Raw genomic sequence first — 144,179 nt, forward strand, 5'->3', positions numbered from 1 at the left:
CTGCCTGAGCGGGCAGTAACAAGGAGATCGTGGGGAGAGGGCAGGAACAAGGCAGCAATGCCAGGAACTGGAGTAATTTTTTTTTCCTATTAATTTACCGTTACTGTGTTTTATGAAACTATGGATCTGGGACATGTGAAAATTGGTAAAATAAAACAAAAAGCAACCAGTGGTTCTTCACCTCAAATAGCTTAAGAAGTGTTGGTGTACAGTGAGTCAGTGTAGAAGTGCTGCTTGGCAGAGCTGTGAGACCTCTTGGCCATTTATTTAGCGATGTCTAGTAAAGGTTTAAGTGTAGTGGGGCTCCCAGAATAAGTCACTGGTTATAACTTTGGAAATTCATTTTGTTTGCAGTTCCCAGTATTCTAACCATGTACAAGTGTCAGAGCATACTGTGTAGATTCTACCCATCACTAAGGCAGATGCTTACAGACCAGGTAAGCTGCCACAGCCTTACAGGTAAATGCTGAGCAGATGGCTCAGCAATTGACAAAACAACAAAGTCGAGTCCACTCCACACTGTTCTAGTCTCAGTAGATGTGGGGTATGTTTTATCTCAGCACTTACAAGACGTTGAGGTAATTTCCACTCCTGTTGTTTCTTGCCATGTGTAGGGACAGCAAACGATCTCTTGAGTCCTGTCTTCCTCATTCCTGGGAGAGGTGAAGTGACTTAGATGAAAAGTGAATCTGGGAATGTGAAAGTGAATTAGGCATGTTTAACCTAGTCCTTTTTCACTGTCTCTTGGAAGCCAGGCACTCTGTACAAGGTTGGGGGCATTCACTCATGGGTAGATTCTTGTGGCCTGGCTGTCCAGCTGTGGGTTTTGATTCTGGGGTTCAGTACTAGGGGGACAACTGTTTCCATGCACCCTGAGCCATTCTCTCCAGTATCAGCTTCACGTTTTAATTTTCATCTTTTGGCACTTTGGTCTTTCTCAGTTGGTTTAAAATGTGGGCAAGCAACACAGGGATACTCTGGGGGCCTCTTGAACTTCATCAGATGGGGGTGACTACATATTGTGGTGTTGTATCACAGGCTATTCTGGCCTGTATTCACTTGCCCTCCATTTATTTCCTTGCAGAAGGCCAGCACATCTTAATCATTTGGTGACTCTATTATACTGATACCTAATCTGTTCCCTTCTGCAAAGTAGGAGCTAGACTTTCCTCTGTCACACTGGGAAATGAGGACAATCTTCTGGCTTGGCCAACGTCCCCGTCTGTCTGCACCTTTCTGGGTGTGTTTATTCTAAAGCTGTACCCCATCTTTCCAGATTTATGGATATCAATAAACTCATACTTTGTGAAAACACACACAAGGCTCTGAAATAAAAAGAATCAGACATAAGCAAGTCTTTGTTCTTCTAAAATGTATTAAGAACGAAATGTCTTAATGGCCATTTCTGTGATATAATTCAGGTAAACAGAAAAACAGCTCATGGCCTCTGAAGCCTTTGGTTCTTCCTGGGCCAGGCTAGGAGGCATTTAAGCTTGCAGTCTAGTTCTCTGAAGTTCAATTACAAGTCACTCTTGCCACTATCTTCCCTGGCCTTGCATTTTTCTTTGGGTCACTGGAACAGTATTTGGCTACTCTGCCTGTGAACACTGCCTACGTTCTCTGGGCCAGAGTGCCAGCTGCTTCTACTGGTAGCCTTTCACAGTGGTGACTGTCTGTATGTGCCTGACCCTAGATTCCTTGTCATCATACTGACACGGTATGCTTCCTTAACTGGACCTTGTCTATGCCAATAACTTTGTCTGTAACTCCCTCCCCATATGGTATTTTATTTGCCATATTATTTTATATTATAGATTAAGTCCTTAAAGACAACACCCACCCAATGTAATGAAGACCTTTATCAGTCAAAGTTTTCTATTTTTATCATTCCACTATTCTAGTTTAAACATCTTTTAATTTAAAAATGCATCAGTATATTTAAAGTATAGGCTCCAGGTTTGGAAAGTTACTGACACCTCATAACAAACTATGGATAAATTCCCCATGGTAGAATGAATGAAGAGTAACTTACACTCATATATAACCGTAACTCTAGTATAGATAAAGATACACAACTAGAATCAAACTTAATGTAAACGTGCCCAAGCGAAGAAAGCACAAGATTTACAAAGCTTACATGAAATAAGAAAATGTAACTGGGTGATAACCAAAGCTTTGTTGACTCGGCAGTCTTGTGGACTTAGAAAGGGAGGTGGCTCAAGCCAGATTCTTTGGGTGTCACAGCTTCTTTCCGAGGTCAGGCAGTTGGGTACGGAACTGCATGCAGTAGGGGTAAACACTGCATGTGTTGTACATCATTTTCATTGTAGGTAAAAAACAGCAAACAGGGAATTCTTCATTCTTGAGAGTTTCCTTGTACCCATGATCAGCTTCTGAATGCACTTGGAGGAGAAACAATCCTACTAAAATGTCTCTCAAAAGCCAAAGCTAAATGACTAAACATCAAAACTTTGAGGAATGGAAAAAAAATCTATGAGGAAAGCATCAGCTTGCTTACCCAGGGAATGAGTAGAATTTTAATTCTCATTCCAGCATGGGGCCACTGGGCACCAAGCTCCTTTCACTCTGGGTAGAAAACAAATCCCCAGGTTGCTACTGAGCCAAACTTTAAAGGCCAGTCAGGAAATGAGCAGCACTCCCCCAAATGGGAAAGCCTGGATCAGTGTTTTTTTCTAAAGCAAACAAAAGATCTGCAGAAGTATTTCCTTGCACTATTTGGCAAGAGAAAGAAGCACCTGGAGAGTGAGTTAGGAAGAGAAAGCCTGTAAGACATGGGAGTAGAACAAGGATGGTTATAATGAAGCTTTGTCTCACTAATCTCCAGAGCCCGAGTGTTCTATTACGAAACAAAGCAGCAAATGAAGAGACGCTTAGAAAGACTGGTTGATTAAGAATACATTCATGACAGGATAAATAGATGCCTTTCTGGATCCTGAATTTCATCTTTCATTTGGATTTTTAAAAAACCTTTAAAAAATATCTTCCAGAGAGTCAAAATGGAATATATACATTAAAATAAATGAGGGCTGTGAAGGAAGATGTATGAGCAAGGAGAAAAGCTATTATCCTCAGAGGCAGAAATTTCCTTGCTTCAATGCGGCATGTGACGCTGGCAATTTCAGCCATTCTCTTTCAGGCAGTTTTCAGTGCAAGTTCCAATGCTGCTTAAGGGGACGCTGTCTCAGCTCACCTGAAGGAGGAGGGCATAACTAAAGATGTATGGAGAGCTATTACGTTCTGTTCAGCAGGACAGACTCAGGAGAAAGACAAGTTTCTCTCAAGAGGCTGGAGGTGAGAGAAATGAGGCAGCAACCACAGTTGCTTTTGTTAAGTACACAGGATTAAAAAAAACAAAACAAAACACGACTGAGCGACTGAACAACAAACTAATGCAAGAGACTCAACATCTCATTAATGCCAGGAAGTTACACAGTTTTAGAGCTTTTCACCAATAAAGTCTTAAAAGACTTGAAGGGTGATTGTCCTTCCCTAAAGTGTTCTGAAACAACCAACAATTGATATCTAAAGATTACATAAGAAAGAAAAAATTAACTTCTGCTTTTCCTGCAAAGAACTAGAAGTCTCATGTAAAGGAGCAATGGGTTGAAAACACTGCCAAAGAATCTGTGTTAAGGATAATAAAACTCATAGTTTTCTTGAGTAGGCCCAAGTAGGAGAGACGTTTGGGCCTTTTTTAGGAGGCAATCAATAGCTCACCTAATTTGGCAGGTAACAGCTGATAGAAAAGCACATATTTTCTGGAGTCCAGGCTCTACTTAGTGCCTATCTGCTGAAAAAAATCAAAGGTAAGGACACAAATCACAGGGGTGCCAAGGACACTGCTAACCAAACACTGTGTGTGACTACTTGACATCTATGTGCTCTTAAATATCCTTTTTTGCTCCTTATGTAATGTTAACATTATTTATCTCTTCACCTGCCTCTAGCTCTTCCTGACTGAAGGTTGAGTGGTTGTGAAACCACATGCACCGCAGAATCCAAAGCACCTGTTTTAAACCCTTGGCTAGTGGAGCTGCCTCGGAGTGTGCTTTCGACGAGCTCTGGGAGCAGCTGAGGGTGGGCTGCTTTGAGCCATCTGGAGGTTTTAATGTGCCCCGTGCAGCTCATGCCAACCTGGCTTGCCAGAGTCCGGGTCACTGTGCCGAGACACTTCAGAATGGTGCTCAAGGGAGCCATGCTCTGCCACCACCTGGGCCCTCTCGCAGATGAACTTGCACTTTCAATTTGATGCTGTTTTTCTTACCCTCTGCAGGCACTTACACGCAGAACTATTATTACTTGCTTGTTACTGCATGTTGCTGATTCATACGCAGAGGAAAATGTAATTTTGTCTTAACACCTCTTCCCTGTCATTTAAGGCATATGTTAATGAAAGACAGATTTTGGCACCCAGTCTCCTCTGCAGCTTTGAGGCCACAGTATATATTCATTATAAATGAAGATGCAACTGTTATTTTATTTCTATTTGTATTTATAACTACACCAAAGCCATCTTGCAGGTACCTTTGTGCCTCTCAAATCCCAAACCATATTCCAAGAAATGCTCAGTATTTCATGCTTGAATTGGCATTAATGTGGCATTCATGTACATACAATGTTTTAAATAAAGATGTTTTCACTCATATTTTATTATTGACACTCTCTGATCACATATTTTAGATTATGCTGGAGCTGAGCCCTTGAGGACACTTAAGAGTTTTTCTTTCCACTTGCAGTACAGACTGACTTTTTTTTTTAAGTGAGGAGTATGCAACTGATGGGTGCTCTGCTTGTTTGGAGGGGAGCCAAACAGAAGTCTGAAGCCCCGAGGGGGTGGGGCCAGAGCAGAAGTAAACATATGCAGAATGCGAAAAGAGCTGACTGCAAGCTTCTGCTTTGTCATTCCTCTCCCTTCCTTTCCTTCTCTTTCCTTCCCAGTGTGGAATGTGCATAAGTGCTACCTACTTATTTCATAGAATCACTGGATCTAGAAGGAGCTATCTCCTTGAAGATCGTCTGATCCACACTCCCCCCTACTGCAGTAATTCTCCGCTTGATTCAGGAGCTCTTTTTCTTCTCCAGCAGCATTGTAGCCTATCAATTAAAAGTGGACTGGTGAGAAGTACAGTTTTTGGAATCAAGACAGTTCTGGGTCCAAACTGTGTTTCTGCCACTGACTCGTGGTGATATCCTAGGCAAATTACCCAATACCTCAGTGTTCTAGTCTCATCTGTTAAATGGTTACAATAAAACTAATTTGTAGGAGTTTGAGGATTAAATGAAGGAATAATGTGGTATATAAAAGTGTAGTATATAAGAGACTTAGCACTCAGAACTAAATTAAGAGCAGCTAAATGGTTCAATAGGAACCAGGACCCATGTTTCCTGACAGGCAATACTTCTCCACACATTTTACTGTCTTTCTCGCAAGGTCTCATAAAACCATGGAAAACGTTTCTGTTGCTGGAGTACTCTGTATGCGGCCTTGTAGACTGCACATGCTGTTATTAATAACAACATCGCACACATATTCAGCACTTTAGATTTTACAGTGCACTTTCACAAGCGGGGGGTGAATAACCCCGCCAACATGTCTACTGATGACTAATAGAGGCAGGAAGCAGAAGGAGCAGAGGCTCTGAAAGAAGTCTATTAATGATGCAAATGTGAAGTTATCTGCACTTGTGAGAAGCATAACAAACATTAACACCAACTGGAAGTAACAGTGCATGATATATTCTGGCTTCAGAACTTGGTTTTGATGAGTTAGAAAAGAGGAATACAGCATAGGAGTTTGGGGGCAAGAATTTAAGTTACCTGAAATTTAATGGTCTAAATGCTTCAGAAGTCCAAGAGGGCAGCTCTTCACAATAGGTGAATAATTTTCACATACAGATGAGTATAGCAATGATTTAGATCACATGATGGTAGAAACCTCAATGTGTTCGTAATTTAGAGACAAAGCATATGGAACTGAGACAAGTAAAACAAAGAAGTTCTCAGAAGTCAGTGTTAACTGGGTGTTTCAATACTACAAACGTGTCACACCGAAAGGCAAAACTTTTAATAACAGAAACTGTTACCTTGGCTTTCTCACAACCTTCTGAAACAGTACTTCATGTGCGTGAAAATTTTTACATTTGGAAAATGCTCAAAAGTGAATTTTTAGAAAGGGAGGAAAATGCAGGGTGCATTTTTAATATAGCATATTTCATTGTTTCTGTATTATAAAATGAATGAATACATCTTTTTGTTAGAAAGAAAACGGTCCTTTTGAAATTTAGCTCCCTCAGCAGATGAATTTTTAAATATCAAACTCTGCCTAACTAGTCCTACCTCTATGGATATGAGGGAAAAATGAGAATTTCATGCAGCTGTCAATTATTTTAAACTAATACCCAAGCAGATATATTTGCAACATTTCATGATTTCTTAATATCTATAGGCAATATTCCAAATCAGGTCTTTTTTTTTTTTCTCTGCCAAAAATCTATATTTTGTCTGGCAGCAAATTCAAGGTAGGGGGTTGATTCAGGTAGGCTGAGGAAGAGAAAGCAGAAGACACTGATAGAAATGGCCTGATAAGCAGCCATGTGGAATAGGAGGTCTATGCTAGACAGAGCCCAAAAGAGCCCAGTTTGTGTCTCACAGTCCAAATTTGGTTTGATGTATTTTTGAAGTTTCTAAAGGTTAACTACATGCTGTAATACATTATAGAAAGACACGAAGCAGAATTTTACTGTGCCAGTCAAGAAGCTGGCTTGAATCTGCTATTTAGGACTGAGAGAGACAGTACAATTTACATGTGTGAGAATGTGGGAATAATTTTACCTTCTGTTGTTTTTAAAACCACCTTGGGCCATGATTTTTAAATTGAGACACAAGAAGATCTGCGGGAGCGGGTGGAGGGGGTGGGGGGAGTTCCCATAGCAACATTAACTTATCTAACTGCCCTTGTTGTATGTAATACTTTCGATACTAGTTTGGCTTTAACATACACACTTTAATTAGGAAAAACAACTGAGTTAAGAGTCTCAGGCAAATTTTGACTTTTATATTTACTGCATGTTTAAACAGAAACCTTGATATTGTACTTCTGAGGATTTGCTACCAAGGCAAATGTATGCAGATACCTTTCATGATTTTCCTTGCCCCCATCTCTGACCTCACTGCATTCCATTCTATTGACGACTCCTCGATCAATCTCTCTATGTATATTTAAAGCATGCTGTGGCTAGGATAAAACAGAAACAAACCAATCTTGAATGGCTCCAGTCCAGAGGTTAGAACCCAACGCACCCTCTTAATTAAGGCTGTCTACAAGCTGGTGCCCTCCCCATCTTTTCTCCACTATTCTGAACCATGAACAGCCCTATCAAACATACTTGTCTTCTCACCATCTTCTGAGAGCATACGTTCTAGGACTAGTCTGAGACCTACCTCCTCCCACAGCCCTAATTCTTTCCTTCCATCCCACAGCTGATCTTTCTCTCTCTTCAGAACATTATTACTACTGCTGCCACCACGCAATGTCTGACTGGGCAGCATCCCTCCTGTCTTTTTTTTACCACAGTGTCCTCATTTTCCTCCGAGGAACTTTCCTCCATTCACTATGGTCTGGTGGAACCATCAAATAACCTGCCCTGACTCAGTCTGTCAAGAGAAGAATCCATGACCCAGCTTGGATTAATCACCTCCTGCCAGGAAGTTGAATTTTAAGTGAGTTCAAAAAGGAAAAATTGTTGGAATGATCATTCTAGGTCCTTTCAAGAGATTGTCCATGTCTTTCAGATGTCTGTGGCTCATAATCAAAGTCTGTTAGCGGAAAAGCTCCCTATTTGAGTACTTGCTCATATATTATCTTGGTCATGATTTAGAGGCTTGGGATGCACACATTTTGCTTTGCCAGCTAGAGCCTACTTACGCTCTCAAAAGACAGGGCTGGGACTTTATTTATTTACTGTATTATTCCATATAATCCAGCACAAAGTAAGTACTCAGTATACATTGTGTAACAAATGAAAGCCCAGTCTTAGAAACTCCATTTTTACCAAATGCAACTTGCAAGCCAATTTATATCTTTTTTGAGGCAAAGTGGTAAATACATTTTTATTTTTTTGGATGCATGGGTCTTTGATGCAGCTTATGGGCACGTCATTGCTGTGTGAAGGCTTTCTCTAGTTGCACTGAGCTGGGGCTGCTCTCTAGTTGTGGTGTGCGAGCTTCTCATTGCAGTGGCTTCTTCTTCTTGTGGAGCACTAGGGTGTGCAGGTCTAGTTGCCCCATGTCATATGGGACCTTAGTTCCTGGATCAGGGATTGAACTTATGTCCCCTGCATTGGTAGGCAGATTCTTAACTACTGGACCACCAGAAAATAGTAAAACATTTTTAACTGCTACAATTTAAGAATTTTCCTGGGTAAGTAGTCTTCTTAAAGAAGGCTTCCAACTTGTACACCAAAGAATAGCCTGAAAATAATGTTAGCATTAGTCATACTTCCCCAATTTTAGGAAAGGAAAGAGAAATTAAAATTCTGTTTCAGACATTAGTCTCTAAGTTTAAAAAAAAAAGGTTTGGGGATGGACAATAGACAATAACAAAACAAAAAAATAGGCCTTTGCCTTGGTCTTGTGACTTTCCTTGGAAACAAGGCGAGCTGACTCTGCTATCAGTTAACAATGGAGGAGAGTTCAACTGTGTTAAACTAATGTATAAATAAAGGAGATGGTTTTTTTCACTTCTAAAAAAATGGCAGGCTTTGGTTTCTCAGAATCATCTGACTTATATCAATAATTTACCTAAATGCTTTTAAAACTCAGAGAACAAACAAAATGGTTAAGACATAATAAATCCAAACAAGCTTGCGCATATTAAGTTTTGAAAACACAAAATGTTGTGCCCTCTTCCAAGTCATGCACAAAACAGTTCATCCAGGACAAACAGCAGGATACATAAATTCTCTTCTTCTGACTGTCATTTCAAAAATGAAAGATTTACCGAAGACTCTGAATACTGTAATCCTCTGATTTGTACCTTAACATGATACATAGTTCAGCCATGAGAAAGGACTGAAAATACCAAGTTGGAGCTTTTTTGAGTCAAGTGTAATGGCTTCTGGAATTTGCCTTGAACCCACACTCGGTGCATTTTCACTTTTTTTTTCCTATTAACTTGTAAGCGACGATCAACCAGATTCTGCTTCTCATCTAACCCAGCCTTGCAGAACATGTTGTGGACTTCCCCTGTGAGACAAAAATGGCAATCAAATATGACATGTGATTTGGGGGGCAAGGGGCAGATAGGAACAATGGAACATTAATGGAATGATTGACCACATGAATTTCATTTATACCAAGAAACATTTTCTAGTACAAATTGATGAAGGAAACCTATGAAACCAAGTAGGTTTCCTCTACTTCACACAAACACACCAAGTATAAAACAGCTGAACGCAGTAGGTATAAATAGATACACAACACTACTGGCTGCAGCTTTCAATATTTTGAGACATGCCTTAGGTCTGAATTCTTGCTGGTTTGCAGAGATCCCAAATGGCACATTATAAAAGTACTCATGTAAGTTTGGGGAAAGTACTTGAATGCAGAATTCATTTTAAATGCTTTTTTAAAATGAGAAATTGACAAGGGATAGGTAATTTTCTATGGACTCTTAAAATCAAACTCCCTCTTTTGACTGTGGCATGTCATCAATTTTTTCATAACTGGGCTAATGGTACCTCCAAAACAGAAACTTCATTTGGGCATGAGAATAAAACAAGTGATTCTTTAAAGCAGTTTCAACTGGAAAGAGATTAAAAGGCAAAAGGCCACTTTCAAGCTTTTACACACAACAGTTATAATCACTAAAGTGTAAAGACATCTAATGTTTAATCAGCTCCTGAAGCCTCATTTTAGAGCTTTTGAGTTTCTCCCTGCAAATAATACCCAAGAAAAGTTTCTACAGCTAATTATTTCCTCTTATAGATATGCATACCTTTTGTAAAGAAATATGCTCTGGTGCCATCTCCTCGAACATAAAAATTTTCAGATAAACAATGTCCTAAAAAAAAATTGTGACAAGAGAAACTTAGTATTCCTTAAAAAACCACCACCCACAACAAAACTGACATGAAATGTAAACACAGCATTATTTAAAACACATGAAAATAATTCCAAACTGAATATAACATTACCCCTTTTAAAACGAAGCTGAGTCTTATCATATCTTCCATAGTCCCGAAATAACAGCATTCCCCCAGGTTTCAGTAACTTGGACAGTCGGTTTATAACACCTTGCATCCTTTGAAAACAAAGCAGGAGGTTGTGGAAGTCTTGTTTTCTATGCCACATTTAACATTCTTTAATGATAAAATAAGCATAGCTTGATTAGGCCAAAGAAATCTATGCCACAAACATAAGGGCACCAAAAACAAAAGTATTTTGTATAGAAAGAAAAAAGGATACCAATTTGCTCAATAATCAGATTCAAAAAGTCTAGGATATCAAGAAATCACCCAAATGACTAGAGTGGTAAGTTCACATAGCTTGATGTATGATGTCAAAACTGAACTGCAAAACTATACAGACATTCCTGATATTTACAGCAAATTAAGGTAGTTACAAGGCAGAAAAAACCAAAGTCGTTTCATTTTCCTTGCATGACAAAAAATATGCCAGAGCTGTCTCAAATCAGATAGATATACCTAAAGAGGGACATCTTTTCCTCCAAAACAAGCTGCTTTTCCTTCTGACTTCTTTATTTAGTTCAAAGGTACCATCATTCACTGAAGTGTAACACCTCAGAAAAATCTTTGACCTCTTTTACTTTTCTCTTCTTCTACTATACTCTTCACAACTACTCAGGCATCAAATTGTATGTCTTTTTATTATCGTTATTACATATTTGGTATTTTCTCTCTTTTGTTTCCATTAGTACTTCCTTAGTACAAACTCCAAAGTCCTCTGGCTGGAAAGAGAATTGCTTCCTAACTAGCTTTATTATTTTCCCTGCCAATACTTCCTGTATATTATTGATGAATTATTCTGTTTAAAATGATGGTTTTCTCAAATCATCCCTTTGCTCAAATTTTCATATTAATCCGTAGGATAAAAATCTTAGTTCTCTTAGTTTCTTAGTTGAATCCTTAAGATCACCCACAACTGGGCTCAATTAACCTTTCCAACATCTTTCCCACTGCTTCTTAATCTAAGCATGGCTAGCCAAACTGTTACATGCTTGGTTCTGAGCCGCCCATGCCTGTGCTCGCGTGGCTTCCCTGAAAGAATTCTCTCCTCCTTATTCTCTGCCCATTTAAATTCTATTCACACTCTAAGCTCCAGCTCAATACTGGGAAGCCTTTCTTTCTTTTACTGTTTATTCTACCCATCTGGCTCCCAATCAGACATGACCTCTTGTGACTGCTCTTGAGTTAATGTTTTTTGGTTAAGTGTTCAAAGCCTTACGTGTGATTATGGTACAGAGATGGCAAAGATTTCAGATCTCATAACAAGCCAAGTGACTGACACTGGCTGCCAACAGAGCTCTATTAAGAAGGACTCAAGACTTGCTGGGAATGACAATCTACAAAATCAGTTATCACTGTCGGCCCTGGGCAGAGAATGGTAAATGGCAGCCTTTCTGTCTCTGCTTTATCCAAACTACTTAAGGCTTCTGAGCATTTCTTATTTTAAAAAAAAAATGAAAGGTCTGGATCACATAATCTGTAAATTCCTTCCAATTAAAACACTGTTCAGTGGAATAATGGGGTGAAAGAGTATGTCAGGTAATGAAGGAAGTAGGCAGTGAGAAAGTGAAAGTAACTATGAAAATAAGAGACCAAAAAAAGTGGCATGACCAGGAGAAAATCTCATTTAAACAAACTGGAACATAAGTACATGAAAAAGAAAACTATTTTTCCTTGTTTATTTTATTACAGGTTATTTTCACACTGTGCTTATATCCTTAGGATCTGGCAATTAAAACCATATCTAAAGCTTAAAATATTCACTTTTAGGATAAACAGTTTAGGTACAGAGAAAAATCTCTTTTGCAATTATCAGCAAGACAAGCATGAAATGAAAACACAGAAAAGCAAAGAGCCAAATACTTCAAAATGCAGTCTCCTTTTGCAAACCCTTTGCTCCCAACTGTCCTTTAAAGTCTGCAGTGTGGGTCAAGGCAAGTGGTGGGGAACTGCTTCTCTTATCAGTCCATCTTGGCTCATAGTGCAATTCCAGAGCCAGTTCCTGAGAAATGCAGGTGGGAGTGGGTTGGGGATGAGAAGGACAAGACAAGAATGGGGAAAGCCCCTTTTCTCTTTTTCCATCTGACTTGGGCCAATTCTGCTATCCTCACCTATCTTTGGAAGGAGGAAGATGAGAAAGAAAAGAAGAGATTAAAAAAAAAGTGTTTATTGACAATCTCTGTGTAGATCTTTAGAAAAGATATTATCTTTTTATTTCAATGATAAGAAGGACAGTTACTTCTTGTTTTGTAGCCTTCTATGGTTTACTTCCATTTAAGCTGGGACCCCCCTAGACTGAAAGGCTTGCTGAATTGCTTTTCCAAGCTGGCAAGAAGCTACTTTTCTAGAATTTTCCTGGGGCTAAATCTACTATTACAGTGCTAGATGACCTGAAAGATAACTGCCTCACTTTTCACTTACTATTATACAACTTCTACTCACTTACCTCATTTTTAGATCATTTCCATGTAGGTAAGAAAGTACCTATGTTAATGTACTGACATGATACATCTGAATCTATTTTAAAATAAACAGAATGAATATATGTACTATAAAAACAATCTTTTCAAGACATCTGCTTCCCCTTCTCCTTTCCATTCAATTCAAATCATGAAAAAACACATAATCTATACTAATATAAACAGCCTTCTTGAGGGTTTATTTTGAATTGAAACATTTCCTGTTATACGTGTTAGATAGAAAATCTTGTTCATTATCCACCTCCTCTATCCTTTTAGCTGTGAAACAAAATATAGATGACATCTTTCTACTAGTACCTAAATAATGCCAATAGCCTAAACAAGTTAGCAGAAATAGGTTACAGAAACTGGGAGGAAGTAACTTCATGGAACTGGATAGATCTCATCAGGTGCAATTATATATTTCATTCATTATTTGGAAATCTAATTATTTTTTCTACAAGTAATCAAAGTGAACATCTCTGAATGAGAAGTAAAAGGCCTGTAAAGGATCCTAGTGATCTTATAGCAAAGAAAGAAGTACACAATGCTTGATTTCTCTGGGAAAGAGTAACACTCACCAAAGTGGTTGATGCCAAGTCTGCACCTACTAACCAGAAGATCACAAAAACCCAATTTTAAGACACATTCTGAAGGGACAACTCCAGACATTTAGCACACATGTGTCTTAATACATACAAAGTGGAAAAATTTTAAGAAAAGTGATCATTTTAATTGCTGTAATATCTCTTTGTGCTTCCTCTTTGGAGAAAAGCTATATTTATTATTTCAGAACACTATATGAACAAAAATATTTAAGTCATAAATACTTAAATGATGGCACTAGACCAACCTTAGATTATAAAGGTCCAAGGTTAACCTGAAAAATCTTGATAAACCCTAATTCCCTAGTGGGCTTCCTTAAAACAAATATTTTAAAGACCTATGTGAAGCCAGATTCACAGCCCACCTCATTACGAACATTCAGCAAGAAGCTAAATCAAAGATGTTTGTTTCTGATCACCAAGTACAGTTTCCCTCTTGGGAGTCTATTAGGCTGTTCTGAATTTGTAATTTTCTTGAAGCACTGTCACTTTTAATAGGTATGTGTCTTGCCAGAAGATGCTCGCTTCTTTCTGACAGTGACAGAAAGCTCACTAATGAAACAGTTTGGCCAGTCTCTTTCTAAAAGTCTGAAGAAAGGAAAAAACTGCATTTAAAAGGCTGCATATTACATGTAATGTAGTTCACTAAATAATAAATTCAAGAATTGTCTTTTTGCTTTGATAGATCTGAAAGCCACTCCTGATAAAGGGGCTGTACATATTTGCTCTGCCCTTTTGTCGTCATTTACCTGTCAGGATGAATAGAAGACAGCACAAAGACGAGGAGAATGACATCCAGGGTCCCATCCGGAAAAGGGTAGGGTAAGCCATGGTCACAAACGTCATGGACAAAGGCACAGCACTGGGATGCTCTGTACGAGGCATGAGACTGTCATGATAAAGGAATGAAAGTTTTTAGCAGACTTCTAGTATTTTTTTTCCAAATCAAAAAGGTTAATTTAACTTCTCCCAAAGGCCTTTCTTCTATAAATTTGATTTTCTGATTAGCTTATTTCAAGCTGTCATAAAAAATTAAGTCTAGCACTTGGAGTTGATAACAAATATTCTTTTGCAGCCCTTCTTTAGCTTTTAAAGTGGAGTAGGGCAATCTTTCTGGGTCAGCAGGCAGCAGTGCTGGAAGCTCACCCTATGTTACTTTGCAGGCACTGAGACGGTCCTCTGCGCTCTCTCTCACTGCTTGTTCCATGTCTCCTTTGGCTTAATACGTAAATATCCTATAGTATGTAATCAACATTAGGTAATGGTGATGACTGTATAACTCTGTAAATATACTTAAAAAATCACTGGATTGTATACTTTTAAATGGTGAATTTTATGGTACATGAACTATATCTCACTAAAGATGCTATTTTAAAAATGCATTAGAGTACACACATACTGTTTGCCTATAGAAACAATACTAAAAGAATATATACCAAAATTCTGAGTCACTCTAGGACTCTAGAAAGCATGACTATAGGTAAATTTTATCTTTCCCTTTAGGCTTTTCAGTACTTTAGAAAATGTCTACAATGAAAACCTAGTAACCCTTATTACCAGAAATTATGTTCCATGTGTTTACCAAACATTTTTGTTAGCAGAATTTCCATTACTTTTCCATTTTCTAAAATTACCTCTTTTTCCTATGATAATGCTTACTAGAATTTGGGGATTGGTCAAATAAAACCAAGTTCCAACTGTTTTCCTTATAGTCAAGGACATTTTAGATTTGTGATAATGCCTTTTCAGACCTTTTTTTTTTTTTTTGCAGAATTTTTAATTTAATGAGTGCCTACCATGTGCCAGGCTATGTATAAAGCTCTAGGGACATAAATATAAATATCACCCTGTAGGAGCCACTCCCCTGAACTCTTAAGTCCCAAACAACTTCAGTTGTTTTGATGATATGATTTGCAAAAGAGTAAAAGTTCAGTTAAAAATGGTCACAGAGGTGCTTCCCTGGTGGTCCAGTGGTTAAGAGTCTGCCTTGCAATCACGGGTTCAATCCCTGGTTGTGGAAGATCCCACATGCCATGGGGCAACGAAGCCCGTGCACCACAACTACTGAACCTGTGCTCTAGAGCCTGGGAGCTGCAACTACTGAAGCCTGCGTGGCCTGAGCCTGTGCTCTGTAACAAGAGAAACCACCACAATGAGAAGCCCACGTGCTGCAGCTAGAGGGTACCCCCCACTCTCCACAACTAGAGAAAGCCCATGTGCACAGCAACAAAGGCCCTGTGCATCCAAAAAATAAGTAAATATAAAAAAAGAAAATGACATATCTCAAAAAAAAGGGGGGGTCACAGATAACATTTGATGCAGTTACATAAAAAAAAAATCACTTCAACAGTAAATAAATTAGATTTTTTTTAAAATACAGCTCTCTTTAAAGAAAATATAAGGCATACCTTTACTAGCTCCACAGCTCCAGAAGCAAAATCACAACAATAAAGAAAGAACTCTGGCACATTCCTATGAAAATGGAAGAAATATTTAAATCTAGAGTTCAGATAAGCTGAAGCAACACAAGAAAGAAACTGTAAGTTGGAATTTGTTAATAAGTACTTAACAGAATTTTGGATGACGCTTGGCTTGTTGTTTCTTCTTTTAAGGTACTGTTCTCTATAGTGGTGTGTGAATGCCTTCATGTTGTTTCTGAACCAACACTGTCTCAAAACACTTATCATTTACAGGGTAACTTTCAAGTTCCTGATCTGGTTTTAAGGCCCTCCCTTTCGTGGGCCTACTTGCCCTATATTCCAGCATACTCTCACATGAGAAACCTCCACAGCCATCCATCAGCATTGCTCAATCTCGCTCCTACCCCTCCCAGGCACTCTTTCTTGTCTGCCTCCAGCTGGCATGGCCTGTAATTCCTCTCAGCTTAGCCAAGTTCTATTCTCTCCAAGGACCCTCAACCCCATGTCCGTTGGCACCTCATTCCTTTTCCTGTGTGTATACTCATTTGTTCCTGGGTCTCTCACAGAGGCTCTAATGCTCCGATGATGATGTATATACATATGAAAAAAATAAAATAAATATATATATTTTAGAAGTTGTAGTTACATGCTATTAAATATGTTTATATTAATACCATGTACATACAACATCTAAAAATAATAAAACATTTGTATATTAATTTTGTTATCTTTTCAAATGATTTTCAAACTTTTACTGAGCCCCATATATGGACCAAGCATTAGAATACAAAGTAGTAAATGAAACTGTCTAATAAAATAGTAAGAGTATGGGATTTGGGAGCCAATTACACGTGTTTTAAATCCTGGATTTGCCACTTATTAACACAGAATTAGACTTAACGTCTCCAAGACTCAGTTGCTTTATTTACAATATGCAAAGAAAGTGTAAATTAAGGGGTTTTTTTTGAGGGGGTATGTTTATCCATATGAAAATCTTGACTAATTTTAACTGGCCTCCACTGAACTTAGATAAGTTTTTTACCTGAAATTCAGTAAGGATGGCTGAGCCATGGTTACTAACAGGCAGGGACATATAGCTGACCCTTAAACAACATAAGTTTGAACTTCTAGGTCAACTATACATGGATATTGTTCAACAGTAAATACTAAGTACTATATGATCTGTGGTTGGCTGAATCTGCAGATATGGAGGACTCACAAATACAAAGGGATGACTATAAATTTTTGTGGATTAATCACCTGCACTGTTCAGTGGTCAACTGTACTTTGAATTTCGTGGGTCAATAATCTTCCTGATCATATCTTACGTGCTATTATCAAAAGAATTCTCAAATCATCTTGCTTAATTTTGTGTCTGAATGACAAGAGATTAGTATGTCCTTAAACAGTAATTACAGGTATGGTATTGGTTTTTGTGGACTTTATAGCCTAGATGGGGACATAATTTCCATAGAAGTGTGGATAAGGCAGGCACTGTCAGGCCAAAGTTTAAGAATTTTGAAGGGGGAGGATGGCATTGCTAAGTGCAAAGAGGGGAAAGGTTTATAGGTGTGAGTCACATGCCAGGGATGAGAAGCAGAGGTGATTTAGAATAGAAGGAAGGATATATGGGCTTTGAAGCACATAATTAGAACTTCTAATCTGATTCAGGAGGCATATTAGGCAAGGAGGATTTCTAAATAAATATGGAATACAAGCACAAACATGCATTTATTAGCAAAATCTCACCCAGGCTGACATTACTCTCTTAAAGGCTACTCACTGATGAATACTACATTAACATATAGTATTCTCATATACAGTACAGTTTTCACATACAGTGCCACTCTGTGGCACTAGGAATTTTAATTCAAATTAAGATCTGTCCAAATAAATGAACATATGATGAATAGGATTTGGTTATGAAAAGTTAACCAATGCTGAATCAAAGTTAAAGTTATGCTGCTTTTCTTTTTCATTCCACCCATTTAAAAATGCCTCCTTGGTGGCTCAGACAGTAAAGAGTCTGCCGGCAGTGCAGGAGACCCGAGTTCGATTCCTAGGTTGGAAAGATTCCCTGGAGAAGGAAATGGCAACCCCCTCCAGTATCCTTGCCTGGAAAATTCCATGGACGAAGGAGCCTGGCAGGCCACAGTCCATGGGGTTGCAAAGAGTCGGACACGACTGAGTGACTTCACATATAAAAACAGTGCTTTATTGCAGCACGCACCTTTGTTGTTTCCTATGAAATCCCTATATTTGTGACTCGTAATTTCTTGGGTGGTCACACATGTTTGAAATGTCTCAGTAAACACTCAGATACATATATTATTAGTACTACATGATATGCTGGCTAAGGGCAAGGGCTCTGAAACCAGACTGCCTAGGGTTGAATCCCAGTTCTACTGCTTAGTTGGGTAACCATGGATGAGTTACCTAAGCTCTCTATAATTGGTGTCCTCATCTTTATTTTTAAAATTATTTTATATTTGAATATAGTTGATTAACAATGTTGTGTTAGTTTCAGGTGTATAGCAAGGTGATTCAGCTATACACATACATGTATATGTTCTTTTTCAAATTCTTTCCTCATTTAGGTTGTTACAGAATATTGAGCAGAGTTCCTTGTGCTATATAGTAAGTCCTTGTTAGCTATTTTAAATATAGTAGTAGTAGAAATGTCAAGCCCAAACTCCTAACAGAAATAAAATATGGCATCTAAGTTGGTTGTTGAGGATAAAATGGACTCAGATAGTAAAATTTGTAGAAAAATGCCTGACTCAGAGTAAGCACCTAATAAATGTTAAAAAAATATCATTTTTATTATTCTTGCTATCATCATCACAATCATCATTGTCAAAGGAATATCTGCCTCTGACTTCCAGGAACTTAAAAACTTAAGAACTTAATATGCTTTTGTAAAAACTTCCATATAGCTCAAAATGCTTCTCTGGATACTGGCACATCTAGCTCATTATGACAGGCATGCAGTCTACCCTTGTGCAGAAATTATTAAACAACCACAAGATATAGAACACTCTAGCAGCTAAAGGAAAGCTTGTGCCATTTGCCATGTGTCCTACCAGATAGCAACATGACCTCTGAGACTGAATTCCCACTGCATCAGCAGCCCAACTTGGTCTTGTGACCACTCAATGATTTTCCAGGGCTTTTCTTTAAAATCAGCTGACTGTCTTGGCCCTTCTCCCAGGAAACAGGTGTAAATATCACTACTACTACCACACCATCAAGCACTCTCTTGGCAGGAGGTTTAAGAATTAAATGATCCTTGGAGAATGATATGACCTCTCAATTCAGGGGGTCTAATTATGGTAAAATATTCTGAAAATGTAAAGTATTAATTCTATGATCTCCAAAAGTAATAAAACATAATTTCTTTGGTGGGGGAAAAAAGGTTTAATCCTCCCTTTGGAAGGCGAATCACTAGTTGCCTTTTAAAGATTAATTAATTATCTCAGGTTATTGAGTTACAGTGATTTCTAAAATATGAATATGAGGCCCAAAAAAGACCCAGTCACAAAGAAAGAGTCAGGGGGTGAGGAGGCAAGAGCCTCCAATTATTAGTCAGATGGAGAAGTAGAAGGGGGAAAAAAATACAACTAACAAGTGGGGAATCAGAGATATTAACCAGTCAGCATGTACCAAGCTCTGTCTAACTATCTATATTATATTGTTAGGCTACCTGGAAAACCAAATTAGAATACATTATGCTCTCTTACCTCAAGAAATATATAAATAGTAGCTGAAGAAAGAAGATATAAGGAAATGACTTGCTAAATAATAATTTGAGATGAGTCACAGAGTAACACATAATCAACTACCAACGTAGTAGATTTACGTGTATTACAAGTTCAGAGAATACCAGGGTAAAGGAATCTGGCTATGTGGTATAAGAACAGGAAATTTTGGCCTAGAAACGGGAAAAGGAAAACAAAGAAAATAAATCCTGAAAGAAAAAGGCCATTCAGAACTGCAAATTGGCCAGTATCACTTCTGGCCAGACACTTTTAACCGGTAATTTGATGATATTATGGAATTACTTTTTATTATGTTAGGTTTATAACAGCAATTAGGAATGTCTTGCTTTCTGGAGATCCATCATAAGTTCATAAAAATAATGTGTCATGATGTTGGCCTTATGTAAGTAACTGCTGAAACAAGGTGGTGGCTATATGAGAATTTACGGTACTACTCAATTTTTCTGAATGCGTTTACATTTTCACAATAGAAAGTTTAAAAAAAGACTTTAATAAATTTTAAAATATGCATAGTGAAAAGACTGAAAGGAATTATAATAAAAATTCTGTCAGCAGCTATATTTTGATGTTTTGATGGTGGGAATAACGGGTGATTCCTTCCCACCCACTTTTCCTCTAATGGGAAAGTTCTACAATGTGCTTATGTTAATTTTATAATGGAAAAATGACAATCAGAAAGCTATTGTGTAAACTTAAAAAACATAGGCACTTGACAGACCAGCCATAGGTAAAAGGAGTTAAAGTTTTGTAAGATGTGTCTTCTTCATCACCTACTAAAACACACTGGTGAGGTGTTGAACAGGAAGGGCAGGTCAGGAGAACATCTCTGCTCCTATTACAGACTTCACCCTTTATGAATCTTAGGGTTAGGTGTGATAACTCCAAAAATTTCAACTCTAGAGAGTCATTTCAACTCTATAGGAAGGTTTTATCCTGGGTGTGGCTCCAGAAGTGATGACAAAATAAAATGAGTTTAAAGCTTACACAAAATAAAGTGTAAGCTTTAAACTCAATTCTCTATGTGTAAAATGACACCTAAGTAACCTGGAGGAGTAAATAAATGTCTAAAGTTCAGTAATTCCCAGCTTAGCAGAAGGATCAAATCTCTTGCTCATTTCTTACTCTCATCTACATAAGCACAAACTTAAAAAAATTACTTCAACTCATGGTGGACAACCTATGTCTGTGAAACATTATTTCCAGAGTAATTATCAGTTCACATGAAACTAGATACAAAGACCAAGCCACTGCTTTTGAAATTTGGCTTAGTCATTGTTTATATGGGAACAAGAACACTATTGGTATATATACGACAACATTTTCCAAGTATTTCTCAATATCCCATACATGTGCAGAATTTTGTAGGAGAAAATTCTAAAACTCACTGCAAAGTGTTCAGAATTGGAAAAACACTATTCCCAGCACCGCAGCCAACCTAAAATCAAAGAATAAATAAGTATCATGAAAAGAAAGTTAAATTTTCCTCATCAATATCAGATTTTTACTTTAAAAAACTAAAAGAAATGTTTTGAATCTTTGGCTATCGGAGAGTTGTATAAGCTTAAAATGGAATAAATCACAAAAATAATATGTACTGAGAAATTTGACTAAAATTTTTACATACCAAAACCCCAAATGAACCAAATTAAAAGGTGACAAAAACACTGTGAAAAAAATATTTGAATTAAATATGATAAAGGGCAGAGTTCATTAAAAAAACACAACTAATAAATAAAGGAAATAAGTAGATGACAGAAGAACAAATGGTTTCTAAACATCTGAAGAACTATATGACCTATTTAACAATCAAAGGAATCAAGTTAAAATATGGTTTTTGTCTAACAAAGCAGAAAGCAATAAAAATAAGATTATTCCAATCAATGAGGGTGTGACGACACAGACCTACACTGCTGTAAATTGGTATTAGTACAACTTCTTAGAAAGCAACTTGGCAAAATATTTTAACAATATTAAAAATTTTAGTAAGTTATGAACAAGCCAATTGAAATCAAATAATAAAAGAAAATACAGAGAAGTCTATACCTGAAGATACTTGCTGTACAAAACCTGAAAACAATTTAAATGCCCAGTCAAGTGAAAACAGATAAGTAGAATCAGTATTTCACTTAGTATAGTAATTTTTAGCCATGAAAATGTTTATAGAGAATTTTTAAAGATAGGGAAAACTGCTTATGTTATAATGTTAAATACAAACAAAGAAAAACACTAAAATGCAGATATAGTATAGCTCAACTATATAAAACAGTATAAACAAAAGGAGAAAAAAGTTAAATGTTAACACTGGTTAAATCCTTTGTTTATGGGATTGTTTATTCTTTCTCTTTACCAAATTCTTTGTAATCAGCATCTACTATGTTTATAATCAGAAGGAAAAGTTTTCTTTTTCTAAAATAGAAAATCAAGGTCTACACCAGATTATAGCAAATTACATACGTCACTTATTTCTATTTCATCTACAAGTGGGTAACAACAGAAAGAGATGGAAATTGAGGCCAAAACTTCACTGGTATTTAAAACGGCCTTCAAGTTAGAAATTAAAGCAGACAAACTTAAGAAAAGTTTTAAATCACAAACTTAAAACCTGACTGATTAAAGATATGAGTCCCTTACGTAATTTTTATGCACAAAAGTACACAGTTATTTGATCATTTTCCCTCTAAAGAATCTGGATCATTAATAAAGTAATATGTGATGTACATTAAAAAATTTTTCCCATGTAGTACCATACCTCGAGGATTCTGAAAGCAGCATTGCTACCAGGAAACAATTCAGTCTTCAGAGGTCTTTCTCTGTATTCTTCTGAGTCCAGTTTAGAAAAGTCAGATCCTGCTTTGCTTTGACCATCTGATGAGCCAGAACTTTCTTTATAATGATTTTTTTCTTCAGGCATAGTAGGGCAGTGCATTTTTGAGAAAAAACTTTCAGTATTAATTTTCACATGATTCCATGATAATTCTTTCACCTTCTCTTCAGTTTTCTGACCAACCGGAAGAATTTCAGGGAATTCCCTCAATAGCCAATTACGATCTTTGAAAAACTTATTCTTATGAATCTTATAAAATGTGTCCCAATATTTACTGGCTTCACTCTCATACTTAACTAAAATAAAGAGAAAAAAACATTTATTTTATTATGAATTATATGTATTATTAGTTACTATTTTAATAACTAAATATATTAAAGTCACTCAGTCGTGACTGATTCTCAGTGGCCCCATGGACTGTGACCCACCAGGCTCCTTTGTCTATGGAATTTTCCAGGCAATAATAGTGGAATGGGTTGCCATTTCCCAAGGGGATCTTCCCGACCCAGGGATCGAACCCGTGTCTCTTGCATCTCCTGCACTGGCAGGTGGATTCTTTACCACTAGTGCCACCTGGGAAGCATTTAATAATTAAATACTACTGAGTGTATTACATATACTATTAATTTATAACAATTATTATTTACTATTGAATAATATTACAGTAATTTTTACTTATCTGATTCTTTTTGAACCTCTTAAAGGTTAGAACTACAAAGTATTAGTCCTCTCAAAATGTGTCAATGTGTGGGGTATTTGGGCTTTTCCTGGTAAACCTGCTTCTGTCTCAATTGTTTAGCTGATAAATTTTTGTGAGGAATAAAATAATTGCAAACTACTTTCTAGAGTCTCTTCTTGAAATCTTAATAATCACATTTTTACCAATAACCCTGTAAGTCTCTTTATTATCTTGGAGAAATGATAACCTCACTTTTTATGTTGCTATAAATGTAGTTTTAACATAACAAGTGTCTGTGCAAACTGGTAATCAAACAGGAAATTGTGGAATAATAAATGATGTAATCTTGAGCTAGAATGGTGCACTGAAATAATCTACTCCAACCTCCTTGTTTTGCATTTGAAGTAAGGACACACAGAGGGATGAACCCACTTGTCTGGGTCCTGGAGCCCTGTCATAGTAGAACCAGGACCACACGTCCTGACTCGTGGGGTTTAGGGGCCATTCCACAACTCCATTCTTCACCCACCTCCAGAGGCATCTCTTCATACTGACATCTCCTAATATGAAGGCTTAAAGAGAATTTCTGATGCAATTTAAAAGGAGATATGCATTTTGTGATGTCATTCCTTAGATCAATCCTGGGTCCCAGCATCAGGATCAGGTCAACAGTCACAGACCTTCCAGCAATTCTTAGCTTTCTGCCTCTTTCTATCTGTATGTTAAATTAACATAATCACTAATTCACTTACTTTCTCATTCACTCATTCAAGAAGCATTCCTTGATACTATCATGTACCAGATGTAAACCCTGGCTTAGGAATTACTTTCAATCAGTGCAGCAGCCATGAAATTAAAAGACGCTTGCTCCTTGGAAGAAAAGCTATGACCAACCTAGACAGCATATTAAAAAGCAGAGACATTACTTTGCCAACAAAGGTCCGTCTAGTCAAGCTATGGTTTTTCTAGTAGTCATGTATGGATGTGAGAGTTGGACCATAAAAAAAGCTGAGCACAGAAGAATTGATGCTTTTGAACTGTGTTGTTGGAGAAGACTCTTGAGAGTCCCTTGGACTGCAAGGAGATCGAACCAGTCCATCCTAAAGGAGATCAGTCCTGAATATTCATTGGAAGGACTGATCCTGAAGCAGAAACTCCAATACTTTGGCCACCTGATGCGAAGAGCTGACTCATTTGAAAAGACCCTGATTCTGGGAAAGACTGAAGGCAGGAAGAGAAGGGGACGACAAAGGATGAGATGGCTGGATGGCATCACCGACTAAATGGACAATGAGTTTGAGCAAGCTCCGGGAGTTGGTGATGGTCAGGGAAGCCTGGCATGCTGCAGTCCATGGGGTTGCAGAGTCAGACACAACTGAGCAACTGAACTGAACTGAGACACATGACATTTTTAAAGTGCTTTCAAAAATTTTAAAAAATATTCTGTTGCTATAGAATAATTTCCAAGACTTAATGTTATGTGAGAAAGCAAAATGTAGAAAAGTATGTATACGATGCTATTTTTTAGGGGAAAAAAAACTATTTTTTAGGGAAAAAAGGAGGAAAAACGCATGTGTTACATGAACAGAAGACTTTGGGCAGGATAATCACATCAGTCATACTGGTTGCCTCTCAAGAGTAGAACTGAGTGGTTGGGGACCAGGGTTTCAGAAAGAATTTTCATTTGAATTTTGATCCACGTAAATTTTGATTATCTATTCCCAACCCCCTCCCAAAAAATTAAACTAAAACTTAAACAACAGACTCTATTCTTTCATAATTTTAAAGAAGCCCCTATCCTGAGAACAAGCAGTTGCCTACAGTCAGTTTTGTCTTTGTTACAGAACCCTGTCCTGAAACCCTTATAGTTTTCCTTTTCTTTCCACTTTTATCTTTATGGCCTTGTACCATGGATCTCCACCCATTTAGCCACAAGACTTCCTTCCCATCAAGGCTGAATTGTATCTGGCAGCAGGACTGCTTGAAAGACAGAAACTCCTATCTTTATTTAAGGTCTGAGAAATGAAAGTAGATCTCTGTAACAAAAGAATTATGTGATGTTGAAGTCCAAAACATGCTTGCTCACATCTGTACTAATGGGTGGTGGTGGTGGTTTAGTTGCTAAGTCATGTCCAAATAATGGGAAGAAGGCTATTTATGGTTAATCTAAAAATGTTGTATTTTTAAAAATAGTTCTATCTCAACTCAAAAACATTGGGAACGTGCCTGATATACTCTGTAAGAAAACAAAACAACATTCTGAAAATCAGACTCAGGAGGAATTAGGAAACTGTCAAATTTCCCCAGTCTTTTCATACCTTCTCTTCTTCCTCTTATCTTAAAAACTTGCTTTGTAACTCACTCTGTGCTAATAAAAGATTCTTCTGCTTAACAAAAAGTGACCCACCTAAGAAGACCTATATTTAGTCAAATCTCTAGTATCTGAGTTTCCAATACCAAGCTACTTCTGAAGTGAGTTTGAACCTAACTATTAGTAACTAGAATGTTAACACTACAAGTGATTAATTTGTGGCACTATCCCCCTTGGAATTAACTGGCAGAAGAAGGGATAGACAGCAGGGGAGTAACTTGAAAGAAAAGATGTTCCTAGCAGTATTACTTATAACATGAAAAATGGGAAATAACTCAAACAGTCTCAACACTGGAATGATCAAGCAAACCATGCATGTCAAAACAGAGTAATCTTATGCAGCAATTAAAATTTAAAGGATAATAATATTAAGAGAAAAACTTCACACAGAATGGTCTGCAACTTTAAAATTGTACTGGCTGCACTTTAAAATTTATATTCATTTATAATCATCAGATGGAAATTTGGAGTGTTAAATTGTTAAAATAATTTAACAATTATCAGGTAGTCCTTCCTTGGCAAAGGTTTTTTTGGCTTTTTAAATTGGAGTATAGTTGCTTTACACTGCTGTGTCAGTTTCTGTTGGCAGCAAAGTGAACCAGCCATATGTACACATATGTCCCCTCTCTTCTGGATTTCCTTCCCATTTAGGTCACCACAGAACACTGAGTAGGGTTCCCTGTGCTGCACAGTAGGTTCTGATTACTTATCTAGTTTACGCGTAATAGTACATATACGTCCATCCCAACCTCGCAATTCATCCCATGCCCTGCACCCCTTCCTGCTTGGTATCCATATGTCTGTTCCCTATGTCTGTGTCTCCATTTCTGCTTTGCAAGTAAAAGTATGTATACCATTTTCTAGATTCCACATACATACATTAATGCATGATATTTTTCTCTTTCTGATTTACTTCACTGTGTATGTCAGTCTCTAGGTCTATCCATGTCTCTGCAAATGACACAATTTCATTCCTTTTTATGATTGAGTAATATTTGCAAAGTTTTATCTGCATCTTAAACAAAGATAAAGAATCTTGGTTGAATTCTTCATTCTACTTTCCTAAAGGATATCTCTATGTTCAAGTTCTAAAAAGTCTATGTACTTTCCTATTAAATCCCATGAATTTATGGAGAACATTAACAAATGGCACCCCACTCCAGTATTCTTGCCTGGAGAATCCCACGGACAGAGGAGCCTGAGGCGGCTATAGGCCGTGGGGTCACACAGTGTTGGACACGACTTAGCGACTAAACAACAAACATTATAGTTCTACAAACTGCAAAGTGTTGGATCAGACTGCTGTAATAAATATGAGCTTGTACTACGTTTAATTTCTACAATTTATCATGAAAATGAACCTGCAGTGAGGTGACTAGAATCTGATTCAGATACCAAATATATCAAGCACCTAAATTCAATCTAAGCTTATCCAATCTTTAGAAGGATCTGATTACTATTAAAAGATGATGGTCAGGTCTGCTAATATGTACACTTTCAAGCTTTTTCAAGTATTTCTCACTCAGGAATTAGGAGAAAACAAACACATAAATCAATAACAGCAGCATTAAAAATAATAACAATAGTATATACTGAGTGTTTACTTTGTGTCAGGCACTATGTCAAATGCCTTACTTAGATTTTTTCCCCATTTAATCCTAACAATACCTCTCAGACATACATATTATTATAGACAAAGAAGTTCAAGGTTAGAGGGGATAAAAAATTTGCCCATGGTCATCACCAGAGCTAGGACCTGAACTAAGTCTATCAGACTTTATGCTCTTAACCATTATATTGCCTTCTAACACAAAATCTAGATTAACCTCCTCCAAAATACCTCTGAAAATAACCTGTTTTCCTGATTTTGTACTTTCCTCTTATTATGAAGCATCAAGTTGAAATTAAAACCTCAGTATGACTTAAAATCAGTAAAACAGAACAGTAAAAATAATGCTGATTGGAGTGAACCTACATAAAGGCAGATCAGAAATACAGAATTAATTAAACTTCATTTGAATTATATAAACAATAAACTATGCAAGGTTGCATGATGAAATTATGATGAGCAATGGGAACATAAAATGTTCTATGAGAATAGATGGGTTTGTCGGACAGCAACAAAACAGAAACAAAACAGAATTGGCTGGGATAAAGGCTAATGGACTGGAACTGGGTTTTGGGGTTGTTTTTTTTTTTCAAGTTGTGCTTTCAGCAGTACCTTCAATCAATGCTGGCAATTCCACAGTTCCCAGCAATGTATGTAACAGCTTCTGAGACCCTAAGGAAGCTCAATCAAACTCATAATTATGGCTGTGAGACAAGGTAAACACATCCAACATTTAATTTAATTTTGTGAACTTCAAGAGTATCTGTGGTATCAGGGGAACTGGATGAGCAACTTTCCTGACCATGAGAGAAAAGTTTAGTTTAAACCTCTGTTTCGCTCACAGTCAGTCCAATAATGATAGAAGAATACAATGTGGAGAAATCAGCCCTGTCTTTATCTTGTCCAGCTGACTTTCTAAACAGGTATATCAATTTTTCCTGGAGGAGAAAAATTTCCCTTTACTTTCCTAGGTTACCAACTCAGAATTAATTGCTCTACGCCAACAGCGATAAAAGGGGTGTAGTGATCTGTTTAACCACAGTCAGATGAAACAACTTCTCAATTATTCATTTATTAAATTCAATACTGCTGAGGGGAAGAAAGACTATGACACACTAACCATACTTAAATATTCAGAATTCACTCTGAATCACACTGAATATCACAACTAAAAAAACTGAATTAAACCATCTATGTATTTGACATATTAGTACAAATTATGAAAATTTATTCTAAATTGCAATGTAACAAAAGTCATTTTAAAGCTGTTTTTGTACATCAATTACACAAACACCTAAGCTCTCAAAGTTTGAAATTTCCACATGTCATTGATAAAGTTAATTGTCTAATAAAATAAAACTCTTAAAGTTATGAAATTTAAAGTCTGAGCACAGTATGAAATTAACAACCAAAGCTGACCTATAAACAAGTACTCTAAATTTATCAGCACACAAAACTTTAAGCTACTCTATTTTTTTTCTCACATAGGACACTCTCAAGTGGCAAGGTATTCACAAAGGAAGGTATAGTGGGATTCTTTTACTATTTTTCTTGACATAGGCAACTCACTCTAGGTAGATAGTTATTTACAAGGGTATTTTAAAGTAAAAATAGCAGCTGCATTTGTTATTAAGTTTAAAAAACCGAATACATTTGCTAAATTACCAGCTGAGATATAACACACTGGAAATGTTTTTAGGAAATTAAAAATATAATCATATTAACTCAAAAACTGCCAAATGTATCTTTCTCATTTCTCTGAATTAATCTGTTTTAAAAAGAAATCTGAGCTATTATAAAATTTAAAATAAATTACCAAAAGGAAATGTGGAATCACAAATCATTAATCTGAGCATCTAATTGAAAGAAATATTGCTAATGATAGCCTAGATGCTTTACATTTTAATCACAGGAATGAAAATGTCAGCCACTGTACAGCAAAAGACTGTCTCATCTGTGACGGATAAGTTCTTATTTTCAGAATTGTGAGGGTGTTTCCGGACTTCAGTTCTCACCAACAGCTGAGACAATAGATGAGAAATGGGAAATGGGAGTGACAGGAGAGACTGACATACACAGAGACCAAAAGGAAGGTGCCAGAGAGCTGGTCAGCATGGGAGAACCAGCAGTACCTCCTCCTAGGGGCATTGAAATAAGTAAGATAAAATCAATAAGCAAGGCTCATGCTATATACTATTCTGTAAGTGGAATACTTTGCGATGAGAGAAAATTGGCTTTTTCAAAGATTTAGGACTCTCCTGGATAAGAAGAGATGGTAGGGACTTCCCTGGTGGTCCAGTGGCTAAGACTCTGTGCTCCCAATGCAGGGGGCCTGGGTTTGATCTCTGGTTGGGGAATAAGATCCCACATGCCACAACTACAAACTCATGCAGCCAAACAAATAAAAATAAATATATATTAAAAAACAAGAGAGACTGTGGTTAACAGGGGCAGTGGGAGAAGAACCGGGTCACAGCTTCCTTTGGGCTTTCACAACGTTTGGGAATAGAGCTTTTAAACGGATCTCTTCACCTTGACCCATATTCATCAGAGACATTAAATATCCAATGAGGAGCCTCACCAAGGGCTTCTGCAGACCTGCAGGTTGATGATCCCTAGTGGAGACTGGAGTGGGTAGCTGAGTATGTACCTGGTCTCACTGTAACGTCCTGTCACTCAACATGGTTCCTCAGGACAGAAGTTTTCTCTCTTTCTTTGCCATCCTCAGCAGCTGCCTTGGTTGCTGCTCTGGGCAACCTTGCTTAAGTGTGATGTAATGGCCACCCTCACTGTGGGTTCCTCTCCTTGTAACGGTTCTATGACATGTATAAAGTCCACTGCACTGAGTAGTGTTATGCGGGTAGGGACCCAACAGAAGCCTCGATCACTGGGAGGAATTTTTAAATGAATTCTTTTGTTCTGTGTCTCCACAGCAGCCAGAAAGCTTGCTCAGAAAGAGACTGGACATGCTAACAAGCAAACCAAATGCTTCAAAGGAGTATCATCAGTCCTCTCCAGCTTGCTTTTCCTGCTTCTACAGAGAAAGGCCAGTCACCACCTTTCTATTTCAGTCACATTATGGTTCTGTGGGAACTGTCATTTTCCTTTACTGCGGTTTCCAAGGCCCGAAAATAACCTCCTCATTAGCTTCACTCAAGTTCATTGTTAACATAAATAGGCCAAAATAGGCAGCCACATATAGAGCACTTTAAGGGAACATTATCAGCACTGCTCATCTATTTATGTTCTAAACAGAAATACTCAAAAGAGCATGAAAAAAATCCTTGGTTTTTCATATTCTCAGGAAATAAACTATGGATAATTTTTAACTTCCTGGAAAAGAATTAAGATGACTGATATCTTTTAATTCTGTTTAGGCTTGATTCTCTCTGTCATATCCAGGTGGCCACTAGCAGAAGCTTGAGTAATGTGGAAAATATGTCTGTGCAGCTGCTGGCAAAGAAGCAAAATTATACTTCCTCAGAAACAGTGTGACAGAGTTCCTGCAAAGGAATGCAATGTTGGCTGATTTGTAAGCAGAATTGCCACTGGTATGCACTCTCAAATCCAACCCCACCACTCCCTGGCCACATCCCATTCTGGGACTGCATGGCTGGAGCTCATAAAAACAGAATGGTTCCACTGTGGATCAGGTGCTCTTCCCTCCTGTCCATCCTTCAGGACACACTCATGCTTACGGTAAGGAAGGGAAACTAGCTCTGAGGGACAGCAAATGATACCAGAGGATAAGATAGGGCCACACTGCCCCCTTCACTGGGAAAGGGCAGTTAATGAGGGCTATTTCACTAGCTCAGTTTCAACAGCACCCTTTGCTTCAAACTTTAGCCTCAAGTGTAGACTAAAGTCACCAGAACAATAGTTAACTACCAGTGGGATTAGTGATTTTTACTATACTTGGCTTGAATAGAGGAGGAGTGCAAACATTTTTCCCTGGGGAGTTTCAGGACAGCTGATCAATGTGGAAACAAAATTCTATCTCAGGGGCTGGCAAACTTTTTCTGTAAAGGGCCAGACAATAAGTAGTCTGTGTCGGCTATATAGACTCTTTTGCAACTATTCAACTCTTTAGATACACCTCTAAAGCAGCTATGGGCAATGTTAACAAACGAGTATGTGCTCCAATAAAACTTTATTTATAAAAACAGGCAGTGGGCTGGATTTTGACCCATGGCCCCAGTTTGCTGCCTCTTGTTCTATCTAACAGGTACACTGATATTGTTACATGAGTGATTGAGAAATGATGATAACCAGAACCAAGTTGCTCTGGAAAAACTAACTTATGGTATTAGAAGCCAGAATAGTGGGTGCTCTTTGTGGAGTCTTAGGGGTTTAGGACACAGCATGAGGAAATTTCTGGATTACTGATAATTTTCTGTTTCTTAATAAGGGTATTGGGAAAATTCACTGAGTTTTGTGAAAACTCATTTATAAATTGTGTTAATTTCTGTGGGTATTCGGTATATCAATAAACTGTATTTTCTTTAAAGAAAACAAAACAAAACAACCTGTTTTAAAGGAAAAATCATTTAAGAAAAACAAAGCAGAAAATCCTCTCTAGAAGAGTGTAAGGGTTGGGCCAACTGTCTGTGGGTTCCCAGCTACTCAGTGAGAAGGACAGAGGCAAAATTTTTTTAGTGTCTTTTTAAAAAAAAAAATAAATGTGGTTAAAAAAACACATAACATTCACCATCCTAACCATTTGTAAGTGAACAGTCCAGCAATGTTAAGTGTATTTACATTGCTGTGAAACAGATGCCCATAACTTTCATCCTGCAGATCCAAAACCCTATACTCACTAAACAACAACTCTGTTTCCCATTCTTCTAAGCCCTTGCTAACCACCATTCAACTTTCTGTTTCTATGAATCTGACTACTTTAGATACCTCATATTAGTGGACTCATATAGTATTTGCCTTTTTTGTGACTAGCTTATTTCACCTAACATAGTGTCCTCAAAGTTCATCCAGATTATATGGCATGGGACAGGGATTCCATTTCTTTTAATGGCTGAATAATATTCCATATGAATAGGCCACATTTTATTTATCAATTTATCTGATGGACATTTGGGCTATTTCTACCTTTTGCCTACTGTGAATAGTGTTGCTATGAACGAAGGTATACAAATATTCCTTCAAGACCTTTTGGGTATCTCTTTCAATTCTTTTGGCTATATATCCAGAGGTGGGGCTGTCAGATCATATGGTAGTTCCATTTTTAATTTCTAGAGGAACTTACATATTGTTTTCAGCAGAGGTTGTACCATTTTATAATTATACCATTAGTGCACAAGGGTTTCATTTCTCCACATCTTCACCCATACTTACTATTTTCTGGCTTGGTGATTACACAATAGGGCAATATTTTAGAGACCATTTTTGAAGGTTGGCAATGCCTTACCTAAATTAAACTCTAAATATCAAAGGCCTCCAAGAAAAATAGCTTAAATCGTTATTGAAACTTTGTGTTCATCTTAAAAGATCAGCAACATTTTGATATGATTTTACCTTCTTTGCTCAAAGTTTTGAATTCATTGAATATTCCCAGCAGTTGAAATGCACAATAGCATACTAAAAGATAAGAAGGAAAATTTTTAAATTGTGTTCTCCTGTGTTCTCTCTCAAACATTTCAAATGTTTGAAATGCCACCTTTACCTATCTCCCAGAGAAAGCAATAATATGACTATCAAAAGAGCAAGTACGTATAGGGTAAGTATGCAATTTATTTCATTAACTTTGGTTTCAGTACACTGGAATGACTGGGAATTCTCCTAAAGGAACAAGTAAATTAGCATAGGCAGAAGCTAAGGACTCTCTAAAACGGTGACACAGTTAGGAGGAAAAGAGACTGCGGTGTGAACGGAGTCAGTGGGAGGTCAAACAGAGAAGCAGGCTCCAGGAGCTACATATAGCTGCTTACCTTGCTCTTCCGAAAGGACTCGCACAGCTGAGTTTTCCTCTACTATTTTTCTGGCCGCTTCTTCTTCTTCTTTTGACCATTGCATGTGATCCCTTTCAAAAAAATAAAGATTATAAAATGTGTTTTATAATTGAAGAAGGCAGAAAAAAGAGTGCTAAGGGATACATCTTTCATTCTAGATTAGTCAAAGACAAAGGATACAAACAAATCCCATATCAAATGAATATATTTTGTGTCAGATATTCCTTCTGATAGTGCTGGTATAATCCTGGAACTCCTACAGTTCTGTTTAACTTTGGTTGTGTTGCAAGCCCCAGCCACCTTTTGGAAATGATTGCTGAAGTAATGTCCCAGGAGCACTATGGTGCCTGTTTATCTGGGTGCTGGTATGGTTTCCTGTGTTTTATTCTAAAGCTTAATCTTTTTGTTAATTTATGAACAGGGCATTCTTTAAAAGTTTTTTTAATATTCCTTTTATACTTTTCTTATTAGCTGCCTTAATTTCTGTGTATGGATTTACTTATGTTTAAATGATAGACTATTTGACACAGCATATTCGAAGGTTATCCTTCTAAGATCTGGCACTTTCTAGAAATAAGTATTTTCAGGTTCATAATTTACTCTATATGAGAGAATATTATTTTCTGCTACTAAAATACCTTTCTTTAAATAGAAATAACATCTTTATACGAAAAAAAAGGTGATTTTTTTGTTTTGTTTTTACAAAATCTGCATTTTTTTTTTTTTTGCAATAGGTAAGACTATAAGTAAGTGATGCAGTTTCCTGGAATAAACCACTTTTCTAAGCAATAAAATCACATATGCAAAATTCAAGTCTGTTGCAGTGGTACAGAAGTAATGAGTCTCAGGACTAAGGTGGCAGTAATGGAAAACAGAAAGGAAGAATACAGGGAGTTATGATCTGGAGATTAACTAGATATTGAGGGGAGAGAAGACTGAGAGTCAGGAATGATTCTAAGGTATTAAAACTGAGTACTGAGGAAAGTGCAGGCAACAATGACAGAATAAGGGGTTGCTTTGGGTGGAATGATGACAAGCTTGGTACTATTTTAAGTCATGCTTATACAATTAGATATGACAGGGTATAGTCTAGTGACCTGGTTATAAATACACCTGTAAAAGGTGAGAAATTACTTATTAGACGAATCAGAACCAATATACTGAAGTTCCTAGGAAAAGTATATGATAATGTAGAAATTACAGTTTCACAGACGAAAATTTAACCACAGTTATTTAAAAAACCCAATTATTTACAAACCAACTAATCACTTAACAGCTTTATCACTTGCTTTAATGAATGAGATTGGGACAAATTTTTCCTTTGACTTATTTTAACATATGTGAGCAACATATATATATAACTTGGAGCTGATAAGTACATTTTATATTCTGTACATAAAAATTACAGAGAATATTATTAGATGACAGTTACGACATTAAAAGCAAGAAATCATTTGTTGAAAAAATAGTATTACTAAAGCTGGGGATAAGTTTCTCATCTATAAATTTCTAGGAAAATAGAACAGTCAATTTTCCTGTTAAAGAAATCAAGCTCTGAGACAAAGAGAGTATATGTGGTTTTTATCTTTACACATTTGTTTTAAATTGTAAAACTTGCTTCTTCCTGAGTATTTAATAGATTCAGTTATTTCTTAAATTGCTCTAACTTCCTTACACTGTTTTTTATGTTGCTTCATTTTCTTAACTGCTAAGTGAGGAGAATATTATACCCTAAGCCCCAACTGAACAGATTTTCCACTATATAGTTACAGAATCCCCTCAGAAACCTATAAAATGTTTCTACTGTATTTATGGGGACTTCCTCCAGACCTGCTGCTTTATGGCTGTTCTTATATTAGAAGAGTCTGATTCATGTATACCCAAGCCCAACAGACAGCAATAAGAATCATTCAGGTTTATAATAAATATAATTATAATAGAATTTAAGCATAGAGACAGCTAACTAACAAACAAACTGAAAATAATCAGGTATTTAACAACCACCACCACCACAACTGAAGGAAGAAAATAGTTTATTTGTTTGACTTGCAAATTATATTTCTGGGAATTTATTATAATGAAGCCACTAAAACAGAGAAGTACCTATACAACAGTATTCACTGGAATACCAAATATAATAGCAAAAAATTGTAAACAACCTCAGTGATAGGATAATGGGAAAATTATTGTAACTCAAAGGAATATTATGTAGACATTTAAAATGGCACATATGAAGGTTATTTAACAATATGGAAAAGTGTATATGAAATAACATGAAGTTAAAATGCAGGTCCCCAAACTGTAATCACAACTACACACACACACACACACACACACACTGGATAAAATAAAAACAATTATAGTAGAATTGTGGAATTAAGAGTAACTGCCTTACAGCCTGGAGGGTAGAAGAGTCTGGGGGAGAATGGACATATGTACATGTATGGCTGAGTTTCTTCACTGCTCACCTGACACTATCACAACATTGTTAATTGGTTACATCCCGATACAAAATAAAAAGTTAAAAAAAAGAGTAACTGCCTTAAAATTTTCTTAATATTTTAAAGCTGCTTCAATTAGAGATAATTAAAAAATATTTATAAAAAAACTATACTGTATGTTTAAGATATGTTAATAACAATGGTCATTAAAACTTTGCATTATCCATTGGGGGAAAACCCAGCAATCTTTATAATAAAAAAGAATATATGTTTTCCTAAAAAAGAGAACTGAGAAGAAAATATAAAACATATTGAGTATTTTTCCTGAAAACTTGAAATTGAGAAAAAAAATCTTAAAAAAGACAGGATTTTTAAAAAGAAAAGTTTCACAACATGGCTAGTAGAATAAAATCATAATTTTGGAGTAGTCGTAAGTCCTATGAGTTCAGTTCATATGTGTCCGTGTGTGTGCGATTTTATATTCCTTCTATATACATAGTACAAAGCCTCTGACTGTGTGGATCACAAGAAACTGTGGAAAATTCTTACAGAGATGGGAATACCAGACCACCTGACCTGCCTCGTGGGAAATCTGTATGCAGGTCAAGAAGCAACAGTTAGAACTGGACATGGAACAATGGATTGGTTCCAAATCGGGAAAGGAGTATGTCAAGCCTGTATATTGTCACCCTGATTATTTAACTTATATGCAGAATGAATCATGCGAAATGCCGGACTGGATGAAGCACAAGCTGGAATAAAGATTGCCAGGAGAAATATCAATAACCTCAGATATGCAGATGACACCACCTTTAGGGCAGAAAGTGAAGAAAAACTAAAGAGCCTCTTGATGAAAGTCAAAAAAGGAGAGTGAAAAAGTTGGCTTAAAACAACATCAGAAAACTAAGATCATTTAAAAAAAAAAAAAACTAAGATCATGGCATCTGGTCCCATTACTTCATGGCAAATAGATGGAGAAACATTGGAAACAGTGACAGACTTTACTTTCTTGGGCTCTAAAATCACTGCAGATGGTGACTGCAGCCATGAAATTAAAAGATGCTTGCCCCTTGGAAGAAAAGCAATGACCAACCTAGACAGCATATTAAAAAGCAGAGACATTACTTTGCTAACAAAGGTCTGTCTCTTCAAAGCTATGGTTTTTCCAGTAGTCATGTATGGATGTGAGAGTTGGACTATAAAGAAAGCTGAGCGTCAAAGAATTGATGCTTTTGAACTGTAGTGTTGGAGAAGACTCTTGAGGGTCTCTTGGACTGCAAGGAGATTAAACCAGTCAATCCTAAAGGAAATCAACCTTGAATATTCATTGGAAGGACTGATGCTGAAGCAGAAACTAAAATACTTTGGCCACCTGACGCGAAGAACTGACTCATTGGAAAAGACCCTGATGCTGGAAAAGATTGAAGGTGGGAAGAGAAGGGGACGACAGAGGATGAGATGGTTGGATGGTTGGACCGACTCAATGGACATGAATTTGAGTAGGCTCCCTAAGTTGGTGATGGATAGGGAAGCCTGGCGTGTTGCAGTCCATTGGGTCGCAAAGAGTTGGACATGACTGAGTGACTGAACTGAACTGATACATATTACAACTGAATGATGGTTCCTTGATTAGCTTTAAGTTGATGGGAATAACAGTCTAAATAATCATGCATTTGGTTTGGTTTCAAAAAGTTAAAACACACACACGCTCTCCAGTCACTTAGCTGGGGTACTAATGTTTTTGAGGATCCTACTTACAGAAAACTCTGCTGAATGTGGTGCCACTTCCTATTATAATTTTTAACAGTTAGATATAAAACAAAGTACCCAGCGTAAACTATGCATATAAAATGTTTTTGTCTTTGTCATTTACTGTGTATGTAAAAGTGTTATTACAGAATAGAATTTAAAGATAAATTTAAGGAATGTATTAGGTGCCTAGTGAAATTAAAAATAAAATATTCTAAAGTAAAAGGAAGAAATAAAGTTAAATAATTTCAACCTAAAACTATTTCAATAATCTTTAATTCCATAACAAAGTCATTTTTATTACACAGTCACAATTATGGTAACAGAAAAATCTGAAATCTGACCTTTGGTTTAAATATCCTAATCAATTAACAATTCTTAATTTTTCAAGTTCCCTTCCTGTATGTTTGGATACACACACACAAACACTTTTCTATATAGCCAGAAAATCTTCATAATTATTAATAGGACTTAAAACTGTTGTATAGAATCTGTGATTTGGACCATGACAGAGTACCTAGAAATAGGCTTATCCTTCTGCCATAAAATACAATAAATCTGGATAAAATAGTATATGAAGCAACTCTTTTTTAGGCATTGGACTATACTTCAGACAGCACAGGACTGTGATCCTTAAAAGAAGAGAAACACAAAAGGTCATTCCCCAATTTACTCTGGCTTTCTGTCTAGGACATGTTCTAGACTCTGGTGCAGAGGGGAGTCCAAGAAGAGCCTGGCTGTCTCACTGAATGACAGCTTTGTGAGTTAAGAAGGCAGAAATCAGGGTTCAGAGCCACTGAGATGGTGAGGCTTTGTGTGGCGGAATACTGAAGAAGAGAGGGTTGGACAAAGAGGAGGGCCACTGAAGTCTGCATAGATTGTGCAGTGCAGTGCTTGGAGATGCTAGAGTTCTGGCTAAGCCAGAGATCACTCTGAACACCTTGGGTATTCAGTTAAGACCCCCAAAATGCCATGCTATAGAAATAAGAACCACACTAGATTCAGAACAGATTTAGAAAACAAACTTTTATGGTTACCGGGGCGGGGCGGGGGGGGGGGCGGCGGGAGAAGGGATAAACTGGGAGACTGACACATACATACCACTGTATATAAAACGGGTATCTAATAAAGACCTACTATACAGCACAGGGAACTCTACTCAATACTCTGTAATGACCATGACCTATATGGGAAAAGAACCTAAAAAAGAGTGGATATATGTATATGTATAACTGATTCACTTTGCTATATACCTGAAACTAGCACAAAACTATAAATCAATTATACTCCAATAAAAATTAAAAAAGAAAAAAAAATTTTAAATGCTGAAAGAAAAAAATATGTCAACCTTGATTTCTATATGTGGTGAAGATATCTTTCAAAATTTAAAAACAGAGATATCTTCAGGTATATAAAACTTGAGATAATTTGTTACCAGCAGAATCTATATGACAAAAAATTTTTTCAGACTAAAGGAGAATGGTACCACATAGACACTGAGGTAGACTAAAGAGACCACAAGCGATAAATATGTGACTAACTATAAAAGACAATATTAAAAAAAATTCCTTCTTAATTTCTCTTAAAAATTACTACCTATATACAGCAAAAATAATGAATTACAAAGTTTATAACATGTATAGAAGTAAAAGTGTGTGTTAGTTGCTCAGCTGTGTCTGATTCTTTGCGACCCCATGGACTATAGCCCCCCCCAGGCTCCTCTGTCCCTGCGATTCCCCAGGCAAGAATACTCGAGTGGGTTTCCATTCCCTTCTCTAGGGGATCTTCCTGACCCAGGGATTGAACCCACATCTCCTGCATAGCAGGCAGATTCTTTACTGTCTGAGCCACTAAAGGGCTATAGAAGTAAACTGCTGCTGCTGCTAAGTCGCTTCAGTCGTGTCTGACTCTGTGTGACCCCATAGATGGTAGCCCACCAGGCTCCCCTGTCCCTGGGATTCTCCAGGCAAGAACACTGGAGTGGGTTGCCATTTCCTTCTCCAATGCATGAAAGAGAAGTGAAAGTGAAGTTGCTCAGTTGTGTCCGACTCTTCGAGACCCCATGGACTGCAGCCCACCAGGCTCCTCCGTCCATGGGATTCTCCAGGCAAGAGTACTGGAGTGGGGTGCCACTGCCCTCTCCAATAGAAATAAACTATATAACCACAATAAAGCAAACACTGCATGAATAAGTAGAATCACACTGTTGTAAGGTTTTTACATTTTACTGACATATAATGTTAGCTGAACTGAACAGAATGTTGTAAAATATTAATTCTAAGTGGACTTGTATGAAGTTGAGGAAGCACACTGCAATGTCTAGAATTGTGGTTCTCCAAGTGTGATCCATTTTCAGATAGTTCATTAAGTCAAAACTATTTTCATAATAATACTGTTATTTGCATTTTTCACTGTGCAACATTTGTATGGATGGTATAAGAGCAATGATGGGTAAAACTGCAACTGCCCAAGTATGAAACGAGGCAGTAGCACCAAAGTGTATTGATGATCTCTGATTTATGATGGTTCAATTTGTGATTTTTTGACTTCATGATGGTACAAAAGTGATATGCATTTAGTAGACATCATACTTGGAATTGTGATCTTTTTCTGGGCTAATCATAGTGCTATAATACTGTCTCATGATGCTAGGCACTGGCAGTGACCTGCAGCTCCCAGTCAGCCATGTGGTCACAGAGATAAACAATCAATGCACTTACCATTCTGTATGAATACAACCTTCTGTTTTTCACTTTCAGTACAGCCTTCAATACATTACACAAGATACTCAAGAATTTATTAAAAAATATGTGTGGTATTACATGATTTTGCCCAATTGTAGGCTAATGTAAAAGTCCTGAGCACAGGCTAAATTCTGTTTGGTAGGTTAGATATTATTAATTGCATTTTTGACTTACAATATTTTCAACTTATTTGTACATAACCCCATTGTAAGTCAGGGAAGATCTGTACTAGCAGTCATCAATTCTATACCACCAGTCAGGGGATGATAAAGAATATACCAGTTTTTGTTTTAAAAAATTCGATTCACTGGAGAGTGTGTTGGTAAGCATGCAAAAAGCTGCACACTGAAGACAGATGACTGACTCGTAGAAAAGCACTTGTACGACTGTTTGCACTGTGAACTGAATTAGGTGCTTTTTTCATGGAAAGCCATTTTTACTTGAAAGAGCAACTGTAGACAAACTACAGCTATTCAGACTTGAGTATTTGGCATCTTAAAAGTAAATGAAATGAGCTTATCTATCACTTTAAGGAAAAAAAATGACAGTATTTGCTGTCAAAGATAAATTTTGTGCTTTCAAACAAAAATTTGAATCTTGGAAAAACTGTGTCCACCACCATGAGTTTGATAGCTTTCAATACTTAAGAGATTTTTCCTGATGGGAATAATGGTGTATTAATAAATGTAATTTCTGATTATTAACGAAATGTGTCATTTGGATCTACATAAAACAGGGAGCTAAACTTTCCAAATTATCCATGTGTGATATTATAAAATGATACCTAGGTTTAAAAAAATATTCATTCAAAGTATAAGGTGCAACAATGGTTTATAATATAGCAGAATATCAAAAGTTCACTGATATGGTTTCATATTCCATATTTGCTACTAAGAAACTGCTACTAATAAAATTATCATGCTTATAAACTTATCATAAAAGGCTATTATAAAACTCTTCTCCTTTACAAGTACATATTTGTGTGAGGCCAAATTTTCTTTATATAATTCAACCTAAACAGCATGACATAACAGACTGAATGAAGAAGCAGATATAAGAATCCAGCTTTTTCCATTGTCAGATATTAAAGAGACTCTCAAATATTTAAAACAATGCCATTCCTTGCACTACATTTTTTGGGAGCACATAGATATTTTCATTAAAATATGTAATTTATATGAACATGTAATGAATTTATTCTTGTTTTAAAATGAATTAATACTTTTAATGTTCAGTTTCAATGTCTAATATGGAACATATCAATATATACAGTCCACATAAATAAAAAGTTTTGGGGTCCTCAATAATTTACAGTGTACAGGGGTCCTAAGACCACAATGTTTGAAACTGTTGCTCTAAAATAACATCTAAAAAATAATTTTAATATGTATAGTCAAAAAGTAGAGAAAAATAAAAGAACAGATGAGTCAAAAAATAAACAGAAATATAACCAGATTGTATCAACTTACAAAGCTACCAGGATTGGGTGTAATCTTAAATTTCTTGCTCTTTTTCTTTCATTTTTGACATTATTTTAGTAGATCTAAAAAGATACCAAATTGTTTCGATTTGTATTTCTTTTACTGTTGTATATTTTCCCATATGTTCACATGTACTTCCTTCTGGGTCAACTTTCTATTTCTGTTGCCAATTTATCCACCTAACAAAAGGTTTTCATGCTTTTCTAACAATATAACAAATACTCAAATGTTAATCTTGATGTATGGCAGTGGAAAGTAATTTAGATTTTCTGTGTCTCAGTTTTACTATTAGTAAAATAAGTGTAATAGTTCTCAAAACAGTATACAACTAAGATTATGTACTTTGAAATTATAATTATCCTATTTCATCAAATCTAAGATACCATTATTTTCTGCTTAAAGCTCAACATTCAGAAAATTAAGATTATGGCATCTGGACCCATCACTTCATGGGAAATAGATGGGGAAAGAGTGGAAGCAGTGTCAGACTTTATTTTTTTGGGCTCCAAAATCACTGCAGATGGTGATTGCAGCCATGAAATTAAAAGATGCTTACTCCTTGGAAGGAAAGTTATGACCAACCTAGACAGCATATTAAAAAGCAGAGACATTACTTTGTCAACAAAGGTCCATCTAGTCAAGGCTATCGTTTTTCTGGTGGTCATGTATGGATGTGAGAGTTGGACTGTGAAGAAAGCTGAGCGCCAAAGAATTGATGCTTTTGAACTGTAGTGTTGGAGAAGACTCTTGAGGGTCTCTTGGACTGCAAGGAGATTAAACCAGTCAATCCTAAAGGAAATCAACCTTGAATATTCATTGGAAGGACTGATGCTGAAGCAGAAACTAAAATACTTTGGCCACCTGACGCGAAGAACTGACTCATTGGAAAAGACCCTGATGCTGGAAAAGATTGAAGGTGGGAAGAGAAGGGGACGACAGAGGATGAGATGGTTGGATGGTTGGACCGACTCAATGGACATGAATTTGAGTAGGCTCCCTAAGTTGGTGATGGATAGGGAAGCCTGGCGTGTTGCAGTCCATTGGGTCGCAAAGAGTTGGACATGACTGAGTGACTGAACTGAACTGATACATATTACAACTGAATGATGGTTCCTTGATTAGCTTTAAGTTGATGGGAATAACAGTCTAAATAATCATGCATTTGGTTTGGTTTCAAAAAGTTAAAACACACACACGCTCTCCAGTCACTTAGCTGGGGTACTAATGTTTTTGAGGATCCTACTTACAGAAAACTCTGCTGAATGTGGTGCCACTTCCTATTATAATTTTTAACAGTTAGATATAAAACAAAGTACCCAGCGTAAACTATGCATATAAAATGTTTTTGTCTTTGTCATTTACTGTGTATGTAAAAGTGTTATTACAGAATAGAATTTAAAGATAAATTTAAGGAATGTATTAGGTGCCTAGTGAAATTAAAAATAAAATATTCTAAAGTAAAAGGAAGAAATAAAGTTAAATAATTTCAACCTAAAACTATTTCAATAATCTTTAATTCCATAACAAAGTCATTTTTATTACACAGTCACAATTATGGTAACAGAAAAATCTGAAATCTGACCTTTGGTTTAAATATCCTAATCAATTAACAATTCTTAATTTTTCAAGTTCCCTTCCTGTATGTTTGGATACACACACACAAACACTTTTCTATATAGCCAGAAAATCTTCATAATTATTAATAGGACTTAAAACTGTTGTATAGAATCTGTGATTTGGACCATGACAGAGTACCTAGAAATAGGCTTATCCTTCTGCCATAAAATACAATAAATCTGGATAAAATAGTATATGAAGCAACTCTTTTTTAGGCATTGGACTATACTTCAGACAGCACAGGACTGTGATCCTTAAAAGAAGAGAAACACAAAAGGTCATTCCCCAATTTACTCTGGCTTTCTGTCTAGGACATGTTCTAGACTCTGGTGCAGAGGGGAGTCCAAGAAGAGCCTGGCTGTCTCACTGAATGACAGCTTTGTGAGTTAAGAAGGCAGAAATCAGGGTTCAGAGCCACTGAGATGGTGAGGCTTTGTGTGGCGGAATACTGAAGAAGAGAGGGTTGGACAAAGAGGAGGGCCACTGAAGTCTGCATAGATTGTGCAGTGCAGTGCTTGGAGATGCTAGAGTTCTGGCTAAGCCAGAGATCACTCTGAACACCTTGGGTATTCAGTTAAGACCCCCAAAATGCCATGCTATAGAAATAAGAACCACACTAGATTCAGAACAGATTTAGAAAACAAACTTTTATGGTTACCGGGGCGGGGCGGGGGGGGGGGGCGGCGGGAGAAGGGATAAACTGGGAGACTGACACATACATACCACTGTATATAAAATGGGTATCTAATAAAGACCTACTATACAGCACAGGGAACTCTACTCAATACTCTGTAATGACCATGACCTATATGGGAAAAGAACCTAAAAAAGAGTGGATATATGTATATGTATAACTGATTCACTTTGCTATATACCTGAAACTAGCACAAAACTATAAATCAATTATACTCCAATAAAAATTAAAAAAGAAAAAAAAATTTTAAATGCTGAAAGAAAAAAATATGTCAACCTTGATTTCTATATGTGGTGAAGATATCTTTCAAAATTTAAAAACAGAGATATCTTCAGGTATATAAAACTTGAGATAATTTGTTACCAGCAGAATCTATATGACAAAAAATTTTTTCAGACTAAAGGAGAATGGTACCACATAGACACTGAGGTAGACTAAAGAGACCACAAGCGATAAATATGTGACTAACTATAAAAGACAATATTAAAAAAAATTCCTTCTTAATTTCTCTTAAAAATTACTACCTATATACAGCAAAAATAATGAATTACAAAGTTTATAACATGTATAGAAGTAAAAGTGTGTGTTAGTTGCTCAGCTGTGTCTGATTCTTTGCAACCCCATGGACTATAGCCCCCCCCAGGCTCCTCTGTCCCTGCGATTCCCCAGGCAAGAATACTCGAGTGGGTTTCCATTCCCTTCTCTAGGGGATCTTCCTGACCCAGGGATTGAACCCACATCTCCTGCATAGCAGGCAGATTCTTTACTGTCTGAGCCACTAAAGGGCTATAGAAGTAAACTGCTGCTGCTGCTAAGTCGCTTCAGTCGTGTCTGACTCTGTGTGACCCCATAGATGGTAGCCCACCAGGCTCCCCTGTCCCTGGGATTCTCCAGGCAAGAACACTGGAGTGGGTTGCCATTTCCTTCTCCAATGCATGAAAGAGAAGTGAAAGTGAAGTTGCTCAGTTGTGTCCGACTCTTCGAGACCCCATGGACTGCAGCCCACCAGGCTCCTCCGTCCATGGGATTCTCCAGGCAAGAGTACTGGAGTGGGGTGCCACTGCCCTCTCCAATAGAAATAAACTATATAACCACAATAAAGCAAACACTGCATGAATAAGTAGAATCACACTGTTGTAAGGTTTTTACATTTTACTGACATATAATGTTAGCTGAACTGAACAGAATGTTGTAAAATATTAATTCTAAGTGGACTTGTATGAAGTTGAGGAAGCACACTGCAATGTCTAGAATTGTGGTTCTCCAAGTGTGATCCATTTTCAGATAGTTCATTAAGTCAAAACTATTTTCATAATAATACTGTTATTTGCATTTTTCACTGTGCAACATTTGTATGGATGGTATAAGAGCAATGATGGGTAAAACTGCAACTGCCCAAGTATGAAACGAGGCAGTAGCACCAAAGTGTATTGATGATCTCTGATTTATGATGGTTCAATTTGTGATTTTTTGACTTCATGATGGTACAAAAGTGATATGCATTTAGTAGACATCATACTTGGAATTGTGATCTTTTTCTGGGCTAATCATAGTGCTATAATACTGTCTCATGATGCTAGGCACTGGCAGTGACCTGCAGCTCCCAGTCAGCCATGTGGTCACAGAGATAAACAATCAATGCACTTACCATTCTGTATGAATACAACCTTCTGTTTTTCACTTTCAGTACAGCCTTCAATACATTACACAAGATACTCAAGAATTTATTAAAAAATATGTGTGGTATTACATGATTTTGCCCAATTGTAGGCTAATGTAAAAGTCCTGAGCACAGGCTAAATTCTGTTTGGTAGGTTAGATATTATTAATTGCATTTTTGACTTACAATATTTTCAACTTATTTGTACATAACCCCATTGTAAGTCAAGGAAGATCTGTACTAGCAGTCATCAATTCTATACCACCAGTCAGGGGATGATAAAGAATATACCAGTTTTTGTTTTAAAAAATTCGATTCACTGGAGAGTGTGTTGGTAAGCATGCAAAAAGCTGCACACTGAAGACAGATGACTGACTCGTAGAAAAGCACTTGTACGACTGTTTGCACTGTGAACTGAATTAGGTGCTTTTTTCATGGAAAGCCATTTTTACTTGAAAGAGCAACTGTAGACAAACTACAGCTATTCAGACTTGAGTATTTGGCATCTTAAAAGTAAATGAAATGAGCTTATCTATCACTTTAAGGAAAAAAAATGACAGTATTTGCTGTCAAAGATAAATTTTGTGCTTTCAAACAAAAATTTGAATCTTGGAAAAACTGTGTCCACCACCATGAGTTTGATAGCTTTCAATACTTAAGAGATTTTTCCTGATGGGAATAATGGTGTATTAATAAATGTAATTTCTGATTATTAACGAAATGTGTCATTTGGATCTACATAAAACAGGGAGCTAAACTTTCCAAATTATCCATGTGTGATATTATAAAATGATACCTAGGTTTAAAAAAATATTCATTCAAAGTATAAGGTGCAACAATGGTTTATAATATAGCAGAATATCAAAAGTTCACTGATATGGTTTCATATTCCATATTTGCTACTAAGAAACTGCTACTAATAAAATTATCATGCTTATAAACTTATCATAAAAGGCTATTATAAAACTCTTCTCCTTTACAAGTACATATTTGTGTGAGGCCAAATTTTCTTTATATAATTCAACCTAAACAGCATGACATAACAGACTGAATGAAGAAGCAGATATAAGAATCCAGCTTTTTCCATTGTCAGATATTAAAGAGACTCTCAAATATTTAAAACAATGCCATTCCTTGCACTACATTTTTTGGGAGCACATAGATATTTTCATTAAAATATGTAATTTATATGAACATGTAATGAATTTATTCTTGTTTTAAAATGAATTAATACTTTTAATGTTCAGTTTCAATGTCTAATATGGAACATATCAATATATACAGTCCACATAAATAAAAAGTTTTGGGGTCCTCAATAATTTACAGTGTACAGGGGTCCTAAGACCACAATGTTTGAAACTGTTGCTCTAAAATAACATCTAAAAAATAATTTTAATATGTATAGTCAAAAAGTAGAGAAAAATAAAAGAACAGATGAGTCAAAAAATAAACAGAAATATAACCAGATTGTATCAACTTACAAAGCTACCAGGATTGGGTGTAATCTTAAATTTCTTGCTCTTTTTCTTTCATTTTTGACATTATTTTAGTAGATCTAAAAAGATACCAAATTGTTTCGATTTGTATTTCTTTTACTGTTGTATATTTTCCCATATGTTCACATGTACTTCCTTCTGGGTCAACTTTCTATTTCTGTTGCCAATTTATCCACCTAACAAAAGGTTTTCATGCTTTTCTAACAATATAACAAATACTCAAATGTTAATCTTGATGTATGGCAGTGGAAAGTAATTTAGATTTTCTGTGTCTCAGTTTTACTATTAGTAAAATAAGTGTAATAGTTCTCAAAACAGTATACAACTAAGATTATGTACTTTGAAATTATAATTATCCTATTTCATCAAATCTAAGATACCATTATTTTCTGCTTAAAGCTCAACATTCAGAAAATTAAGATTATGGCATCTGGACCCATCACTTCATGGGAAATAGATGGGGAAAGAGTGGAAGCAGTGTCAGACTTTATTTTTTTGGGCTCCAAAATCACTGCAGATGGTGATTGCAGCCATGAAATTAAAAGATGCTTACTCCTTGGAAGGAAAGTTATGACCAACCTAGACAGCATATTAAAAAGCAGAGACATTACTTTGTCAACAAAGGTCCATCTAGTCAAGGCTATCGTTTTTCTGGTGGTCATGTATGGATGTGAGAGTTGGACTGTGAAGAAAGCTGAGCGCCAAAGAATTGATGCTTTTGAACTGTGGTGTTGGAGAAGACTCTTGAGAGTCCCTTGGACTGCAAGGAGATGCAACCAGTCCATCCTAAAGGAGATCAGTCCTGGGTGTTCATTGGAAGGACTGATGCTGAAGCTGAAACTCCAATACTTTGGCCACCTCATGCGAAGAGTTGACTCATTGGAAAAGACCCTGATGCTGGGAGGGATTGGGGGCAGGAGGAGAAGGGGACGACAGAGGATGAGATGGCTGGATGGCATCACCGACTCGATGGACATGAGTTTGAGTAAACTCCAGGAGTTGGTGATGGACAGGGAGGCCTGACGTGCTGCGATTCATGGGGTCGCAAAGAGTCGGACACGACTGAGCGACTGAACTGAACTGAACTGAGGAAAGAAAAAACACTTCCAATTACAATGGTAAGATGCTATCAATTTTAAGAAATATCCTGATTTCAGAGATGTTAATTGGTGAAAAAAATGTCTCAGGCGGATAAAATATAGCTGTTATAGATATATCAGACAATAACTGAATTAACTTCAATTAAATCTTTTCTACTACTGACACTAATTTGTATTTCTGACTCCTGGATTTCCACTTATCTTTTTGACTGTAATAAACATTTAAATTGATTGTTTTTTATTAATAGGTCAGTTTCTCACTTAGGAAGGTGTGACTTACAAAAGATACACAAAAGAACCAATGCCTTCCCATTTCTGCATAAAATGAAATAGAGCTCACAGTTGCTGGGGAAAAAAAATTCACTTCTCTCATTAAACATTTATCGACAACCTATATCTATTAGCCTGTGAACTGGGGATTTGAAGATGAAGATTTGGTATAACTCAGAATTGTTAAGATGAGGAGCTGTAATTGATTATTAAAGAACAAAGACCGTAAGATAGACAGTAAGATGGGAATAGGTATGGGGGGCATTCTTTTTAAAAAATCAAAATGCAAATAATACTAATGCTTATAAAGTTTCATCTCTACCCTATCTCTTATCCCCATGCCCACCCCTGAGATAAACACCATTATCAGTATGATGTGGACCTTTTCAGACATTTCTCTGAGTATATAAAAACAAAGATATGAATATACATGTAGTACACATATAGAAATTCCTTAATAAAAATGAGGCCATACTAGAGATACCTTTCTGCAATTTGTTCCTGTTTAATGACATATCATAACCAACTCTTGATATCAATACACATGGATCTTTCTTATTTTTATTAACTGCTACATTATTTTCCAATGTATGAATATAAATCATATTTTTAAAAGCCTTATTGAGATATAATTGACATACAGCATATATTTAAAGTGTATGATTTGATAAGTTTTGACAAATGTAATCTTCATGAAACCATCACCACAACCTAGATAATGACTATTATCCATCACCCTCAAAAGTTTCCTTGTGCCCTTTTGTAACTCCTCCCTTCCACGCTTACCCTTCTCATCACACCCACCTCCTGCTTCACCAACAAACACTGATCTGTCGTCTGCCTGTACAGATTAGTTTGCATTTTCTAGTCTAGTAAAAGTAAAGTACACATTATTTATTTCTATCTTCTTTCACTCAATGCCCTCCTCCAGGGGATCTTCCCAACCCAGAGATCGAACCCAGGTCTTAAACACTGCAGGCGATTCTTTACTGTCTATTACAATTTGTTTATTCATTTACTTATTGAGGGATATTTGCATTGTTTCCAAATTTGTTTATTAACAAATAAAGCTGCTATGAACAATCATGTAAAAGTATCAGTATGGATATATGCTTTCTTTTCTCTTGGATAAATATCTAGGAATGGAATGGCTAAATCACATACAGGGTACCTGTTTAATTTTTAAAGAAGCCGCCAAGCTGTTTTCCAAAGTGATTATATTGTTTTATGTTCCCACAGCAGTGTATGAAAATTCCAGTTCCTCTAAATCTTCACCAACAGTATTGGTACAGTATTTTGAATTTTAGTTATTCTAATAAAAATGTAGTAGTATTTCACTGTGATTTTAATTTGCACCTCCCTAATGACTAATGGTGTTTGAGTATCTTCATATGCTTGTTACCTGTGTATGTTCTTAGGTATGGTGTCTGTTCAATATTTTGCCCATTTTTTTTTTCTTTTATTATTATTTTTTTTTTCCAGTGGGTTTTGTCATACATTGATATGAATCAGCCATGGATTTACATGTATTCCCAATCCCGATCCCCCCTCCCACCTCCCTCTCCACCCGATTCCTCTGGGTCTTCCCAGTGCACCAGGCCGGAGCACTTGTCTCATGCATCCCACTATTTTGCCCATTTTTATAAGGTTGTTCATTAACTGATTTTTGAGGGCTTTTTATATATTCTGATTTTATTAGCCATAAAATGAACAGACTGTTGATATATGCAACAACATGTATAAATCTACAAACATCATCCCTAGTAAAAGAGGTCAGACAAAAAAAAGAGCATATATTGTGATTCCCTCTACATAAAATACTGGAAAATGCAAACTAATCCATAATACATGCTATGTTCTTTCTCCTTCATTCCTCCTTTCCTTTCTGTTTTGCTGGCAGATAAATTCTCTTTTATCTTTCTCAGTAAGCTTCAGTTTGAAGGCTAGGTATTATGTATTTTCTGCACTCTTCTGGTACTCTGAGGGTGTCAGAGGTGGGGGAGAAGGGGAAACGCTACTGAGTAGTGGGCAGACTTGATGAGGGTCTGGGTCTGCTTTCTTCTTTTTTGAGATTAAGTCCTATGCTAGGTCTCACTTACCTGGTTAGGATGTGCCCTATTCCTAAGGTGGTTTCCCCTGGGCTTTGGACAGTTCCCTCAATTCAGCATGGAACTCTGGAAAATGGTGAGACCCACAATTTCCCCTGCTCTGCTAAGACCTCTTCTTCTCTAATAGGTAAGAATATTTATTTTCAAGGATTTTTTCTCAAATTTTGCCAGGGTTGCCTAGTGAGTATTAGAAACGACTTGTCAGCTGATCTTTCCGTAGTATTGCTTCTGAGGGATAGAGGTAGGTTAGGAGCCACTCTGAGCCACATACGAATCTACACTTTCCTTCCTTGGTCACTAATTGTCCATGTTCCTGAACTCTTAAAGTTGCTGTTGGTATAGTTTTTGCTTTTTTTTTTTTTTTACTATTTCTTCTCATTTTGTTGGAGGAGAAATACTTTGGTTTTCAAATTCAACCAATTTCCTCTCCTGGAGGACTCAGGCTTATTCATGAAACAGACCAGAGCTCCTTTAGAGCAGTGATCATCTCCTACTCCTCTCCTGAGTACTCCTTAGAATCTAGCCCAGTGATGGGAACATGTGAATATTAAAAAAATGGGGAAGAAAGATACCACTTCATGTTTTACAATGGTAATTCTAAGTGTCCTGAACAACAGAGCTTGATTTAGTCTCATAAAATACTCCTTTTGTCACACCATTTACCCAGTTTCAAAATGTGAAACCTCTCTTCCAAGTGGGCTGGTCTATTTTTTGCTTTGAAAAACACCTTGTGTACAAGACAGATCTTTGCTTGTGCTAATGTCTAGAACAAAAGGATTTTCACTGTTTAAATCTTCCTCCTTTGGTGCACAGGTTAAATCCTACCTACTCTATCAAGTCTTATTGACTCTTCTATATCCCCATCTCAAAAATCTCTTCCAATTCTTAAGACTATCCCTATGATCTTTACTGTCTTCACTATATGACCTTGCATAGTCCTCTATACTGTTTATGTATTCATTGGTATATATCTCAATTCTTATATCAAGAATGATGCCTTTTAGTGAGCACTTATTCCTACTAAGTGTTTTATATATTTATTTCCTTTAACACGCACAACACTTGATGAAAAAAAACTTGCTCAAATTCCTATAGCTGGAAAGGGGTAGATTCAGGACTTAAATTGAGATGTTTTTGATTCTAAAGCCCATGTTTAGCTACAAAATTAACTCAGACTAGCTGTAAACTTCAAGTACACATAAACTGGATCTCCTGTTTCTCTACATTGATTCACTTATTCAAATATAATTATTAACTGCCTATAATATAGAGAATATAGCAATGGGACAGATAGAAACTAAGATCTTCTCTGAAGAGTCATATAATCTAATAATGAAGATGAAACAAACATATAAGTAACTAAAGTGAATGTTAGGAAACAGTAATAATAATATAGCTAATTCTTACATGCTGCTTACTTGTTATACAACTACATACTAGATTCAATCCTCACAATGACTCTATGAGGTAAACATTACTATTATTATCCCATTTTAGAGATGAGGAAACTGAGGCACAGATTAACTTCCTAAAGTTATATACGCAGACTGTCTCTTTCAACATCTAGATTGCCTCCCATGATAAATTACTGTATAAGGAAAATTCAGACTATATAATAAGAATTTTTGATATCTAAATTCTAGTGGGATTCCAGAAACAGTCAATTATTTAAATGAGTTTCATAATAGAAATTCATGTTGCAGGATATAGATCCTACCTTGGACCTATAGAGAATTATTTAGTTCAGTGTTTTAAACTAAAGGTCATGACACTTGCAGTCAGTCATGAAACCAATTTAGTCTACCTACACTTAAAAAGAGAAATAAACAGAAATGGAGTAGAAAAGAATAAATGGAAACTATAAGTACATTGTAAAATTGTAAAGGAAACTTCTGTTCCTGTTTCATACATATGCATGTGTTATATGTACATGTACTGGCCCATGATGTAAACTATTCTCCTTACACTGGATCATGCCAAAAACCTTGAAAGCTGCTGGCCTAGCTGATTTAGTTATATGACAATACAAGTGTTTACTGCTTCCTTATAAATTTTAGGGAACCCCCTGAAAAGTTCCTATACCCTTAAACCAGGAATAGCATGGAATAAGAAATGATTTTTCCAAGTAACTGTAAGTTGCTCAATATAGACAGATGTCTGAGCCAATTCTCAAGAGCAATCTGAATATAGTTTCATGTCAGTGGCTCCCAAATGGATAAATGTAATAAACATAATTAAAAGACTATAAGCAGAACATAAAATGGTTTGGTCACTGTGGAAAAGTTTGGTCGTTTCTCAAAATTTAAATAGAGAATTACCACATGACCCCACAATTCCATTCCTAGGTATTATCTCTAAGACTTGAGAACAAAGACTCAAACAAGTACATGTATACACATGTTCACAGCAGCTCTATTCACAAAAGCCAAAAGGTAGAAACAATTTAAATGCCCATCAGTGAATGAATGGATAAACCAATTGTGTTGTATGTGGAATATTTTTCTATCATAAAAAGGAATGAGGTACTAATACATGCTACAATATGGATGAACCTCCAAGACTTTATGCTAAGGGAAAGAAGCTGGACCCAAAAGACCACTTGTTGTATGATCTCATTTATACGAAATATCCAGAAGAGGTAATTCCGTAGAGACAAAACACAGATTGGTGATTGCCGGGGGCTGGGAACTGTAGTGCACGTATAAGCTGCTTAATGAATCAGGAATTTTACTTTAGAGAGATGGAAATGTTTTGGAACTAGACAGAGATGCTGGTTGCACAAAATCGTGAATGTAATTTATGCCACTGAACTGTTCGCCTTAAAATGGTTAACTTTGTGTTATGTGAAATTTACTTAATTAAACTATTAATAATTAAGAACCTATAGGCAGATGTAAATACTAGTTATACAAATTCTAGAATCTGGAGGGCAAATATTACTCAGGATATAGAAACTGAAAAAAAAAGGGCTATTTTCATTCTGTCTCCAAAAAATTTTTAAAAGAGGTTCATATAGAGAGTAAATAGTTCTTATTAACTAAATCAGAAGCTAGAGGAAAAAATAAAGTGTACACAATTCTGAGCCACATCTCTGAGAGAAAATTGACATGTATTTTTTAAGAAAAATCTTAAAAGGACTTCCTGGTGGTCCAGTGGTTAAAACTCCAAGCTTCCAGTGCAGAGGGGCCTGGGTTCAATCCCTGGTTGGGGAACTATATCCCACATGCTTCAACTAAGAACTGGCACAGCCAAACAAATAAATTGTTAAAAAATCTTAAAAAGATAAAAATTCAGCATGAGAAAACATTATTCTTAAATATAAAGAAAAAAATAAGGAAGGAAGCGAGAACTTTTAGACAGAACTTTGTACTTAAAGTAAGGAGAAAGTAAACCAGTCTTCTGATTTTCAGTTTAATTTATGTATCTTCTCTTCAAGCAAAAAAAGGTGGGGGGCTCGGGGAGATGTGGGGAGATGATGTGAAGCAACTACTTCTCTCTTCCCTTGGAGGAAATTATTATTATTATGTTTATTACAGTACATATCTGCCTTTGGAGAGAGTTCACTAGAGGTATCATGGCACAGGCAGGATAACCTCTTTCAGGGGTATGCTATGGAAGAGCATGGCTATAGAGACCAGATCAAGGTTTTTCAAACTTTCTCTAGGCTGCTAGAGTGAGGGAGCAGTGGGAGAGAAAAGGGGAGATGGAGCTGTTGATGTCCCAAGCCTCTATGCCCACTTCACTCAGAAGAGGTCTGTTTTTTACCTTTTAAATATTGGGGTTTTACATTAAGATTTCACTTGGAAAAAAAAATTCGGCTGCTGAAGAAATATTTGAAAACCACTGGACTGGATCACGGAGAAGGCAATGGTAACCCACTCCAGTACTCTTGCCTGGAAAATCCCATTGGCAGAGGAGCCTGGTGGGTTACAGTCCATGGGGTCGCTAAGAGTCAGACACAACTGAGCGACTTCACTTTCACTTTTCACTTTCATGCACTGGAGAAGGAAATGGCAGCCCACTCCAGTGTTCTTGCCTGGAGAATCCCAGCAGCAGGACTGGATCAAGGATTCCTAAACCTGGTAGCTCAAAAGAATGACTAAAAGAGCTTTTTCAAATTACAAATTTTCGGGCCATACCTGCAAAACTAGTGAAATAACTCCCAAGGGATTCTTGTGCAGTAGCCCTAAGCTAGCCCATAGTGTTTGAGAAGCACTGAACCAGATGACCTTTGCTTCCCTGAGAGCCTATGACAAAACAGAACTTAAAAGGGCAGGCGGGAATCTTGGGCAAAAGAGCTGATGGTAGAAAATAGAAAATGAGATGTAGACAACTAAATAACTAGAGTCTACTGACAAACACAAATACAAACAACCAGAAACATTTGGCAGACAAAGAGCTTGCCTAGTACCAGAAGTTCCTCTGGAGGTTTAACTGCTTGGCAATTATTTCATAGCCTATTATAACTGTTCAAATTGGTGATGATAGTCAAAATGGTTTAACTCAGCAACAAGAAAGTATAATGTCAGCCAAATATATAATTTAAAATTTTTTAGTAGCCATATTAAAAAAAGTGAAAAGAAATAAAATTAATTTAAATAATATACTTTAGCTCAATACATCCAAAATGATATCATTTTAACATTTAATTAAGTACAAAAATTACTAATGAAATATTTCACAATTTACTTGTATTCAGTCTTCAAAATGTTACAGCACATCTCAATTCAGACTAACTAGGTTTCAAATGCTCAACTACTGCATGTGGGTAGCGGCCACCATACTGTATAACGCAGGACTAATTAGTAAAAAGTCAATCTATTTCTTTTTAAAATTGATATTGTTTCAATATAGAAAGTCCATTAATTACTTTCCTAGCCCTAGAGGTCCTGCACCCAAGGCTGAGGTAACAATTTTGTCTGTAAATGTTATACCCAGCCTCTTATCTTCAGACCTGACCCCTCTCTCTCCTCCTAGCAGAGGAATCTGTGTTCCGGACATTTTTCTCAGAATGTCTGGCTCCCAAAACCTATTCAAAATATCTAAAACTAAATGCAACATCTTTATTCCAAAATAAAAAATCAATTTACTGTTATTTTGTCAAATTCCTCTATCTGTTATGAGTATTCATACGTGGACATGTTTTCCTTTATTCTGGTAAATACCTGGGAGTGGATGGAATTGCTGTGTCATACGGTAAGTGTATATTTACCTTTATAAGAAACCACCTGTTTGATATAGAGAACAAACTAGTGTTCTAGTGGGGGAGTGGTTACCAGGGGGGAGACAGAAGGAGGGGGAGGATTAAGAGGTACAAGCTATTATGTATAAAGTAAGCTACAAGGATATATTGTACAACACAGAATAGAGCCAATGTTTTATAACTATAAATGGAGGATAACATTTAAAAATTGTGAATTGCTATATTTTATACCTGTAACATATAATATTGTACATCAACTATACTTCAATTTTAAAAAAAGAAAATAAACCATTTGTTTTCTTCTAATATATATATATATTTTTAAAAATCAATTTACCTCTTGATTTTCCTATTTCTGTTAGTCATTTGGGATTAAACCTTCAGAGTCAAATGTTTCCTTTTCCTTTATTACAAAAGCACCAAGTTCTACTTTTTCTTTCCTTACAACCTCTCATTGGCCCTTTCCTGCTTCTAGGTATACCTGCTGATCTCTGGATATACTGTTAACCAAATACTTAATATACCATGTATAATGAATGCCATTTCTCTTCAGGGACTCTGTCATATCTTTCACTTCAGGTGTGAATTTAAGACCACACAATCTTGCTCCCACCCCTACATCTGGTCTATTATCATTCCAACTTTATCATTTTCCAATCTTCTAAAAAAGCCTTTATTTTAGGCAAACTATCCTGTTCTCCTAAATAGGCCTTATACTTCCTCATCTAGGTGGGTATGGCTTTCCACCCACCTGGAATGCCCTTACTCCTGCTTTATGTTAAGTCATTATTCCACAAATATTTATGTGCCTGGCACTGTACTGGGTACTGGAGAAAGAATAAATATCTCAGTTTCTCCAATTAAACCTTCCTTAATATGTCAATTATACCTCAATAAAGCTGAAACTAAAAAAAACTGAATAAAAAAAAACACAACTTCCTGACTATGCCAAAATAGAAGTGATTCTGCACTGTTGAGCTGTTCTTATATGGAACTAGGCCTGGTAAGAATACACTGAGCCCTTATAATTTGCTGCTTTGTATTCCCAATTATCAGTTTTCTCTATAAATACCAGCCTATCATCACAAATAGAGGAGTGGATTTCCTAAAAGCACAAATTAGGGTCAAATCAGTGTGTTCTCCCTGGTGCTTAGCTGTAAAAGAGACAAGTGGAGGGCTCTACATAGAAAAGAAGCCCCTTCAGTGATATGTTGCAAAATCAGGATCAGAAGTGAGCAGGGAGGGCCTGCAAACACCCAGAGAAACTCAGAACGGGCAACACTTAAGGAAGGATCCAGATCCTTACATGCACTAGTGGTAAAAGAACCCAACTGACAATGCAGGAGATGCAGGTTCAATCCCTGTGACGGGAAGAACCCCTGGAGGAGGACCTGGCAACCCAGTCCAGTATTCTTGCCTAGAAAGTCCCACAGACAGAAAGGAGCTTGGCAGGCTACTATCCATAGAGTCGCAGAGTCTGATACAACTGAAGTGACTTGGCACGCATAGAAGTAAGGATCAATTACCCTGGCTTTTAGACTTCAACAACATAGGGTTGAGTTTTAAAAATCTTTTTCTGGAACTAAATGAAAATAATAACACTGGTGACACTTAATGTACATACATTATATCATACCTAAAAAGATAACTCACCACATGTTATGTTCAAAAACTTTTGTTGGATCAGTTAAAATCCTTGATCCCAGAGGGGCCACTGGGTGACAACCACTTTGGTATCTGTGAGGTACTTTTCTTATCCTTGGACAGGAAATATAATTTCTCCAAATCACATTCATCCTAATCAGTACCTGGAAAGTTTCAAACAATTAATTAGTCAATATGGATTAAACAATGTATTATTTACCTAAGAGCCAAAAACTGGTGTAAAAGAATGACAAACAGAAAAAGGACATGAAAACGAACCACTTTTAAATGAAAGATGGGCACAGTAGCTTTTCTCCTGAAGCATTTAGACTTAAGAGAAAGGAAGAGAGTATCTGGAGTGTGCAACACTGTCTGGCATTCTTTATAAGTCACAGCCTTGACCAACTTCGCTTTCTCTGGTATTTGCTTATATAACTCTTAGCACATGGCCAAAGCATGAAAGCCCAGAATCTGGATTTTGTATATTAAAAAGTTTTTTAAAGTTATTATTTTGCTTTGGGACTTCTATGCAAATGTATTTCTGGGAAATATTGGATGACCACTAGACCAAAAACCCAAGTAGAGGAGCAAAATAAGAAAACAAACATTAATCTCATTCTCTGGGTTGAGCTGAATAATATAAACACTGGTAAAATAAACAAGTAAATACTATATTAAGATCCCATCAGTTAATTCTAACAATCATAACACATACGTACATATTTAAAGAATCATCATCAATCCATCTGCAAAATAGATTTCCCTGTACAAAAAACATGCTTAAATCCCAGCTCAAAAGGAGAAATATCATTTGATTAGCCAGATCTATCTCCATTTCTGGAGAATAACTTAAACATTTAAAAAGTATGTTACTTTAATTATGTACCAGCATATATGTCAGCTTAAAAACCTTTATGGAAAAGTATTAAAATAAGCTCCAGAGAGTTTATTTTTTCTAGTAAGAATCCATTGTAACACTGCTTGGCATTTCACCCTCATTCAGTTGTTCATTACAACATTCAGCCAAATGCTGTAAGCTGTCAGGTAGAAACAGATGTTAAAAGGTGTGTATATATAATATGCATTAGATACTATTCAAAGTGCTATTAGGCATAAAAATGACATGTATTGTACACCCTTTACCACCTTATGAAAGTCAATAGGTTTTAAGACTGTGAATTCCAAAACAAACTGCAGAGTGTCAAAAATATCTCATAGTGCTTTTACACATAAAATTCAAGATATTCTTTCCAGAAAAAAAAGGCTTAGTTATACACACCAAAAAGACTGCAATGATTCCATTTAAATGCAACTAACAGTGATGAGAAATGAAACATTCAATAGCTAGTGCAGATTTTCTGTTTCTTATTTGTTTTTCCTTCTCTAAATACAAGCTCTTTGGTGGAGGCAAATGAAATCAAATGCCCCGCCTACCACTACCTTTCCACTGCTGTGCCTTTGTTCTTTTCTCTTGCCACTGCTCTACAGAAGACTAACAAAACCCTACCAGCACAATTATTTTTAGAGCTCTCTTTCTGCACTGAATATTATTCATAAAATCTTCCGTATGCTGAAGAGCAAAAATGGATTACACCTAGAAAAAGAGGCAATTCATGTTCAAAAGTATAAAATGATGTAAATGTTTCTGCCCAGGAAAGCAAAATCAAAATGAAATTTCAATCCTTCAAATAATCATGTGATACTTATCTGTATCTACTATATATAGAAAAGGAAGAGAGGGGGGAAAAAAGATATGAGTTTCTCTCACTATAAATGACCAGGAACCTCTATAGACAGCTGGAGACAAAAAGCTATAACCAGATTGGGTATTAGGCAATTCAGGAAAATGTCAGAGAAGCGTGTGCCTTGCAGACTGCTAGTCCATAGAAAAAACATGATGTGGCCAGCTCCTAAACATGTGGCAATTTGTCCTGCTTAGGCAGCTGCTTCTCTGATTAACCACACAAACATCTATCTATTTCATTTATGTATTATCTGCAACAATCTTGCATTGCTCTTTATCTTGATTATATAAATATACAGTGCATGCATGTGCATGCTGTCACTTCAGTCGTGTCTGACTTCTTGTGACTTGATGGGCCACAGTCCGCCAGGTTCCTCTGTCCAGGGGATTCTCCTATCTCCTTAGGATACTGGGAGTGTGTTGTCATACCCTCCTCCGGGAGATCTCTTCAACCCAGTGATCGAACCTGTGTGTATTACTTCTCCTGCACTGGGAGGCGGGTTCTTTACCACTAGAGCCACCTCAGTTCAGTTCAGTTCAGTTACTCAGTCGTGTCCGACTCTTTGCAACCCCATGAATCACAGCACGCCAGGCCTCCCTGTCCATCACCAACTCCTGGAGTTTACTCAAACTCATGTCCATCGAGTCAGTGATGCCATCCAGCCATCTCATCCTCTGTCGTCCCCTTCTCCTCCTGCCCCCAATCCCTCCCAGCATCAGGGTCTTTTCCAATGAGTCAACTCTTCGAATGAACTGGTCAAAGTACTGGAGTTTCAGCTTCAGCATCAATCCTTCCAATGAACACCCAGGACTGATCTTTAGGATGGACTGGTTGGATCTCCTTGCAGTCCAAGGGACTTTCAAGAGTCTTCTCCAACACCACAGTTCAAAAGCATCAATTTTTCGGCGTTCAGCCTTCACAGACCAACTCTCACATCCATTCATGACCACTGGAAAAACCATAGCCTTGACTAGATGGACCTTTGTTGACAAAGTAATGTCTCTGCTTTTTAATATGCTAAGTTGGTCATAACTTTCCTTCCAAGGAGTAAGCATCTTAATTTCATGGCTGCAATCACCATCTGCAGTGATTTTGGAGCCCAGAAAAATAAAGTCTGACACTGTTCCCACTGTTTCCCCATCTATTTCCCATGAAGTGATGGGTCCAGATGCCATAATCTTAGTTTTCTGAATGTTGAGCTTTAAGCCAACTTTTTCACTCTTCTCTTTCACTTTCATCAAGAGGCTCTTTAGTTCCTCTTCACCTTCTCCCATAAAGGTGGTGTCATCTGATATTTGATATTTCTCCCAGCAATCTTGATTCAGGCTTGTGCTTCTTCTAACCCAGCATTCTCATGATGTACTCTGCATATAAGATACATAAGCAGGGTGACAATATACAGCCCTGACGTACTCCTTTTCCTGTTTGGAACCAGTCTGTTGTTCCATGTCCAGTTCTAACTGTTGCTTCCTGACCTGCATATAGGTTTCTCAAGAGGTGGGTCAGGTGGTCTGATATTCCCATCTCTTTCAGAATTTTCCACAGTTTATTGTGATCCACACAGTCAAAGGCTTTGGCATAGTCAATAAAGCAGAAATAGATGTTCTTCTGGAACTCTCTTGCTTTTTCCATGATTCAGCGGATGTTGGCAATTTGATCTCTGGTTCCTCTGCCTTTTCTAAAATCAGCTTGAACATCTGGAAGTTCACGGTTCACGTATCGCTGAAGCCTGGCTTGGAGAATTTTGAGCATTACTTTACTAGCATGTGAGATGAGTGCAATTGTGCAGTAGTTTGAACATTCTTTGGCATTGCCTCTCTTTGGGACTGGAATGAAAACCGACCTTTTCCAGTCCTGTGGCCACTGCTGAATTTTCCAAATTTGCTGGCATACTGAGTGCAGCACTTTCACAGCATCATCTTTTAGGAGTTGAAATAGCTCAACCGGAATTCCATCACCTCCACTAGCTTTGTTCGCAGTGATGCTTTCTAAGGCCCACTTGACTTCACATTCCAGGAGAGCCACCTAGGAAGCCCTAAATATATAGTAAATTGATATAATAAACATAAACACATAATAAAATTACATAAATGCTTTCTCAACTAAACTGCAAACTTCTAAGGGTGGTATCAAAGCTGCTCACAAATTACTTGTTTGATTACACAAAAATGATGCTTGTCTGACACAAATTTAATTGGAAGAAAGTTACTTCATATTTCTCAAGGTGGCTCCTTATATCCTAGTAGAGAGGAAGAAGGAAGTGACTGAAGAGTGTGACAGTATACAGGCTATACTCCCGTTAGAGTCACTGCAATGACAAACAAATATGTACTTTATGTCTTGACTACTGTGCTGCTGCTGCTGCTAAGTCGCTTCAGTCGTGTCCGACTCTGTGCGACCCCATAGACGGCAGCCCACCAAGCTCCCCTGTCCCTGGGATTCTCCAGGCAAGAACACTGGAGTGGGTTGCCATTTCCTTCTCCAGTGCATGAAAGTGAAAAGCGAAAGTGAAGTCGCTCAGTTGTGTCCAACTCTTAGCAACCCCATGGACTGCAGCCTACCAGGTTCCTCCGTCCATGGGATTTTCCACGCAAGAGTACTGGAGTGGGGAGCCATTGCCTTCTCCGTGACTATTGTGTTAGCTTAACATTTACTGGGTCATGGTTCCATTTTGTGATGGAAGAGAAGTGTAGGGTCAGCTTCCAAAAGAGTTTTGGTAGGAACATTTGTTTCTGCCACCAGAGAGCCCCACTCTCATTATGTACCCTCTATTAAGTCTCTTTTGGCAACCCTAAACTGAATACAAGTTTAACTAAGGTATTATTTGCGTAATGAAATTATATGGATAAGTGGTATTTTATTTGAAGTAGCACAAATAAGCACAGCTAAAAGTATTCTAATTACCCAAAAGAAGTCAGGAAAGGAAGGAGAAACTAAAGATCTAAACTAAAGATGGAACAATTAAAAAAACAAATAGCAAGATGCCATATTTAAATCCAACCATATCTGTAATTATATTAAGTGTAAATGGACTCCAGTTAAAAGACAAAGGTTGTTAACTTGTATGAAAAAGCAAGACTCAACCATATACAGGTCTCCTCCACTATCCGAAAGTAGAGCATTCCTGTGAAAACCTTTTGTAAGCCAAAATGGCATAAAGCAAAAAAGCAATTAGCACATATCTTGCTAACAGATGCACAAAATAAATCAAGGTAAAGCAAGGTGCTCAAAGCTATGGTGGCTTGATGTTGAGTGCAGTTCCCAGGGAAGGAGCTCAGAGGTGCCACTCTCGATGGTTAGAGTTTGCACTGCCTCTCTACAACAGCTCACTGCAAAACAACCACTGAAAGCTATTTTCACTTTTCACCTCTTTTTGTATAAGTGAAAATCCTCTTCAGATTTCTTTGATTTAGTAAAAACAGGTACCAATATAGGTCTTTCATCAAACTGAAGTAGGTAAAGCAAACTTTCAAAAAGCAAGGCATACCTGTACTGTCTGTAAGAGAAGCACTTTAAAGATACAAATAAATTACAATTAAAAAAGAGATACCATGAAAACACTGCATGAAAAATACCAGTGGAGGTATAATAACAGACAAAGTAGACTTAAAAAAAGACTAGTACACTTAATAATGATGAGCCAATTCATCAAGACATAACAATCCTAAATGTGCATATACCTGATACCAGAGTTTCAGAATACATGAAGCAAAAACAGGAATTTTAAAAGGAAAAATTAATTTCACAGCAATACTTGAGACTCCTAAAAATTTGAGTATAAATGCTTTACAATATTGTGTTAACTTCTGCTGTACAACGTGAATCAGCTGTAAGTATATATATATCCCCTCCTCTGGAGCCTCCTTCCCACACCCACTTCCATCCCACCCCCCGCCAGGTCATCACAGAGTACGGAGCTGAGTTACCTGTACTACACGGCAGCTTCCCACCAGCTATCTACTTTACACGTGGTAGTGTATATACGTCAGTGCTACTCTCTCATCTCCATCCTCTTCTTTCTCCACTGTGTTCACAAGTTCATTCTTTACATCTGTGTCTCTATTCCTGCCCTGCAAATAGGCTCATAAGTACATTTTTCGAGATTCCACATATATGTGTTAAAATACAGCATTTGTTTTTCTCTTTCTGACATACTTCCCTCTGTACGACAGACTCTAGGTGAGGTTAATAGCCCTCTCTCAGTAATAAACAGAACAGCACTCAGAAACAAATTATCAAAAAATCAATAAGGACACAGAAGATGTGAACATTATCAACTTGACCTGAATGACATTTATAGAAAGAGCAATATAACTAATAACAGCAGAAAACACATTCCTTCAAGTGAACATGGAACATTTGCAAAGGAAGACCATATATGGTGAGTTATAAAAAAAGTCCTAATAAATTCCAATGTATTAAAATCATATAAACTATGCTTTCTGACCACAATAGCAATATAAATATTAATATTTTTGATGAACTGACTCATTAATTCTCATTAATAAGTATCCCTCCTTATTTTGAGTAATAGTCATTTTCTTGAAGTCTATTTTGTCTCATATTAATGTAACCCCACCAGCTGTCTTGTGCAGTGTTGTGTAGGGTATATCTTTTAAAAAATATTCTGTTTACATTTAAAAGAAGGAGATTATTGATTCTTGCTTTTTTATCCAAACATAAGATATCTAGAAAAATTCTCAAATGTTTTGAAGTTAAGCAATGTACTTCTATACAACCTATGAGTCTAAGATTTACATGAGTTAGTAAATCTTAAGGCAAATCAGAAAGTATATTGAACTGAATCATAATCAAATCTTAAAATATCAAATTTTATGAACTGTATCTAAAGCAATGTTTAGAGGAAATTTTATAGTTTTAAATGCTTTTATTAGAAAGGAAGAAAGATCTCAAATCAGTGATCTCACCTTCAATTTCAAGAAGCTAGAAAAACATTAAATCTGATGAAAAGTATGTAGAATGAAGGAAATAATCAAAAATAAAAGCAGAAATCAATGAAATAGAAAATGAACAGGAAAGATCAAGGCCAAAATTTGATTCTTTGAAAATATGAATAAAAGTGACAAACCTCTGGTAAGACTGATACCAAACATTTGTGTTTCAGAAAATAAAAATTTCTAATAACAGGAAAGAAAGAGGAGACACCACCATAGACCCTATAGACCTGGAAAAACGTAACAGGGAGATATGGTGAACAATTTTATTTTTATTAAATGGGATTAACGCCTTGTAAAATACAGTTTACCAATTATAACTTATATAGTACAAGAAAAAATTGAAATAGCCCTAAATTTATTAAGTAAATTAAATTTATAATGAAAAGCAAGCAAACATCACACCCATTAGAATGGGTATATGGGCTGCAGTCCATGGGGTTCCAAAAAGAGTAGGACCTGACTTAGTGACTAAACAAAAACACATTTTAAAAAGCTCAGAAATTAACAAGTGTTGGTAAGGATATGGAGAAACTGGAGTCCCTGTGAGCTGCTGGTGGGAATGTAAAGCGGTACAGTTGCTGTGAAAAATAGTACAACAATTCCTCAAAATATTAAATATGGAATTACCATACAATCTACCAATTTTATTTCCGGATATATACCTAAACAAAGTGAAAGTGGGGACTCAAAGAGATAACTGCACACCACATTTATAGCAACATTATTGACAATAGACAAAAGGTGGAAACGATCCAAATGTCCATCAAAGATGAATGGACATCCTTTTATGATATACACATGAAATAGAATATTACTCAGGCTTTAAAGAAGGGAATTTGGAACATGCTGCAACATGGATAAGTCTTGAAGGCATTATGACAAGTGAAGTAAGCCAACTGCAAAAAGACAAATGTTTTATCATTCCTCTTATATGAAGTTCCTAGAATGATCAAAAGTTCATAGAGACATAAAGTAGAATGATGGTGTCAGGCACTGGGAAAAGGAGAAAAAGAGTTCAGTGTTTAATGGATATAAAGCTTTAGTTGGGGGAAGATGAAGAAGTTCTGGAGATGACTGGCTGTGATGTTTGTACAACAGTGTGAATAGGTGAGTGCCACTGCACTGTACACCTGAAAACAGCTAAAACAGTAAATTTTATGTATATTTTACCACAATGAAAACAAACCAAAAAAACCTTCCTACAAAGAAAACTGGAAGCTCTGATGGCTTCACTAATGAATATCAAATGGTTAAGGGAGAAATAACACCAATCTTACACAGACTCTTTCAGAAAATAGAGGAGAAAACACTTAGCAATTTGTTTATGAGACCAGCATAATGTGGTGGAAAAGCAGTATCCCTGTATGAAATAAGGCTTTGAATACTGGCAACATTGTTACAATTCAGTTTTCACACAGACTTAGGACTTCTCATTATAGTTCCGAATTATCTAGTGTTTGTCAGGAATAAAACTTGCAGATATTCCAAAGGGGGAAGCCTGGTACGAGTTTTCCAGGCATGTCTTGGTGTGCAATTTTAACTGCTAAGGCTTATATTCAGTTTGAGTTACAAAAGTCCGGAGCAGAGAAATACAAAGGCAACAAGAATCTCCACAAATCCTTGTCGGGTGTTTGAGAGTGTTTTTATTTACTCTTGGAAGCCCTTGAAAAGGTTTGTGGTTTTGACCTTTTACTTCAAACTAATTCTGCCATATCAAATTCTTGGCCATATGTAATCAAGTGGTATGTCTCTGATGTACTTTGCCTATAGGTGCTCACGTTCAGCTTACCATCCTGTAACACAGTTCTTCCTCCCACGTCCTGTCAAGGTCAAAATGAAACACAATCAAGAAAGAATATGGCTTTAGGGCCATGACCCTCTGAGATCTCAACACCATGACTCAAGCATGAATAGTCAAGTGGCTAAAGCAATTACTAAGGAACAGATCCAGAAAGGAACTGAAGCTCACACAGGTATCAAAGTGACAGAATTTCATTATCAGTAGCATTTATTATGCTATAACTACATTGGTATGCCATGAAGAGCTGACAGACTTCCTGCCAGCTATCAGATGTAGGTAAGAGTGCACCCATTTTAGAATGCAAGGAAATGACCAAACACATAAAATGACTTGGATTCCACATATATATATCATATGACATGCCAAGGAGAAGATGGTTTTAATACAAGTTTTCTGAGTTCACCATTAACACCATATTACACTTGGTGCAAAAGCAAGTGTAGAGAATAGATCTCTGCCCTACCTCCAAATTGTGGCTAAATGCTTTTTGCTTTCCACTAAAATGGAGCCCTTTTCACAGAGACTGACAGCCCTTACCGTACCAACAAACTATATTGTATTCTTCCAGTTAGGTAAGATGTACACAGGATATTTCATGTTACAAACATGAAAAAGTGTCTAAGTACTTGAAAATATTATTTTTGTAGAGTAATTGTTTTAAGTACTTTTTAAATAAAGAAAATGATTTTAGTAAAGGGAAATACTCCATACCATACTTTGCAATTTGAACAAATATTTGAGGAAGTAAACCAGCAATCCCAATTTATCTTTCATTTAAATATTAATTTTAAAAAGTTAAGCATTTACGATGCTTGAGGCCCTGTTCTAAGCATTTAGTATTATCTTAATCTCTATTTACCTATCAAAGTAGTTCTACTTTTATATTCATATTGCAGAGTAAAACCTCATACAGAATGAAATAAAGGAACATGCTTAAAGTTACCCCACCAAAAACTAACAAGGCTTCAACTTGAACCGAAGCAGATGAATGAGAGAGCCTATACTCTACCTTTTATTTTTTTTAAATCTTTATTATGCATATACATACAATATGCATCCTAGTTTTGTATACTATACATGCAAGAAGCATCACAGTACTCATTCCCCAGTCTTTATTGGGGTTGCTAATTTGTTGTACTTGGCATAAGGAGGCCCAGACTGTCTTTCCTCCATCTTTCTCATTTCTGTTTTTTCTCTTGGGCCTTAATCAAATAGCAAGCAATGCTACTGGCAAACACCAGTGCCCTGATATAGGAAAGCAGAGTCATTCTCTTTCCAGTACTCAAATCTCAAGATATAGGCAAAGAGTGCTTCTATCACCTAAATGACATAAGATTGTTAACACCCGGTTCTTCTCACTGGCCCTCTACTTTTACCCAGCTGAGGAGCAGAAGCAAAGAAGGGCTTCTTTCCTTTGCTCTCAGGCTTGAGCCTAAGACGGCTTTCTCCGTCTCAATGCTATCGGGAGAGCACCAAAGAACCAGAGCGAACAGCGCTGCTGTCTGTGCGACTCTGTAATGGTCATCCTTGGCGCACCTGGCTGACTCTGAGTTGCCTCCCTGAGAATAATTCCCTGTAGTCTCAGCTCACTGAAAGCTCAAGGAAAGAAACTGCCGTTAATCATACACTAAATGCTTGCCCTTTGTTTAAAAGTTAACTTCCCTTGGATGTTTCCTGGGCTCTGAGCATCCTTTAAATGAATAAATTAATGAGACATACATGTTTTTACCTCCGTAACTATTTAGCTTTTCTTCTCAGCTGGGAAGCTGGTACAAAGGTTTCATTCAGAGGAACAAACATCATCTAGATAAACCTGCGCTAACATTACCTGAGAGGCTACCATTAATGAAAGCAAATTAAAGTGCTATTGTTGTACTGTTTTAAATAGTGAAAGCCGACAGGTAAGAAACATTAAAGTATCAACTATACCTGAGTGAAAACTGAAGCTTCAATTAACCCTGGCAATTTCAGGGAACTCTTTAAGTGTGACCATCTGTAAGGCAGAGATCAGGCAACACATACATCTTGTTTTAATCTTTCTTTGGATGATTATAATTTCAAAGTATAAATAAGGTTATTAGCAAGAACAGAACAATTACAGTAAATATTTGCAGAGCACTTTGATCACACTATGACGTCAGTCACGCTGCAGCTTCAAAATGGGAATCTCATGCTGTGCTTGCTCTGCATGGCCACCCTTGAACGTGTCACTATGCATACACGCACACACAGAGGTTACGGGACTCGCACATTGTATGAGGAACTTCATGTAAACCCATCTCAAAGCTGTCCTTATACTCAATATCTGAAGGATATACTGTTCTAATTGCTCTGGAATTTGTCTCCCAAAACATTATGCTGGACCAGAATGAAATCTATTTTAACTTACCCGCCTGGCATTTCACATTTTTGTGCACTACAGTAACTTCTGGAAGTAGTAATCAGACTTGGTGGACTGAGAAAAAGTATTAAGTTACAAGCATACTTTATGTGTTACCAATCCTTATGACTATTAGTAAAAAACTCACATGGATGAAGTTAATGGAATTCTACTCTTAGTGAGGCTTCTCCTTTCTGATTCATTGCAAATGTCTCTAACCCTAAGTACACTAGATAGCAGGAGATGCTTATACCTGTAGGCAAGATTTACCCAGTCATGTTTGGACTAATGTATCAATAAGGCTGTCCTGGAACAAAATGGAGCATTATAAAGAATTCAAGTCATAAGTGAATGTTATCCATAAAAAAAATCTGAAATGTAATAAGAATAAAAAGCACCCAAATGAATGTATTTCCATAATTTCAAAGCAATGTGGGGTTTAGGTAGGCAGAGATTATAGCACCATGCAAACTCTATTTTAAAGAACTATAATTAGCTATAACTTGAAAAAAATCAAGGCAAAATGCACCATAATCTATCAGGTAAAATTTTGACTGTCACATCATAGGAGGCATGACACAGTCAGTAAAGGCGCCAGAGAATGGAAAGTAAAATTCACAAGAGTGATACAACTTCTACATGAAAACAGAAAAGCTGAAAGTTTCCAGGGAGAAATACAGAAAGCTATAGATTATAGAGTGGGTGGACAGAGTATGTTAGATTCCTCATTAGGTGCGCTTGCGATTTCCACCAATTAAAGTTAGATGTTGCTCCCACGGGGATCACCCCCTTTTCTCCTTTTGTTTTCAAGAGTCTTCTCAGCCTGGTCGTCTTCTACCCTCAGGCCTTTTATCAAACAGAAAACAGATCCCTGATTTCCTTGTAGCCTTGTGATTACCTGGAGCTTAATTCCTACATCTTGATCTTACTGAAAAGATTAGCCTTCCTAAAAATTCACCGTCTCATCTGCTCTTGCAGTTTTGTTCTAGATGACAGAAATCTGTTAAATGGCAAAAGTCTTGCTTCCATACAGAAGAGAAAGGAGTTGAAGGATAGCTTGCTGGCATCCTCAACTCTGCCTTTTTCCTGAAAAGAAAGTGATGCTGTGACAGGAGAGAGAAAGGGCCTAGTTCTTGATGGTATCACTGAACAGGGAAACCAATGATAGTTACGACTTTCCTCTGGATTTCCTACTAGATGAGAAAAATAAATCCTTATATATTTTAGCCACTATTAGGTTTTCTGTAATTATCACCCAAGAGGAGCTAAACATAACATCCATTACTGGATCCATTAGAAATTCAGGGACAAGTCTTCTTGGTTCCTACCCTCAAGAATCCTACTACCATGTGAAGAAGAAAAAGATGCAGAGTCCTGTTAAATGTGTAATAGAGGTGAGTATAAAGTGCTATTAGAGTACAGAGGAATGAGTGATTAAGTCTCTTGCTTGTGGTTAGGGAAAGCTTCTTGGTGGAGTCAACATCTGTACTGGGTCTAGAAGAGTGAGTAACAACATTCCAAGGAGATAAGAATAAAAGCCAGGGCACCTCAGACAGAGGGACTAGCAGAAATAAAGACAAAGAAGTGTGAAAATATGTGGTATTACATATTCAGGGAATCAAAATAGTTTGAAAAAAGATGCTAAGTAAGTCTGGAAATGAGTTGAACCTGTTACACTAAGGGCAGTATGAAGAAGCTACAATACAAATATACTGGAATTGGACTATTAAGAAACAGATGGTAGGAACCAGGTTTCTCACCAGGAGTGAAAGGTTACAGATAAGTGAGGGGAGAAAACCAGAATAATTCACATGGTGATGAATTAGAAGTCATCAGTATGAATTCATATTTAGGTTAATCTAAATATAGATGTTACATACAGAACTATTTGGAGATCTGTGTATAAACCAGGGTTAGCATACACACATATATTTCCTTATTCTGCTAGTTCTGAAGCAACGAGCACACCAGGGACCCAGATCTTGGTTTCTAATACCATTCTCTAATAAAAGCAATCAGGGCTCCTCGGAGAAAACATCTGATGCTAGAACTGGGGCAGGGAATATATGAAATGAGCCTGTAGCATGGTGCCAGAAAGTAAGGAACTGCTCAAACACAAACAAAAAAACAACCCACAACAAAAAGGATGTGTCAAAGGGACACATAAGCCACCTGAAAGTGCTCCCAAAGGCCAAAGCTGAAATACTTTGAGCAACGAAATAATTTTGACTTATAACCCAAAGTATAAAGTAAACATCCATGTGTTCATATTGACAGAAATGATTGAATAAATGAATAAGTAAATGGGGAAGAAGAGACAAGCCTTCCAAGACTTTCAAAATAATTGACGTAGACATTCCACTCTCAAGGAGGTGGAACATAACTCCTCATTCCTTAAATGCGGGCTATGCATAGTTACCTCCGCTAAAGAGCACAGTGTGGGATGTGGGGGAGTAACTCTGCAGTGGAGAAACTTGACGACTACCTCAGTCAGGTGATCGAAGTTAACATCAACAATAAGTCAGGCTGATAGTATATATTCTTTATATGGTGTTTCCCAGGTGGCGCGAGTGGGAAAGAACCCGCCTGTCAATGCGGAAGTTTGATCACTGGGTTGGGAAGATCCCCTGGGAAAGGGCACGGCAACCCACTCCAGGATTCTTGCCTGGAGAATGCCACGGACAGAGGAAGGAGCCTGCCAGGCTACGGGCCATAGGGTCTCAAAGAGTCAGACATGACTGAAGCGCCTTAGCACACACACATTCTTCACATGATATGATGAGAACAGCACTTTGCCTCCAATCTAATCTGAGAAAAACATCAGACAAAGCCCAATTGCGGAACACTGAACAAAATACTTGACCATATTCCCCCAAGCTGTCAAGGTCATCGAAAACAAGTTGAATCTGAGAAACTGCCAGAGCCACAAGGTGTCTGAAGAGACATGATGACTAAATGTAATATAGCTTCGATGGGATCCTATGACAAAGCAGGTTATTAGGTAAAAACTTTTTAAAAACCTGAATAAACAACGGAGGCAGATAGAAGAATATCTGTTTAGACACAAAGAATCCCAAGTATCTTAGTAGGATGAGAGAAAAATAATCCAATGTTTGAAATAAAACAGACTGGAAGATACTGGAAAGAGATGAATTGATAACAAACAAGTTTCAAGAAGGGGGAGGCAGGGAGAAGTACACAGAAAACAAGTTACCCATGTAAGTTGTCAAGCACATTCTCATCTTCTGATGAGTGAGAACAGGTGTGTTTGTAGTGGAAGGGCAGATTGTTAAGAGAGCCCTTTCCCAAAGCTCTCTTCTCTGTGAAGTAAGAGGCTAGAAGGTATGGGACCTTGAGAAAAGAAGGAACAGTAAAAAAAAAAAAAAAAAAAAAGAAGAGAGAGAGAGAGAGGAAACTAACAACACTTGAGTAAACGGATGTCAGCAACATAACTGGGCCATATGAAGTCTCAACTCAAATTATGATGATTTATTGTCTGCCTCCTGAGTACTCACTCCCAATGCCAAGAGCTCGTGGACTTGGGATCTATGAGTTTGCAGAGAAGCCACAGTGGACCTGTTGAAGCCAGAGACGGACTGCACAACCTACACTAAGCCAATCAGTAGATTCCAAACTTGTGGGCACTGAGGCTGGTTCAGAGGTCAGCATGAGACTAAGTCTGGCCAACAGAGTGCATCTTTTAGGTCTAGTTCTAGAGATTTCGGGACAAAGACGATTTCTCATACCTGTTACACATAAAAGAGGAAGCATGAAGCCCTGGAGCTCTTGAAAGCTGTATTAGTCATCTCAGGCTGCCTTAAAAAAAATACTAGACTGATTGGTTTAAACAATGGAAATTCATTTTCTCACAGTTCTAGAAGCTAGAAGTCCAAGATCAAGGTGGCATCAGGGTTGATTTCTGGTGAGGTCCTTCTTGCTGTTTTCTTGCTGTGTCCTTACATGGCCTTCCATCTTGCATGCTTGTGGAGAGATTTCGGATATCTCGACTTTTCTTACAAGGACAGGGTTCTATTGGATTAGGGCTCTACCCTTATGACCTCAACTTTTATTTCCTCTGTACAGGCCCTATCTCCAAATAGAGTCACATGGCGGGTGTGGATCTTCAACACCTGAATTTGGGGGGAGGGGACACAATTCAGTAGATAACAAAAGCTATCTTGAAGCTATGTGGCCTAAGAATGATGGCATGGTACAAATTTAGGATGAAGCCAACTCTGAAGAAAGAAAACTGGGAAAATTAAAAGAAGTTAGGTTCCACTATTAGAGTAAGTTTCATTTGAAGCCAGTCCCACATCTGGCTTTTTCAGTTATTGAGCCAATATATTACCTTAATTGTTCAGGCCAGTCTGAATTTTCTGTTATCTCCAACCAAAATTAACCTAAATAATAAAGCAGTGTGTGATTTCCCCTACCACCAGGCGGTCTGAGGGAAAATACTCAGTTTTACCTATATTAGGCCTGTCTAAGCTGGTAGTACAGAAAGCAGTGGTGATTTAGGATGTGAAATTGAGGGAGAATATAACTGAGGACCATAAAGTAAGTCCAAAATGACTGGAAATTTAAAAATAAAGAGGAGAGAAGAAGGACTAGGGGTAGGGGAAGGTTGATGGACTTGATGTGGCTGAAGTCTGGGTCTAACAGGAAACAAGGTGAAGTAAAGACAGATAGAAGGTACTGGTTAGTAATCAGGCCTTCTGAGTTTGCTAACCAGTATCACCTAGTAACAAAAACAGTAACACTGTAATGAGGAGATGGAAATCTTGCTTTGAATGAAAGCAATGTGGGAGAACCACAGGTCATGAACGCCTAGGGGAAAAAAAAACTTCTTAGCATGGACAAAAAGCTGAAATACAGACTCCTATCCACTACCTCATTTTAACATTTAGCAGATCATTATAACAAATCTCCATCCTTTGCTCCTCAGGATCAATCCCCCACTAGACACATCTAAGACTCTATGACAATTTTTTTTAATTGTATGATAACCCAAAAATAAAATCAATACGAGCAAATGTGTAAAAGCTACTTGATTTCAGGGCCTATATGTGCATTTATGATCTTGTTGCAACAAGCAACACAGATGGAAATGATACATCTGAGTACACGGCACACTGTAAAAGATTCTGCAGTATTCGGAATCGAGACAAGTGGTGAGGGAATTAAGAAGACACACAGTGCACACAGAACAGATAGGGTGAAGTCAAAAGAGCCTACGTGGTGGTGGTCAGTACCTTGTTTATAATGACAGCCGCAATTTAGTTTTGGTAAAACATCAGCAGTCACATTAAAATGTTGCTAATTTGAATTTTATTGGCTTTGTGGTTGTATCTGTGCTTATTTTGACTTTATAGTTGAAAATGAGCTCTGCACAAGGAACTTATATCCAGATTTATGCAAGACATTAACTCAGGGAGAATATTTTTCCTTTAAATGGAGGTTTATATATTTTTCAACATTGAGTAATACAGTATTAGAAGATTCTGTTCTAGAAAATTCTTCTCCCACTTCTTCTTAACAGCAGAAATGCTCCAAGTCAGGCAGAATCACCTCAATTCTCCTTTGAAAACCATTTCAGATGAAGAGAAAAAGGGTTTGGATTAAGTTGAATCCAGGCTCTGCCACTTACTACCACATAACCTCTGACATGACACTTAATTTTGTTAACCTCAATTTCCTCAATAACATGTGACTAATAAGTTTACTGCAAAATATGAGAAGGTCAATCAATTGGAAAAGTAAATGGCAACCCATTCCAGTATTCTTGCCTGGGAAATCCCATGGACAGAGGAGCCTGACAGGCTACAGTCCATGGGGATGCAAAAGAGTTGCACACAACTTAGCAACTAAATAACAACATAGGAGGTGATCTACCTAGCATATATGTAGCACACTGCTGGGTGATGTAAGTGCTCAGTAGTTGATACTACCGTTGTTACCGTTAGTCTGGCTCTTCTTACAGTCTCCATATGGCTTTATGAATACTACAGGGTCAAGTCTTCCACTATGTTTATTATACAGCCCTAAAGTATCCCCAACTTTCCAAGAAAGTGAAAGACTAATTTACCAGCGAAGTGGGGTAGTAGAGTAGAGAGTGCTGAACTGAGAACAGAATAAGCCTCAAGTTTAAATCACTGGTCCAACCAATCCATTAATTATGATTTTGGGGAAAGTCACATAATTTGCCTAAGGCTCATTTGTAAGATGGAGACAATTCCTAAGTCAAAAAGTTTATACAAAGAACAGTGAAAACTCCACTGTGTTTCACAAATGTAAAGTCAAATTGAGTGAATTCCAGAAACACTTCTAAAGGGCAAAATAACGAAATAACAAAATAACGAATTAGGAACACCATTCCCACTTTCCACTGTGAAGCACGCAGGTATTGAGGTGATCCGTTAGGACAAAAAGACAAACTGAAAGTAACAACCAAGTCTTTTACTTACTGTAACAGTGCAAGCAAGAGGAAAAAGAGGCCCTAGCTTCCTTCCCAGTGTGGAACGGCACTAGGAAAGGATCAAGTGGATGCAACATGATGGGAGAAACTGTCTCACCACCCAGGACCCCTGAAAAAGAGACTAATGCCTTTCTGTGGGCCCATGGACAGTGAGTGGGTGGGTCAGGAAGAGGGCGAGAGTCCAGAGTGTCTCCTCTGAGGCTCCCAGTAAGGAGTCCTCTGAATGCAGGCATCTGGTCTAGGAACTGTCAAATCAAAAAAACTAAAACAATTCAGTAATGAGATTGATGTCTTTTTTCAAAGGAAAATCATACATGGATTGGGGGGTACAGTGCCTCACAAGCAGTGGAGCACTCTTCCCAAGTTGTTCTGGGCAAGAGCTGGTTTTATAGCACAATAGAAGAGGCAATATGGAAACAGGGCATGATTGCCTAGGAGGTCAGGGATTTTGTATAAGGCTAGCAGGTCCTGTTTTCTAGTATACAGCAAGCTAGCTAAAATTTAATTCAGTTCAGTTCAGTTCACTCAGCCACGTCAGACTTTGTGACCCCATGTACTGCAGCACAGCAGGCTTCCCTGTCCATCACCAACTCCCAGAGTTTGCTTAAACTCATGTTCTTTGAGTTGGTGATGCCATCCAACCATCTCATCCTCTGTCGTTCCCCTCTCCTCCTGCCCTCAATCTTGCCCAGCATCAGGGTCTTTTCCAATGAGTCTGTTCTTTGAATCAGGTGGCCAAAGTATTCAGCTTCACCATCAGTCCTTCCAAAGAATATTCAGGACTGATTTCCTTTAGGATGGACTGGTTTGATCTCCGTGCTGTCCAAGGGACTCTCAAGAGTCTTCTCCAACATCACAGTTCAAAAACATCAATTCTTTGGCTTTCAGAGCTTTCTTTATAGTCCAGCTCTCACATCCATACATGACTACTGGAAAAACCATAGCTTTGACTAGAGGGACCTTTGTCGGCAAGCTAAAATTAGGTTGGAAGATTGTGATTGGAGTATGTTAGGTTTCCTCAACAGGTGTTTCCCATAAGTATAGGCTGACTGGGTTTAGAAACGTGACCTTAACTAGGCCACTGAAGCAACATACATGAATCAACTTAATCAGAAGGCAGATGTACATAAGACAATGGCCACACACACGAGGTGAGTTGGGGGACGGGGGCGGGGGAGGGGTCTTGACTAAAATCCCTCCAGAAAATGGCAATGCACTGGTTGTGTACTGATTCTGGTGTGCACACTGGTATGCACCAATTCTTTCAATGAGGCCTTGCAGGAAAAGACTTATAATTGCTTACAGTCAGGTCTGAAAGATCACACATCCAATTCCAACCTACAGCCAGACTCCTCACCCACCCAAAGGAAAAAAAAGAGAATACAAGCATTCTTTACTTAACATATAATAAACTTATTCCAAGAAATTATATATAAACTAAAACATCAATACAGGGACTTCCCTGGCAGGTGAGTGATTAAGATTCCACGCTGTCAATGCAGGGGGTGTGGGTCTGATCCCTGGGCAGGGAAGTAAGATCCCACATGCCAGCAGGGTGCAGCCAAGAAAAGAAAAAAACAATACATTTAAGATGATTAAAACAAACAGCCCATGAATAATAATGCCACAGCAAGTTGCTTTAAGAATAAATGAGAATGTTAATTATAGTCTTAACTTTTAAGGACCACAACATGTAGAGAAACCTCAGTAATCTTCAACATACAAAAGGTCTTATTTCTAAGACCATCTACAAGTCAGTTGTTATGAGCTCAGAATCACATTTTCTACAGGAGCATTTTAATTGATGATTAAGGTACCAGGTTAGACTACACATGCTTTTGAAATCCATAATGTGGATGAAAAAAAATTTATTTTAAATGATCTTAGAAAACAGGCAAATTCCAAATTCCATTTTCCCAAACAGCTGAAACACTGCCAATCCATAATGCCTGGGGCAACTGAATCTTATTTAATACAGAAAAACAATCTGATTAAATGATTCTTTTACAACAACAACAGCAAACACATAAAATCTGTCAACCATCTCTTTGACACCTGATAACATAAGGCATATCTACAAAGTTATGTTGCTTAACTAAAAATTACAACTCCACATCAAAATAAAGGTTGTCCTTTCAAATAAATCATGTTAAGAGATTACTATTTATTCCAATAACAGTAAAATATCTTTGAAAACATTATTTCAGATAATGTCCTCATAGCAAGTTAATTAATTCTTTCTCATATTCTCAGCAGTGGTAATTTTTCTTACAAGAATATATATCCTTTGTTGTCTTTAGAGTAAATTGTTCTTGTTGTCATAAATGTATAGATTTCCAACATAACCAGCTTGGAAGGATCATATTCATTAATATATAGTTTCTGGTATGTTCTGTTTCCTTAAACAGTCCTCAACAGTCATACCTCATAAATTACATAGTCCACACTATACTATCACAAATGATAGTATCCTTTCTGTTTATTCTGTTTTGAGAAGCCAAAACTATCTGGAAACACTGAGCTAGATTTAAGGTTTTTTTTTTTAATTGATAATCAAAACAAAATATACAGAGGGAAAGATCCTTCTTCTGATTGTAACAAAAAAATATGAAATATCTAGGAATAAATTTATCCAGAAATGTACAGGAATGATAAGAAGAAAGCTATACAACTCTACAGAGGGGCATGGAAGATAATTAAAAGGAAGACAGTGGGTTTTTGGAATTGAATACTCAAGATTGTGAAAAATGTAAATTCTGGTCAAAATTAAACTAATTCCAATCAAAGTTCCAAAAATGTTTGGGGAACCTGAACAAACAGTTTAAAGTTCATCTGGAAGAACAGACATATAGGAAGAATCAGGCAAATACTGGAGGGAAAATGAGTGTTGCTGACTGTCGTGGGGTAGGGTTAAGGAGGATGGGAGGAGTCCTTGTCCTTTCAGACACTACAAAACTCTACAAAGCAAAATGGCCTGGCCATGTCTACAGTGCCAGGATACACAGTCAAAGCAGTGGAAGAGATCAGAAAGTCCAAAAACGAGCCAGAATTTGTGGTTCAGTTGCCAAGTCATGTCTGACTCTCTCAGACCCCATGGACTGCAGAACGCCAGGCTTCCCTGTCCCTATATACAAGAATTCCATTTGTAATAAAGCTAGTTTTCAAATCAGTAGGTTAAGGTTGGCCTATTCAAAGAAGTGCATTAAGAAAAGGGGCTACCTGGGCTTCCCTGGTGACTCAGATGGTAAAGAATCTGCTTGCAATTCAGGAGACTGAGGGATTGAACCAGGAAGATCCTTTGGAGAAGCAAATGGCTACCCACTTCCAGTATCCTAGCCTGGGAAGCCCCATGGACAGAGGAGACTGGTGGGCTACAGTCCATGGGATCACAAAGAGTCAGTCACAACTGAGTGACTAACACACACACCCACACATTTAGAAAAAATAAAGTTACATCCTTACTCCATCTAATACCAAAATCAATTCCAGATGAATTAAAGTTTTCAATGTAAAAATACTTTTTAATAGACCTAGAAAAAATATGTGAACACTTACTAAAAAGTGGGGTAGAAAAGACTCTTTTAAACATGATACCAAAGCCAACATAAAGTATAAAAGAAAAAAGACTGATTGCTTATAAGAATGACATACTATGCAAGACATTAGTGGATGTAAATACAAAATGTTATAATGTGTTAATATGATTAATATGTAAGGAATGTTTAGAAAATAATTAAAAATGACCTCTGTAGAAAATGTGCTAATACCATCAGTAAGCATTCACAAAAGAAATGCAAATGGCCACTAAAAATGTTAATTTTTGACACTTAAAAATGTTCATCACTCATAAATATTAATACCTTCTAGGGATGCTTTTGACTGCAAGTAACAGAAGACACTATTCAAACTGGCTCAAATAATAAGAGAATATTCTCTCTCTTAACTGTAAGTCCAGAGGTTGGGCAAGTTCTCGGTATGGCTTCAGTTCTATAATATCATCAAGGACCCAGGTTCATGTCATTTCTCCATCTTGCTCTAAACGGCATCACCTTCATTCTAAGGCTGGTTGGCTTTGTCAATTACAAAATAGTTGCAGTGGTTCCAGGCATCACACTGGCATGACAATATGCACAGGAAGAAAAGGACCATCTCTTTCTTATGTCTCTTTAGCAATGAAGAAACCTTCTCACAAGCTCTTCAATAGACTTGCTCTCAGATTTCACTGGCCAGGATTGGATCACAGACTATCTCTAAATCAGTCTCTGGTAAGAGAAAGAGTTCCTATGACTAGTACCTTAGACCAGAGGTTCTCAGAATGTGGTCCTCAGATCCCTGTGGCTCCCAAGACACTTTAAGGGGGTCTGCAAAAAGTCAGAAATATTTTCATAATACCATCAACATGTTATTTGCATTTTTTACTGTGGTGACATTTGCACTAACTGTGTAGGCAATGGTAGATAAAACCGCTAGTACCTTGGTCAGAATCAAGGGAACAGCACCAAACTTTAGGGGAGGTCATGCCTTCTTCACCAACCATACATTTGAAGAGAAAAACCCAAAAGGCCAATTTTACTTAAGCATATCCTTGAAGAAGCAATAAAGACTGTTTTCGTGGAACACCATTTTTACTTTAAAAATGTATTTTCTCAGAAACAAAGTAAGCCTGTCAAGAAAACAAGGAAAGCATTTGTTGCCACTAATACAATTCAAACTTTCAAGCAAAAATTAGAATTTTGTAAACCCTATGTCCACCACTGTGAGCTTAAGAGCTTACTGACACTTAAACACTGTTCTTATGAGAATAAAGTATTTTTAATGTTGTATAATGAAACGTGTCAACATTTGGAAGACCTGCACAACTCAGTGAACCAGTATTTTCCAGATGGCCAACATATGATGTCACAAAAACATGCATGGGTAAAGGATTCAAAGTGCAAGGTAGACCATGGATTTTAATGTAACAGTATTAAAAAAATGCACAGGTATGATTTCAAATATTATATTGCAATTAACATTTAAGAAACTACCACTTACTGGGATCAGTATAGGATCAAGGGAGATTCTTCATACTTATCTGAATAGACTATTCAAGCACTCCTTTCTTAACTAGAAAATTATAGATCTGTGTGAGATCAGCTTTCCTTCATATATATCAACCAGAACAACATAACAGACTTAATGCAAAAGCAAATATAAGAATCTAATCATCTTCTTTTAAGCGATACATTAAGATTTGCAAAAATATAAAACCATGCTACTCTTCTAATTTTTTTCTTTTGAAAAAAATAGGTACTTTTAATAAAAAGGGTATTCATGCTAATATGCAACAGGCTTATTATTGCTATTTTAAAATGACTTAAATATTTACATTTTTTCTTAGGTTTAATTTCTAATACAGTAAATAACGATAACCATGATCCACATAAACAAAAGCTCTTGGAGGTCCTCTATACTTTTTCAGAGTGTCAAGGGGTCCTGTGACCAAAAAACTTGAGAACTACTGCCTTAATTTTCTGGGGTGACGTGGAGAGTGGAAAGTTCACCAATTTTTAAAAAATGGTGCAATGTGTTATTCACTATCATTCTGGCAAAGGTAAAATGTGGTGATCAGTAGCATGCAGTAAAAAGCATCCTCAAACATTGTCAGGGAGACTACCCCAAGAGACCTTTCCTGAGAGAACTGTGGCAATACATGAACATTTTTAAATAAGAAATCTGATAGACACTCTACTTCTAGAAATATATCTTAAGAATATAATCAGAAGAATATATTAAGGATTTATCACAGCATTATACTGCAAAGTTGCAAACAATCCAAATACTCATCTTTAGAGGACCGACTATGTAGTTACTTAAAATGTTGGTAAAAACCTAAATTTGTTGATATAGAAAGAAGTCCATGACTTATTAGGTAGGGCTAAAAAGGTACAAGATTCATGGGGTCGCAAAGAGTCGGACATGACTGAGCGACTGAAATGAATTGAAAAAGGTACAAAAAAGTACCTATGGTATAACCTCTTTAAAAAATTAATATATATATATTAATCAGTGTGTATATATATATGTATACACACATATGCACACCAACACATACACATATGTATGCACAGAAAAAGTCTGGAAGAGTTTACAGGAGTTTCCTCTGATTCAAAGGTTCAAGGATATCCTTACATTTTCCTAATGTGTCTAAATATTCTTTTCAAGAAAACTCAAAGTACTTTTATAATCAGAATAAAAAATTATTTTTAAAACCATTACGTATATACACGGCCTTCCCTAATAGCTCAGTTGGTAAAGAATCCGCCTGCAATGCAGGAGACCTGGGTTCGATCACTGGGTTGGGAAGATCCCCAGGAGAAGGGAAAGGCTACCTACTCCATTATTCTGGCCTGGAGAATTCCACGGACTATACAGTCCATGGGGTTGCAAAAAGTCAGACACAACTGAGCAACTTTCACTTTCACTTTCAAGTATATACATTCTATGTACTATCCACGTTTGGGAAGGAAGAGGAGAAAAGATGATACGGGCAGTGAAGTAACACTAAAAAGTTAACAAATTTTCTGACGGTCACCCATTTCCATGGAGGAAAAGATGCTATGGAATCTGTAAGAGTTTGGTTAGAGGGACCCTGACAGGATGCTATAGCTGACTGGATTCAGGACCCAAATACCTTAGGGTCAAAGAAGTCCAGGGAAAGGTTACTTTTTAAAAACCCCAACTTTTTAGACCAGGTGAGGCAGATAATTACAGATGCTGAGAGGGTGAGGCAAAGAACCTGGAAAGAGAAAGAAGTTCTGAAATGACAAACAGTAGCAGGAGGAGGTGCCAATCAGACAAATAACCCACCTTAGAATATCAAATTCCAATTATCCAGAAACTTCCTATTCACCAACTAGGGCAGGTACTTCCTACATTGCTGTGTGACATTATGGCTGCTGTCTCTTTCCATTTGGTAACTGTGTTTCTGATGTGCTAGAACCTTTTCATTTATAGTACTTGTTAATCATCACACAGATGGCTCCAGTCAGGTCTGCCCAGCCTAGTTTCTGGGAAAGCTCGTGCACCCTCTACTGGTCAGCTCCACATCAGGACAAGAAGGTCTCTATCTGGAGGAGACAACTTCCTAAATTACAGGGACACACTTTTGTGTTCTCTATATAGGCAATTTCAGTGAAGAGTTTGGAAATCATTTCCTCAAACTGCCACCTTAAAGAGACAACTCCAGATTAAAATAATGCCTTCCTTTGTTAGGCCAAAGAAAAACATCACAAAAACTAAAGTCCTGTGAGAAAATATACCATCTAAAGCATTTTAAAATCAAATGACTTCAGTTTACTACATAATAAGTAAGTAAAGGTATATAGATGACTACCAACACTTAATATGACTATCAAGCTCCATTAGAGTTGAACTCTGGTTGAAAACCTGAGATTATTATAACAAATAATACTTGTACAGGTTTTACAACTTACAGAAGCCCTCACATTCATTTTCACACCTAATCCTTACAACAAATCTATACGCTAGGGAGGAAGGCAGGACGCATTCCTGTTATTATTGTTTTACAGATGGGACTAGAGGCTCAAAGGGATTAATGAGCTGCCTTGATCACACAGCTACAAGAACCCACACTCCAAGTTGGTCTCCTGATTCCAAATTCTATGTTCTACTCAAAACTCTATTCTACCTGAACTGCTGATCTACAATGGGTTTTCTGAAGGGTTCATATGTATTCTAGGCAGAGAAGTAAAAGGCCTAAAAACATGTTTCTATAATACATTCATTCCATTTTGTTTCAAATATTACCAAAATTTTAGCTGCTGAAGCCTAGGAGTTTGTGCTGTAGGCAGTGCTTTGTAAAGAACATCAGTTTAACAAGGGAAATGGATATTTTAATAAGGAATCTTACCATCTTGATGATTTCCCCCTTACACACAAACTATGAATAATGTTTTGTCAGAATGCCAAGCTAAAACTCAGTATGCTGATGGATAATCAGTGAAATTCAGCTATAATCAGAAATCCCCCAAAATGAAAAGTAAAGAAGTAATGATATTAATAAATACACTCAATTACATAGTGCTGAATGTGTATGGCATTACTCTAAGTGCTTTACATACATTAACTCACTCAGTCCTCTGAAGAATCTAACAGATAAGTAAATTGAGGCACATAGAGATTAAGTAATTCTAGTTAATTAGGGTAACCAGGTTCACATAGCTAATGAGTAGTGAGACTGAGATCTGAACCCAGGCAGACTGGTACCTGAGCTCATCTTCTTAACCACTAAGGCAATGTGGCCTCTATTCAGTGGTGGTCAGTGTTGCATTTTTAAAGTAAACTTTCAATTTTAGAATGGTTTTCGATTTACAGAAAAGTTGCAGATAGTACAAAGAATTCCCATATAGCTGACATAGTTTCCCCTATTATTAAAATCTTACATTAGTATAGTGTATTTGTTACCATTAACAAGTCAATATTAACATATAATTATGAACTTAAGTTCATAACTTATTCAGATTTCCTTCATTTTACCCTAACATCCTTTTTCTCTTTCGGGTTACCATCCACGACACCACACAACACTTCGTCATCAGGTCTCCTTAGGCTCCTCGTTGGCTCTAAAGTTTCTCACACTTTGTTTTTGAAGACCTTGACAGTTTTGAGAAGTATTGATCAGTTATCTTTAGAATGCCTCCCAGTTATCTTTAGAAAAACATCATCAGATGCTTTTCCTCACGATTAGACTGAGGTGACAGGCTTTAGGGAGGAAAAAATGTCATTCTTATCACATCATATCAAGGGTACATGATATGAACATGACTTACCACTGCTGATGTTAACCTTGATAAAGTGGTGAGTTAGTGACTGACAGGTTTCTACTGTAAAGTCACGTCCCCCACTTTCCACACCATACTCTTAGGCAGGAAGTTACTATGCACAGCCAACCTTTAAGGAGGAGAGAGTTATGCTCTGCCTTCTTAAGGGTGGAGTGTCTACAGAAGTTATTTGGAATTTTTTTGCGCAGATTTGTTTCTTCTTCCCCATTTATTTAATTCAACCACTTGTTTGTATCAGTATGGACTCACAGATATTTACTTTAAACTTTGGGTTATAACCCAATACTATTTGATTTTGCTGTTCAAACTTTCCTGCTGTGGCCATGAAAAACCTCTTTCAGTTGCCTCCTATATCCTTTTGACACATTCTCATCAGTGTGTTTTTGAGCACTTCCTTACTTTCTGGCACTACAAGATGTTGTAGACTCCTGTATATTCCTTGACCCAGTCCTAGAATCAGCCATTTCTCTAAAGGATGTTTGTTACTTTTATTAGAGAATGGTCTGGGCATTGGGTGTGCTCTTTGCTATTAGGTTGTCCTCACTTCTGGGCCCTCTCAAGTGACAAAGCAAGGAAATATATGTGTGTATACTACACCATGCATACACAAATATCTTTATCTACAAATGTTTCCATGTATATCCATCTGTATCTACAGTTAAGCTAAAGTAGAGTTTATACTTATGTCTCCAACTCTAATCCATTACCACCTGATCATACTAGCCTTCCACTCTTGGTTGTCCACAATCTCCCACACCAACAGTAAGAAATCTGGCTGCCATCATCCACCAGGCAGTTATTAATTGTTCAATTCCAGTACACATGTGAAGTAGTTTCAGAATTATTAACCCGTATCTGTGGGAACCTTTTATCGACTAGAGGACAGTACTTATGCAGTTCCTACTGCTTTTAGTCTCGCAGCCTCAACGTCACTTAGGTCAGCAACTTTCCCTGACCCCTTTCAGTGAGGTCACTGCATACTTTTGTTATACCGCTAGATTCTTTTGTCTCAGTATGCGTTATATCCTGGAACCCCCTCTTCCTCTTGTTTTTAAAATTTTGCATATATTAAATTCTACTCTTTGTGTTATAAGGCTATGTTGTTGTTGCTGTTTAATTGCTACGTCATGTCCGACTCTTTTGTGATCCTATGGGCTGTAGCCTGCCAGGCTCCTGTCTGTGGAATTCTCCAGGCAAGAACACTGGAGTGGGTAGCCATTTCCCTCTCTAAGAGATCTTTCCAATCCAGGGATCGAACCTGCATCTCCTGCACTGGCAGGTGTATTCTTTACTGCTGAACTACCAGGGAAGCTCACTGTTAAGCTATATGAGTTTTACTAAATGCATAGTGTGGGACTTCCCTGGCTGTCCACTAGTTCAGACGCCACACTCCCACGGCAGGGGGCACAGGTTCAGTTCCTAATTGAGGAACTAAGATCCTGCAAGCCATGTGCGGCACAACTGGAAGAAAGAAAAGCGTGGTGTTATGGATGTACCATCACAGTGTCACACGCAATCTCCACCCTGAAAAACCCTCTGTGCTACTTAATCAACACCTTCTCCTCCCTAAACTCTCTACAACAGTGTGTTCATGTTTATAAATAATGCGATTCTCACTTCAATCCTGTTTCCACTTAGCAGATGACTGAAGGATATTCAGAGAGAGTAAGTGGCTTGGTCAAGACTTCAGTAACTGATGCTGCTGGTGCTGCAACTTGTGCCATCTGACCCTCGATGTCAGGCTCTTTCTACCGTACGATTCCCCTTCCTTGTTTTCAGCAAGGAGGGGCATGACTGTGCACAGAGTCAAGAACGGAAGACTGAAATGGTGGTAGGTGATCACATTTTACATTAATGGAAGCTTTTTACATTAAAAATATGAGGAAGTGGAATTCTAGTTCTGGTAATTTGGTGAACCTGATACCTCCAAAATCTTTCTGCTATTAAATATTCCTAAAAGGCTGGACAAGTACATTAGATACACCAGTAAACCAGCTAGATAGAAAGAGAAACCCTCAGAGCCAGCAAAGGTCCAAGGAGCCAAGAGAGCAATGAAGCCAGTAGTTGACCAACTCCCACAGTGTTTAAAAAACAAAATACATCACAAAAACTTATCTAAACCCAACTTTGGTTTGACATTAGAAAATATATTTATGTGATTACCACATTATCAGACTACAGGAAAACACTATATCATCACCTCAGCAGTTACAGAGAAAGTTTTTGACAAAATTCAATACCCATTCATATTTAAAAATAAAATGAACAAGACTTTTAGCAAATATGGAATGGATGAGAATTTCATTAACCTGACAAAAGGTAGCTTTCGAAACCCTCTGATGTCATCCTTAATGGTGAAATATTAGAAGTATTCCATTTATAAACATGAATAAGACAAAGAGGTCCACTATCACTGGTTCTATTCAACACTGCACTGGAGGTCCTGGCCAACACAGCAAAAAAAAAAAAAAAAAACAAAAGAAAAAAAAGAGGAAAGAAGGTAAAAGAATTGAGAAGGAAGTTAACAAAACTGTCAGTTTCCAGAGGACATGATTGGCTATGGAGAAAAATCCCCCAAACCTTACAAATAACAATTATTGCTATTAAAGATAAACACTGGCAAGCAAAAGATCAATATACAAAAACAATGTTGCTAAATATAAGATCAATATACAGACAACTGCATGTTTATATACTATCAAAAATATAGTTAGAAAACCTAAACTTAAAAATATACCATTTACAATTTTGACCAAAAATACACTGTACTTAGAAAGCTGCAAATTATGCAGTAAAAAAATATTATAAAATTTCATTAGTGAAAGTCACTCAGTCTTGTCCGACTCTTTGTTACCCCATGGACTATACAGTCCCATGGAATTCTCCAGGCCAGAACACTGGAGTGGGTAGCCTTTCCCTTCTCCAGGGGATCTTCCCAACCCAGGAAGCGAACCCAGGTCTCCCACGTTGCAGGCGGATTCTTTACTAGCTGAGCCACAAGGGAAGCCCAATAATACTGGAGTGGGTAGCCTTTCCTTTCTCCAGGGGATCATCCTGACCCAGGAATTGAACCGGGGTATCCTGCATTGCAGGCGGATTCTTTACCAACTGAGCTAAGACATTAAAAAAGATCCAAATAAATGGAGAGATATACTGTTTTCAGAGATAGGATAATTTGATATATGGTAAAGATGTCAGTTCTCCTCAAATTGACAGGTAGATTTAATGTCATCCCAACCAAAATTTCAATAAGGTTTCTGTAGAACGTAAATGGATTTAAAAATGTATATGAAAGGGCAAGTGCAAATGGCAAGAAAAAAAAAAAACCTAAGTAACACCCTCCTAAAGAAAAACAATAAAGTAGAGGTCTTGCTCTACTAGCTCGAAAGCCTAAAAGTGGTCAGGTATTCATTAGCCTGGGGATAGAAAAACAGACCAGAAAATAGAGCCTAAAAATAGACTATGAATGTAAACTTGATAAACAGAGTTAGCACTACAGATCTGTGGAGAAATGAGGACCCCCTTCGATAAATGATACTGACAAGTAGTTATCGGTGTTATGAGGAAAAAAAAAGAAGACAATAAATGGGTGTTAGTTAAGGTGCTTAGTTTGGGGTAATTTGCTACATAGCAATAGAAAATGAATGTGTGTACCAAAAGACAGGTTTAAGGTCTATAGCAGCACTTTTCTAGGAATAAAAAGCCCAAAAGAAGCAAAAGCCCGGCCAATAGAAAATGGATAAATAAACTGTAGAAAATTCACACAATGAACTACTATATATTGGTAAAAATAAATGAAATTAACCAACAGGTACTTTGTCAAGTATAATATTGAAAAAAAAAAAAAAAGACAACCTGTATAAGAGTACATATATGCAGTATGATTCAATTTACATGATGCTCAAAAACATTCAAACCTTAATGTTTTATTTATATTAAGAGAAAAGAGGAATCCAAGAACTGGGATTGGCACATAGATGTCAAAATTTTAGGTAATGTTCTGTCTTATTAAGGTTAATAATAGTTACCTGGGTATTCACTTTATTTATTATTTATATGTTATGCCATCTTAGCTATACATATTCTTTTTAATAAGTAAAATACTTTTTAAAATAAATAGCTTTCAAACTTCAGTGTTTGAAAGCCAAAGGTCTCCCTGTTGGCTCAGTGTAAAGAATCCGTCTGCAATGCAGGGGACCCTGGGTCAGGAAGATCCCTTGGAGAAGGAAATAGCAACCTATTCCAGTATTCTTGCCTGGGAAATCCCATAGACAGCGGATCCTTTAAACCTAAATCTTTCTGGATTTTGCATATGAATGAATGTACCACATATTTGTACTACAATTTGTACTATGTACAACTATATCATTAAAATATATAGAGAAAAATAAAAACCAAATTTAAAGTTAAAAGCCTCAATTAATTTCAAAATAAATTTCCAAAAATGATTCACTCTCACCCAAACTACACAATTAACGTGCTAACTGGTCTGCTTCACTCTTGCCCTGATGCTGTACACAACTATCTCTTAAAGGGAATATCACATCACTCTACAGAGATTTTTTTCCATCACGTTGCCATGGACCAACAAGCTCTGACCCCTGTCTATTTCTGGCTTGATTTTATTCCTCTCTTTCCACATGCCCCAGCCATAGAACAGATCCTAACATTCTCCAGCATTAATGTCTATAATGCTAATGTGTTAAGTCAATAAAATCTTTGTTTCCTTCATTGACAGCACATCAAGTATTTCCCTGCTTTCCATTTTTTCTTGGGAGTTTGGGATGCTTGTGGTTCTGCTTGCTGAAGCTGAAACTCCAATACTCTGGCCACTTGATGTGAAGAACTGACTCACTGGAAAAGACCCTGATGCTGGGAAATACTGAAGGCGGGAGAAGGGGACAACAGAGAATGAGATGGTTGGATGGCATCACCAACTCAATGGACATGAGTTTGAGCAAGCTCTAGGAGTTGGTGATGGACAGGGAGGCCTGGCATGCTGCAGTCCATGGGGTTGCAAAGAGTCGGACATGACTGAGTGAGTGAACTGAACTGAACTTGACTTTTTATTTAATATCTTTAATATTTTTTATTTAATACCTTTAATATTCAAATCATCAGAAGTCCTGTCAATTCTACTTTTAATATAAATATATCCTGAATCTGTTCCCTTCTTTCCATCTCCTCCTACCACTCTAGCTCATTTACCATCTTTTATCTGGACCAGTGCAACAGCCACCATCTCCTTGTTTCCATTCTCTTGCCACTGCAGTCTATTCTCTACACTATAGCCACAATGATCTTATTAAAACAAATTAGATTATGCTACTTTCCTTCTTCAGAGCGTCCTATGGCTTCCCTTCACCACAGAATAAAATCCAAAACTCCTTACTCCCGACAAGGCATACTAGCCTTACGATAGTTTTAGAATAATCCAACGTTGTTATTGCCCTGGGGACCCTGCTTTGGAACATCCCTCTGCCTGAACTACTCTAACTTTAGTTCTGTGCAGATTGCCTCATCCTTATTTCAGGCTCAGTTCAAAACTCCACTCTGCAGAAAGGCCTTTCCTGACCATTCTGGGTACAGCAGGGCTCCCGACCATTCACTATCAAGCACATCCCCCTGTTTTATCTTCTTCACAGTACTTTATCACTACCTGAAAATATTTTTAAAATCTATTTACTGTCTATCTCCCTGGACATGTGAGGATCTTGTTCTCTGACCAGTTAAACCCTATGCCAGAATAGTTCCCAGCACATTGTAGATGAAAATAATTACATGTTGAATGAATGACCTCTTGTGGCCTTGGTTCAAATTTTTTTGTCTCTGAGCAAATGTTTAGGTTTAATAACCAGAGTGCTTTATATATTTATTCTGTTATCCCTCTTTAAACAAAATATATGAACAAAAAGCATTTTATTAACTTCTGAACTCTTATTGCCTCTTCTTCATCTTGAAAGTATCATGGCAAGGATGGTTAAGTATTCTCAAAGCATCATATAGACACAGAATAAAAAAAAAAAGAATTAATGTTTGTTCTATGCCCCAAATTAAGAGAAGTCATTTCCTAATCTTAAGCTAGGGGTTTATGCCATTTTACCTTCAACAAGAAAATATCCACTTTATAGGGAGAACTGTTAGGGATAAAAGTTTTTTAAAAAATTATTTCCTCTTATTGGCTGGGTCTCCCTGTTGGCTCAGTGTAAAGAATCCGTCTGCAATGCAGGGACACAGGTTCAATCCCTGGGTCAGGAAGATCCCTTGGAGAAGGAAATGGCAACCTATTCCAGTATTCTTGCCTGGGAAATCCCATAGACAGTGGAGGCTGGTGGGCTAGTCCTTGGGGTTGCAAAAAAGGCAGACACAATTCAGCGAATAAAACATCATTTCTTCTTACTAATATTGTGGTTTCCTACATTTAAAGGATAAAGACTAAATATAATTCTATGTTAAAAGTACTTCAGTTCAGTTCAGTTCAGTCGCTTGGTCGTGTCCGACTCTTTGCGACCCCATGAATCGCACAGCACGCCAGGCCTCCCTGTCCATCACCAACTCCCAGAGTCTACCCAAACCCATGTCCATCGAGTCGGTGATGCCATCCAGCCATCTCATCCTCTGTCGTCCCCTTCTCCTCCTGCCCCCAATCCCTCCCAGCATCAGGGTCTTTTCCAACAAGTCAACTCTTCACATGAGGTGGCCAAAGTACTGGAGTTTCAGCTTCAACATCAGTCCTTCCAATGAACACCCAGGACTTATCTCCTTCAGGATGGACTGGTTGGATCTCCTTGCACTCCAAGGGACTCTCAAGAGTCTTCTCCAACACCACAGTTCAAAAGCATCAATTTTTCGGCGCTCAGCTTTCTTCACAGTCCAACTCTCACATCCATACGTGACCACTGGAAAAACCATAGCCTTGACCAGATGGACCTTTGTTGGCAAAATAATGTCTCTGCTTTTTATTAGTTAATGATAATAGAATCTATACCTACATTGTTTTTAGAAGAGCCCATTCATTCAACATGGGCTTCCCTGGTAGCTCAAACGGTAAAGAAACTGCCTGCAGTAGAAGATCTGGGTTCGATCCCTGGGTTGGGAAGGTCCCCTGGAGAAGGAAATGGCAACCCACTCCAGTATTCTTGCCTAGAGAATCCCATGGACAGAGGAGCCTGGTGGACTGCAGTCAATGGGGTCACAAAGAGTTGGACACGACTGAGTGACTAACATTCATTCAACATACATATGCATCCATAGCACAGTGCCTAAAATGTGGTTAATGCATATGGATGTTGAATGAATGGACCTCTCTAAACAAATGTTGGGAAGACAGACAAACAATTCTAATATAGTGCCACAGCCAGTGAATGCAGAGAAACATGAGAGAAGAGGCCACTAAGATGGAAGGGTCAGGAAAAGTGTCTGAGAGGAACTGAGATACCTGACATGTGTCTTGAGATAAATGGATAAGAGGAGAGGAAGGGAGCTCCAGATAAGGAAAAATTTAAATGTAAAGGGACCCTGGCGTGAGCAAGGAGGAAACATGTCAGAACCACAGGAGCAAATGTGAAGGATGGGCAAAGCTGAGGCTGAAAATGTGGGCAAGATGCAGATAACAGAGTGCCCTGTATACTACACTGAGACTTACAGACTTTGTCCTATAAAGCACCTATACAGACCTTGAGGGATTGGTACATGTAGTCTCAAGATGATATTTCCCTAGGGATACTTTTTATTTTTTCAATTTAATAAAAATCTAAACAAAATTTTTTTTAACAAAAGGATACTCTGGATCATCCCTTTGATTGATTACTGTCACAAGATTTCAAATCACGTTTGTGTTTAGCACTGCACTGGCTAACAAGTAGGACTATTTGTCATTGGCACAGGTTAATGAGAGACATGGAGACTATTTTATGTAAGTGATGTCTGTCAAGTGAAGGTCAAATGAAATCTTGACACAAGGAACAAAGGAAGGTTTTTACAGTGGTTTAAATAAAGAAAAGAGGTGAAGTCACTGGGTAATCTCTTAGCCAAGGGCAGTAAGGGCAGGTCTTTCTGTAAGGAATTTATGCCCCCAGACCAGTGAAGCATGGCAGGTCGGGCAAACAGTCTCACCAGCATCAATGAATAAGCATTGTTTCATAGTTTTGCTTCATTTAATGTACAACTGTTTGAGCATTATAGTTGTTCATAAGATACAACATAAGGAGTTTATATACAGTTTTATATTTGCATCTATCTAAGGTACTGAACATATTTTAAGTTCACCATAGAAAATCCTAGGTATCTACTTAGGTTTGAGAAATTCTGCTCTGGGTGACTGGAAGCCACTGAAAGATTTAATAGGGAAATGACAGATTTGTGCTTTAGAAAAATCACTCTGGCAGCAGTGTGGAGGGTTGGAATTGAAAGTATTTAAGGCAGGCAGAGAGAAGGCTACTTAACATAATAATGTGAAAAAATGGTGAGGCCCTAAATTACTTGGGGGGGGGTGGGATATGAAGAGGGGATAGATAACAGAATCAAAAGTACTTGGTTGAAGGCGATGGAAAAGAAGGCAGCTAGGACGACTGTCCCTTGGGTGGCTTGGTTGTGAGACCACTGAAAGACAAGCAAATGGGGGTGAAGGGAAAGCAGAAAAAAAAGATGAATTCAATTCAGCAATGATTTGAATTTCATTTCAGCCAAAGAAAATCCAGTTATCTTTTCTGGGTCTGTTTTCCCAGTGACAGCTGCATTCATGAATTACCAAATTAACTATTATAGCGCGCTCTAAAAATATACAAAGCACTCCACAGTATGCTGTAAATAAGTCATGAAAAATCAGCAAAAGCCCAGGCCCCAAAGGAAATTCAGCAGGGTTAAAAAGTTTTATCCTAAACGCTTAAAAACAGCGCATTCACACAGTACTATACTTTTTGCCCTGTCAGTCCGATGCAATCACACCCTAGCCCATGTCTGAACAAGAGGCCACGTGGGAGTCGCAAAGGCACCACGCTCACGGGACTTACAGGCAAAGCAATGGGTCTCGTCTGGGACATGCTTACTGAAAACTTAGTGTGGCGAGAATGGCACATCCTCAGTGACACAGCCCCTGAGGATATGACAGCAAACCTGACCCGACCGGGACGGCCACTCACAAAGTTATCTTAGAGGAATCAACGTGGAACATCTTAGGCAGTCTACCAGCAATGTAAATATTTCATATTTCATTCCCCAATAAAGAGGAGGGGAAAAAGGAGAGAAGGAAGGAAAATGCAGCAATTATCGCAAAGCCAGCCTGAGTGTCCACGGGCCACGGAGGGGCGGGCCTCTAGAAAAGAGTAATTCAACTCTGGTAGTAATGCCAGCATTTTCACCACTAACTCATAATTACAAAGCATAGTGTTCAAAGACCCAAAATGTTTAACCATCCACAACATCCAACGTTATGACTGAGGGGAAAGCCGAGGGCGTACCTTTCTTTTTCACAGGACGCTGCCTTGTTGGGGGTGGAGGGGCGGTCGCACACGACCCAGCCCCACTCTCGGCACCCAGCCAGGGCTCCCAGAGCGAAAGTCGGGGACTGAGAAGCGTGGGGGTACAGGGACGGACCCCTGAGTGCACAGAGGGAACACGGAACAGAGACCAAGAGGTGGCAGCACAGCGCCCCCACAATCCTCCCCAGGCTTCGCGAACAGAGCCGGAAACCCACGCCAACGCTACGGCGCAGCCTCCGCCCGGCCAGAAGAAGCGGGGTGAGGCGGGGTAAGGCGGGGCCGCGGCGGGCTGGAGGCGGGGCCGCGGCGGGTTGGAGGCGGGGCCGCGGCGGGTTGGAGGCGGGGCCTGGGCAAGGGCTCGTTCCCCCTTGCCTGATGGGGATTGTAGTTCTGGGTACAAGCCAGGCTCCCTCTGCGGACACTGGGAACTACGTTTCCCGGCAAGAGAACGGCTTCGGTAGACCGCGCGTTAAGTACGTTGCAGTGTCTGCAGCTGGGTCCGGAGCTTGGAGAGCGTTAGCGGGGCCAGCCCGGAAGGGGGTTTCTTTTCCTGCCCAATCTCCGCTCTCCGGCAGCCCCGGCTCTGTCTTTCCTCGCCCCACAGTTGTGCGCTTCCGGCCCCGGCTCCCGGTGTCAGTTTTTCTGGGTTCCTCGAGGAGTTGGGGCCAGGAGGTTCGGAGATAGTGGCCGCTTCCCGGCGCGGGAGTAAGGGGCGCGCCCCTCTTCCGCTCTGCCAGTCCCGCGCCGGGCCCGCGCCTCCATGGGCCCAAGCCAGAAGCCCAATGTGTGCGGCCGGCTCAGTCGCCGGGCGCTGGGCTTTTTCTCGCGCGACGCGGGCATGGTGCAGAGGACGAACCTGGGCATCCTGCGGGCGCTGGTGTGCCAGGTGACCGCCTGCCGGCCGGGAGGGCAACGAAGGACAGCGGGGCGACGCGGTTGGGGGGCGCAGGGGAGGGTCAAGCTTACTGCTGGGGTACAGTTTTTACGCAGTATAGTTCCCTTTTAAGAAGATAGCAAGTGACGGGCAGGGCGATCGCGGCCTTGAATCTGGGGGATTAGTAAATAGCCATTAGCAGAACCGTCACATGCTTTTAGACTTTCTTATATCTTGCAAACAATTTTTCTAAAAATTAATTACCCCACTTAAGCCAAAATGTGAGGGCAGAGTGAGGAAGAATTGAACATACTATTTTTTAAGAACGTACTTGAAATTACTTTGAAAACTGTAAATTTAAATATACAATTTAAGGTTGGTGCACAGAAACTTATGAGTTATTTCCTAAACCGAAATTCATTGTGTTTTTCAGGAAAGTACTAAATTTAAGAATGTTTGGACAACTCATTCCAGATCACCTATAGCCTATGAGAGAGGAAGAATATATTTTAACAATTATCGGTGCTGTGTCAGCAGGTATCTTGGTGAAAATTTTTTATGTAATTCATTTGACTGTTGACCTTTAATTTTTATAGAAACACATGCCTTCATTAGTGCTTAGTGTAACAGAGAATGGAAAAATGGGTTCAAATAAGGGTAGGGTATAAAATGCATGTAATTTAACATCTTGTTAAACCTAAAGGCTGAGGTTTCATCTGTGTAAATACCAATTTAAAGAGAATTTATAATGCAGGCAAAATGACAGATTGCTGAGTACAGTGTAGTATTTTATTCTTCCTAAGGGATACCAGATGTCAGAAAATCCAAGTACCTACTAATTAGATGCTGTTTTAGAGAAGAATTTCTGTATTTTGTTTTGAAAGTACTTGCCTTTGTTTTAAAAGAAAATTTTCAGACTTGCTCATGTAGTATATATATAGTACATATATAAATAGTATAGTGAACCCCCATACATTCATTATCTAGACTCTAAACAAGATTTTGTCACATTTGCTTATCTGTCCCCATCTCCTTTTCCTTTATGCCTTTGCTAAATGTTTTAAAGTATATTCCAAACATGCTGTACTTAAGGTTGCTCCTCTAAAAAAGTACAGTTATTTTCTTTTTTAACAGCTTAATAATTCACCTATTTAAAGCATATAATTCAATTTTTACATCCTTGAAATTCATATTCAGTGAAAATGATTTGATGAACCATTGATGGTTTGGAAAAGACCCTGATACTGAGAGGGATTGGGGGCAGGAGGAGAAGAGGACGACAGAGGATGAAATGGCTGGATGACATCACCGACTCGATGGACATGGGTTTGGGTAGACTCCAGGAGTTGGTGATGGACAGGGAGGCCTGACGTGCTGCGACTCATGGGGTCGCAAAGAGTCGGACACGACTGAGTGACTGAACTGAACTGAACTGAACTGATGGTTCATATAGGCAACCGTCACTACAGTTAATTTTAGAACATCTTCATTACCTCACAAAACCCCAAAACACTCTACCCTTTAGCTGTCACCACCATACCTTCACCACCCTCAGCCCTATGCACCTGCTAGGCTACTTTGTTTCTATAGGATCAACCATTGTGGACATTTCAAAAAAATTGAATAATGTAATACTTGATTTGTATGTGTGTGTGTGACTTTTTTTTTGGTGACTGGCTTCTTAGTAGATAACCAGTTTATTGTAAAACTTTATAACACAGGAACAGCCAGATGGAAGAGATGCATAGAGCAAGGTATGTGGGAAGGAGCACAGAAATTCTATGCCCTCTGAGCATGTCACTCTTCCTGAATCTTCAAGTGTTCACCAGCCCAGAAGCATTTCTCCTTTTCTAAAGTATATATTAAATGCCATACATTTCCCTCTAAGCACTGTTTTTCCTGCATCTGACAAATGTTGAAACATTGTATATTCGATGTAAAATTTCTGGAGACATTTTTCTACTTTTTCCTTTGTGCACGCTCAGTCCCTCAGTTGTGCTGTCTGCTCAGCCATGTCCGACTATGCAAGAATACTGGAGTGGGTTGCCATTTCCTGCTCCAGGGGATCTTCCCTTCCCAGGGATCAAACCTGCACCTCCTTCGTTGGCAGGTGGATTCTTTACCACTAAGCCAGACCCCTGTGTCAATTAGAAATGTGTCATTTAAGCTCTAAATATTTTGAGATTTTACAGCTATCTGTTATTGGTATCTAACCTAAATCCATTGTGGTCTGAGACCATATTTTATATTTTTTTCTAGTCTTTTAAATTCTAGTATTTTATGACCCAGAGTGTAGTCTGTCATGGTGAACTCTTCATATAGGCTTGAGAAGAATGTATTGTTGCTGAAGTAGTCTAAAGATGTCAGTTTGAGCCAGCTGATTGTCAGTACTGGTCAGTTCAACTATATTCTTACCGACTCTACTTGTTGGATCTGTCAGATACTGACAGGTTGTTTTGAAGTCTCTAACTATAATGGTGGATTTGTCTGTTTCTCCTTGTATTCTATCATTTTTGTCTCAATATTTTGACATTCTGTTGTTAGATGCATTCACATTATATAATTCTATTCTTTATCCCTGATAATTTCCAGTGTGGAAGTCTACTTTGTCTGAAATTAATATGGCTACTCCAGCTTGCTTTTTTTTTTTTCTTAAGTTAGTATTTGCATGGTATATCTTTCTCCATCCCTTTGATTTTAATGTATCTGTGTCTTTATATTTAAAGTGGGTTACTTGTATATAACATATATTCAAGTCTTGTTTTTTATTCACTCTATCAGTTTGTCTTCTGACAGGTATATTTTAGACCATTCACATTTAAAGTGATCATTGATATAATTGGTTTGATACCTCCCACATTTGTTTTGTTCTCTTTCTTCTTCTTTTGGTATTCTCATTATGTGTACATTACACATTTTCTAATTATCTCACAGTTGTTAGATGTTCTATTTTTTTTAATCCTTTTTTCTTTCTGGTTTGGGAAGTTTCCCTTTTTATCTTTTTCATCTACTAGTTTTCTACTACTAGTTGAAAGAAAGGATCTCTAACTAATTTTCATTTCACAATTTGGAATAACAGATTATGAAGGTGGAATTCAACAGTTACTGGTAGTAAATGTTAAAAGGTAAAGAAGCAATTCAATATGCTCTGATTTTGGAAAATGATCGGCAGGTGGGTATAAGTATATAAAGAAAAAGTAGAGTGAAATGAGTCAAAATATTAATAACTGAACCAAAATATTAATATTGGATAGTTTTGTGCTTTTATAATTTATTACATATTTGATATTTTTTCTATGAATGTGTATTATGAATTTTGTGATTAAAAAATAATGTTGACATTTAGTTAAGAAGAGGAAAGCAAAGCAGCAAGTTGTATTTTTGGTGTTCCAAATCTCTGAATTAAAAAAATCGCTGAAATCCAAGCAAACGCTATCTTATTTATGAAGAGGAATAATCTTTTTTCCCCCCCAGTGTTGCATCAGAGCCACGAAAACTTTATGAAATGCCAAAATGTTCCAAATCAGAAAAAATAGAAGATGCTTTATTATGGGAATGCCCAGTGGTAAGATTTGCTTTTGTAGTATGTTTCTAAAACATTTGTAGTCTAGAACTGCTTATTGTTAATATATTGTATAAAGAAATAAAACATTTTAAGTATCATAGTGATTCTTAAACCTTGAAAGGAAGCGAAAAGAGAGCATATTTTTTATTTTTATTTTTCCTCATGAAGTAACTTCTGTCTTAAAAAATTATATGTTAATACTATGAATATACTTTTAACTTTTAATACCATTTTTAAATCTTGAAAACTAGAAAGTGTTATGCACTGATTAAAGGTTTCATAAGCAATATATGCTAATTTGTAGTTATTCTCAGTGTTTAAGAGATTATTCTACTTAATATATTGAGACAATAAAATATTTAGGGCAGCAGTTATGTTTCATGACTCTGAAAGTGGATTCTTATGTGTTTCCTCTATTAATCTTCTTAGGAAATAATAAGATAAAAATGAAAAATAAAATAATAGATAAGCTCATTCCATCAGATCCGTATTGCCCCTGTGTGTATTTTTCAGAACACTTTTTTCATAAAATATAATGTCTTATCCTTGCTAGAAGAGTTGGGAAGCAAATTTATTTATAGAATTGCTTCACAGAGCCTTTAATACTATTAATACTTATAATAATACTAATGTGCATGGTTATTGTCAAACCATTTTCCCAACTCTTTTGATCATAGAACTTCCTATTTTGAGTTATATTTCTAAATATTAATTTTCCATGGGATCAGTGTTGTAAGAAACATGTAAGGAGTACTGCAGCAAGTTAATCAAGTCTTTCAATCTGGCTGTTTTGTTTTTTAGGAAAAATAGAATATATGACCAAAAATAATGTTTAAAGTTAATAGACCATGCTTTGCATTTATTATTAAAATTCATTAAAAGGAAAAAAAAATTTGTTTGTACATAAAATTGTAGTTTTTCCCTGGATAGTTATTGTCTTTTCATTGAAATTTTCCTTTTTAAAATAAGAAGCTTTAAATCGACATTTTCTTCCCCAACTCCTTATTGAAAGTTAAAAATAACTATTGTGCCCCCAACATCTAAAATGTTCTAATCCACTTTCATTGATGAGGGGAAGAGGATGACAGATTTCTTAATTGAGAAAAATTTTGAAAGACATCAATGCAAAGCAACACAAATTTAGAGCAATCTTTACAAAAATAAAGTTTCTAGTAACCTAATTCCTAATCTCACTTCTCTTTGAACGTTTTGTTCTTCTTTGAAGTGAACCAAGATTTTCCATTGAGAAAAACAACAAAGCATATAGTATTGTTGTTAATATACTGATTGTGAAACTAAATTTAAACTAGCACCCTGCTCTTCTGAGACAGTGTGTGAAATACAACTTGCAGTTTAGGAAAATAGCTCAAACCGATAGGTTTGCTACCTAATTTTTTTTTTAATAGGCAAGATATAGGTGATATATTTTTTAAAACTTTAAAAATTCCTTGAGATAATACTTATGCAAGACATCAAAGGATAAAAAAATTTACATCATTGCCTATGATTTTAGTGTAAGACTTAAGTAGCTAATAAGTTTAAACACACACACACAACCAAGAAACAAATGCACACAAAAACCTTGTTTCTTTCCCTAACATTTGAAAGAGGAGACAAATCTTAGGGCGTGTAAGTAAAATAAATGTGCCTGCATTCTTTTCTATTCACTTTTCAGCCTAAGGAACATTGGATTAATTTTAACTTCTCTATTCTTAACTTTCATCTTTGAACTTACTTTTTATTCTACAAATCAAAGTAGAACCCTTGGCTTCTCTTTCTCTTCCTGCCTTAGACTTCCACCCTAAGGCGGCTCCTCAGTGGCAGATGTGCCCTTTTGGGGGGTAGTTCATTGGAGTCAGGGATTATTTTTAAAACTAGGTCCATCTCTGTTCTTCTTTGGCTGCTTTGATACTGGATGTTAGCTTTCCATTTGGAGTTGGAGTAGAGCTACAGTGACTAGTGGGATAACTTGCTTTTTCCCCATTTGAACTTCTATCAGTAAGAAAACAAGTCTCAGAATAAAGAAACATCTGTTCTAGGAAATGACTCTTAATTGCTTATGCTATCTAATGTTATACTTGGTTTTAAGAACTGTTGTCATAGCAGCATCATTAGTATTACTTGTATTGTTATTATGATGATGATTGACTAACATTTGCTGAATACTTAATGATTAACAATTAATAAATAATAATTATTTCTGGAGAGGAAATGGCAACCTATCCAGTATTCTTGCCTGGAAAATCCCATGGAAAGAGGAGCCTGGCAGGCTACTTTCCATGGGGTCGCAAAAGAGGCACAATTTTGGCGACTAAATGAAAAATAATTATTTCAGGTGCTGTTTAAATACTCTGTGAATAAGATGACTTAATAAATTAATAATGAAAATCATTTTTCACAATTTTAATCTTTCCTCATTTATTTTTGCATTTACATTTCTTTTTAAAATTTACTTGTTTGACTATTTGTTTAGCTGTTTTCTTTGGATATGGATTACTATAGATTGTTCATGATCAAGCAGTTGCAGTTTTATCTCTTTTAAGGGAGAAATGCTTCCCGATCCATCAGATTATAAATCCTCACTCATAGCACTGACTGCTCATAATTGGCTACTTCGTATATCAGCAACTACGGGAAAAGTCCTTGAGAAAATATATCTTGCTTCATATTGCAAATTCAGGTATTAACTGTGACTCTATTGCTTAAAATTTGATTATGAAAAATTGAGACTTATGACCTAGGATATTTCAAGATTTTTTTTTTAAGTTTTCAATTGTATATGTGGATCTCAGTTTATAAATCTATTTATCTCTCCTCATGACTGCTTTTGAAAATCTAAGGATGGAGACCCTCTGTCATTTATCTTTGTATTCCTCATAAGTAACTAACCTCTAGTAGTTGTCAGATACCCTTTTTTAAAACAATTTACTTTTTACAAATAGTATTTTTTATGTGGGATGTATTTTTTGGTAGATTTTTCTGAAAACTAGTCTGTTGCAGTTAAATTACCAGCCTAGTATAATCTAAGAACTGTTACTTATAAACTCATAGTTTTATAAATTAGATGTAATTTTTTGGAATGAATATAAACATGCAAAATGTGAGTTTAACATTTTTAATGTTTTTTGTAGCTTCTGTTTTACATCAGGAATGGTTTTGGTTTTCTAAGTTTTGAATATTGACAGATCAAGCACAATTTTTATTCATTGAGACTCCAGAAGGATTAAAATTATTTATATATATAAATAGGAATAAATGAGGAATATATGAGGATCTTCAAGGAATTCTTTTGTTTATTTTTTAAAATAAATTACTTTTATAATTTAAATAACTGCAAAACTGTTCACTTATAAAATATATATTTTATTTTGATTTGAAGTGTAAGGAAACTGACCCAAATGAGTAAACTTCTCTTTATTCTTTTAAAAGATACTTGAGCTGGGACACTCCTCAGGAAGTCATTGCTGTCAAGTCAGCTCAGAACAAATGTTCAACACTGGCCCGACAGGTAGACATCTTTAAAAATTCAGTAAAATAAAGAATTTGTTTCCAGAGGAACTTGTCTGAAAATTTGTTATGAGAGAACTAATAATCTTTGATTTCTGAAGCATGCTATCAAAATTGTTTACCACAAATTTAAAATATTCTCTTCAAGCCACTCTGGGGAAGTACAACAGATTACTTTCCGTTCCATAGCAGAAAAATATTCACTAAACCTTATTCTACAAAGTGAAGAAGCTACCTTCTTCAAGCAGAGAAATCACTCAAGTTTTAACTGTTGATATTTTTTCTATTTCATTTAGCCATGTTAGTGTAATCCTAAATAATATGACCATGATAATGCTGTGTCTTTTGATTAGGCTCTTGATGATTAGAATTCCAGTTTATGATATAAATTAAATTGTGTTATAATCCAATCTATTAATATATATTATAACATGATCTATTACATAGTACATACATACATTTTGTTATATAGTATATAAATTATGTTTTTTACAAAATATATTATGTTGTTAAATGTTACAGGTATGCTTGCTTTAATAGATTTTTGAGTGTATGTGTATTTTGTAGTCTCTGAAGGGCTAAAGGTTTAGTGGACATATTTTGAACATGTAGGCTTTCCTGTTTAAGTAACTTTTCAATTTGATAGAGGGTGGTTTTCACTTCATGAAAACAGAGTGTTTTTATTTTTTTAATTAAAAATTTTTTATAAAAAATTTTCATAGAAGTATAGTTGTTGTACAGTATTATAGGTGTACAATATAATGATTCATGATTTTTCAAGGTTACATTCCATTTATGTGCTCATACACTCAGTTGTGTCTATTTGTGATTCCATAGACTGTTTAGCCCCACAGGGGCCTCTGTCTGTGGGATTCTCCTGGCAAGAATACTGGAGTGGGTTGCCATTTCCTCTTGCAGGGGATCTTCCCCAGCCAGGAATTGAACCCAAGTCTCTTATGTCTCCTGCATTAGCAGGCAGATTCTTTACCCCTAGCGCCACCTGGGGAGCCCATATCCCATCTATAGCTATTATAAAATATTGGGTTATTCCCCGTGTTGTACAGTATATCCTTGTAGCTTGTTTTAGACACAGTAGTTTGTACCTCTTAATGCCCTAATTCTTGTATTGTCCCTTGCCCGTTCCCTTTACCCACTGGTAACCACTAAGAAAACAGTGGTTTTAATATATTCTTGAGAGCTGTCTGTGATTTTAGTCTTTCCTTTTAGGCAGGCATTCAACAGCCTGTTTTGCTGTACCTTGCAGTGTTCCATGTGCTACCTTTTTCACTCATAGGGATTCTGGAGATCAACAAAAAGGTAAGAACTCATTTCTGATTTAATTATATTATTAATTCTTTGACATTAAGATGTAATATTATTGTTTAATTGTTTATTAGGTATTTGGTAAAGTTTTTAATTAGGAAGTTAAAAGCAGCTGCCCAGATCCTAAAGGCAGTAAATGGAGAAACTGGAAGTTGAACTTATATTTGACTCCAGAGATTAAACCAAATTTTAGAATAGAGTGGCTACTTTATTTTAGCATTCATTATTTGAAAATACATTTGAATTGCACAAATCCTTCTTTACAAAGTGGGGAGCAAGGATCAGGGAATAGAAAGTCCTGGGCTAGTCAAAAACAAAGCAAACCATAATTATCCTTTTAAGAGATGACAAAAAACACAACTCGTGAATGTGATTGTTCTCTTTGTGCTTGTGGATTAATTGTGTATACTTATTACAGTCTACAACAGGAATGTAGTCATAAATTGTTTCTATTTATTCTTACATGTTCAAAATAATCATCTGAGGGATTTGATTTTGATTGTGGTTATTTGAAACGAAAGTACATCTTTCACTTACCATGCATAGTAAGACTACCCAGGGACCAGGTTCAGAATGTACTTTAATCTCTTTGCTGGGGTAGTAAACCTTTACTAAGTGATTTATCGTGAGTAGAAACAGAAACAGATTTTCACTTAATTTCTACTTGTTCTTTCCTTGCTATGAATATTTGTCTATGTTGGTTGGCTTTTGTTAAATATTAAAAGAGGCACAGATCGAGTTCTTTATCAGAGCTCTGTGGACATCGTAACAGGATCCAGTGCACGGAACAGACAGAGAGGGAGCAAGGAGCCAAAGCCTTACTCAAGATCAGCTAGGTTAACTGTCTCTGTATGTATTTGGTCTTTAACACGTTTGGTTTTTATATGACTAAAAAATCAAATAGTATTAAATGTTCAAAGAACAAGGTAATGATAAAATTCTTGAGTTGGCTGTTTTTTATTAGAATTACTTTCTTAGATCCAAATCTTTTACCGCTAGCTAAGAAAGGTCCCTCTATAAATAATATTTTATGAAGAATAGGTCCCAGAATTTATTCAACCATGCAAATATTGCATGGTAGAATTAAATGGGCTCAGTTTACACCTACGTCCATAAGGAAAGGGGTTTGTTATTAAAAGATTTTGACACAACTGAAATAAATGAAAGCTGCTGCATCATTTTGAAGGATATATATTAAATGCCCATTAGTACTTCAGTTTGAGACCCTAGGGGGTTACCACTCACCCCTAATAATACCTTAGCTGCAAGTTCCTAAATTATAATGAAGTTGGAATGTTAGGCAGCAGTGTTGTAGTGGTAAACTGGATATTAAACAGATACACGTACCACAGTGAAAACTCAGAGGATTGGCCTTCTGGTCTTTTCTCAGGTGATGTCTACCTTTCCCCTCAGATTTTCGGGAACATCACAGATGCCACCTTGTCTCATGGAATACTGATTGTGATGTACAGCTCGGGACTGGTCAGACTTTATAGCTTCCAAGCCATCACCAAGCAGGTAGAGAAAATTCAAATTTGCCATATTCAGATTAACTTGAGATTTGGATGGAGGTATGATTTTTTTTTAATGAGATGTTTTTAACGTAAGGCTCTAGTGTAGATTTCAGCTCCACAAAACTGTACAAATGCAGAAAGGCAAAGTAACCTTTAACAGAGGGGTGGGGAGATAAATAGAAAGGCCCTTGAATAAATAAAGACATTTTCTCTGTCATATACATGTGAATTTGATTTTTTTAATCTCTCAACAGACAGCAAATAAGTAGGTGCTAAAGCCACCATTTTTGTTTTGTTTTGTTTTTAGTTCATGCAACAGAAACTTGACTTAGGGTGTGCATGCAGATGGGGTGGGACTACTGGAACTGTAGGAGAGGCTCCCTTTGGCATTCCTTGTAATATTAAAATCACAGGTATGGCTACAATATAGTACTTTTTTCACCTTAAAAATTAAGTGGTCGTATTAATAGCGATTAATTGTAATCATCCAAATGTTTTTTTCCTAAATTCAATTCATTTTGCTCCTATGCAGAGTATTTCTTGCTATTGCATAAATGTTCACAGAAATCTGTTATTCACTGAAATAAAGGCCTGGGGATGCTGGACCTTGCTTGGCCAGAGATCTGTAACCTTTGGCAAGTGACTTTACCTTTCTGGTCTTGATTTCCTTATCTATAGAATAATAAGTTGCAGCAAATGATGATACCTTAGCTCCTTTAGAACTTCAAATTTTACAATTCTGTGAAATTTACCCAACTTAAAGATCAACAAGGCACAAAAAAAGAAAATTACATACAATTTTATAAATATAATAAAAATGTTCTACATTTAATTAGCTTATCAAATTCAGCAGTTTGTTGAAAAGAAAACTGCTACAAAATTGAGCAAAACCATAACTGACCAGAGTTAATCTCATCAATACAAGGATTACTTAATGCAGATAGATGTAAAAATCATGAGTAAATTTAAAAAGAAAATATATTTTGTTATCTTAATATTTGTTTATCTTTGTTCTTAGTTCATTAAAAATTATTTTTTATCGTTATTTTTTATCATTTACTTCTAACCAATAAACATCATATATTTAGGTAAAACTTCAAAGGTTTTTCTAATATGGATCAAAATACAATTTTTTTCTATTGTTATATAACATTACATCATCAACAGAGCAAGAAACAAATGAAAGACTTAATTGTGAGAAAGGAAATGTTCTTTTTATTAGTAAATAACAAAGTATGAGGACTGAGAGAGTTCAGTATAGCCAATTTTCCAAGAAGTTCAAAATAAATATTTTAAAAATTACTCAAATTTTTGGCGTCTTGGGCGAGCTGAATTAGGCAGTTTTGTAAAAACTCAGCCTTAGCAATACTTTCTATGTGTGTGTGTGTGCTCAGTCACTCAGTGATGTCTGGACTCTTGTGACCCCATGGACTGCAGCCCACCAGGGTCCTTTGTCCATGGGGTTTCCCAGGCAAGAATACTAGAGTGGATTGCCATTTCCTACTGTGTTTGATACAAATACAGAAGGCAGGATTCTGTTAAGTATTTGAAAACTACAGACTCCAGTGATAACTAATATGTATTATTTTGAAGAGAGTTTCCCTAAATGGTAGCATTGTTCTCTTTGAAATGCAGATAATAAGCAAGTAAAACAAAGAACAGGGTGATAAAGAAAGCTGATGGAGCCTCTGATTGTGCTGTGATTTTGGTCCCTGTTTATAGAGAGAAGACTGGATTTGGGATCACAATCTTGGTCTGCTCCTATGAGAATGAAATTCCACTACTAATTGGTGGTATGGTAGTGAGCAATTACTTAACCTGTATGGGCCTCACTTTTACCAGCTTTAAAATAATAACATTTGAAAATATGATCTGTGAAATCATGTGCCATTGTAAAATAATACAGTGATTGTTAGACATTTAGCTTAGAAGAGTAGCATATTATATTGGAAACTTTGTGTATTTTTTCAGACTATGTTGACCAAAATCCAGTTTATTTCTCTAGATTTGTTTTTCAGGATCAGTAAAACCTATACAAATAATACTCATTTTAACTTTAAGTAACTTTTTTAAGACAAAGCAGTTCATTTTCATTATAGAAGAATTAGGAAATAATGATAAAAGAGAGAAAGTTTAAAACACTCACAGTCATCCTGAATGGCATTAGTTGCTATCACCTCTGTGTTTTTTGGGTAATCTTATAATGTATGTATGCCTAAAACCAAAAAAGAATCATACTGTGAACACTGTTTCATAACTTGCTTTTTCAAAAATCAACTCTGTTGAAGTGTAATCTGCGTGCACTTAAATGCAGCCATTTAAACTGTATAATTTGAGTTTTGCCAAATATTTATATCCATGAAACCACTTCTACAATCAAGATTTGGAATACTTTAATCACTCCAAAGTGTTCCCCAGTACCCTTTTCAGTCAGTTCCCTTCCATCCCCAGCCTTCGGCAACCAGTGAATGTACTTTCTTTCACTCTAGATTTCTGGAGTTTTGTCTAAATGGAAGCATATGATATATAATTTTTATCTGGCATCTTTCGCTCACCATATAATTTTTGAGATTCATTGCATATAGATATCTGTAGCCTAACCCACTTTTAAATGTTAATATATTACAAATATTAATTTCCATTGGGATTATTTAATAGATGGTCTTGTGAAAACAATAAAGTTGGAGTCCTGTCTCTTTACATCTGAAGAAACAACAGGTGGATCAAAGATTTTAAAGTTCTGTGAGAAAACTTAGAGAATCCTTTTATCGCAGAGTTGAGAAGACCTTTCTGACACAAGCACAGAGCCATTAAAGAAGAGATTGCTAACTTTGGCTACATAAAGACAAAGTGCTTCATGGTAAAAGCAAAAACAAAAGTAAATAAAAGCGCACATACAAACCAACCAAAATTCAAACAACAAATAGGGGACATATTTGCAACATACACTATAAAAGGGTAGTTCTCTCATTATATATGAGTTCTGCAGGGCAATAAGGAAAAATGACAACGTAGCAACAACAACAAAATGAGCAAAGGATATTGTGCAGAAGAAGAGGAATATAAGTGACTTTTATTTAGGAGAAGACAAAGCCCAATGTCACTGATAAGAGAAGTGCAAGTTAACACTACTGTGAGATACTTCTTTGTAGATTCTCAAATATCAACAAGTTAGGTAACAGGATTGGTGAAAGTATAGAAGAGACACTGTTGTTTATTGTTGGAGTCCCGTGTGGAGGACAATTTGTCAATATATTTCAAAAATTTAAATACATGTATTCCTTGAGCAATTCCATTTTTAGGAATTTATCTCAGATATATTCACATGTGTACAAAATGACAAACATATAACATTTTTCTAACTACAAAAGATTGGAAACAATATATATATTGATAGGTGACATTGGTATTCTTTCATTGTTTGGCTGTCATAAACTTAATTATTAAAAAAAGAATTCTTTTTGCCCCTTTATAGAGAAGTTTCCAATATATATTAGTAAGTGAAAAAAGGAGTGCAAAACTATGTGTATAAAAGGCCTCATTTGTGTTAAGTATTCATACGCATGTGTTAAAAATACAGATGTGAGCACATGCTTTCAGGATTGCTTAAAGTATCTGGAAGGACACACAGAAAAATGATAAATGATAGTTACTTCTGAGGGAATCAAATAGAAGGAAAACTTAGTTTTTATTCTGTTTTTTTCTGATACTTTTTGAATGCAGTGCTCGTATTATCTTTGCCAAAGAGTAGTCCTCTGTATATGTGTGCACATGCTAATTAAGCTCCTCAAGGTTTAAGAACTTGATTTATGTACCATTATATGTATAACTTTCCCTTGTGGCTCAGCTGGTAAAGAATCTGCCTGCAATGCGGGAGACCTGGGTTCGATCCCTGGGTTGGGAAGATCCCCTGGAGAAGGGAAAAGCTACCCACTCCAGTATTCTGGCCTAGAGAATTCTATAGACTGTATAGTCCATGGGATCACGAAGAGTCGGGCACAGCTGAGTGACTTTCACTTTCATATGCATAAACTGTAAATTTATTTAACCAGTTTACTATGGACATTTAGATTTTTAAAATTTTCTGTGCTTATAAAAAAGTACAAGAATATTCCTATAATTATTAATAATACTGATATTTCCTCATCACAAGGTGTGAGATCGGCCATTCTTTGCAAACTCCTAGCCCTTTCAATTGAGAATAGAATTAGAGATCAAAATTTGGGATCTTGGGGCTAACCGTGACACACCAGCATTGTAGTGAGCCAAGTCCTGATGCTACTTTGGGGCCATTTTTAGCAACTTCTGGGAAAAGTATTTCTTCTTAAATACATTTTTTTGCATTAATTTTTCTCCCATTATGAATTCCTATTGTATATTCTCTACAACTTCCCTACTTAAATTTTTAACCCCCAAATCAAACTCTAATTATACTTTTTTCTCTTCATAATTCTTCTTTTCCTCATCCACCATCATTCGGTAGCCACCACGTTATCACATATGATGTTTGTATATCTTTCATAATTTACTGACTGATGTCCTTTGCCCATTTATCTATTGGGGTGTCAATAGTTTTCTTATTGCTTAAAAAAGACCTCTTTATATATTAAGAATATCACCCTTTTCTTGAAAGGTTTCTTCAAGGGCATTTTAAATGTACTTGATTTATTTGTATCTGTCTGTTCTTTCTCCTGAAGACTCCAGTTTGTGAACTCACGTTTCATTATTTGTTTTTCTCCTTTGTATAGCTTTAAGTAGTAAGTTGCCCTTATGCAGAGGCCTAATCAGGCACACACTTCTGTATGTAACATGTGACTCTGTAGTGAATGCTGTCCCTAAGACAAGTCCTTTTACAGACGGTGGTGGCCTCACAAACCAAAGATTAGACTCTGAAGTTAGAGGGAAACAAAGGACTCAGATTAGCCACCTTCCCAAACAAGCCAAGCGGTATCCTCATAAGGGCTGTCCCCAAAGAATTCTGGTCTTCAGAAGCAGCAGCACCTTCTGTTTATGCCTGTCTCCAAAAGTAAGTCTGTTACACTCTGTATAAAATCAAGTATCATCAAAGAAGAGGACTAGGAAGCACTAACAGATAGTCCTTTTGTGATGTCAGCCTCCAAAAGACAGTGGCTGACAAGATATACCTAAATTACCTTAAAATTAACTTGTCTAATACTAGTAGTAGTGGCTCTCCTTTGATAAAACTTCCACTGCGACAAGACCCATCCTAAGTGGTTACTTTGTTTATGACTAGTATCACTTCTACTGCATAAACTTAAGCAATACTTCTCTTGTAAAGTTTGCTAAATAAAAACCTGTTAGTCTAGAATATGAAAGATCTCTTCCTCACATTTGAAGGAATTATTAGACCTAATACCTGGTTGGATTGTTATGAGAGTTGGAAATAGTATCTAACCGAGGTACTTATTAAAAATGGCAACTGCTTTTATTAGGCGTACCTTGTCTTTTTTTTGCCATCATAGGCATCTTCAGCCCACTTTATCACCCTCCAGCTGCATGTCACACATATCCTGAAAATGGATGTCTAGAAAGTTGACTCATAACCTAACAGCTGTTTCCTACTTGCCTTTTCTTATCAGTAAGCCTCTTTCCAGACTGTATTTTATTTCCTTGAACATAGTCATTTTTCATTGGTAGAAATTAATAGATGATACATGCAAAGAAAGGTTGAATTCAGTTAATGAATGTTCCAAAGCTACCAGAACAAAGAAGCTAATAAATTCCTTTTGCCCATCTCTGCAGATACACCGCCACTGCTCTTTGAGGTGTCCTCGCTGGAGAATGCTTTTCAGATTGGAGGCCATCCTTGGCACTACATCATTACACCCAATAAGAAGAAACAGAAAGGAGTTTTCCATATTTGTGCCCTAAAGGACAATTCCTTGGTAAATCATGGTGGTCAGGCTTTAGTAGTAAATTAATATCAGAAATTCTTTATTCTCTACTTCTCTAATGGGTCCACATTCCCAGGAATTACTTTTCAATTTGTATCAGTAATTTGTGAACAGTGTAAAGTACAGGAGAACACAAAGAATATAGCAAACACTTGTGTGTACTACCCAGAATTTAAAACATTATTAACATTTGAAAATTCTCAGGGCACCAAAGATTTATTAGTTTTTCTTCTTACCATCTCTTTGACCTCATGTAAAGCATCTCTGAAGCTCCATAGTGGGAATCATTGGTGGAATATGTTCAGGCTGCCCCTGAAATTACTGGTGGAATGTGTTGTTGGTTCTGCTTCTTCACAGTTTGTTGCTCTTGGTTTTTCAGAGCAGAATTAGCTAGTATTCTGTTGGTCACAGTATAAGCATTGAAACACCAAGTTTTCAAGGATATTTTAAAGTTATATATGGCAGAATAGGAAGAAAGGGTATATAGCAAGACAACAGAAATTTTTACCCTTTGAATTAATTTTGTTTATTTTCCTTTTAGAAATGATTTAGACATTGATTTATCATTTAGTAAACATTATTGAGGACCTAATATGTGCCTGACTTGGCTGGAGACAGTCCCTTCTCACAAGTTGCTTATACTCTCAAAAGAAAGCAGATGTGTAGATTAAGTAAAATGCAGTCCATTCAGTACAGTGGTTGAGATGAGTACAGGAGAGGGAGTGCACAGAGGAGGGGGTTTTATATTTTTGTTTATATATTCTTGTTTTATATTGTTGATTTACTTTAGTTCTGAAACCTCTTGATATATCAAATTAACTTTTTGTGAGACAGACTCAGCTTATTCCACACCCTTCTCTTGCAGAATCTTTCTCAGTCAGTCTCTGTAGGACCAGTGGCTTTGAGAGTCACCGGTCACCCTTCACCACCCTAAAGATTTGCACAGTCTTGGGTCTATTTATCTATTTCCCTTTAGATCATGGCCACCAGGAAACATTGTGTATAGTATCTTTGAATTTTTTTTTGCAGAAGCATTCTTCCCTTCTGTTTTCTCATTAACCTGTCACATGTGGCACCTCCTGTTTGGCCCAGCCCAGTGACATCCTCTTTTCCAGTGGATTCTGGGGACTGTTTACCACAAGTTTGTGGTTTGGTTATTCGCCTCCCAGCAGTGGACATCCTTCAGCCACCAGGACTCTGTCACATTGCTTTTTCGTTGAAATTTCTATCCAGTCAAACCCTGCATAGTTCATATTCTTCCTAAATAAGAACCGATAATATGTTCTTTTATGTGTGTGTATAAAATGGTCTTCAACATCTACATCAAGCATGCCTATCTAGTACTCTCTTTGTATAATTACTAATTGTAACATTTAGTCAGATCTGTATTTTAGTATATTCATAAATAATTGCTGAATCCAGGGGAGTTTTCAGTACTTTGCTGGACAACTTCATTGCAGTGACATTACCTTAATGATGCATATGTGTGTTACTTCTGCACCTGTCAGTCAGAAAAGTTGGTAATCCAAAAACATATGTGCAGGGGAACTGAAGAATTCAGAAAATGACCTGTAACTTTCTATTAAACTGAGCCTTAAACTAGCATTCAAGCAAATAGTAACTCCAGAAGCTGATAATAATGCTGCCTGGTATTTAACACAGAGAGAGAGAATGTTTCTTTCGCATGTTGTGTTTAGATATTATAATAAAGAGAATAGTCTCCTAAAGAAAGATATGGGTTATGTGTGTGTTTTATTTAAAAAAACATTTAAAAGTTTTATGTTACACGAAAGAGCATTTGGAGCTAATGTCAAAATGGGCACATTAACTTTTTTTTGGCCATGCTGCGTAACACAGGCAAGATCTTAGTTCCACGACCAGGGATCAGACTCACACCCCCTGCAGTGGAAGCACAGAGTCTTAACCACTGGACCATTTGGGAAGTCAGTGGTTGCAACCAAGATGTTTAATTTCATTGACGTTCTTATATGTAAAATGCAATAATACAACCATTTCTCTTAGAAATCATTAGGTTCTTGAAAAATTAAAATACCTGTGCTAATTTGATACATAAAATGTGCTAAATTCCAATTTTTAAAAAAGCATGGCATACAAAGCACTCGTGATGTAGCCCTAGCCTGCCTCTCCAGTCTCATGACTGGACACCCTGCTTCTCAATTCAATTTTGTCTGCTACTCATGTTTTTGCATATGCATGCTATATGGACGAACACATCTGTGCTTTTGATTGTGTTATGTCTTTTCAAGCCATTTTCTCATTTTAAGGCAGAGTTCAAGCTCCTGAAATTCTGCTTACCTGATTTAGATGCTTGATAATATCCTGTGTATGGCTTGGCTACTTTATTTTCTCCACTGCCTTATTCTGTTTCTGTCTCCCTTCTTGAATATGAGCTTCTGGATAACAGAGATTATGTTTAGTGCATGTCAGGTATGAACACCTGGTATCATACCTTGAACACAGTGTCCTATCAGTATATGCTATGGAATTAATACTTTTATATGTCAAAAACTTTGAGTATCTAATAAAAAAGAAGGTGTCATTTCATTTTACATTGGAGAAATTAAATGACTTGGATAAAGCCAGTAAAGTTAATATATCCATGCTGGTATTAGTCCCCAGTGCTCCTGTGTGTAACGTAAAACATCTGTTACATATGTGATCCATATGGCAGTATCTTTTTCTTTATTTTAATGTTTAAATATACTACTATGAAATAAATCTCTCTACTTACCTTAAGTGCTAGGTAGTATTAGACCATTTCCTTAGCATTAGTTTAATATCTGACTTACGCAGGAAGACTGTCTGACCTGTTTCATTGCATGTTTATTTTTATGCTGTCTACTCTTCTGATTGACAATTTGTTGAGGATAGGAAAGGGAGAAAGAAGTTGCGGGAGACTGAAAGTGAAAGTGAAGTTGCTCAGTTGTGTCTGACCCTTTGCGACCCCGTGGACTGTAGCCCACCAGGCTACTCCGTCCATGGGATTCTGCAGGCAAGAATACTGGAGTGGGTTGCCATTTCCTTCTCCAGGGGATCTTCCCAACCTAGGGGTCAAACCCAGGTCTCCCTCATTGCAGGCAGACACTTTAACCTCTGAGCCAACAGGGAAGCCCATGTATTTGTGGGAGACTGCAAGCACATAATTATGACAGTTAAATAAGGGAAAATCCATGTACCTTGAAGGCTAATCTGCTGTTTATTAATAGTAGGTGCAGAACATTATGCAAATGATTTTTCCTTTTTGTGCATCAGTTTCCTCATGCATACGATGAGAATAGCAATATATGCTTCAAGAATTGCTGAGCTCAAAAGAAATAATGAGTAGAAAACATGTAATGCAGTGCCAGACACAAATTAGATGCTTGAGATATGGTAACTTATTATTTGTGAGGCATAATACATGGTGCATGGCACATCTGTAAAATTTCTGTATTTAAATGTTGTGGATTTCTCAAGCCTGAGTATCCTAATTTATCTCTAATATACATCCCAGTTCAGCTGGTTAATATTTTCTCTTCCCTTACCTTTGACTTAATGACCTATCACTGATACTGGTTTTGAAAACTATTTTATTTTCCTTTAATTTTTGTTTTCAATATTTTGTCCCAACTTCAGGCAAAAAATGGGATCCAAGAAATGGAATGTTGTTCTTTAGAATCTGATTGGATCTACTTCCATCCTGATGCTTCTGGCAGAATAATACATGTTGGCCCAAATCAGGTCAAGTGAGTATTTTCCTTAGTTACTTTAAAGTTAAAAGTAGCTTTTGGTAGTACTTATTGGCAACTTTATTTTTGCCAGCTAACTACTGAGCCAACTGTGGAAATTACTAGCTGCTTGCAGGGTGCTTCCTCAGAAAATGGCATCTAGATAATGTTACTTTATACTTTCAACCTTGTGTTACTCTGTAAATACTACATTTGGGTAAGTTCTTTGATGAATAAGGGATGACATAAGAAGGAAAGGAGATCACGGATTGGTTCCTTCACATCAGGTCTTAATTCATTTCTCCAAGATTAATGAGAGATGATTTATCTTTGTTCTAAAAGACAGTCTTACTGCTGGAGAAGTAGCAGGTTGTTTGAAGTAAACCTTATTTTATTTAGTTTACCCACATCTTTCATACAATCAAAACACTCTTCATTTAGTTTCCCTAACTCCACAGTGCTCCTGAATATTTTCCTCCCTCTCTGATCTTTCTTAATATCCTTTCATGTTCTTCCTCTTCTCACCCAGACTTTAATTGTTAGATTTCCTCAGGATTAGACCCTCTTTCCCCTCTTTTTTGTTCCCTTTCTGCTTGATTCTTCTGTTTATTCCCTTGGCTTTGAAGATCATGTATACACCAAAACTCTAAAAAATTTTTATGTTTGCCTAAACCTCTCATCTAAGCTTACGTCATAAGTCCAGACTCATTCTTAACACTTTCTTACCTTCTTGTTTTTCATTAGTTTACATGTACTTAAACACTCGGTTGCATTTGCCTGTATGCTCTCTCTCGCTCTCTCTCACACACACACACACACACACCCCATATATCCCATCAATCCCATTTATTTTGCTACTAACATTTATTTTGCTAACATTTCTTAAGTCTGCCTCTTTCTGCCCTTGGCCACTGACACCATCTTGGCTAGACCACTGTCATCACTAGCCTAGACTATAGTAATAGCCTTCTTACCAGACTCCAAGAATCTACTTTTTACTCTTGGAGTCTGTTTTCTTCTTAGCAGCTAGGATTTTTAGAAACATTAACAAACACAGAAACCTAACCATGTGAATTCTGCTTTAACCTTTTTATGGCTTCCTGTTGCACTTAAGATAAAAGACCAACATAGGAGCCAATCTAAAAGATTCCTCCCACTCAGTTTACTTTAGTCATGCTGTCTTGTCAGAAAGCTGAGGACCTGTTCACTCTGCTTGGAGTCTGTTTCCCTTATCTGATGAATTTCTGTTCATCTTTTATGGCCCTTTAAATGTCCGTTTTTCAGAGAGTCCTTCCCTGGTACCCTTCATTAGATTAGCTCCCCCGTCATATTTTCACTGTGTCCACTATGTAATCTTCTTCTGTAGTACTTACAGAAATTCAAACTAATTATTTGTTTGGCTGTCTGTTTAAACATCTCGCTTTGGAATCATGAACTCCATAATACAGGGAAAGAGTCTGTCTTGCTGACACCTGTAACCCTGGCATGGAGCACAGGTCTGAGTGCAGAGTAGGTGCTCAATGAGTATCTATTGAATAACAAGGACCGTGTCTGCATTCTTTATTTTGTATGCCTCATGATAATTAGTCTACTCTGGATCAATTTATAGGAGGATGAAGGAACTTAATGAGAAAAGATTACTAACTTTTACAGAATGTCATAAAAAGTATAGTTCAGCTTTAGTAAATCTTACTCTTCCTGTTTGTTACCACCCATCTTTTATATTAGCTTAAGAAAACAAGTTTCACAACGAGTGTTGTCCTTTTGCCAGGTTTTAAAAGATAGGCACTGTTAAATATTGGCACTAATTAAGATAACTAATTAAGAAGTTTAAATATAATCTGATTTCTTTGTCTCCGGCAAAACTCAAAGGCCTTCAGCTCTCCTTGGCCACAGGGGCTGCTCCTCCCTGCTCTGTCTTCACTTGCACTTGAGACTCTAAGATTTGAGGACATTGTGCTTTTAATGCTTGTTAATGCTGTGAAAAGATTTGTGTGGGTGGTGCGAAAATTATTTTGTTTTCACTTGCTTAACAAGCTTGATCTGTGAGGCCATTTATACTCAGAAAACCCAAATCTTTAAATATAATGCTAAGACAAAAAAAGTATGAAGTCATTTGCAGTTTTAAAATATTACTCTATCATGAAAACTTAGACTAAGTTGCTAATGCAGTCTGTATTGTATTTAACATTTAGTGTTGTTCATTGATAACTAATTCTATCTTCAGAAATAAAAATATAAGTATCTACTGTAATGCCACTGTTAAAGCTGAAACATTAAAGACCTACTGCAGAATGCAGAGAGGAAGTTCTTTAGAACGACTTTCAGTGTGGAAGCTAGTGTAAGCCTCAGCAAGCTGCTTCAGTAGCACCTGTTGCCACAAGTCCAGTGTTTTTTGTTTGTTTGTTTAAAAAAATCTCTATAAATTTGAAGAAAGTTGTGGACACTTAAGTTATCAGATATTAATATTTTGGAGTAATGAGGAGAAGAGAACTGACTCCGTGTTGTTAGTATAAGTTTCATTTGTTCAGTTTCTTTTCAGTAGTTCAGCTTTGACACTTTGATGCTGTGTTGATGTCTTAGGTTCTTAGAATCCTTTTTACCTTTTCAGAGTTTTAAAGCTAAGTGAAGTAGAAAATAATAGTGCCCAGCATCAGATCTCTGAAGATTTTGTCATTTTGGCCAACAGAGAGAAGAACAAAGTAAGTCAGCAGTACTTTAAAATCCTTTGTTTATCACTGTCTATAGGAGAATATAATGTGCAAATGTGTTTGCCTTTTGGTGTGGCTGAAAAGAACAACACAATCCTGTAAAAGTCTGTTCATTTTGTCTATATGGGTAGCCAGTCTTAGCCCCATGTACCTATGAGGTTTGAAAAGAGCCAATTATATTGACTTTCTTTTGCTTATTTCTGTTTCCTTTCTGGGTTTCTCTTTAAATTTTTTTGATAAGTTGTTGACCTCTAGGTTTAATTAATTGTGCAAACCTAGGGTAAATTGGGTTAAAAAATCACACACCACTCTTTAATTCCAAATGATTCTTTTTCTTTAGCATGCAAATTAAGAACATGAAGAAAATCACGCAGAGAAAAAAGCAGATCCACTCTTTTATTTGCTGTACTATCAGTTCAGTTCAGTCGCTCAGTCGTGTCCGACTCTTTGTGACCCCATGAATCGCAGCACGCCAGGCCTCCCTGTCCATCACCAACTCCTGGAGTTTACTCAAACATGTGCTATACTATACTAAGGCAGAAATCAGAAGGGCAAGTCACATACTAAATCTGTAACCTCTGTGTTTATTTTTGCCTATTTTGGAATTTTATTATAATAAAGTATTTTTACTAAGTGGAGGATCTGGAACCCGATTCAGAATTTCCTCAACTGAGGAAAGACTTATGGATGTTGGCGAAGGATTGGTTAGTTTTAACAAATTTGTTTAGTCTTGCCATCAACTACATATAACGGTACTTGTCATAGCTTTTTATTTCTCTCCATGTGATAGAATGAAAACCTACCCACTGTTACAGCTTCTGGACGAGTGGTAAAAAGAAATTTTAGCATTCTGGATGATGACCCAGAACAAGAGGTATGATGTTAGCCAGAAATAATAAACCAAACTAGCATGAACTTGCCCTGGGATAGAGGTCGGGAAGCTCCATGCAATCTTAGTCAGTAGAATTGTGCAAGCTGTTTGAACCAGGGCATCCCCATCATCTTCTCCTTTCATACTGAAATTATTCATGAGATTTTGCTTGTAGAAGTGTTCATAAGACCAAAATAATTTGAAAAAACAATTATTAGCTTATTTTTTTGTTGTGTTGATGTGCACGCTTCCTAGGGAAATCTCTTCTAGGAAAAATCTTGAGTTCTATTCTGATGATTGTGACTTTTGCCTTATGTTTCACTTACTAGACTTAGATGTGTTTGTTAATGTTCATGGCCCAGAGGAAGAAGGTGTGAGGGTGTGGTAAATCAGCTCAGCCTTTGGAGATACATGTCTACCTGTGCTCCCACCCATTCATTTTTCTTTCTACGTAGTTTTATAACGTTAGAATAGTTAAGCCCCAAGTGTAGAAATAATCAAAACTGGATTTTGCCCCTCTTTTATTTTACTTTGTCTTCTGTTCCCTAAGACTTTCAAAATTGTCGACTATGAAGATGAGTTGGATTTGCTTTCTGTCGTAGCTGTTACTCAAATAGATGCTGAAGGAAAAGCTCACCTGGATTTCCACTGTAATGAATATGGAACTTTACTTAAAAGTATTCCACTCGTGGAGTCATGGGATGTGGTGAGTAGAGTCCACAGAATACAAAGTTGTAAGAGTTTTCTTTATAGGTGACTTCTGTTGGAACAGATGTCACTGTTTTCATGTCAGTCCAGGTTCACCTATACCAATGACCATGTGGAAGAGATTTTCCTACACACATGACAAAATGAGTTCTTTAGCCTTTCTCCCCTAGAAAGTAGAGGATGCCTGCTGACCAGTGGTCTTAAAGATAAAGCTTCATGTTTTCTCCTGAGACATGCTATCTGACCACAGTCTGATTTTCTCCCATTTTACAAGTTTGGCAATGTTTTGAAAAATAAAAATTCTGTTTTCTGTATTGAATCCCCACAGTTACTTAGTAGAGACTTCTAATCATGTAGGGTTTTCAAGCACTCTTGGAAGCATTTGTCTGCTCTTTTGAGTAATATGGAATATAAAAGTTGTAAGGATCAGTAGATGTTACTTTATCCAATCATTGTTTTATCAGTGGAGAATGTGAAAGATTTAGCAACTTGCCAATAGTCACAAGTGAAATAGTAGCAATGTTGGCAATAGACTCTGGGTGTTCAGACACCTAAGTCCAGGACTCTTCATTCTTAATATTTTGTGTAATGCTTTTCTCTAAGTCATCTGCATATCCACAAATAATGAAAAATAAACTATTTCTGGTAACTGTTTTGCCTTCAAGTATATATTTGAGCATCCCTAAAGATGCTGTGACGTCTTAATGAAACTGTATTGAACATGGTTGTTATGTGAAGAGGAAATCCCATTTGCCTGTGTTTTCATTACAGACATACAGCCACGAAGTCTACTTTGACAGAGACTTGGTGCTACACATAGAGCAGAAACCAAGCAGGGTGTTCAGCTGCTATGTTTACCAAATGGTATGTGACCCTGGGGAAGAAGAAGAAACCACAGACAAAAGGAGTAAAACAGATCACAATAATTTTAAATTTTGAGACGTAACTTATTAAACTTCTAGCCAACCGCCCCAGGAGCCATGTCCAGTCCTCTTTTTTATTATCTGCATAGTATATTCTCCAGTGTTTTCCAGAAAAGGTCTTGTGTTGACTTCAGATGATTGTGGCTTCTTTTTTAAACTCCGGCCGTACAAGGTGGTGAGGACTTCACTTTATATAAAGGTTTTTACAATAATATCCCAAGAAGCCTAGCATTTTGCAGTTTTTTAGGTGGGTAGTGATGCAAATATAAAATACTGAAAGTCAGAGAAGGAAAGTTAATTCTAATTATTTGGAGGTCATTGATTAGGGAGTGTTTAGCATGGTTATTAAAGGATGGCATGGAATTTTGATTGGTGAAACTAGGAGGAAGAGACAGAAGGATACAAAACATATAGAAGGAGATCCTGTATCCTGTCAATCAGACTTGAAGGATGGAAGATGAGATCTATAATATGAAAGCATACTTGGAAACAAAACTGTGTCATCACGGTTTTTAAAATATATATATGTATGTGTGTTTTATATTATATATAGTAGCAGAAGTTGACTTTTCCATGGTTTTTTTCTCTTTGATGTTCCCATTGGTTTTTTGTGTTTCTGTTAAACTAATATAAAAGATTTCAAGCAAGCTTTAAGTGATTTTTTTTTTCTCATACATAGCCTGTTTAGCTGTTAATACATCTAAGAATATTGTACTCATTTCACCATTCTATTTATTTGGTGAATCTGCCAGTTCTGCTTAGGCAATATTTTTATACCTAAGCGGTAAGATAAAGGTATCCTCGGTTATACCAGCTCTGCTCCCTGTGGGAAGAATAGATAAAGTCCCAGGAGTTCTTATTAGCTTGGAAACTGACTGACGGCTAGAGAAAGCTTTTGGTTCTATCTTAATTGTGAAATGAGTATTTTTTTTCTTCTTTGTTAGAACTGATGGAAATATGATTCTTGAACTCAGATAATCATTCTTAAGAATATTAAATAAAAGCAACCCAAGTAAGGGGAGAAAATGTTTCTTTGTGCTTCCTACTTGAGAAATCCAGTTGCCTGCAATCCACATGTTTAGCACATTCTCTGATTCAGACTCAAAAAAAAAAAAAAAGTGGTAAAAATAGAAGGGGAGAAAACAGCAGTAAAAATCATTGCTGATTCAAATGTAAAGTTAAAATGTGGGATTTTAGCTTGGATGATTTATATTAAAATTATCCAGTTCTTCCTTCAGTTTTGGCTTGGTATGTTAAGAATAATGTGAATTCTGCCCTGCCCTTGAAGTCTGCAGATAAATTTTAAGCTTATTGTTCTCAACAGGGCTGATGAGAGAAAGGTGTTAGCTATTCAAAAAGTCAAGATATTAGTAAAAGAGTCCATAAACTTAAAAGAAATAAAGGGAGCAAACTTAGAACTGTCATTTGTGCAATAGAAAAGAAGATTGCCAACATTTTGGAATAGGGGTAAGTATTTATATGTTGGCTAAAAATAAATCTTGGCGAATCTGCATCTATGTATAATAACCATTTGGAAAAGTAGAAGTGATTACCTCATGAGCAAGATAATAAAACTATCTTCATCTATTAAATTCTGATCATTTTATATCTACTAGTTGAAAAATTCATTCTCAATAGCATACTTAGTAGTACTATTTAATATTTGAAGCTTTCAGAGTATTTTGGAGATATAATTGTGATTACAAAGAAGTTGGATAGTTATAATGTGCTAGAATATTGCCCCAAACTTCCAACTAAAACATGAACTATATCTAAACAGTCCTGTCCAATGAATTTATATCTTGAAAAACAAGCCTGGTAAGAGGAAATAGATTTTAAAAAATCAAAGAAAAGAAAAACCAGTGTGTGTGGGTTTTAAAGCAGGTGCAGTGCTATGTAAAAGCAGAAAGCCCGCTCTCCATTTTCAAAAGTATTTCAGAAAAGGATGTCTTAAAACTTTAGTCCTGTCAGATTTTTTTAAAAAGAGGTTTGTTGAGTTTCTCCTTTGCTTAAGTCAGTGCCTTCTTTTGAGGAAGTGATAGAAATTCATCTATTCACAAAGGCATCTGAGAACTATCTAAAGATGATACCGCTCTATTTAAACAAATTAAGGTATTCTACATTTTCCATCAACTGAATGTTTGGTTTCTTGTACATGCGTTATTCTTAATGGTAACATATTTACTCAGTGTTTTCTGTCAGTCGGGCTTCCCTTGTGGCTCAGCTGGTAAAGAATCTACCTGCAATGCAGGAGACCTGGATTTATCCCTGGGTTGGGAAGATCCCCTGGAGAAGGGAAAGGCCAGTATTCTGGCCTGGAGAATTCCATGGACTATACAGTCCGTGGGGTCTCAAAGAGTCGGACACGACTGAGCAACTCTCATTTTCACGTTCTGTCAGTCACTGTGATACATGTAAAATGAATTGTCTCACTTAAGATTCAGAATAACCATATGAGATATGACCTATATTATCCTTCCTCATGTTACAAATGAGGAAACTGAGGCTCACAGAAGTTAATTTGCCCAAGGTCCTGCAGAGATGGGAAATGCATTCAGATTTGTTTGATGCAACCTTACACCAAATTTCCTCTAAAGCTCTCCAAAGGCAAAGGATGTTATTTTATCCCATATATAGCATGTTAACAAGGGTAATATTAGGTATATAGGAAAACACTCTAAAGTCTTTTTTTAAATGATGATTAGATATCCAAATTCTGGACAAAGTCGGACACATTGACCTATTCATATATTGTTGTTCAGATGCTCAGTCGTGTCTGATTCTTTGCGACCCCATGGATTGCAACACGCCAGGTTTCCCTGTCTTTCACCATCTCCCGGAGCTTGCTCAAATTTATGTCCATTGAGTCAGTGATGCCACCCAACTATCTTGAACTCTGTCGTCCCCTTCTGTTCCTGCCTTCAATCTTTCCCAGCATCAGGGTCTTTTCTGATGAGTCAGCTCTTCTCATCAGGTGGCCAAAATACTGGAGCTTCAAGCTTCAGCATCAGTCCCTTCAATGAATATTCAGGATCGATTTCCTTTAGGAAATTCATATATATAACTTGACATAAAAGATAGCTCTTCCTGCAATGGTTGAAAAAAGTCAGTTTTTTTAAAAGTACAAAAAGGAATTCTCTCATTTTGTGGTGATAATAAACACCAGTATTAGTAATTACTCTTAATGTAACTTGGCTTCCTTTTCAATAATTATTATGTTTTCTTACCTTTCTTAAAATGTTTACATGTATAACTTACCTTTTAGAGTCCCAGAAAGTTTGCAGGGGCTAATTTCTGGTCCCTAAGTTTCTACAGAGTTTCTATCCTATGGAAAGAATAATTTATTCCAGTCCAAGGGTATATAATAGGAAGATAAGACCTGGGGATTTTCCCCCATTGTTTTATTATAAAAATGTTCAAACATACAGCAAAATTGACAGAATTTTACAGTAAATACCCAAATAACCAACCACATGGATTATTCATTTATTCTACATGGTTTATTACTTATCCATCCATGTTATTTTTATGGTGCATTTAAAATAAATTGCAGACATCAGTATATATCCCCCAATACTTCAAAATGCATATCATTAAGTAGAGTTTATTATAGTTCAGTTTTTAAATTTTTCAGTTTTTAAATTTACATTTACATGCAATGTAACGCACAAATGTTAAGTATATAAATTTGCTGATTTTTTTCACAAATCCATATACCTCGTGTAACCCAAGCCCTATTTAAAATTTAGAACAGTACAGTCATGCCAGAGAGTCTCATGCCCCTACTGAGGCAGTCCTCACCTACCTCTCAGATATAACTACTGTTCTGATTATTTTGCTTCACAGATTAAATTTGCCTGTTCTAAAACTTCATATAAATGAAATTATACAAAGTATAGTGCTTCTTTCACTTAGCATGTTTTTGAAACTCATAATTCAAAATGAAATAATTCATGTTGCCTGTATCAGTGGTTCATTTCTTTTCATTGCTGAGTATTGTCTTTTTTCCACTTTCCTGTTGATGGATATCTGGGCTGTTTCCACTTTTTTTTTTTTTTGGATATTATGAATAAAGCTACTGTGAACATTCTTGTACAAATTGTGTGTGTGTGTGTAAACACATGTCTTTATTCATCTTGAGTAAACATCTAACTATGAAATCATTGGGTCCTTGATTAGGTATATGTTTAGTTTCATAAAAAACTGCCAGACCTTTTTTCCAAAGGATTGTACCATTTTACATGCCTGCATCCATGGGGACTTCCAGTTGCTCCACATTTTCTCCAACCTTTCTGCTTGTTAGTCTTTTTCATCTTAGTATTTGTGGTGGGTGTATTATTTCCAGTTGATACTTTGACTATTTCTACTTGTGCCTAGTAGCCCTCTTGTCAGATCTACCCCTTTATCCTTTTTAACACCACCTCCTGCTAGGAACTGCTGAAAACATTCTTTCTTTGTGATAATAGTTAAGAAACCCAAAACTCAGCTTGAGTTATTCTTTCTCAAACATGGAATACATCACTCACCAAGGAACTCTTTTTCCTATAATGAAGACCAACATCTGAGAAAAAACCTGAGTTGCTGAAGAGATGTTTTAGACTCTTCCACATGACTGCTGGTACTGATCAGGATGGCACCAAAACACTGTAACAAAACAGAATATGAGCTTTTCCTGTAACAGTTACAAGTTCATGTTATTTCTAAGTCAGGTGGATTTTTGATGCTAACATGAAAGCATATTAAACAAGCTGTATGCTTTCCCCAACAGCTAGATTTGGTGTGCTTTAATTCATATTTCCTTATTAACTAATGATAGTAAGCACATTTTCATGTGTTTGCCCATGTGTAAATTTTTAATTTTCTAAACATTTATTGAGGTATAATGTACATACAATAAATTATACATATTTGAAGTGTACAATTTGATAATTTTTACATGTATGTACCAATGAAACCACCACAATCAAGATAATGAATACATCTATCATCTCAAAAAGTCTCCTCTTGCTTCTTTGTAATCCTTCCCTTCTGCCTCTCTCTGCCCCCTCTCCCTTCCAAGGCAACCAGTAATCTATTTCTGTCACTTGAAAAAGAATGAAACTAGAACACTTTCTAACACCATACACAAAAATAAACTCAAAATGGATTAAAGATCTAAATGTAAGACCAGAAACTATAAAACTCCTAGAGGAGAACATAGGCAAAACACTCTCCGACATAAATCACAGCAAGATCCTCTATGACCCACCTCCTAGAATATTGGAAATAAAAGCAAAACTAAACAAATGGGACCTAATGAAACTTAAAAGCTTTTGCACAACAAAGGAAACTATAAGTAGGGTGAAAAGACAGCCCTCAGATTGGGAGAAATAATAGCAAATGAAGAAACAGACAAAGGATTAATCTCAAAAATATACAAGCAACTCCTGCAGCTCAATTCCAGAAAAATAAATGACCCAATCAAAAATGGGCCAAAGAACTAAACAGACATTTCTCCAAAGAAGACATACAGATGGCTAACAAACACATGAAAAGATGCTCAACATCACTCATTATTAGAGAAATGCAAATCAAAACCACAATGAGGTACCATTACACGCCAGTCAGGATGGCTGCTATCCAAAAGTCTACAAGCAATAATGCTGGAGAGGGTGTGGAGAAAAGGGAACCCTCTTACACTGTTGGTGGGAATGCAAACTAGTACAGCCTCTATGGAGAACAGTGTGGAGATTTCTTAAAAAACTGGAAATAGAACTGCCATATGACCCAGCAATCCCACTTCTGGGCATACACACTGAGGAAACCAGATCTGAAAGAGACACGTGCACCCCAATGTTCATCGCAGCACTGTTTATAATAGCCAGGACATGGAAGCAACCTAGATGCCCATCAGCAGATGAATGGATAAGGAAGCTGTGGTACATATACACCATGGAATATTACTCAGCCGTTAAAAAGAATTCATTTGAACCAGTTCTAATGAGATGGATGAAACTGGAGCCCATTATACAGAGTGAAGTAAGCCAGAAAGATAAAGAACATTACAGCATACTAACACATATATATGGAATTTAGAAAGATGGTAACGACAACCCTATATGCAAAACAGAAAAAGAGACACAGAAGTACAGAACAGACTTTTGAACTCTGTGGGAGAAGGTGAGGGTGGGATGTTTCGAAAGAACAGCATGTATATTATCTATGGTGAAACAGGTCACCAGCCCAGGTGGGATGCATGAGACAAGTGCTCGGGCCTGGTGCACTGGGAAGACCCAGAGGAATCGGGTGGAGAGGGAGGTGGGAGGGGGGATCGGGATGGGGAATACGTGTAAATCTATTGCTGATTCATGTCAATGTATGACAAAACTCACTGAAAAAATAAATAAATAAATTTAAAAAAAAATAGAATTTTATTTAGAAGTTACATGGTAAGTACTTTTTTTTCTCTGCTTCTTTCACTCAGTATTGTTATTTTGATATCCATTTGTGTTGCATGTATCAATAGTTTATTTCTTTTTGTTGCTAAGTAGCACTCCATTATACTTATATAATCAAAATTTGTTAATATATTTATCTGCTAATGTACATTCGAGTTGTTACCATTTTTTGCCTACTACAAATAAAGCTACTATGAGCATTTGCAGACAAATTTGTACGGACATATGCATTGTTTCTGTTTGGTAAATACTAAGGAAGGAATGGCTGAGTCATATATTAGGTATATGCTTAACTTTTTAAGAAGCTTCCAAACTTTTTCCTAAATGGCCAGACAAAATTATTCTGCATGATGTGATAAATACTCTATCTAGAGAACCCTAAAAACTCCAGCACACAACACTATTACAAATAATAAATGAATTCAGAAAAATAGCAGGACACAAGGTTAATATACAGAAATCTGTTATATTTCTTTATACTAACAATGAAATAGCAGAAAGAGGAAGTTTCCAAAAAAATTCTGTTTAAAATTGCATCAAGAAGAAAAAAGAATAAACTTAACCAAGGAGATGAAGGACTTCCCTCATAGCTTAGTTGGTAAAGAATCTGCAATGCAGGAGACCCAGGTTTGACTCCTGGGTTGGGAAGATCCCCTGGAAAAGGAAATGGCAACCCACTTAAGTATTCTTGCCTGGAGAATCCCATAGACAGGAGCCTGGTGGGCTACAGAACATGGGGTCACAGGAGTTGAACACAACTTAGTGACTAAACCAAGGCAATGAAAGACCTGTACACTGACAACTATAAAACATTGATCAGAGAAATGTAAGATGATTCAAAGGAATGGAAAGGTATCCCATGCTCTCAGATTGGGAGAATTAATATAGTAAAATGACCATACTACCCAAAGCACTCTACAGACTTTATGTGATCCCTATCAAAATATCCGGGACATATTTCACATAGAGCAAATAATCCTAAAATAATGTGGAACCACAAAAGACCCAGAATTGCCAGAGCAATCCTGAAGAAAAGAAGAAAGCTAGAGGCTTAAGTAACTCTTGGGCTTCACATTATACTACAAAGCTACGGTTATCAAAACAGCATTCTATTGGCACAAAAACAGACATAGGGATCAATGGAACAGAATAAATAGCCCAGAAATAAACCCACACACCTATGGCCAATTAATCTACAACAAAGGAGGCAAGAAAATGCAATGTAGAAAAAAGTCTCTTCAGCAAGTGGTGTTGGGAGAGCTGGACAGCTACACATAAATCAATGAAATTAGAAAACTTCCTCACACCATCTACAAAAATAAATTCAACCTGGTTTAAAGACCTAAATATAAGATGTGACACCATAAAACTTTTAGAAAAACACAGGCAAAACATTCTCAGACATAATTCGTAGCAATATTGTCCCAAGGCAATAGAAATAAAAGCAAAAACAAACAAGTGGGACCTAATCAATTTAAAAGCTTTTGCACAGTGAAGGAAACCATCAAAAAAACGAAAAGGCAACCTACGGAATGGAGAAAATATTTTCAATGATCCACTTGATGGGTTAATATTCGAAATACACACAGCTCATACAAGTCTGTATCACAAAACTCAATCAAAACATGGGCAGAAGACCTAAATAGACATTTCTCCAAAGAAGACATCCAGGTGGCCAATAGGCACATGAATAGATGCTTAACATCCCTAGTTATTAGAGAAATGCGAATCAAAACCACAATGAGGTATCACCTCACACCTGTCATAATGGCTGTTATTAAAAAGTCTACAAATAATAAATGCTGGAGAGAGAGTGAAGAAAAGTTAACTTTCCTATACTGTTGGTGAGAATGTAGATTGGTGTAGCCACTATGGAAAGCAATATAGAAGTCCTTAAAAAACTAAAATAGAGTTACCATATGATTCAGCAGTCTTGCTCCTGGGCATATACCTGGAAAAGATGAAAACTCTTAATTTGTAAGGAGTATCCCAGTGTTCATAGCAGCACTATTTATGATAACAAGACATCAACGGACTGTTGGTTTAAGAAGATATAGGAAACATACAATGGAATACTACTCAGCCATAAAAAAGAATGGAATACTGCCTTTTGCAGCAACATGGATAGACCTAGAGGATATCATACTAAGTAAAGTAACTCCAACAGAGAAAGACAAATATGTAATATCCCTTATATGTGGAATCTAAAAAATAATACAAATGAATCTATAAACAAAACACATAGAGTTATAAACAAGCTTATGGTTACCAAAGGGAAGAAGGGGATTAGGAGTATGGGATTAATACATACAAACTGCTGCTGCTGCTGCTAAGTCACTTCAGTCATGTCCAACTCTGTGCGACCCCATAGACGGCAGCCCACCAGGCTCCCCAGTCCCTGGGATTCTCCAGGCAAGAACACTGGAGTGGGTTGCCATTTCCTTCTCCAATGCATGAAAGTGAAAGTGAAATCGCTCAGTCATGTCTGACTCTGAGCAACCCCATGGACTGCAACCCACCAGGCTCCTCCGTCCATGGGACTTTCCAGGCAAGAGTGCTGGAGTGGGTTGCCGTTGCCTTCTCCAACATACAAACTACTACACATAAAATCAATAAACAACAAGGATTTATTGTACAACACAGGGAACTATATTCAAAATCTTGGAATAATATATAATGGAAAATAATCTGAAAAAAAAATAGATATCTATAACTGAATCACATTGCTCTACATCTGAAACCAGACACTTGAACCAGACATGGAACAACTGACTGGTTTAAAATTGGTCAAGAAGTATGACAAGGCTATATATTGTCACCTTGCTTATTTAACTTATATGCAGAGTGCATGCACATGCTAAGTCGCTTCAGTCATGTCTGGCTCAGTGTGACCCTCTGGTTTCCTGCCAGGCTCCTCTGTCCATGTGATTCTCCAGGCAAGAATACTGGAGTGAATTGCCATGCTCTTCTCCAGGGGATCTTCCTGACCCAGGGATTGAACCCAGATCTCCTGCACTGCAGGCAGATTCTTTACTGTCTGAGACACTAGGGAAGCCCTATATGCAGGACACATCATGTGAAATGCTGGACTGGATGAATCACAGGCTAGAATAAAGATAGCTGAAAGAAATATCAGCAACATCAAATATGCAGATGATACCACTCTAATTGCAGAAAGCAAAGAGGAACTGAAGAGCCTCTTGATGAAAGTGAAAGAGGGAGAGTGAAAAAGTTGGCTTGAAACTCAACATTCAAAAAACTAAGATTGTGCTCGCTTCGGCAGCACATATACTAAAAAACTAAGATCATGGCATCTTATCCCACCACTTCATGGCAAATAGAAGGGAAAAAGTGGAAGCAGTGACAGATTTTATTTTCTTGGGTTCCCAAATCACTGCAGACACTGATTGAAACCATGAAATTAAAAGACACTTGCTCCTTAGAAGGAAAGTTATGACAAAACTAGACAGTGTATTAGAAAACAGAGACATGATTTTGCTGACAAAGCTCTGTGTAGTCAAAGTTGTGGGTTTTTTTCCAGTAGTCATGTACGGATGTAAGAGTTGGACCATAAGAAAGACTGAGTGCTGAAGAATTGATCCTTTTGAACTGTGGTGCTGGAGAAGACTCTTGAGAGTCCCTTGAACTGCAAGAAGATCCAACCAGTCAATCCTAAAGAAAATAAACCCTGAATATTCATTGGAGGGATTGATGCTGATGCTGAAGCTCCAATATTTTGGCCACCTGATGTGAAGAGCTGACTCATTGGAAAAGACCCTCATGCTGGGAAAGATTGAAGGCAAAAGGAGAAAGGGGTGGCAGAGGATGAGATAGTTGTATAGCATTACTGACTCAATGGACATGAATTTGAGCAAACTCTGGGAGATAGTGAAGGACAAAGGAGGCTGGTATGTGCAATCCATGGGGGTCACAAAGAGTCAGACACAACTTAGTGACTGAACAACAACACCTGAAACTAACACAATATTATAAATCAACTATAGTTTTAAAAATGTAATTTCTGTTGAAAAAATGAAAAAAATTAATCTGCAGACTCATGACTGCTTTCCAGGATGTCCATGGGTTTACCTACCAAGGACCAACTCTTTCTAAACCTCTTTTTGTCAGCTACGTGTGTTACTGTCATTATATAATTTATTTATTAAGTTAATCCATGAAACATGAGAATTAAAAAGGAAAGTTTGATTTTACTATTAAAAAGGTTATATACTTTCAAAAGACTTGCTATAATCAGGTTACTAAAAATTACTGTCAAATAAGGAGTGGATAAAGTAGCTGTGAAAGATTGAGAGATGTCTTAGCTTGGGTTCCCTCAAAAATAGAGCTTGGGTCCTCCCAGGTGGCTCAGTGATAAAGAATTTGCCTGCCAATGCAGGAGATGGGTTCAATCCCTTATCAGGGAAGTTCCCACATGCCACAGAACAACTAAGTCTGTGCACCACAACTACTGAAGCCCATGCTCTAGAGCCCATGTTCCACAACAAGAAAAGCACTGCAATGAAAAGCCTTTGCACCGCAACTAGAGAAAAGTTGACACAGCAATGAAGACCCAGCTCAGCCAAAAATAACTAAATAAAAGTTTTTAAAAACAGAGCTTGAAACAAAGCTTATGTGCTGCTTCTGTGATAAGGAGTGACATCCCTGCAGGAATGAGGGGTAGGAGGAATGAAGGAGACACAGAAAGAAACCTAATATCAAGCTGGCTAAGTGCAACTAAATGCTTAATCTCATGAATCAACTTCTGAGAAGCCACAGAAACCCCTGAGGCAGTATGTGAGGGACAAGATGGGGGAAAATGGATAATAATTTATCCTCCCAATTCTTATCATCTGCTACTCTTCAAAGCTCAGACTCAGCACACCTTTCCCATGAGTTTCCAGACTGCACAAGGCTGAGTTCACCTTGACATCAATGGGCAGGAAGCAAGGGAACTCAGAGCAACATGATGTGAGTGAGGTTGTTAGGCAGGTTGTGTCAGCACAAAGTTTGCAGGAGTCCATCCGCACAGAATGGTGATGGTGGTGGTGGCTGGAGCAAGAGAGGAGTGAGGCCACGAGAATCTGATTTTGTACGGAGTGTCTTGCTAAAGGGGGAATTGAAAAAAATGGAAGGATTCTGAACTCAGATTTCTCCATGTGTGTCTCTGAGTTCTGGTCTGCTTTAAAAATACCATTTCTGGAATTTGAGTCAGTTGTAGTGAGGTGTGGAACCTAAAGCCCATTACACAGAGTGAAGTAACTCAGAAAGAGAAAAATATCATATATTAGCACCCATATTTGGAATCTAGAAAAACAGTACTGATTAACCTATTTACAGAGAAGAAATAGAGACACGGACAAGACTTGTGGACAGAGCAGGGGAAGGAGAGGCCAGGAGAAATTGAGAAAGTAGCATTGACATGTATACACTATTTGTGTACAATAAATAACTAGCAGGAAGCTGCCATATAACACAGGGAGCCCATCGATGACACAGAGGGATGGAATGGGAGGCTCAAGAGGGAGGGGATATATGTATAATTATGACTGATCCGTGTTGATGTATGGCAGAGACCACCACCACATTGTAAAGCAATTGTCCTCCAATAAAAAATAAATAAATAAAAATACCAATTCTGGAAATGATAACTGTGAGTGTGGTCTATGTCAGAAAGATAACAGAGAACACCAATTAGTAAAATCAAACCTAAAGGAAACTTCTTGGCCTTATATAAAAGATAGTTAAATGAATGTGTACCCTTTTATGTTTTAAGTTGGAATAAAATGTTTACAAATCGTGTATATATCTTTATACAATGACTTCCTTTTTAATTAACAGACCAGTCTTCCTCAATAATGTCATATAACAGAACTTATTTATTCTTTCTAAAAGATTAAGCCTTGATTAATTTTAAATTAATTTATTTAATTTAATTAGGATTGAGTTTCGGATAGTTCTTTGATTCTTACAGTTGGGAGATACTGATTTTTTTTAAATTGAAGTACCATTGATTGAAATTGTTGTGTTGGTTTCAGGTGTATAGCAAATTGATTAGTTACACATATATATTCTTTTTCAGATTCTTTTCCATTACAGATACTCAATATAGTTCCATGTGTAGCACAGAGGATATTGATCTTTTAATAACAGTTTTATTATGCTATAATTCACATACTATAAAATACACTCTTTGAGGGACAATAATTCCTGTTCTCCCTTTTACCCAGTCCCTGGTGATTATTGCTCTACTTTCTGTCTCCATGGAGTTGCCTGTTCTGGACTCTAATAGGTGACGGCAAAATAGTGCCTGTGATAGAGGCTTGTATAGCTTTCTGAGCAATTATTAACTTTTTCTGTCTCAGAATCTATCTTAGAATTTTGATAATGTGTTATGATAAATAACTGTTACCCATTTTAAACTTAGTAGACTACACAGACGAGTCTAAAAATGCTTTTGAGTCATCGCAGGGACGTGCCTGCTAAATAAGGACTGAAACATTTAGATACAGCAACTTTTGTGGCTATCTCCTAAGTTTGATCATTGAACTCATTAGGTGCTCTGTCTTCAAAGAACAGCATTGTTAATTGCGATTTTACCTGCTAGAAGAAACGTATGTCGGACCAGGCAGTGTAGTTAGTAATAAAATGTCCATGTCAAAAAAAAAAAAAAAAAAAAAAAAAAAAAAAAAAAAAAAAAAAAAAAAAAAAAAAAAAAAAAAAAAAAAAAAAAAAAAAAAAAAAAAAAAAAAAAAAAAAGAAAAAAAAAAAAAAATAAAATGTCCATGTCAATGACTAATAAAATTACATACAGATTAATGAAATAAGACTTTGTGTATCTGCTGATATTAATCTAAAAGTCTAATGAAGGGAAATGCTATATCTAGGTGAATTCAAGAGTGAATATTCACTGACAGTCATTCTAATAAATGGTATCATTTAGGAAATAGTACTACAGTTAATACCTAGGACATTTACTCACCTTTGTAGTTTTCAAAAATATATTGGTGATCCAAGGAGAATCAACAGATTAAATATTAGGAAGGAGAAGAATTTGCCAAGTTCTTTTTTTTTTTTTTTTAGCAGCAAAATAGTATGGACTCATGAAAGAGGAGTAGGGAATGTTCATAATGGAGTAGGATCCAAGGTGTTGGAAGCAGCTGGAAATGTCCCATTTGGGATAGGACTGTGTTAGTATATGACTGAGGAGAAGAAACCTGGGAATCACAGTTCACTGAAGCTCCTGGGCCTCAAAGTCCTCATCACAAAGGAAGAACTTATTTTGAAGTGGTTTCTGAAGGTGTCTCTCCCAAGTTTGGGTCTGTATTTCAAGAAAGGAGTCTAGATCTCAGCATCACTTAGATGTGTTGTAAGAGGGTAACCACCTCACCGTCCCACTGCAGGCACGAAAGTTTAAAAATGTTCAAAAGTAAGAAGTAAATCTCTCATCCACTTTCTGAGTCTGTTTCTGGGCTGTCTCTTTCTAATCCTTATCTTTGAAGCTACAATCAGCATGGAATTGATTTTTGCTTATGGTGTGAGATGGCAGGGTATCTCTTTTCTTTCCCTTTTCATAGGAAAATCTAATCCATCACCACTTTTGCAGTGACACCTTTGTCATAAATCAGGTGTCTGTATATGGACTCTACTCCATTCTGTGATCTATTTGTCAGTGTTTTCACCAATATCATACTGTATTAATCAGATTTACATCTTAATATTCAGTAGAATTTGTCCTCACACATTTTTCTCAGGAGTGCATGGTTATTCTTGACCCTTGATATATTCCTTATCCCTCCACTTCAGAAAAAGTGAAAGTCGCTCAATCATGTCTGACTCTTTGTGACCCCATGGACACATACAGTCCATGGAACTCTCCGGGCCAGAATACTGGAGTGGGTAGACTTTCCCTTCTCCAGGAGATCTTCCCAACCCAGGGACTGAATCCAGGTCTCCAGCATTGCAGGCAGATTCCTTACTAGCTGAGCTACCAGGGAAGCCCAAGAATACTGGAGTGGGTAGCCTATCCCTTCTCCAGTGGATCTTCTTGACCCAGGATCAAACCAGGGTCTCCTGCACTGCAGGTGGATTCTTTACCAACTGAGCTATCAGGGAAGCCCATTCCACTTCAGAATCTACCTGTCAATTCCATAAAAATTAACTGATTGCAATTTTGATTGGGACTACATTGACTCTACAGATAAACCCAGGGAGGAATGACATCTTTACTAATTTGAATCTTCTAATACATCAACAGAGTATATCCCTCCATTTATTTAGATCATTTTCAATTTCCCTAAAAATGTTTTTAGGTTTTCTGTATAGAGGCATTCCACATCTTTCTTTAGATTTATTGTAGGTGATTGGTATGTTTTAATCTTATTGTAAATGGTGTCTTCTTAGATTTCATTTTTTAATGGTTTGATGCTCAACAAGGACAATTTCATTGACTTTTGCATGGCAATCTGTATCCTGTAAATTTGTTAACTCACCTAATAATTCTTTTTATCTAGTTATTTTTATTTTTGGCTATGCTGAGTGTTCACTGCTGTGTCCTGGCTTTTCTCCAGTTGTGGAGACAAGGGGTTACTATTTATTGCAGTGCATGGGTTTCAGTAGTTTTGGCTCCCAAACTGTAGAGTGCTGGCTCAATAGTTGTGGCACTCAGGCTTAGTTGTTCTGCAGCTTGTGGGATCTTCCCCGACCATGGATTGAACCCGTGCCTCCTGCATTGGCAGGTAGATCTTAACCACTAGATCACCAGGAAAGCCCTCACCTAATAATTCTAGTATCAATTTGTGGATTTAATTGTCTAAGAATGCAAAGGATTCAATTTTATTTCCTCTACCTTTAACCCTGTTATCTATTTTTCTTGCCTTATTGTATTAGGTAGGACTTTCAGTATATTCCTTGTTTCAGAGTGAAATATTTCACTATTAAGTACTGTTTCCTGTAGTTTCGTTTTTCCGTAAATGTGTACTTACATGCTAAGTTGCTTTAGTTGTGTCCAACTCTGTGTGACCCTGTGGACAGTAGCCCACCATCTCCTCTGTCCATGGGATTCTCCAGTCAAGAATACTGGAGTGGGTTGTCATGCCCTCCCCCAGGGGATCTTCCTGACCCAGGGATTAAACCCGCATCTCCTGCGACTCCTGCATTGTAGGTGGATTCTTTATCACTGAGCCACCAGGGAAGTCCCTTTTTGTTGGGGTCCTTTAATGGACCGGAACCTGGTGGTCTGGAGTCGACGATAAGAAAGTGAAAGAAGGAAAGAGGCTAATATTCCCTGGGTTACGCAGCCAGCCTCCACGTTCCAGGGAATCAGCCAGAAAGAGAGAGAGAGAGAAGAACACGGGGACCCAAGTCTCTGGTGGAACAAGGGTGCTTTACTGAATTCTGTGAGTATATACATCATATTACAAGGTAGCTTCTTCAGATAAAGATAAAAAAACACAGACTTTACGAGTTACTGAGCAAACAGGGAGCAATAGAGGCCATAAAGTCAAAAGGCAATCCATATCAAAAGAGGGTCGTGAATAACCCCTTTCACCAAATGGAAAAGCTAATGAAGGAGATCTTATGCAAGCATCCCATCTCTAAGATCTCAGTTCTGGGAGTGGCTTGCCAGCTCCTCTTGCTCCTGACAGGAACTGATAAGGAACAGAGGGCTCAAGAGAGATAGGAAACAGCACACAGGAAGCCTACTGTTAAACATTCCCTGACACCTTTTCCATAAATACCCTTTAACAGTTTAAAGATGTTTCCTTCTACCTATAGTTTGCTAAGAGTTTTTTTATGACTACATATAGAATTTTATCAATGCTTACATTATTAAAATAATCATAAATTTTCCTAATTTCTCCTGTTAACATGGTGAATGGCATTGATTAATCTTTTATGTTGAAACAGTCATATTCCTGAAATAGAGTCAACTTGGTTGTGATATATCCTTTTATATTTTGCTGGATTCAGTTAGTTTGTTTAATAAAAACCTTAACTTCTAGGTAGGGTATGTTAATTTGCAGTATCCCAATGTTTTTGTTGCAACAAGTAGAAAATAAAATGGATAAATTGCAAATTTATATTTATAAAGCTATCAGAGAGTTGAGGAGCAATGAAGAATGGGTAAACTAAAATTCTGCAACAGTAAGAACCCACCTAGGTGAATTAGTGATTGTCTTTTTTCCCCCTCTGGTGGGCTTGATTTAGTCAGGGAGACTGTACTAGAAGAAAAAGAAGCCAGCAGAATTTTTGACAGTTACACAGAGCTGGTGTGACCAATTAGAAACCAGAAAAGCCCAGATGCAAGGCTAATTTTCCCCCTGAGACATTTCCTGAGGGTGATGTGAGGCTGGGCGCTGGTCAGAAAGGCAGGTTTTCATTTCCATTGTCTTGTGGTGCTTAGGGGAAAAAATCCTACTAGAGGCTTTCACAGATTCACAACTAGGCTCTCCCTCAAGTTTACATCCATGGGTGTGTAGCTTGCTGTGTTTAGTCATCAGTCGTGTCTGATTCTTTGCAACCCTTCGGACTGTAGCCCACAAGGCTCCGCTCTCCATGGGATTTCCCAGGCAGGCAAGAATACCAAAGTGGGGTGCCATTTCTTTCTCCAGGGAATCTTCCCAACCCAAGAAAGAACCCCTGTCTCCTGTGTCTCCTGCTGAGCCATTGGGGAAGCTCAATAAGATTGCTAAATGCTGCCATAACAGACTACCACAGACTGGGTAGTCTAGAAAAGTTTATTTTCTCACAATTCTGGAAGCTAGATGTCCAAGATCAAAGTGTTAGCAGGGTTAGTTTTTTATAATGTCTATTTCCTTGGCTTATGGATGGTGGTCTCCCTGTGTCTCCACATGGTCTTCTTTCTGTGTGTGTGTCTGTGTCATAATCTCTTCTTATAAGGACATCCATCACGTTGCACTAGGGCTCACCCTGATGAACTCATTAATCTCTTTGAAGACCCTCTCTCCAAATGTGGTCACATGCTGATGACTGAGGGTTAGGACTTCAGTATAAGAATTTGTGGTGGGTGGTCGGGTGGGGTGGGGGAGGCACAATTTAGTCTCTAACAATGGGGTTGGATACTGAAGAGCTAAATTCAAACATCTAAAGGACAGAGCTACAGGGCTGAGGAAACAGAGATTATACAAACTCTCAGTTAAAAGCTCTGAATCAATTCAATCACTGATTGGATCGAGGTGATCTGTTCTTCAGTCTTTCTGCCTAAGGAAGGTATCAGCTGGAGCCTTCTTTTATATACAAAGTCTGTCATATAATAAAAGACTATTAGACATGTAAAGGAGGAAAAGGTGACCAATGACAGAGACAAAATACTAATAACAGAAGCAAACCCTTCCTTTCATTGAGAAGGTTTTAAATTGCAGATGCAATTTCAGTTATTGAATTACCTGGTTTCTTCTTGTATCCGTTTTGGAGAACTGGGCCTTGATAGAAATTTGTTCCTTTCATCTAATTTTTCAAAGTTATCAAGTCTCATAATATCCTTTTGAGATCTTTTAATATCTAAAAGATTTGTAATAATGGTAAGCACGGATAAAGCACCAAAAAGTTCAGTTCGCAGCTGATCCAAGCTGTGGTAAGATGAGATGTTTTCTGTTTTTTCCTGGTCACTCTCATAAGAAGTTTATTATGGTCATTAGCTTTTTTCAAAGAACTATCTTTTAGCTGGCGCTTCCCAGGTGGCATCAGCGGCAAAGAACCAGCCTGCCAAAGCAGGAGACATAAGAGATGCAGGTTCTATCCTTGGGTCAGGAAGATTTGCTGGAGGAGGTCATGGCAACCCACTCCAGTATTGTTGCCTGGAGAATCCCATGGACAGAGGAGCCTGGTGGGTGACAGTCCATAGGGCTGCAAAGAGTCGGACACAACTGAATCGACTTACCACACAGCACACATCTTTTAGCTGTGTTAATTCTTTCCATCAAAGGTATGTTTTTATTGCATGAATTTCTGCTTTTATCTTCATTTTATCCTTCTTCCACTTTCTTTGCATTTTATTTCTGCTATTTTTCTTTCTTTTTTTGTTTCCAGGTGCTCAAACTTTTAATTCTTACAAAATATCATAGAAATGAACCCAAACTAAACAGATATGCACATGAATGTATGTACAAAATTTTACTTCTGAAAAAAAAAAAACTTAAAATAGGCAGTTAAAAAAAAGGATTTAAAACCAATACTATGAAATTGATTTTTGTAAAGTAATTTTAATTTGCTGATTATAGTTGGTTTTCTAGGCTTATTTATATATTTTATTCTGGTCAGATGCATAAAAGAGTTTTTTATTTTAGAATATCTTTGGTTTCATTTTATTTCATCAAATAGTGCTGAATTTTTTTCCCTTTGCAAATCTTTCAACATGAGGACACAGCATCTAAGTTACAAATCAACTTCTGTCTAGTTTCTATTGAGTCACAGGTGAGAAAGGCAATGTGATTTATCCTCTTTCAGGATCAGACATTCAAAGAATTCTTATCAGTTTACTTGACAGACGTGAGCTTGTGCTTTGAGGGGTAAGCAAGATAAATCGAAACACTGGGAATCTGCTGTCTTGAATATCATATTCATTATGTTCTTTGGTTAACCGTATCATGTAGAACATCAGACTCGTCCAGGCATCTGAAAGGAGATTCAGCAATGGACCACAGGGAAAGAATGAAACAAGCCATGGGAAAAACAAAAACAAGAACATTCACCTCTAGATAAGGCCTTCCTCTTATTGAAAGGAACTTTGTTTCTCTCCCCAGGAGGAACTGATACAGTAACAGCCTCATTCTTGTGGACAAAATTCATTTTTCCATAAATAGGCTGGCTGAGATAAGATGTCAAAGTACAATTTGTATTGCAAAGACCTCCTAAATTATTGATGTGCTTTGTATCTATGAGTTCTTGTTTCTTCTAGTAATTTAATAAACCTTTCAAAAGTCCTTACATTATTACCTAGATCAAGATATGTTTCTCGTGCTTCTCAGTACTGCCTCATTATTTCCTCTTGATCTCCAAAACTAGCATGTTCAGCCTGTATCTTTGGTCTTAATCTATTCATTTCTTTGTCTAAACTTTTTTTTTTCAGATTTCACCCTATGTTTTACTATGATTTAGATTTTCCAAAAAGAACAAAATTATACAGAGTAAAAATTCAGGTGTTAGAAAGACTCAAAAGGCTGTTTTTCATTTTGTTCAAGTTTTGTTTCCAGGCACTGTGTCATAAAGTTGTTGCCATTGTTGTTGGTCTCAGCATCCTCAGACTAGGATTCTTTTATATTCTCAAGTTCCCACATTTTAGAAATAGTTTTTCTTAATTTCATCTTAACACTTTGTAACATAGCTGGCAACTTCTAAGAAAATTTTCATTGTGTTTAATATACTCTTCAAGAATAGACAAATATTGCTGAAAATTTGTTATCTGGGCTTATGTATTTTTCAACCTTCTTCTCTAAGTCAGTTTGAAATAAATCCACATTTCTGTTTAGAAACTCAAGTCTTATTTCAGGTAAATAATAGCACCCCACAAAGACTTGATCACCATCAGCAGTAAAAGCTACAATTCTTGGGCAGTTTTGGGACTGCATTACTGCACAAGCTACACAATTATTTTTGATTAGCAGCACTGTCTCTATGTCTCTCATGTCAGTTAGGCTATTTGTAACAACTGCATTTCCTGTTTCTAAAGCTGTCAGAACTGTTGGAAACTGGATGATAAGCAGCTCTATCTAACACTACATGTCTTATTCCAAAACTCAGAAACTATTATCTGTGGCTGTGAGGTCCCTAGTGAATAAAACCTTTTTATCTGTGCCTGAAGCATTCTTTCCTCAGCATGATTATGGCAACAATAGGCTTGCAGAAGTCCTTTTAAGCAAGATTCAATAGCCAGAGCAAGCTCAGTGTCCCAAAGATGAATGAAAGAGTCTGAAGAGCCTACAGGTTTATAGGTAAAATGTTCACATCAATAAGCATCATCTCTCACTTCAAGAAGGGTTGGAACATGAGGGCCAAATCCTTTTAGTCAACCGTTATTACTTTTTCAGTTGCCTCTGATTATATAGTTCAGTATATACTTCACATCTCATTCTTCTCCCTAAATTCTGGTATGTTTCCTTTGGCTTGCTGAAACTGTTCAATCTCTTGATTGACTGAACTTCTTTGAACCTATAAGGCCTTTACACGCTTTTCTGATATATATAATTTTTATTCAAATATAGTTGATTTAAAGTGCTGTATTAGGTTCTATATCCACTTTTTTCTTAGCGTCTTTTCCCATATAAGTCATTTTGGGGTTTTGAGAAGAATTCCCTGTGTTGTGCAGTAGATCCTTATTAGTTATCTATTTTATATATAGCAGTATATATATATTGATCTCGATCTCCCAGTTTATCCTTCCTCCATTTCCCCCCAATAACCATAAATATGTTTTCTACATCTGTGACTCTATTTCTGTTTTGTAAATGAGCTCACTTGTACCATTTTTTAAGATTCCTCATATAAGCAATGTCATATGATATTTGTCTTTCTCTGTCTGATCTACTTGACTCAGTATGACTAGGTTACATTCTTTTTTTAACCAAGGTAATTTTTTTGCCTTTCAGCTCAAGTTGCAAAGATTGATTGTACCTTTTTTTTTTCAGTTCTTCAATTCTTTTGAAAAGTTGCTCATCATCTTTCTTTAATGTTCTATACGGATTTGGAATTTTTTTAGGGAATGGTTGTATAAAACTTTAGTTTCATTATAGGCTCTTTTCGTAGCAGTAACATCTATCTGCTTGCAATACCATACATTCTGGTGTTCATGCATTTGTCTCCTCACTAATCTTTTCTGTTTTATCTTGAATATCCTTGTATTTTTTTTCTGCTTCATTAAGTTTGACCTGCTGTTCTTCATTTTCCTGTCAAGTCCATCAGCATGATCTTTTCTAATTTTTATATTATCTTTCATAGCATTCCATTGTTTTCCTGTTTCATTGACCACTGCCCAAGCCATTTCATGTTTCAAGTATCTTAAATTAGCCTTCAATGTACTTAAACCAGCAGTACTTTGAAAACATTCTTCTTTCTCTAAATACTGGTAGTTCAGTTCAATAAATTACTCTTCCTTGATCTATCTACTCCTTGTTCTTTCTTTTTTTTCCATAATGTATAAATGATCTTCCTTCATCTGCCCAAGTTGGGTTGCTCTCATGGAGAATTCATATTTGTTTCCCTCAATTCAGACAGCTATAACTGGTTGCTCATCTCTTGTGTTAAAATGAAACGAGATTATCCACCTGTATGTTGAAATGATCAAGAACTACACTCAGCTCTTCTTTCCTAGTAGAAGCCATGGTTCGTGTTTCACTTTTTAGTTTATAAGACTGACTTTCTGTCCATGCTGCTGGGATGTCACACAGCTAGAGTCACCAAACACATTTGGCATCACCTCCACTGTTTCTTAATGTTATTGAGATAACGCTGAGTTCCATTGTTGCCAACAATAAAGTTGATATTAGAACCAAATTTAAAGTGTCTAAGTATCAAACAACACTTGAAGTTTCTTAGCTGAATACTCTCAATTATCCTAATTTCTGCTGCAAAGTAGAAGTGTCATTAGTGGGAGAAACTGTACATTCATCTTCCTCACTTTATGTAAATCCTCCAACTCCTGTCTCAGTCTTTTAGCATTTTTAAGAGAGAAGAAATTTTCTTCCTCTCACTAGGCCATCAAGTCTCAGACAAGTCAAAGTGTCCTCAAGGAACAGATTGGAGGGACTGTCATGGTGCAACCAGATATGAAGGCCACCCTGAGGATGTTTAGGCCTTGCCTGGCCACCTCTGGCCCACGAGGAACCACGTGCCTGCTACACGGTGCTCTGCACCTGCGTCTGCTGTTTTTCTAACCTCGTGAGATATTTTTAGATCATAAGTTTGTCCATCTTCCTTCTTTCCTAATATGTGCATTTTATATGCTGTAAATATCCCTCTCAACATGGCTTTTACTGCATCTCACAACTTGTGACAGGTGGTATTTTCAGTGTTACTCCGTTTAAAATATTTTCTAGCATCCTTAATGATTTTTTTGTTTGAACAATGGACTATTTAGAGATGTGTTTCTTAATTTACAAATGTGTTAATTTTCTACTGATAATTTTATTTCTAGCTTAATTCCACTGTGGTCAGAGAATATGGTCAGTATTATTTCACTTTAAACTTTGCTGAGACTTGTGTTGTGGCCTAGCTTTTGGTCAGTTTTGCTTTAATTGTCCATGTATACTTGAAAAGTTTTACTTTCCCCTGGAATTTGCCTATTCATTCTTGGTACTTTCTTGTGGCTTGTTTATCTTAGTGGTGATTTCCTTTAGTTTCTTTTCTGAAACATTAAACTGTGAAGTATAACATGCATTGTGGAGAAAAAAACATAATTCAAAAAATAACCACAAAACAACCACAAAACCCATCCTCCAAGTCAAGAAATAGAATAGTATCAGCACTTGAGAAGCCCACATGTGTGTGCCTTTCTGATCACAGTTCTATCTATCCCCCAGGATGTAACCATTATCCAATGACTGATAGTAATTTCCCTGCTTTTCTTTATAAATGTACTACCTTACTACCTCTGTGTGCATTTTTAAACAAAAGGACTTACTTTTGCCTCTTTTTAAACTTAAAGAATATAATCACATTGAATGTACTGTTTTGTATCCTGCCTTTTTTTTTTAACTCAACATTAAGTATATAAGATTTGTTTATGTATCTCCAGCTTATTCCTTTTGCCTGCATTTTAGTTGATATTTATTACTGTATAATATTCAATTGTATCAAAATTTTATTTATCCATTCTGCTGTTGGTGGGCTTTTGGGTTATTTCCAGTTTGGGCCAATTAATAACAATACTCCTGTGAACATTCTTATACATATATTCATATGCACATCTGCATGTATTTCTCTAAGGTAGAGATCTTGAATTTAAGTTGTTGGGCCGGGGGTACAAATATGTTCAACTTTATTGGATGCCACATGATATTTTGAGAAAGATGATACCAATTTACATCTCACCAGCATTGTTTGGATGTTCCTGTTGTCCCAGTTTTCTCTCCAACACTTAATATTGTCAGACTTTTAATTTTTTTCCAATCTAATAGGTTTGTAGCCCATTGTAGTTTTAATGTGTACTTCCCTGATTACTAAGGAGAATGTTTATTGATCATTTGGATATCACCTTTTGTACAGACCTGTTAAATAAAGTCTTACCCATTTTTCTATTTAACTGTTTTTGCTATCAGTTTGTAATAGTAATGCTCACTAGGCTTTGCTGATTATACGTACTGCAAATACCTTCTCATGACCTTTCTTTTTTTATTCTAATAATACCTAACAATAACTAAAAGTACTGTCTTTTGAGGAACAAAAGTTCTTAATCTTAATGTGGTTAAATTTATCAATCTTTATTTTGTACTTGCAATTGTTTGCATCGTCTTTTATAAATTCTTTACTCTTTGGGGGCTATGATATACTCTCCTCCATTCTTCTAAGAGCATTATAGTTCTGTCTTTCTTATTTAGGTTTTAATCTACCTGGAACTTATGTTTGGGTAGCCAAAGAAACCATCATTCTAGGACCACTTCAGGGTCTTGGCTCAGTTCATTCTTTTCAATCTTCTACTAGCCAAAGCCTCAGTATTCTGATAACAGTGTTACTACTATCATCATTTACCTCAGAACAACTCTAGTTTTATTTTGATTTTTGGAATGAGAGGGTCTTCAGAGACCTCCCCAATCTCTTGAGAGACCAACAATGCCTCAAAAAGTTGTGTCCTATCCAAGGTCTAGCTGTTCCTTAGCAGAAGGGGGCCTCTGTGCACCTAATCAGTCATAACACCAAGTCCTTAAAAATATGTTTGCATATTGTTACAGATCCATACATACAAAGCATTTTCATTCTTTTAAAAGGCTGCGTAAGGATCTATTATATGAAATTTATTTAACTGGTCCCCAAAGATGGGCCTTTAAATTCTATCCAATTATTTGTCATTACAATATTGCAGTGTCATTTCACACCGGAGTATATCTGTATTACAAACTCCTAGAGATTGAACTACTAGATCATATGCCCTCCCCCAACTCCTAGCATAGAATTTGTATCCGTTTAAACTCCAGAACTGTAGGAACATGCCTATATTTTCACATTCTCACCACATGCATTTATACTTATCTATCCAATAGTTGCAAATAATATCTCATAATTTCAATTTGTATCTTTTACTAAGGGTAAGACAATGCCTTTTATACATCTAAGAGAAATTCGTATTTCCTTTTCCTGGAACTGTTATGATCTTGTGCTGTGCTGTGCTTAGTTGCTCGGTTGTGCCTGATTCTTTGTGACCCCGTGGACTATACCCCACCAGGCTCCTCTGTCCATGGGGATTCTCCAGGCAAGCATACTGGAGTGGGTTGCCATGCCCTCCTTCAGGGAATCTTCCCGACCCAGGGATTGAATCCAGGTCTTCCTCATTGCAGGTGGGTTCTTTACCATCTGAGCCACAAGAGAGGCCCTATTCTGATCTTGGTCTCTGCCTTGTTTTCCAGGTGGTTTTTAAGAATCCCAAAGTTTGCAAGGTCTTCATGCTTTACTGCCATGTTTCTATTCGAAAGAATGCTGTTTATAAATAATGAAATGTTCATAGAATATTTGCTTTATGCAACTTAAAGGAAATATACTACAATTTTTTTGGACAAAGTAGAGATGCAGTGTTGCAATTTAGACATTTTACCAGACTCATTAAAAAGAAGATTTTATGGAGTTTGGGGGAAAATTAGAACTTTGTAAGTACACATAGAATATTAAGCTAAACTGGTTTTCAACTGTCCCACGTGTTATTATTTACATATGAAAGACTGTCTTGTTTTTCTTTCTCTATCAAGAACCAAACTTTATAAAGACTTATTGCTGCCAAAATTTTAATCTACTTAATTTGTGAATTGTTTATTGTAAATTAATTTAAGTAAGTATGTAAGCCTGAAGTTCTTTTATATTAATAGATTAGATGTCATTGTACACAGCTAAAATGAGCAACAGATTACATTATCTTATATCCTCTGCACTTTAACAGCACTTTCCAATGACATTTTTCTAATAGAAAATTAGCCCAGCTTCTTTAAGATTCATAAACTTTAAAATAGCTGAACCTTAAGAATATAAACACTAATCATTAACGTGCGTGTGTGCATATGCTCGGTCATATCCAATTCTTTGCG

The 144,179-nt window shown here is 37.0% G+C and overlaps 2 protein-coding genes and 1 pseudogene across 7 annotated transcripts; 1 reads left to right on the top strand and 2 right to left on the bottom strand.

The window, feature by feature from the left end:
- Positions 1–7,060: 7,060 nt before the first annotated feature.
- Positions 7,061–93,103, bottom strand: METTL8 (methyltransferase 8, methylcytidine). 3 transcript variants are annotated; one of them, XM_043487723.1, is made up of 11 exons: positions 92,842–93,103; positions 57,191–57,345; positions 32,954–33,045; positions 32,541–32,603; positions 22,278–22,648; positions 20,914–20,963; positions 15,738–15,801; positions 14,079–14,218; positions 10,215–10,321; positions 10,016–10,081; positions 7,061–9,264 (listed from the first exon to the last, which is right to left on the bottom strand). In XM_043487723.1, exons 2-11 carry the CDS (start codon positions 57,331–57,333, stop codon positions 9,074–9,076), a joined length of 1,287 nt encoding a protein of 428 aa, XP_043343658.1. In that variant the 5' UTR covers positions 57,334–57,345; positions 92,842–93,103; the 3' UTR covers positions 7,061–9,073. The 3 variants fall into 3 exon arrangements, with proteins under 3 accessions (XP_043343658.1, XP_043343659.1, XP_043343660.1); XM_043487724.1 differs by lacking the exon at positions 92,842–93,103 and adding an exon at positions 81,390–81,735; XM_043487725.1 differs by lacking the exon at positions 32,541–32,603.
- A 99-nt stretch (positions 93,104–93,202) lies between these two features.
- On the top strand, positions 93,203–119,644 carry DCAF17 (DDB1 and CUL4 associated factor 17). Of its 4 annotated transcripts, none has more exons than XM_043487721.1 (15): positions 93,203–93,335; positions 94,170–94,273; positions 95,458–95,490; positions 97,211–97,301; positions 99,845–99,981; positions 100,731–100,809; positions 102,036–102,125; positions 103,545–103,649; positions 103,953–104,058; positions 109,409–109,551; positions 113,197–113,306; positions 115,900–115,990; positions 116,790–116,873; positions 117,421–117,576; positions 118,350–119,644. In XM_043487721.1, exons 3-15 carry the CDS (start codon positions 95,468–95,470, stop codon positions 118,515–118,517), a joined length of 1,383 nt encoding a protein of 460 aa, XP_043343656.1. In that variant the 5' UTR covers positions 93,203–93,335; positions 94,170–94,273; positions 95,458–95,467; the 3' UTR covers positions 118,518–119,644. The 4 variants fall into 4 exon arrangements, with proteins under 4 accessions (XP_043343656.1, XP_043343657.1, XP_043343654.1 ...); XM_043487719.1 differs by lacking the exon at positions 93,203–93,335 and adding an exon at positions 93,342–93,748; XM_043487722.1 differs by lacking the exon at positions 95,458–95,490.
- Positions 119,645–137,356: 17,712 nt separating this feature from the next.
- Positions 137,357–144,179, bottom strand: part of LOC122453667 — an 11,355-nt pseudogene continuing 4,532 nt past the window's right edge.

The sequence above is a fragment of the Cervus canadensis genome, chromosome 15 (genome assembly GCF_019320065.1).
Source record: "Cervus canadensis isolate Bull #8, Minnesota chromosome 15, ASM1932006v1, whole genome shotgun sequence".
NCBI lineage: Eukaryota > Metazoa > Chordata > Mammalia > Artiodactyla > Cervidae > Cervus > Cervus canadensis.

Coding starts and splice junctions, on each gene's coding strand:
- DCAF17 (XM_043487719.1), top strand. CDS start 93,623: ATGGGCCCAAGCCAGAAGCCCAATGTGTGCGGCCGGCTCAGTCGCCGG. Junction 104,059..109,408: donor TTGTAATATTAAAATCACAG/GTATGGCTACAA, acceptor CCATCTCTGCAG/ATACACCGCCACTGCTCTTT. Junction 115,991..116,789: donor CCAACAGAGAGAAGAACAAA/GTAAGTCAGCAG, acceptor TCCATGTGATAG/AATGAAAACCTACCCACTGT.
- METTL8 (XM_043487723.1), bottom strand. CDS start 57,333: ATGAATGTGATTTGGAGAAATTATATTTCCTGTCCAAGGATAAGAAAA. Junction 32,604..32,953: donor AGTCCTTTCGGAAGAGCAAG/GTAAGCAGCTAT, acceptor CTTATCTTTTAG/TATGCTATTGTGCATTTCAA. Junction 20,964..22,277: donor CTGCTTTCAGAATCCTCGAG/GTATGGTACTAC, acceptor CTTTGATTTTAG/GTTGGCTGCGGTGCTGGGAA.